We start from the raw sequence: 127,228 nt of genomic DNA, 5'->3' as shown, positions 1-127,228 counted from the left end.
TCTATTAGTGCTGTCAAACGATTAATTGCATCAAAAATAAAAGTTTTTGCTTACTCAATATATGTGTGTGTATTGTATATATAGGTATTATGTATATATAAATACACACACATCCAGTATATATAGAAAAAATTACACACACACACACACATATATATATATATATATATATATATATATATATATACAACCCGAATTCCGGAAAAGTTGGGACGTTTTTTAAATTTTATTAAAATGAAAACTAAAGGAATTTCAAATCACATGAGCCAATATTTTATTCGCAATAGAACATAGATAACGTAGCAAATGTTTAAACTGAGAAATTGTACACTTTTATCCACTTAATTAGCTCATTTAAAATTTAATGCCTGCTACAGGTCTCAAAAAAGTTGGCACGGGGGCAACAAATGGCTAAAAAAGCAAGCAGTTTTGAAAAGATTCAGCTGGGAGAACATCTAGTGATAAATTAAGTTAATTGATATCAGGTCTGTAACATGATTATCTATAAAAGCTTTGTCTTAGAGAAGCAGAGTCTCTCAGAAGTAAAGATGGGCAGAGGCTCTCCAATCTGTGAAAGACTGCGTAAAAAAATTGTGGAAAACTTTAAAAACAATGTTCCTCAACGTCAAATTGCAAAGGCTTTGCAAATCTCATCATCTACAGTGCATAACATCATCAAAAGATTCAGAGAAACTGGAGAAATCTCTGTGCGTAAGGGACAAGGCCGGAGACCTTTATTGGATGCCCGTGGTCTTCGGGCTCTCAGACGACACTGCATCACTCATCGGCATGATTGTGTCAATGACATTACTAAATGGGCCCAGGAATACTTTCAGAAACCACTGTCGGTAAACACAATCCGCCGTGCCATCAGCAGATGCCAACTAAAGCTCTATCATGCAAAAAGGAAGCCATATGTGAACATGGTCCAGAAGCGCCGTCTTGTCCTGTGGGCCAAGGCTCATTTAAAATGGACTATTTCAAAGTGGAATAGTGTTTTATGGTCAGACGAGTCCAAATTTGACATTCTTGTTGGAAATCATGGACGCCGTGTCCTCCGGGCTTAAGAGGAGGGAGACCTTCCAGCATGTTATCAGCGTTCAGTTCAAAAGCCAGCATCTCTGATGGTATGGGGGTGCATAAGTGCATATGGTATGGGCAGCTTGCATGTTTTGGAAGGCTCTGTGAATGCTGAAAGGTATATAAAGGTTTTAGAGCAACATATGCTTCCCTCCAAACAACGTCTATTTCAGGGAAGGCCTTGTTTATTTCAGCAGGACAATGCAAAACCACATACTGCAGCTATAACAACAGCATGGCTTCGTCGTAGAAGAGTCCGGGTGCTAACCTGGCCTGCCTGCAGTCCAGATCTTTCACCCATAGAGAACATTTGGCGCATCATTAAACGAAAAATACGTCAAAGACGACCACGAACTCTTCAGCAGCTGGAAATCTATATAAGGCAAGAATGGGACCAAATTCCAACAGCAAAACTCCAGCAACTCATAGCCTCAATGCCCAGACGTCTTCAAACTGTTTTGAAAAGAAAAGGAGATGCTACACCATGGTAAACATGCCCCGTCCCAACTATTTTGAGACCTTTAAACATTTATTTTGGATGCGATTAATCGTGATTAATCATTTGACAGCACTAATGCACACACACACACACACACACACACACACACACACACACACACACACACACACACACACACACACACACATACACACACACACACACACACACACACACACACATATAGAATATCCATATCTCTATCTATCTATCTATCTATCTATCTATCTATCTATCTATCTATCTATCTATCTATCTATCTATCTATATTGTACCTATATTTGAACATTTGAATTTTTACAATTGGTCACCATTGTTATTTTGAAAACAAGTGTTTTATACCTTAAATGTAAGTATACCAACATATGTAAATCCTTGTTTGTTTGCTGTTGTTGCTTTTATCTAAAAGGGTTTAATAGCTTAAAAATAGTGCAGCCAACTAGACAATATTGGAGGTTTCTGGTTTTCTGGGATTCCCAAAGTTAGGTAGTCATTTAAACTGAAGAGAATAATTCCCAGAGTAGCACTCAAAGGAAATTACAGGGGATTAGAGGTAGATCAGCAGCAAGGGCCAGAGCTGAGCTCAGGCATCCATGAAATCTCTAGTGAAGTTACGGCAGACTGGCATCAAATGCAGTTTAATACTTCTAATGAGCAGTTGTGCTCTTAGTCAGGAGTTGGTTATCAAAAGGATTTTTTCCAACCTTGGGGTGTACAGTCTTTTCCATCGTCTTTTGACTGGTAATGACATTCTTTTGATTCATTCACTCTGTTATTGTGTCCTGATTGAGATTCAAAGTTAGAATGTTGCTTTGTTCACCTGGTATTCATTCACCAACTGCACCCTGTTAGTGCAGTAATGACAGAATGCATACCATGAAGAACTTATGTAAATACAAAAAGTGTTTCATCTAAAATGAGGAAGAACCAGAGAGAAAGGTTCTTATGCTTCTGTGTCATGCTGTACTGTCTTCTTATTTGTACAGGCATCAGCTCAGCGTCTGCCCTTGTCTCCTAGGAAACCAGCAACTGTTCGCTCTACTCCACAATTGAACAAATGAGAAATGAGAGCCCCGAGTCATGTGCACAATGCGCTTTCACTCGGTGGACCATACCAACTTCGTCTACAATTTTAGGTTTCCTACCCAAAGGTAAACCGCTGGTCTTACTCAACATTTTTCTTATGCTTTTATTTCCTGAATATTATATTTTATCATGGTTTGGAGTTTTGTGTCACAGCTGTGTGCACCTAAATTCATAAATATAATGCGGTTTCGAAATGACTCTACCGTAGTAGGGAGTACTGTGTAATTCCACATAAATCTCAGAAACATTTGTTTCTTTGGAAGACATACAAGTGCACAGCTAGATAGATGACTTATGATGGTCCATCAAATGTGGTTTGGTGTATGAAACATTGATAGACTGAGAGACCAAATGCATTCAACAGAGAGAGCAGACAACCACAATAGTCTAGACATGCAACTTAAGCACTCTTTTGGGGTACTGGAGATACTAAAGAGAAAGAGAGAGAAAGAGATATTTCTGACTGGCTGACGATGCTGAACCCAAATCCTCTTCTTATTCTTTTATACCTCTCTCTCTTGCATATACACACCGAGTCACATGTGTTTGACTCAGCAGGCCGTCATATTCTCCTCTTCAAATTCAAATGAAATCAAAACATCCAAGAGTCACCAAACTGTTAATGTTTCTAGGAATCGAGCCAGTTCAGAGTGTTCCCGCTGGGCAGTTCTGCCCCTCAGTGCATGGCGTGAACAGTCTGATGAGTTGTGGCAAGGGAGAGGGATATCTTGTGTAAACACAGGGGTTGCATTCCCAGGCTCAGAGACTTGACTGGTGATTACGAAACTGACGTTAGTCAGAGTGACCGGCAGTCCATATAACTAAATAAGTGGTGCCTCTAACCAGCTTACAGGACCAGCCACAATCTGTCTAGAGCTTACCACAAGTCTTACAGGAATCATTCAGAAAAGTACTATGTGTATTATTTTGGTGTAAAAAAAAAACAAATATAGGACAAATATAGTTAAAATAGTTTATATTTTTAGTTAGTATCTTTTTTTATATATAATTTAGACTTTTTATATCAGAATTCTGACTTCTGACTTTGTGTTTGCAATTGCAGGTTCATATATCACAATTCTGAGTATTCATCTTAGAATTGCGGGTTGTGAGAAAAGTTGCAACTACCTTTTTTTTGTTGTTTTTATCCTATCGCAGAAATAAGCTTCAATAGGTTTGGAACATTAGGGTGACATTATGGTCAGTGAATATTGACAGAATTTTCATTTTTGGATGAACTGTCCCTTTAAATGTTTACATTAGAATGTAATGGATATATCAGGAATGGGCATGAGACTTTTATGCAACGAGTAGTAAATATTTTTATAATTATGTCAATAAATTAAGAAAAGAAGTAGATTATACGAACAGTGTTGTAGCAGTTCGGTCTTAAGCAACGTTTTTATCAAAATGAAACTTGACAGTTATGTCCATCATTGTGTCTATGTGGGTCAGTTGCATTCTTGAAACAATAAAACAAGGAAAACAGATGAACAGATGACGACCTGACCCTTTTTAGGCAGCCAACGCTCAAAAATAATGAGCTGTCATATCACAGTTGTGTTAGTTTGTGACCTGTACACAAAAAATAAATTGGTATAACAGAGTAACAAAAATGCTGTAATGTCATTATTACCAGGATTGCAACTCTAAATCCAAGTATCTGCTTATTTTCTGTTAAGAGGATATTTTTTTGGGTCGTTCAGGCTTATTTGCAAGACATTTTAGAAATGAGAATTGAATGAAAATGGACAGTGCTCTAGAGACCGTTACCTCATCTCTCAGAGCAACAAAACAGGAATCAAGTTAGTGAGACCGTGAAAGAAAAAGGGAAAGGGGGTGGGAGACTGTGAGAAGAGAATGATAGAAACTAAGAGCAGGATGTTTAAAGTCAATGCTCTGACCTTTCTTTAGCGGCTCAACAAACTGATTTCAATTTCTCTGTCAGTAACAGGTTAGTTTTAAGCAAGTCTAAACTGTATAACTGCACATCTTGACAGGATAAAAAAAAATCTCTCCGGATCTCCGAAATGAAAGTAGCACTGATCCTAATAAAAGACCAGTCAGGACATGAAGTGCCGTTTTAAACCTCACTTCTCATCATTAGTTCCACTCAGTATGCCCAGGCCTGATACTAATAAGGGTCTTGTCCTAAAACACTAGGCCAACTCTGCATGATGGGAACTGGGCTAATACAGACCTGTCAACCTAGCACTGAATGCCACTCCATTCACTTTGTACGCAGGGGGTGGAGTGTCGCCGAATGTGGGAGAGTACATGTACTCCATGTGTTGTGTGTGTGTGTGTGTGTGTATGTTCTTTTTATGATTCACTCAGCACTGAATTGCAGCCAGAATTTCTCAAGCTAATCTCTCCCACTGGATCTATACACACCCGCTGTGGGTGTGGATACGCACCCATAGAAGGAGAAAGGCTTCTTTCACACATTCAGATGTCAAGAGCTGAAATAATGTTCTGGCTTATTGCACAGTAACCACTGTTGATGTATGTATGTGTTTGTGCACATGTATACAGATACATATAAGCGAGCTGTATATTATAATTCCTGCATTCAGGAGACATTATGAATTATGACGATTACTCCTTCCAGGTGCATCCCAAAGGGACGGGAACACTTCAAGCTTAATAAAATTTACACAGGGTCAAGCACACACACAAACACTCAAGATCTTCCAGCTTGGAGATCCGACTGGTCACAGATGTTGAGGGGACATGATGCAATGCAAAGAAACAGATCTCCATCTCAGTTTGGCAATAACTTAATGGGAATCCATCGCAGAAAAAAAAAACATGTCAATTAAACACATTATACCCTATAATTTTTGAACAAATTATAATATGAAATGTTTTGAAACACTATACAAATAATCTTGTATTGAATATAAATATTTGATATAAAAATGCATGCTTAATTGTTTGACACTATACAAAGCGTTTACAGAAAAAATCTTGTATGATAAGCTAAATGTTTGATATACAGATGCAAAACCTTCAACTCAGCCACTTATGACATTTTCCACAAGCACATGATCCACAATCATTAATGCACTTTTTATTCTTCCACTAAACCCATACTTTGTACTGTTTTACTGTCACACCTAAATCCCTGTCGAAGCATGTAATTTAGCCCATAATGGCCCACTTTGGAGCCCTGTATTACAGCACTTTCCACTTGCTCTGCTGATACAGCATTTTTTTACATGGGCCCTTTAACACCACCTGTGAAAATGGGAATAATAAGGAGATCACGACTGATAAAATTAAATTAAATTAAATTAATGCATTTAGCACATGCTTTTATGCAAAGTGACTTACAGTGCATTCAGGCTAACATTTTTTACCTAACAAATAAAGGACAATATGCAGATTTACGAGGATGCCATGCCAGCTTTATACAACAGAACCCCCACCTGCCAATCACCTTTCTTTTAGCAATAATAAATGCTTTCTCCGGGAGTTTCCCCATCCAGGTAAATGATCATCAGACTCAACCCTGCTTAGCTTCAGTGGAAAAACATGGGGGAGCTGCAGAGTGATAGGTTTTTAACTTTACTTTTAATAAACCATAGTAATTAGCGTAAACCACTCAGATTTTGTCATTGACTGACCTGAAGAAGTGATTTACTATACAGTAGATAATGACAGAGCGACCTCTTCTGTAAGTGCATGGAACTGCCAAGCCTACGCTAGAGATGCGTAAATAAGGCTTGTGAAACAACAGCGTCCTCTAACGTCCGTTATTTGATTAAGTCCTCAAATGTTTTTGTAAATTACCCAAAACAAAAGCGCACGTTGAACACAGGCTCAGAATAAATATACCGCTTTAACTTTAATGTTTATGAATTTTGGGCTTTGAAAGGCACAGCACTTCTTTATATCATATTCCTCACATTCTGTCGATTTTCTTAAATAAATATAATTGTCCGTGTTGCCAATATTTGCAATCAAATGAGGGTCCAGGCAGATATTTTGTGGCCAGGAGCTCCATCATTTACTAGTGACGGCGAGGAGGAGCCCCGGCTGTTTATTCGTTCACGTCACTCTTTCTCTCATTCCCTTCTTCCTTCCTTCCTGCCGAACACAAGAGAACCAGACCAGCAACAATTCAAACTAGAAAGCGACATTCAAATCTTCCAAAGTGTTTTCTACGTATACAACCGATTTTTGGAGCGTGGTAAGTTCGACAACGGTCCGTTCATTATTGCCATAGAAACAGAAAACAAAACCGATCGCATAGCCCACTGTCTATACCAGCGAAACTCACCGATTTCTGTCTAACTGGCCTTAAAAATAATGTGCACTCTGAACTGGATGCTGATATTTACATTTCCGCTTTTCATCTGACATCTGCATTACGATTTGCGCTCGTATTTCCGAGAGAGCGATTCAGTCTGTGGGTCATTTTATAGAGCCAAAATGTCGCCTTTTCTCTTTACTTCCACACTCTCTCGTGGTACAAACAGATGGCGTCGGGAGGGGAATGGAGGGAGTGAAAAAGAGCCGCATAAACGAATAGAGCAGGCCACACTCGCCGTCAGTTAACGTTAGCCTAGCTCACTGTATGACCGAAGCAAAACTTAAGACAGGCCCATCCTCATGCAGTCTGGATTCAAGTTTCCCTCTCTTAAGTGTCCTTTTCCAGCTCTTTACATTTCGATGGAATGTGGCTGTTGATGCTGAAGAATGTTGGCTAAGTTTTAAGTTGTAGCTAGATGGCTAGTGGATTGGGATTTGTTGTAGGCTAAGGTAACTTTACTCGTTGCCATATCCAAGATGAAAGATTGAGAGTTTGAGGTTATTGTTTTCTTTATGATCACTGTGAATGTTTGTCGACATATCGGCCCGCGGGTCAGGTGCATCATTGTCACGCATTATCTTCAGATCCGCTGATGCGCGCTGAAAGAGTGTCAGCATCACAGTTTGACCTTTTACCATCTGGATGACAGTTTGGGCATCAAGTGTTAACACTCACCTTACATTAAGCATCATGGTTAAATCTGACTTTTGAAGACGACGTTGTCCAAATATTTGTTGGTTTATATGAGTATGGAGTGAACAGTTTTGTTTAGTGATGAACCGATATGGTGGTTTTATAATGATCGGTAAAGGCCAATAACTACACCTGCTACTTAAGACCCACTCATACAACGGTAACTATAAAGCATAACGTTGTTAATAAAAAAAAAAACTAACGTTATATTAGTGTCCACACCAACGGCCAATAACGTTCTGTTCAGTTATATCTGCTGCTTAAACTGTCGAGGGAATTATGATGGGCTGTCAATGTTTTTTTGTTGTTGTTTTTCTTCAAATGGAAAAATCGTTCTGAAAGTGATTCCAACTTTGCTGTTCATCCGTGACCTTAATGGGCTGTTGTTCGCAGTGTACGATGATTGTATAGATAACAGTTAAGAAGATAACAAAGGAATTATGTTTTTGGGATCACCTTTGAACGATGTTTACACGATAGAAAACATCGACTGCCAGTCTGAATCCATCGACCAGAGCATTAAGCGTGCATGCTTAGCAGAATATTATTGTCCAATGGATAATTAAGTCACCTTTTGTTTTTATAGTTAGAATGGTGAGAACGGCGGTTTCAAAGTCTGTCAAACAGCTTTGTGCATTGATGATAATACAACACATTTGTATGTTTTAATAAAATTTGAGTAAATATGGTGAATAAGGTATATGTTGATTTTATTTATGCAATTTGGTGTACTCTCATTTGTCACCTTTTAAATGTTTAATGTAAATGGTAATAATTATGTATATATCGGCCACTGGCTGCTCTGCTATTTAGTCACTGAAAAACCCACCACTAGTTATGTTTTTGACATGTATGTGGAAATGAAGGCTGCATTCCCCAAAAGCATTGTAACCCCAAGTTGATCATACCTCCATTTGTTCAATGAGCCTACGATGTACTTAAGCTTACAATGCTTTTGGGAAGAGCAGCCCAGGTATGTCACATGGCATAACAGCTTACACAAGGTTTTTAAATCTTAGTTCTTATAAAGACAATGATGATGAGAGATGTGGGTTATCAGTTTTTTTTATAAAGCACTTAGCTACAACTTTAACTTTTTTTTAATTCTGTAAAAGCATTCAACACCTATCATAATCCTAATCAATTAACTTACATAATCAGTTTATTTTCACTCGGGTATCCGTAGATATGAATAATATTGAGGGTCCCTATTACCATTATAACCTTCACAAATCTAGTCATTCTTTATAAAAGTAGCTCTAGTCTACTTGAGAGGCATGGGACAGAGGGTAGTTCAATTCTTGCATATGCTTCTGCTTGCTTGATGTAATGCTTTATTGAAGGGGTGGCGAACTCCGGTCCTGGAGAGCCGCAGCCCTGCAGAGTTCAGCTCCAACCCTAATAAAAACTCACCTGCCTGTAGCTTCCTAGTAATTGTCCTGACCTTGATTGGCTTGTTCAGGGGTGTTTGATTAGGGTTGAAGCAAACCTTATCATGTGATATGTCTATACGCAGCATTAGGCTTGACTGGCCTAGATGGTATTGGAAACATAGTCCAATAAACGCTCTTTACCTGGGTATTACTTCAGCTACCTGCTGTACCTTTGCTGCTGTACTCTGAAAACTCTTTAAATGCAGTAAGCATCTCTCTCTGTGGCATATCAAAAATAGCTTTTGTTTGTATGTGGCCAGCATCTATATTAGTTGTACGTTTGAGACAACAAAGACAGTTGCAGAGTAAAAATAGCACATGAATGATTTATAAAACTTGAACTTAGTGATACTGAAGTGTTGATACAAGGTTTTAGTGTATGTGTTATGCAAAAGTAAAGAAGAGTTTAGTAGATAGATGAGAAGTTAAACTATGTTTTTTTTTTTGGCTTCAAAAATGCAAAGATTCTAAATTGTAACTTATTTTCCGTCTCAGGTAACTAAGTTTCCATTTAAAATAGAAAATTTTAATTTGTTCTTAGTGTATCAGCCTGTAACTCTTTGTTGTTTAAAAGTGTCATGTGATAAATGTCATGCAGGTAATGGAATTGTTTTTGAAATGTATTAAATATCACAGACTAGTACTTGAAATATTATGGTGTGTGAGGATAGACAAGTTCAGAAAACTATCTGTTTGGCACAACTTTAATCAGATTTAGAGAAGTCTGAATGGAGTTAGAAAATGTATATACAGTTTTGTCAATGATGCCGTAGTTGCTGTTTTGACATTGTAGGGAAGATATGCAACATTACATATGGGTTAGGATGCCTTATACATCAACACATTCAGGGGTGCTGCATACCAGTTCAATAATCAAAGCATTGCCCACATCTGATTTGCATCTTGTGATTGTCTTTGCTGAATATTATTAAACTTCTTTGCATATTTCATAATGTCATTTTAAGTTTTATATTCATAATGTTGCATCAGATTCCTTTGTATTTTGTTTTTGTATTACCACCAGAACATCTTACTGAGATGTGCATATCTTTCTCATAGGAGACCCTTTCAATCTTTCTCTCATTTTCTCTCTTCCTTCCCTTCCCCCAATGGGTTGAATTCTTTTTTTTCTCTTTCTTTTCACTTGTTCCCTTTAATGTCCCCAACAACACACATTTATACTGACTTAATTTTTCATATTCTGAATTTTGCTATAATTCTCTCTTTTTCTATATTTTGCCATTTTTTTCCTCTCTCTCCCCTCCCTCTCCCGTTTTCTTTATCTCCTCCCCTCTCCCTCTATTGCTCTCTCACCATTTGCTCTCTCACAATACATCCCTCCCTCCCTCTCTCTCTCTCCTCTCTCTTGTAAAGGCTTCTCTTCTCCTCCCTTATCCCTCCATTTTCTCTTCTTTCAGAATCCTTCTCTTTCTCAGCCATTTTATATGGAAGTATATCTACTAATCTTAAATCCACTAAAAATCAGTACTCACTCAATAATTGCAAATTATTGTAGCAGTAAGGTGTAATTAAATCCCACAGTTATAAATGAACTTTAATCACTTATCAACAATGGGCCCCATTCATGAAACATAAGCAGAATTAATTTGTGTGTGGATGAGTGGTTCATAAAACCGTTCTTAATATAAATTGTGACTTCATAAGAATAGCTTTGGAAGCAACGCACACTGAATTGTTCCGCTTGTTTCCATGTATGTGGGTGCATTAACCATATTTATAATCATGTATATACAGATAATTCGATTTATTCAAACTAATTAATGCAAACTGATTGGCTGTGACTATATTGCATAGCCTCTCATACCTTTTTTGCTTATTTGTTAAAATATACATCTTGTAATTAGTGCTTTTTGTTCATACCAAGTTTAAGTTGCGATGTTACACAGATCTTTTATTTAGTATTGTGTTGTACATCCAATTTCATGACTATTACATTGCATGCGTTATATAGATCACTGTTTTGTGTGTGTGTGTGTGTGTGTGTGTGTGAGAATCATTTAGACTGAACGTGTGCACACACACATGTAAAGCAATGCATCATACCAGCTTGACAGTTGGAATGGATACTCATATGTAAGACCATGAATGCACATCACATAAAGTCTACTGAGGATTACATTAAAACAGATACATACGGAACGCACATTTCTCAGTGCGCAGACCAAAAGGTCCTCGTCTGGCACAAACTCTCTCAAATGCATGTACAGTGGGGAAAATATTTATTTGATCCCCTGCTGATTTTGTAAGTTTGCCCACTTACAAAGAAATGAAGAGCGTGTAATTTTTATGGTAGGTTTATTTTAACATATTTGATCCCTAAGTTGAAACCCTTGTTGGCAAGCACAGAGGTAAGATGTTTTTTGTAGTTGGTCACCAGGTTTGCACACATCTCAGGAGGGATTTTGATCCACTCCTCTTTACAGATTCTCTCTAAATCCTTAAGGTTTCTTGGCTGTTGTATGGCAACTGAAGTTTCAGCTCCCTCCACAGATTTTCTATAGGATTGAGGTCTGGAGACTGGCTAGGCCCCTCCATGACCTTAATGTACTTCTTCTTGAGCAACTCCTTTGTTGCTTTAGAGGTATGTATTGGGTCATTGTCATGCTGGAAGACCCATCCATGACCCATCCTCATCCAGGATTTTACAGTACCTGTACATGGCTCCGTCCATTCGCCACCCTCAATGCAGTGAAGTCGTCCTGTACCCTTAGCAGGAAAACAGCCCCAAAGCATAATGTTTCGCCCTTGTGTTTGACTGTAGGGATTGTGTTCTTGAGGTCATAGTCAGCATTTCTCTTCCTCCAAACACAGTGAGTCGAGTTAATGCCAAAGAGTAAAATTTTGCTCTGATCACAGCACTTCTGTCCAAGCCTTCTCTCAATCATTTAGGTGTTCTTTGGCAAACTTTAAACGGGTCTGTACATGTGCCTTCTTGAGCAGGGGGACCTTGCAGGCGCTGAAGGATTTCAGTCCGTTGCGGCGTAGTGTGTAACCAAAGTTTTGCTTGGTGACTGTGGTCCTAACTGCCTTAAAATCATTAACAAGCTCCTCCCGTGTAGTTTGGGGCTGATCTCACCTTTCTCATGATCATCCTTACCCCATGAGGCATGATCTTGCACAAAGCTCCAGACCGAGGCCGATTGATGGTTATTTTGTATTTCTTGAATTATCACATAAACGCACCAACAGTTGTCTCCTCTCACCAAGCTTCTTGCTGATGGTCTTGTAGCCCATTCCAGCCTTGTGCAGATCTACAATCTCTTCTCTGACATCCTTTGACAGCTCTCAGGTCTTGCTCATGGTGGTGGGAGAGTTTGGAATGGAAGATACAGATTGTGTGGACAGGTGTCTTAAACACCTAATGAGCTGAACATTAGGAGTAACTTCTTAAAGTGACAGGACTAATCTGTGTTCACATGGGCACATAACCAATCTGTGGACACAGAATTCTTGCTGGTTGGTAGGGGATCAAATACTTATATCACTCAGTGCAATGCAAATCAATTTCTAACCTTTATATGATAAGGTTTTTTTCTGGATTTTTTGTTTGATATTCTCTAAACGTAAAAAAAAAAAAAAAACCTACTATACAAATGACACACCCTTCATTTCTTTGTAAGTGGGCAAACGTATAAAATCAGCAGGGGATCAAATAAATATTTTCCCCACTGTATGCCCGTTCAACCTCTGTTCTGTCAACCTGCATAGAATCTGGTGGTAAAGCGTTGATTTTAAGTTTTAGGCTACATATTGAACCTGTCACTTACTTTTTTTAATCCGCTTATGCATTTCCTTTATGTACTGTTTTTAATCAGGACTGTTTTATAGAATACGTCTTGTGTATTCCTATTTCATATACTTTTCTGCAGATTCCTTCTGTTTTTACACTCTGTCAAGTATGCCTATTCTTTGTGTGCTTTCTGTGATGTACATGTATCATATATGTTTATGGCTGAGCTCATAATCTCTTCACAGCATGAATGTTAGTGTTTTCAAACATGTTTCACAAGTGTATGAAGAGAGAATGTCTGAGTGAGACTGTTGGAGAGAGTATCAGGAATGGGGAGAGAGAGAGAGAGAGAGAGAGAGAGATATCAAGTATGAAGAAGAGGGGGAGGGAGTGAGGGAAAAGAGCACCGTGTATGTGTGTACACTTGCTTGAGCCAGAGAGAGAAAGAGAGGGGAGTGGGGGAGGGGAAAGCAGAGAGAGAGGAAAAAGAGAGCACACATACACAGAGAACAGGGAGAGAGTGCAAGAAACACATAGGAGAGAGTGTCTGTTCTGGTACAGACAACATATAATGTATGAAGGGGAGGGCAGGGGATGAATTAGAACCTGTGACTCTGCCTCAGGATGAGATCTCTCAAACACCTGAAGCCACAGACCAAGAAAAATGTGGTGAGTTCCCTTCACAAATGTTCTAATACCCTCTGAGAGCTCAGTTCAGTAGATTGTTTGTTTATTTGTGTGTGTGTTCAACTGGATCGCCCAATTGAGTAGCCAGATCAAATGGATTGGAAAATATTTTTTTATATTTCTGATTGCTTGCCTTCTTGTGTATATTTGCGGTGATTATTATATTATTTTTTGCTCAGTTTTAAAATTCATCAGCTGCTTTCTGTCTTCTTTGTCTCTCTTACACTCTAATCCTTCATATTCCCTTTAATTTTTTTTCAATCTCTATTTCATTCTCATTCTCTCTCTCTCTCTTGCTTTCACTCACTCATCCAGCCACTCTCTGCCCCTCCCGCTCCCTCTCTCTTCTTTCTTTTAACTCACTCATTCTCCCTGCTGTCTGTCTTTTTTCCTTGTCTTTTCTTCATTTTGTACCGTCTTTTCAAAGATCTTAGAAATACATTTGTTCTTAAACGCTTCACCCCAAATTTTAATTCTTATGCACTTTGGATGGGTTAAATGCAGAGCACGAATTCTGAGTATGGGTCACCATACTTTGCTGTATGTCACGTCACTTTCACTTTTTCACCCTTTTATGGTAGCATCTGAAGAGAAATAAATCACCTATTGAAAGCAGATTATTTATTTTTTTTAGGCTGGTTGATTTTGATTCTACTGTTGTATTTACATTAGACAAATATCATATTAGGTAATGAGTTAGGCCACTCAAAAGACTTTTCCAAGTTTGCAAAATGCTAATTTTCAGATGTTGGTCTGACAGGCTCTTGCTTTTAAACAAATAGAATTTGTTTCTAGCAGTAGTCGTTAACTATTATACAGGTGCCAATATGAATATTTTCTTTATTAAACTGAACTTGTAGGCCTCCTAAACTAATCCTCATGTGTTTGTGCTTTACAGGAGGAGAAGACACAGCGGCTGGTCAGATGTTACTCTGAGGCCATGCACCAGCAGATGGACGCAGGGACACAGACAGACCCTGTGGTGGTCCTGTCACTGGCCCAAGCTGCTGTGTTGGGACTCATCTCCCAGAACGAGGTATTTGGCGCCACCATCGCCCCCAACGGCTTTTACACCGGAGACCCCAAAGAATCCCCCGCTCTGCCAGGTGAGAGAATGGACTACGAGTACGCCGACCAGCTTATAGGTGCCAACGGTGACTATCTTGGTGAGAATTTGGGCGAGGAGGGGCACATGCATTCAAGCTGTGCTGAGAGGAGGTGGCAGGGGCAACCCGAAAACAGCAAACCCACTATAGGGCACCAAGACATGGCATCGCACGTTAAAGGAGAGGTCATGACTCCAGGTTTGCCCTCCTGCACTCACATGATGAACAACATGGTGCCCAGAGAAGGCATGCAAATGGTCGACCCCTCCAGCTACAGGGTCCTGCCCAAAGTCCAACCCAATAACTGCAGCTCCACCTGTGTCCGAGACCCCAAGAGTACGCATCCCGCACCCGATCCACATTTACACCCCCATTCACATGCACACAGCCACACACCTCATGAAGTACCTTCACGCAACACGGGCCACACACATGAAAAAGGAGTAGATGAGGTAACCGAGCACAGGGACAATGAGAGAAATGGCATGGTGAAGGCAGGAACCGGCGGGGAGGAAATTAGCAGCTACTTTCAGCCGAGCGAGGTCGCCTATGAAGGTGGCGAGATGGAAGGGGTTGGAGACTTCGATGAGAACAGTGAGGGGATGTTCTGGACAGAGCCAGTAGAAGGAGAGGCACCTCGCGGCCGCCGTATCGACCGACTGGATATCAACATCCAGATCAACGAGTCATACTGCGTGGACGTTGGCGAGGGCCTGAAGCGCTGGAAGTGCCGCATGTGTGAGAAGTCGTACACTTCCAAGTACAATCTGGTCACGCACATCCTGGGCCACAATGGCATCAAGCCACACGCGTGTCCACACTGCGGCAAACTCTTCAAGCAGCCCAGCCACCTACAGACTCACCTGCTGACGCATCAGGGCACACGGCCACACAAGTGCACCGTGTGCAAGAAGGGCTTCACCCAGACCAGCCACCTGAAGAGGCACATGCTGCAGCACACCGATGTTAAGCCCTACAGTTGCCGTTTTTGTCGCCGTGGTTTCGCATACCCCAGTGAACTCCGTGCTCATGAAGTAAAGCATGAACGAGGTCGCTGCCACGTTTGCTCGCAGTGCGGCATGGAGTTTCCCACCTACGCCCACCTGAAGCGTCATCAGGTGAGCCACCAAGGACCATCCACCTTCCAGTGTAGCCAATGCAACAAGTCGTTTGCTTACCGCAGCCAGCTGCAGAATCACCTGCTGAAGCACCAAACGCAGCGCTCTTTCTCCTGCAGTCAGTGTGGCCTGCAGTTTCTTCAGCTTCATCTGCTTCGCCAACACTCCCTCACACACAAGACAAACAAGCCTCAGGCCCGTGCTACCAAGGTACAGAGTTATAGTGTGCATTTGAACAACTGCGTATGTTTGCTTTGGTGAGGTCACATCCAGCGTGAATAATGACAGTCTTACAGTTACAGTAAATTCATATTTAATATCAGTAAATTATCAGCAATTGTTTAATGGTTCATATTAGATAATACTGTATTTTTTTCAGTTTACAGATTAGATTATCATCAAACAGTCATTTAAAGCAGTGTTTTTGCTAGGATTTCTGGGGCGCCTTACAGTTTATTGCATTGGGTTTACTTAGTTTCAAACTCAACCAACAATTCTAATTCATGGGTTTAACCCTTTTGTGTTGTTGGGGACGTTTTCGTCCACTAGGGGGTAAAGTTGAGTCTTATTTTGGCCACAACTTTCTCTGTGTTTGAGGTAATGGAATGATTTTTGGCGACAAATCTTATTTTGACCCATATTTTGGGAAAATGCTTTGAAATTTTTCAAAAACTCAACGGTACACTGTGGGCAAATTCACTACCCTTTCGGGATGTTCGTGGATGAAAACATCCACTAAATTAAACTGCTGTAAAAATGTATCAGATAAATATTTTTTTCAATTTTTTTGCATAAATCTATTAATCAACCTCAGTCCTGATCAAAACTACCAAATCTTTAAAAAAAAAAATCCTAGATTTTAACTTTTTTATTACCAAGTTCATAAATGATGTCACTGATTTGGGAAAAAAACACAAAATTACATATTTTCAATATAAAAAGTGATTGTGGACTGGATTTTTTTTTACCTTTTATCACAGTCTTGGGCATGTCAAAGATTAGTAAAAAGATTGGCTTTGATGCATTGTTAGTTTTTGTGTAGCATTAGATTTAAATTTTTTTCTCCCTAATTTGTTGTTGGTGGCTATTTTTGCCCCATTGACTTCCATTATAACGACATTTTTTGATTGCAAAGCCATGACACCATATAATCATGCATTCTTGATTGTTTGTGGTTTTCACTTTTGGGAAGAGGTAAAAATTTTTATTTTTACAGTTGATCACTAGGTGGGACCATTAACCCTTTAAATAGGCCTGTGCAAAAAAAGGCTTGGTTTCTGGCTTGTATATGGAGTTATATGGAGTATAACAGCAAATTATAGTGTTTGTGTGTGTGTGAGATTCTTGATTGTTGGTGGTTTTCCCTGTTGGGAAGAGGTAACATTTGTTATTTTTTACAGTTGATCACTAGGTGGGACCATTAACCCTTTAGATAGGCCTGTGCAAAAAAAGGCTTAGTTTCTGGCTTGTATGTAGTTATATGGAGTATAATAGCAAATTATAGTGTGTGTGTGTGTGTGTGTGTGATAGAGAGAGAAAGAGAAAGAGAGGGTGTGAGAGAGACCTTTGTGCACTTACCTTGATGTACAGTATCTGAAAAAATCAAAATATGCACCTCATGCTCTCAGAACTACATGGAGTAAACAATAAAAAAAGAAGTGTGTTTATGCACCTGCTTCCTTTTGATGGTGAAAAGTACAGATGGCCTATATGTGAAATGCTCCTCTTTTCTTGATGGTAAAGCCAGTTTAAAACCTCAAAATCCTGTAAAAAAATCTACTTCGCATCAAATTTATGAACATAATGTATTATGAACCAAAATGCAATACCAACTTCAAATCAGCTGCAGCTCGCTGGAGGGGTCATGCTACATAATCATTTCTAAAACTTTGGTACAAGTCAAGCATTTCTCGTGTTGCTTGCTGCTCTTCTCACCATTAAATATCCAGCAAGATGGCATGCAAGTGTTTAAATCCACGTACTTTGCTTTTGTTTAGTCTATTCGCTTGTTAAGTCTGACGTCACGTAGCAGCGCTTCCGTGTCCAAACGCTCTATCAGTTACCACGAGAAAACAACAAAAGGTGCTAATATAAACTCACAATGTGATAGAATACTAGCGAAAAAGTTATAATATTAACCTTTAACTCCATACCGAAGTACCAGATAGCCAGACAATGAAAATATAAATATAAAAAAAATATATAAAAATTATTTGTGTTTGGGATGCTGTGAGCACGGAGACTGTAGTGTATATCGTAAGTTTGAAAGCGTTCAACTTAAATTATCAATATGAATAAACAGCGCTCATAAACGGCTGCTGAGGTTATATTCTCAAGTGAAGCGAGTTGAGGCCTGGACCCGGAAACAGCGCTTCTTACGTCATCACTTAACAACCGAATACTTTCACCACCATTAAAAGGCAGCAGGTGCATAAATACACTTTTGTTTACTCCATGTAGTTCTGAGGTGTACATTGTGATTTTCTGAAATACATTAAGGTAAGTGCGCAAAGGTCTCTCTCACACACACTCTATCTCTATTTCTCACACACACACACACACACTCAATATAATATGCTGTTATACTCCATATAGCTTCATATACAAGTCAGAAACTAAGCTTTTTTTGCACAGGCCTCTAAATGGTTAATGGTCCCACCTAGTGATCAACTGTAAAAATAACAAATGTTCCCTCTTCCCAACAGGGAAAACCACCAACAATCAAGAATCTCACACACACACAAACACTATAATGTGCTGTTATACTCCATATAACTCCATATACAAGCCAGAAACTAAGCCTTTTTTTTGCACAGGCCTATCTAAAGGGTTAATGGTCCCACCTAGTGATCAACTGTAAAATTAACAAATTTTACCTCTTCCCAAAAGGGAAAACCACAAACAATCAAGAATGCATGATTTAGTGGTGCACCGAAATTTTCGGCCGAAATGGCATTATCGGTTTCGGGCCGAAATAAAAAAAACAGCCGAAAACGTAAACCGAAAATGAATGTCACCCGCCCCACCCATCCGTGCGCAAGCGCTTAGGTTTCACTCATGGTCGAGCTGTTATCACGCGTCTGCCTATCAAAGATTAAGCATGTCAAAGGGCTGTCACAATCAAAAAAAGCTTGTCACAAAAGCTGCACAATCGATCGGACCAACCAACACAAGTTTCGAAAACGAAAATAGGGAATCGATTTTAACGGCCTTCTCTCGGAGCGCGTCCAGCTCGCCACTATACGCTCGCAGCGAACGCGCGTCACACAGCAACTGCAGGTTCTGACACACACACACACACACACACACACACACACACACACACACACACACACACACAGCCTATTAGTGCATAATATCAATGTAGCCTTCAGTAATGTTTTTCATTGATGTTTTGGCAGTCCACATTGCTGACTTGTGCGTGTCTCAAGCGCCCTCTTTACGTTCGCCCTAATGCCTGTTTAGTTGTCGGTGGATTTGCCTATATTTGGCGTTGAAAAACGGATCAACGCCAAATATAGGCAATTTACTAACGATTCAATGAACACTTTGCCTATGTCTCAAAAATCGAACAGGATATTTTTTTTTACAAAAGTGACAGCCCTATACGAGAGGACACCAAAGTTGCAATATGTAGCATTTGTTCTGCAAAAATCTCCAAAATTGTGGATTTTTTTTGCACAATTTTTTAAAAACTATTTTATTTGATGAAACATAAAACTTGAAGAATAATTATTATTTATATTTATTGTTAAAAATATTTTATGTTTTGTTATGTAACTGTTAATAAAAGTTTGATTATTATATTGTGATTTTTCAATTCAGATCCATTAAATCCAAGCAATATATATATACGTTTTTAAAAGAAGCCATTTTCGGCTTCAGTTTCGGTTTTCGGCCAAGTGCATCCTAAATTTTCGGTTTCGGTGCAGAATTTTCATTTCGGTGCATCACTAGCATGATTACATGGTGTCATGGCCTTGCAGTCAAAAAATGTCATTATAATGGAAGTCAATGCGGCAAAAACAGCCACCAACAACATTAGGGAGAAAAAAATGAAATGTAATGTTGCACAAAAACTAAAAATGCATCAAAGCCAATGTTGTAACTAATCTTTGACATGCTCAAGACTGTTATAAAAAGTAAAAAAAAAAATCCAGCCACAATTACTTTTATATTGAAAATAAGTCATTTTGTGTGTTTTTTCCCCCAAATCAGTGACATCATTAATGAACTTGGCAATTAAAGAGTTAAAATCTTGGATTTTTTAAAAAACATTTGGTAGTTTTGATCAGGACTGAGGTTGATTAACAGATTTATGCAAATAAAAGTGAAAAAAAAAAAATGAATCTGATATTTTTACAGCAGTTTAATTGAGTGGATGTTTTCATCCCGAACAACTCGAAAGGGTAGTGAATTTGAACAATCCACAAGGGTTAAACTCTTTGAATTCTGTTGTCTAACATTTTTCATGGAATATCTATCTTAAATACTATACAATATAATGTTGTATATTCAGTAAAAAAATCTTCTGTAAACGACTTCATTTTAGCAGATTATCTATGTAGTATAGCATTTCAGCCAATAACATACAATTTGATAGACATGCTAATGGTTTACACTAATTATCTACTGCCGACTAAAAATTCTAATTAATTTATATAAATAAAAATTGTTTGTGCTTGTTTGTTTTTTACCAGGGAACAAAGGGGTTTAAGTGTGATGTATGTGCCCGAGAGTTTACATTGTCTGCAAACCTGAAGAGGCACATGTTAATCCACGCCAGCATCCGGCCGTTCCAGTGTCATGTGTGCTTCAAATCTTTTGTCCAGAAACAGACCCTTAAAACGCACATGATCGTACACCTGCCTGTGAAACCCTTCAAGTGCAAGGTAAAACTTCAAACACTTTTCACACATCTCACTTTCACCATCAGGGTGGTAAATCTCTTTTAAATTGTTTTCAACAGGTGTGCGGAAAGTCATTTAACCGAATGTACAACCTTCTGGGCCATATGCACCTCCATGCAGGCAGTAAACCCTTCAAGTGTGCATACTGCTCGAGTAAATTTAACCTCAAGGGAAATCTTAGCAGGCACATGAAGGTCAAACATGGCATGGATGTCTCTCCAGATGGGCAAGGTGAGTTAATTGATATCCTCTAATGTGACTGTAAAAGCTTTTAATTGTCTATCTTTTATTAATTAATTTAAAAAAAATTATACAGATGTCCCACCTGACATGGAGCCCCATGAGGAGTATGAGGACGAGAACTTCAATTTTACAGCACCAGAGAACATGGAAAATAATGATGCGCCAAACTTAACTAAGCTCTCTGAAGTGGCCATCCAGGAACTTGACTATTATAACTTTGGGAAGGATGTGGGAAACTACAGTACAGCCTAAAAAACTGTTTGAATTTAAGTCCAGCTGAATAAATAAAGCAACAAATGGCTTGTGCTGGCACTTGTTAACCATGAGTTGACTGATGTTCCTCAATGAGAACCACAGCTCACTTTTTTGCAGTTGTTAATGAGCAAATAGTTGGGAGGCCATCATGACCTCCTGGGGTTGATCTCATGGGGTAGGGCACTCCAGATCTGTCTCTATTGAAACGGACCGATAGTTTTGCAGAGTCCTTTGACTCCTTCCAGTTCAAACAAACATTGATAAGGTTTTGTTAGTATGTTTGTGAATCACATCACACGCCATCACCAATATACTGTATAATTTTGGTTGGGAATATGGGAATAGCAGGTGCATGCAGCCTTGTGGCCTTCATTGGTTTGGTACCTCAAAGCAACTTATTTTAATTCACACAGCCTTCACTTACTGTATCTCTTAGGTAAAAAAACAAACATGTAAGGCCCATGTAAATGGTTGGATATCTGCTTGAGATAGGCTTGTTTGTGCCTGGGCCCGGTGTAAGCTATTGCTCTTTGTCTGGTACAGGCCCATATGCTGCTCATTCCTGAGCACCACTACTGTTGCCAGAACTAAACTTCATCTAAAGTTTGGATTAACAACCTCTGAGTGGAGAATTACTGTTCCGTTCTATTGATTTGCTGTCTATTTTGCACTTTGAAAAAGCCAATTAATTACTTTTGATGAGCCCACTTCATCACTGACTGTTTGAGTTCTGGTATAATTAAAATAGATATTAAGTTGAATAAACTTGTTTTTGGAAGTTATTTTTTGTAAGTATTTGAACTGAAATGAATAATTGAATGGACAATGTACTCAACTGACTTAGATTAGACTATAAACTTGGTTTGATAAGTGAATTTAGCATGAGCATGTTATAAAAACAGATACAAATCAAAGATCTAGGTCCAGTTACTGTATCGTCAAGTGGAATTATTTGAAAGAAAACATATGACTAAGATAAGATTATTCAAGAGTTTATATTTTCTTTAATATTACATATTTAATGTTACAGGAACAAAACAGAAAAAAACAGCATATTTTATAAAAATCATTCAAGCAAACGCTGATGTGTGTACAAAAAAGGAAGCAGGAAACAAACACAAATCAAATCAACAAACAGATAAAGAATTTTATATTTTCTAGTTTCTAGAAATGGTCAGTAAATATGTGCAGCCTCCCACTTGAATTGCCTCCAAGCAGAGTGTTCCTGCTTGGGTGGAATGCCGTGATGGAGCACACTGTGGTCAGGTGGTCCATGTTTCGAAAAGTGTGAAGGCAGCGACCGCTCTCGTGATATACCTGAATTCGGCGAGGCCTGTCCACGCTGCCAATCACAAAACAGTCCTGCTGCTTGGGGTCCCATACTGCACTTAGCTTGGACAACCACCGACCCGTCTGCATGTTGTGCCTACATAGAACATATTTAGCATGCTGTCACAATGGGCACCTCAAATAAAAGTAATTGGACAAAAATGGCTTAAAAACTTTTGGAAAAGGCCAGATGTGTGTTTGCATAAATTCAACATCATGGCATCCGTTTTCAACTGCCTTGTGGGGCATCGTTTTACTTTTGTTTGACCATTTTGCAGCTATTTTCGCATCAAATTATTCTTTTGATTTATAAACAGGTCTGTATCATAATGTTTGTAAATATACATCACTGTTCAAAAGTTTGGAGTAGGCAAGATTTCTGCTCTTATGTTCACCAAGTCAAAAATTCTATTAAAACAGTAATATTGTGAAATAGCAGTATAACTTTTTTTTATTTTTTATATATATTTTAAAACTGATGTTATTCTTGCGGGGGCAGAGCTGAAATTTCAGCAGCCATTAAATTAGTCTTCAGCAACCAATGATCTTGATTTACTCAAGATACATTTCTTATTATGCTGAAAACAGTTGCTGCATATTTTTGTGGACGGGTACTTTTTTTCAAGATTATTTGATCAATGAAAACTTCAAAAGAACTGATGATTGTCATGATAGAGAATTTGTACACATATGATAACACCCATACTTACGTAATTGATTTTAGGACAGGAGATCTACCATTAATTAGGGAAGTGTCAAACACCCTAAAAACAGAACCACAAAGAGGCTAATAAAACATTTGTAATACAAATTATAATGCATTTTCAATTCTTTAGGCTCTAGAATCTCTGCAACCCTACAGAGAATAAGCGGTTTGGAAAATGGATTGCATTTCCAATTCTTGTAAGACAATGGAAGAAAACTTTATAACTTTTTAGTAGCTAAAAACAACAAAAAGAAAAATATGGCCATTTCCATGATGCTCTGGCACCCTCTACTGGTACATTTGCAAGAGAATGGAGTGGCCAAATGTTTTGAGAATTACATAAATATTGGAAATTGGAAAAGTTGCTGCTTAAGTTTTTATAATAGCAATTTGCATATACTCCAGAATGTTATGAAGAGTGATCAGATGAATTGCATAGTCCTTCTTTGCCATGAAAATTAACTTAATCCCAAACAAAACCTTTCCACTGCATTTCATTGCTGTCATTAAAGGACCTGCTGAGATCATTTCAGTAATCGTCTTGTTAACTCAGGTGAGAATGTTGACAAGCACAAGGCTGGAGATCATTATGTCAGGCTGATTGGGTTAGAATGGCAGACTTGACATGTCAAAAGGAGGGTGATGCTTGAAATCATTGTTCTTCCATTGTTAACCATGGTGACCTGCAAAGAAACACGTGCAGCCATCATTGCGTGCAGCCATCATTGCGTTGCATAAAAATGGCACAAGGAAAGAGGTTCAATTCTTGTAAAGAAGGCTTCAGGGCGTCCAAGAAAGTCCAGCAAGCGCCAGGATCGTCTCCTAAAGAGGATTCAGCTGCGGGAGCGGAGTGCCACCAGTGCAGAGCTTGCTTAGGAATGGCAGCAGGCAGGTGTGAGCGCATCTGCACGCACAGTGAGGCGAACACTTTTGGAAGATGGCCTGGTGTCAAGAAGGGCAGCAAAGAAGCCACTTCTCTCCAAAAAAAACATCAGAGACAGATTGATCTTCTGCAGAAAGTAGAGGACTGAGGACTGGGGCAAAGTCATATTCTCCGATGAAGCCCCTTTCCGATTGTTTGGGGCATCTGGAAAAAGGCTTGTCCGAAGAAGAAAAGGTGAGCGCTACCATCAGTCCTGTGTCATGCCAACAGTAAAGCATCCTGACACCATTCATGTGTGGGGTTGCTTCTCATCCAAGGGAGTGGGCTCACTCACAATTCTGCCCAAAAACACAGCCATGAATAAAGAATGGTACTAAAACACCCTCCAACAGCAACTTCTTCCAACAATCCAACAACAGTTTGGTGAAGAACAAAGCATTTTCCAGCACGATGGAGCACCGTGCCACCAGGCAAAAGTGATAACTAAGTGGCTCGGGGACCAGAATGTTTTTTAATTTTGGGTCCATGGCCTGGAAACTCCCCAGATCTTAATCCCATTGAGAACTTGTGGTCAATCCTCAAGAGGCGGGTGGACAAACAAAAACCCACTAATTCTGACAAACTCCAAGAAGTGATTATGAAAGAATGGGTTGCTATCAGTCAGGATTTGGCCCAGAAGTTGATTGAGAGCATGCCCAGTCGAATTGCAGAGGTCCTGAAAAAGAAGGGCCAACATTGCAAATACTGACTCTTTGCATAAATGTCATGTAATTGTCGATAAAACCTTTGAAACGTATGAAGTGCTTGTAATTATATTTCAGTACATCACAGAAACAACTTAAAAAACAAAGATCTAAAAGCAGTTTAGCAGCAAACTTTTTGAAAACTAATATTTATGTAATTCTCAAAACTTTTGGCCACGACTGTAGATTCAGCATAAGCACTTCTAGCACTTGTGACCTCTGAGCACCTGATCGTGTTGTCCATACAAGTGGTCAGAACTCTGTTCCCTGTGAGTGGGGAGAAAAAGGCACTGGAGACACTGCGGCTGTGACCGTTGAGTTCACCAACTGCTAGATTGTTTGTTCTTTTCAGATGGCGCAAGTCATATGTGTTTACAAATCTAGAAAAAGAAAGAAAATAAACAATATGCTTCAGTCTGCAGGGTATGTAATCATTAGCTGTGTTTCCATCCACCTATTTTTATGTGCATTTAGGAATATCGCATAAAAAACACTGGAATGAAATTCGAAGATATGGATAAATTCTAAAAATGTGTATAACAAACATTTGAGTAAGATAACATTTTTATACGATAAGAAAAAAATTTGCATAAACTATGATGGAAACACATTTACCAAATAATTCCTCCTTGAGCATCTTTAGATGGAAACAGAGCTATTTACTCAGCAACTTCAATATTGATAATTATTTGGTGAAAATGAACCTTTTCAACCAGCATTATTCTAGTAAAGAAGTGTTACCTGCTCTCTGCCACTACAAAGTAGTGCTGTTGCACAGGATGGACATGAACACAGCGCAGAGGATTTGCAGCCATAGTATACAGAGATTCATTTATTTTCCTGCAATCACATGGCTTCTTTATTATTTATGATGTAAATATATATGAAGTGTTGATTTGCAAAAACAGATAACTGTTAGCTTTTAACAGTTTTCAAAAACATGTTTTTTCATTGTGCATTCCATTTAATCTCAATCAAACTGCAGTTGGGTTATTTTGATTAGGTAAAAAATAACTAACAAAAACAGCTAACTTACATAATTTTAGAAAATCTGTTTTTGCAATATATATATATTTAAATATATAGATATTTTGGTCTTACTCAGTTCTACGGTCAACGACGGCAACATCCCCATTCCATTCACAAAGTAATAAAGTGGAGCAGTCAGTTGACAAAAAGTCAAAACTTTTCAGGCCAGAGGATGAGCGATACACCTGAGTAAAAAACAGAGGTGTTATTTGTAAAATGAGTTGAAGGTTGTACATCCGAAAGTTGGCACCAAGAAATGGAACTGGGATTTACTAGTAATGCAACAACTTCGTTTTTACAAGGATTCCAATATTTCCAAAAATACTAATTCTACTACAGATATTTCCAAAAATTGAGATATTTTGTCACTTCTCTATTTTTCATTCTTATTACCAATATGTATTTTTTATAATTTTTTTATGTTTTTGAAAAAAATCTCTCGCTCACCAAGTGCTCAGGAAACATTTCTTATTATAAAATATAAATGTTGCTGTTTAAAATTTTTGTGGAAACAGCAATACGTTTTTCAGGATTCTATGATGAAAAGAAAATTAACAAAAAAACCTGCATTTATTTGTAATATAAATCTTTTGTAAAATGCATTTACTGCAATTTTTTGATTTGACATTGTAAAGCATTCTTGCTAAATTAAATTATCAGTAAAAAAATTAACAATAAAAAAAAAGGTACAAGTACAATAAAAAATACTAAACCCAAACTATTGAACTGTTGTGTATATTCAAAGGCAATTTAAAAGTTTCAGTTAGATAAAACCAACTGATCTTTAAATGTCCTTGTTCAAATTGAACTGACATTAATCAGACGTGCAACATGTATTTAATCCTTCAAAACCTCAGTCACACTTTTTCATGTACAGTCGTGGCCAAAAGTTTTGAGAATTACATAAATATTGGAAATTGGAAAAGTTGCTGCTTAAGTTTTTATAATAGCAATTTGCATATACTCCAGAATGTTATGAAGAGTGATCAGATGAATTGCATAGTCCTTCTTTGCCATAAAAAATTAACTTAATCCCAAAAAAACCTTTCCACTGCATTTCATTGCGGTCATTAAAGGACCTGCTGAGATCATTTCAGTAATCGTCTTGTTAACTCAGGTGAGAATGTTGACAAGCACAAGGCTGGAGATCATTATGTCAGGCTGATTGGGTTAGAATGGCAGACTTGACATGTTAAAAGGAGGGTGATGCTTGAAATCATTGTTCTTCCATTGTTAACCATGGTGACCTGCAAAGAAACGCGTGCAGCCATCAATGATTGCGTTGCATAAAAATGGCTTCACAGGCAAGGATATTGTGGCTACTAAGATTGCACCTAAATCAACAATTTATAGATCATCAAGAACTTCAAGGAAAGAGGTTCAATTCTTGTAAAGAAGGCTTCAGGGCGTCCAAGAAAGTCCAGCAAGCGCCAGGATCGTCTCCTAAAGAGGATTCAGCTGCGGGATCGGAGTGCCACCAGTGCAGAGCTGGCTTAGGAATGGCATCAGGCAGGTGTGAGCGCATCTGCACGCACAGTGAGGTGAAAACTTTTGGAAGATGGCCTGGTGTCAAGAAGGGCAGCAAAGAAGCCACTTCTCTCCACAAAAACATCAGGGACAGATTGATCTTCTGCAGAAAGTATAGTGAATGGACTGCTGAGGACTGGGGTAAAGTCATATTCTCAGATGAAGCCCCTTTCCGATTGTTTGGGGCATCTGGAAAAAGGCTTGTCCGGAGAAGAAAAGGGGAGCGCTACCATCAGTCCTGTGTCATGCCAACAGTAAAGCATCCTGACACCATTCATGTGTGGGGTTGCTTCTCATCCAAGGGAGTGGGCTCACTCACAATTCTGCCCAAAAACACAGGCATGAATAAAGAATGGTACCAAAACACCCTCCAACAGCAACTTCTTCCAACAATCCAACAACAGTTTGGTGAAGACCAATGCATTTTCCAGCACCGTGCCATAAGGCAAAAGTGATAACTAAGTGGCTCGGGGACCAGAATGTTGAAATTTTGGGTCCATTGCCTGGAAACTCCCCAGATCTTAATCCCATTGAGAACTTGTGGTCAATCCTCAAGAGGCGGGTTGACAAACAAAAACCCACTAATTCTGACAAACTCCAAGAAGTGATTATGAAAGAATGGGTTGCTATCAGTCAGGATTTGGCCCAGAAGTTGATTGAGAGCATGCCCAGTCGAATTGCAGAGGTCCTGAAAAAGAAGGGCCAACACTGCAAATACTGACTCTGCATAAATGTCATGTAATTGTCGATAAAAGCCTTTGAAACGTATAAAGTGCTTGTAATTATTTTTCAGTACATCACAGAAACAACTGAAACAAAGATCTAAAAGCAGTTTAGCAGCAAACCTTTTGAAAACTAATATTTATGTAATTCTCAAAACTTTTGGCCACGACTGTATATGTGGATAGGAAGACTAGCTTCACCATGTAAAAAGCTGCTCAATTTAAATTATGACATTAGGAAATGAGTACATAAGTCTTATCACACAATAAACATGTATGGCCAATGTTTCACCTCATCAAACACTGCTTTCTCCAGATCCATGCTGCGTGCAGAGCCATCATAGCTCACTGTGATGAGGTTGCAAGGGTGAGATGAGAAGGCCATGCTGGTAATTGCACGAGAATGAGGTTCAAAGTAGATTACACCATCATTGCCCCAACTAGCATCCTGGGGGAAACACAGTCAAAGGGTTAGTTCACTCAAAAATGAAAATTGGCTTGTGTTTTACTCACCCTATCATCTTCTTTCAGATGAATCCAGTCAGAGTTATATTAAAAATTGTCCTGGCTATTCCAAGCTCTATCATTGCAGTCAGCCGGTGTTGCAGTTGAACAGTCCACAAGTCATCAAATAAAACATGTGCATTCACAATAAATATGTACCTCACAGGGCTCTTGGGGGTGAATAAAGGCCTCCTGCAGCAATGTCGTAGTACGTCGGTGTTGCGTGATTAGTGACAAACGCGAATAGAGAACAAAACAAAATGCCGGTCATGAATTAGAAGCACAAACTGAGGATTTGCTAAGAAAAATGTCGGAGGATTTTGATATAAATCAAGAGGAGACTGGTTTTCCTTTGCTAATGTAAGGAAACTTTGCTTCCTTTGCTCCTATAAACAAACTCGCGAGACTAGCATATCTCAGAGGCACGCGATGCACATACAGTACATGCAGCGTCATCGCGCATGACAGATAACTGAAGTGAGAGAAAAGTGTTTATTACGTTTGAAATATAGATCTTTTTCTTACAAAAACACATGGATTTGATACAGGAGGCATTTATTTACTCCCTGGATCCATGTGAAGCACGTTTTATTATGGATGTGCGTGCTTTTATTTGACGACTTCTGGATTGTTCAATTACAACACCCGCTGACTGCAATGATAGAGCTTGGAATAGCCAGGATAATTGTTTATATAACTCCGACTGGATTCACCTGAAAGAAGAAAGTCATATACACTTAGGATGCTTCAAGGGTGAGTAAAACACAAGCCAATTTTAATTTTTAAATGAACTAACTCTTTAACATTGTACAATATTGCAAGCAAATCTGAGAAAATCTGGAATAGCCACTAGTCACTTTATCACATTGCCACTTTCAACTTTCACAAACATCTCTCTTTTTTTATCACAACAGTTATCTCACCGGCTTCCAGAGCCCCAGGTGGCCCGACTTGTCTCCTGCTGCCATAAGCAAGTTGGAAGAGGTGGGATGAAAAGCCGCTGAACAGATCCGATCTTTCACAACTTTCACCACCCAGCTGTCATTGATAGATAATTTCTGCAGCATTTGTTGGTACCTGACAACAAATTTGTTGACACATTACATGCAATATATGACGTTCTCATTATGCAAGTGAGGAAAATGGCTACTAATTAGTACAAAATGAAACCTTATCTGAAACTGATACAAGAGACACCAAAATGATGTATAGGTAAACACTCTCTTTATGACACGTTACTCACGATATCAAATCTGATGTTCCCGTTACTTTTTTTAATGGGACCTATAGAAGACATCATACAGATTCAAGTTTTTTGGAATATAACAAACTTCTTAAAAAAAAAAAAAATACAGGATGCTACATGTTTTTGTGCATGTAAATATTGACCTCATTCCAGAGTTTTACCAAATCTTCTGGCAACCTGACATGCTGATCCATGTTGATTGGATCGAGTGGTATGGGTCCTGGGTTTTTTTGGGGGTTTTCTTCCTAAAGAAAGACACATTTGTTTAATTTCAGATTAAACCATTTCATAGTGTTTCATCAAAATTGTGTTTAAGTTTAACATTAAACACTATAGATGCATTGCAGTCAGTGACTTACAGGCTCTCTGGCTGCATAAGAGGTTGTGTCTAGAGTAAGGGTGGTCCGAGGACCCTTATTCTGTAACCGTAGTGACTTGCGAACAGGGAGCATCTCTGTTTCTGTCTTTTCCCTACAATAATTTACTTTCTTTAGTTAGTGAGATGGTGGGGTGTTTGACCTTTGACCTTAAAATATCAGCAATATATCTGCTACTGTATTTACGCTATAATATTTAAATATATATTCCTTATTTATTTATTGCAGACATTTTCACTTGTGCCATTTTGAATAGTTCCTATTTAAAGATACCTTTTCAGGCCTTTCTGAGTAGGTTTCGACTTGGGTCTCAGAGCTTCAGAAATCTGCGAATAAGTACAAATTATGATCATAAGGTCAAGCAAGTTTAATTTGGAAAAACAGCTGAAGGTCCAAAACAAACATAATCTAAAAAATGACTCCACTGCCTCGCTACAAAGTTTTACCTCAGGTAAATTCAGGGAATTGAGGAAGGCCTGGTTCTGTCTGATATTCTCCAGTCGCTCCAGCTCATATTTAGACAAACCCTCACGGTAACCCTGTTTAAAAAAAAAAAGAGCTGGATTCTGCCTTTCAGGTGGAACGTTTTTTAGGGAACATTTTGAGGTGATGATGCAGTGTTTATACTTACTGGAAGAGATTCCTTATTATTTACTTCTGCCTCTTCAATATCTTCTTCCTCATTGTCATTTGTCTAAAGGTGACATGTAATAGTTAATATACAGGCGTATAAATATAGTTATAGCTCAAATGTTCCATAAGAGACGTCTTTCACCTCAGAGTTAAATGTCAGACATTTTGGGGATAAAATTTGGTTCTTTTCTTGGTTTTGTTTTTCTCGGATTCTCCGGGATGTCCGACGCACGGGCCCGTCCATTCCTGGATCATGAAGCGGTGTCCTCTCCTAAAAATGACAAGTTTTAGATTAAAAAAAATAATAATAATTTTACAGTTGAACGACCCGCAGTGTTTCTGAGCGCTGTGTCCGAGAGGGTCTCTAATCACTGCTTTAATTGCAAGAGTGATTTACTATTATAGAATACTTCATACTTTAACGATAAAACATACAAACACTACATTACTGACCGAATCGGTTTCCTTCGACGGTTAACGTTACAGTGATTGATTTTATTTTCTTTCAAAAATAAAGTTTTTCGATGTTGTTCTGTGCCCCAATATTGAATCCAAAGAGCAGGTATAAAGCAGTTTTAATATTATCATCTCTTCGTCAGGAGAGACAACATTCAGTTTAAGCTGGAGATACTTAACGTTAGTAGTAATTATGTCTGTTTCATAGTGAACCTAAACAAGTTAAACAAGCGTAAAGTGTTAAATCCATATGCGTGAATCACTTCAAATGCATGCACTATACTATACAGGGCGATAAACTGTCATAAAATATATGTTCACAAACATGTTTGTGCGGATCATGTCGAGGTACTTAACTAGTTATGAACACGTGTTGTATTTTTATTAAGTGTGGAAGTGAGAAACGTGAGAAGTGAGAACCTCGAGCTCACCTGTAAAAGTTGTATCGTCTTTAAACTTAAATCAATTTTATTTTCATCCATGTCTATGCAGGTGAGTTTATTCAACTCACTTCCTTTGAAAACAAGCTGTTATGAAAACCAGTCCCGCGTTACTGATCCGTTTTTTAACTGCCCCCGCCCCTTTTGTTATGACACTAAAAAGGTGGAAGTTGATTTGCTAATCTCTGAAGACCTTGTTTAATATTCATTATTTGGGAGGTGTTTTAATGTGCACTCGTGATGTTTCATGTTTGGGCGATAATAATGTAACCCTTTGGTCATTTACCAGTGCACGTGACGTACACTAATTAAAGGAACACGTCGATTAAGCTTTAAATGTAATTCATTTGTAACTTAAAGCTATTTTAGACGAATCAATTGTTCATTATGTAAATATTATTTAATTCTGTTTAACATAATTAGAACTGAAACACTTCTAAAGTTTTATTAACCCTTATTTCTTCTGTATCATGGTGATAGACATTTAAAAAGCTTCCTGAGAAAAAGGGGCCCTTCAAATAAGCCAACTCAGACACTGAATATTTGAATGATTTTAATCATAAAGTACTCATAAATACTAAATACTATAATTTTAATATATTTAATAAATAAGGAAATGCATATAAACATAAAATTAAAGGTAATTATCTGTCTAAAAAGTAAACTTCTCGCCAAACCCAAAAGTATTCCTGTTGCATTCAGAAATCGATATTATCACGCTGCTTCTGTATGAACCTATTCCAGGAAAGTGTCCCTCTAGTGGCTGAGAAGTTCAAGAGTATAAATAAAACGCAGGAAAGTTCTGGCCTACCAGACAACATAAGCAAATGCATATTAAGGTATTCCCTGTATAAATACAATTACATTTGAAGAGATATATAAGGCAGAAAATAATCTTATATCACAAAAACCCAATTTTGTGTTAACCTCAAAAATGTTATCTGAAGATCATCTTGTGGCCTTTTAGTTTTAATGGTAAATTTATTATAAATGTTTGTGTTTTAATTAATTTCATAAGTAATATAGTGAACTAAATATTAAAATTTTAGGAGTAGCTTAACTGCTTTAAACTGTGACTACTTTAATTGTAGTTGCCCCAACACTGTTGGCAAAACTTTTATCTGTCAACAACAGAAGTAATCAAAAATGAGTTGCTTTTAGCTTGCCTTTGCCTGAAAATGAGAAGTTCTCAATAATATTTCTTAAAAATAAACTAAAATTAAATGTAAATACTATTAAAACTTGAATTAAGACCCAGGAAAGAAAAAAAAGTGATACATTCAGCTAAATAAATAAATAAAATAAATTAAATATTTTTTATACTTTATACTTTATATTTTATATTTTATATACTTTGCTTTTTGCAAGTAAAGAATCTGTAGCATTTTTATTTATTTATTTATTTTTTGTTACAAATTCTCATGTTTCATTTAAAAGAAAAAATGTTCACAAAGTCAGTTGTTTTGACTTGGTCTTTTCATACACTCTCAAAGAAAAAAAGTTACAAAAGCTGTCACTGGGGTGGTACGTTTTCAAAAGGTAGGCCCAATCATTTGTAATTAAAGGGTTCATATTGGTACCTTAGAGGTACAAATTAGTACTTAAAATATAAAAAATGTGATCCTTTTTTTGGGAGGAGGTGGTTTATTTTGAGAAAAAAGAAATAAATTACATATTATATATATATAACATTAAAAGATTAAATTAAAAAAGCTTCTTAAATGGAACTTAAATCCATAATTAAATCCATAATGTTGTCCTTAAGAGTAAAACAGAATTTAGATGGTAGGGAAATTATTTTATTAATAGGTGATGACAAAATCTCCCTTGACTTAATGTCTTAAATATATATCCATGCACAAAAATGAAATATAAAGTAAAAAAATAAACAAAATGAAATAAAATATGTACTAAACTTATATTTAAATATTTTTTTTTAAGTAATGAGCAGGATATGACTGATAGTAATGCTGGGAATGTGTGTTCTGTAATCCTACTCCAGAGCTGAAGATGTTTTAGCATATATCCTATTATCCACATGAGTGATCCTGGTGTCTGATTTGGACGGAACTCCAGGATTAGATAAAGGACAACTGAAGCTTGTTTGCTTTGCATGCGACTTTCACACCATCCAGAGGAACTCAACTAGATAATTGGCCACAAAGCCCACAGAGTATCTGGCTCTCTTCCCTGACACAGGCATGCTAAGACATCACTAACCATCACTCGCAAAACAGCCAGTCAGGCGGAACGACTGCTCATCTCTCGCCAGTCGTTGAGTCCATGTGCCCTTTTAATGTGCTACTTAAATTTGCCAGTAAAATCTAAGTATTTCTGGAACTTTATTTGATTTTTATTCATATATTAATTTCAGATCTCCAAAAATTCCCATTTATATATAACTGCATATAAACTGGCTCCATTTATGTCTTTAATTATCCAAAATGTGTAATTTAAACTGGGTTTCTGGAAATTTCAGAAACTACTTTTGACTTTTATGGGCATTTATTAACTATGAACTTTTAAGATTAAGTTCATTTTAGATTTACAACTAAACTAGTACCATGTCCTGTGTGCAAAGCATTTGTCGAGTCATTGAGAGATGAGTGTGATTTAAGCTGTCTGGCCACCTCCCTGGTGTGCATTAAATTGTGTGTGTGCATCTTTGCGTGTCTATGTTTTGAACCAGATATAAACGTTATATATTTCTTATGTTTTTGACATCCATTACACATGATTGCAAGTGATAAGTTCTTAGTCACACTGAGCGATGATTAAGCTTTTTACTTGTTTTAACTCGTCTTAGACAAAAGCTGTACATTGAATTTGTATTGCCTGGAATGCTACAAACCTGCATTCTCAAAACACCTTAGGGCACATGTGTACAATGACACACACACACACACACACACACACACACACACACACACACACACACACCCTAATACATCCTGTTGTGTGTCTGTGCATGGGGAAATTAAATGTGATGTTGATTGTTTAGAGCCAACAGTGCGAGTTACTGCTAGGAATAGTTAATCAAAATAATTAACATTTCATATTTGGAGAAATATTTCAGTGTTTTTTTCCCCATACAAAGAAAGTCACTGGTGTCCGATGTTGCTTTGACCCCAGTGACTTACATAATCTGGACAAAAACAGTTAAAAAATATTATTCAAAATTGTTTCTTTTGTTGCTCAGCAGTAGAAAGACATGAAAGAGAGTAAAAAGTGCAGAATTGTAAGTTTCGGGAGAACTATCCCTTTAAGGATTGATATTTCATAGAAACTGCATGGAGGAAATGAGGTGGCATGTGAGATTCCTTACAGTAAAACAGAGCAAAAGCTATACTCTTTTAAATTGGTCCTCCTCTTAGTTTTTTATACAAACTCTGTCTTTATAACTCATTTCCTCTCTCTGAGTGACAAGTGAGGCTGAGTGATTTTGACAGGTGAAAGCCCATAGAAACTAACAGCAGGAAGTGTTCTGTCTCTTGTCTGAAGAGGGTGTGTCGCAGCCAGGGAAGCAGAAGAAGAAGAGATGGGCAGACAGGTATGTGAAGACTGGAATGTTCATTTTAGTCACACCTGGGAAGAACACACCTACCAAACACTGCCTTTCCATTTTCATTGGCTGATTTGATCATGACTGACAGCGCAAAAAACAAATAAATCCCGTCTTTTTGCCACTGAAGGGGGTTTGACCTATGATCCCCAATTGTGAACCAATAGCATGTCAAGGTTGACTTGCAGATAGGTGGGGTGGAGAGGAAATAAAACTCATCTGTGGGGTGTGTCCACAGTGGCATACTTACAGACGTGTGGCTGTGCTCCACCACGCAGACCTCCTGACTTAAAAACTATGGTTTGTGGAAGATGGACTTAGACTCATCCTGGTCGAAAGCTACTGGAAAAGTCCCAGATGTCCACACCGACCTGGTAATTTCAGCTGCAGCTGCATATCATGTCATGAAGACACATTTGATGTTCCTTTGGCTAAAAGAATAAAGCTGGACTGAGCAGGTGGGAACTTGTGCCAGAGTTTTATATGGAGCTCTCAGTGGGACTGTTAAGTATTTGTTCAAATGGTCGCTCACATCTCCTTATCACTTTTCCAGCCCAGCTAACGATGGTGAATCTGTTGGACGGAGAACTGATAAGGGCATGTGGCTGACACAAACAGCTTTGTGTCCACTGGGCACTCAGGTCAGGGTGCGTTGCTGATGTGTGGTGAATGCACATTTGAGAATGTTAATGACTTAATAACTGATAGTTGATAATATGTTAAAATCAATATGTTTATTAAACGTTTACTTTTTTATTCCAGATACTGCTGAAGCTATATAGTTTCATTTCATATCTGTACATACAGCAATCATGTTTGAGTTTTGTACATGAAAATTATGATCCCAGTGAGAATTCATTTTAATGATGTATTTATTAATTTGACCATAATAACACTTAAACCAAAATGTAGGTTTTATGTAGAACTTGACATTATACTTTTAATCTGTTTTGGCTTTATCAAATATAGAACATTAATCTCTACAAGTTAGTAGTAGTTTTTAGATATATAAACTTTGCAAATTTTAGAATTTGTTACTCTTCTTAATACAGACTTGATTATCGTTTGATGTCAATTATGCTTGTGTGTATATAAAAGATTAGTGTTTTAAATTTGTTTATTTATAATGATATTTCAAATAAACTGTTTATGAATGGGGGAAATTCCAAGTTTATTTCAAAAATACTGCTGGAAATATCTCTTTTTCCTTTACCATAAACTCACCTCGGCTTTCAGTTTACAAAGGGTAACGATTCATTTAATGTCTTTATTTCATTATTAAAAAATAAGCTTTGTATAAATGTTAACCTATATTCACATTACACACTGAATTTATATATAATCAAATGTTTAATTTAGCTATGCACAATGGCTAATAGCATTACAGTATATAAAAACTCACTAATTATTAAATGCATAAATTCACACTACATATTGCAGTTCATCTTATTGCATAGGCACTTCATTACAGAGGCAGCTTCATCCTACATACTGAAACTCTACACTCCTACATTCTTAAACTGAAGCTCTATTCTTCATATAAAGTAGGCAGATTTTATTGTCTGCAAATTTGGAAAGTACAATCTTCACAGGAAAATGTGAAAAACTTTAAATGCTTTTTCACTGGGCAAGGTATTGTCTCAAGTCAGACCCACCATGGAAGCACTGAGATCCCACAGTCTGCGGGCTCCAGGATCATCCCTTCCCTGAGGAGCTGCCTCTTTCAGGGCACAATCACTGTAAAACCACCAAGAGAGAAGTTAACCACAGCCAGAAATGATCATAATTGAACAGCAATGGTAAGAAACAAGGTGTGAATAAAAGCTTTTTAAAAAAGTGGTGAAAACAGTTTGTTGTTTTCCATTCTAAACTTATTAAATTCACAATCAATTGTGAAACAAAGATCACTGCCTGAGGTTTGTCAATAAATTTGGTGCCAGTGTATATGATATCATGGGAGAGGTGACGCATGTTAAATCTTGCTGGCTGTTGTAATGCTAACTTTAGAAAGTTTGTGTACACCTCTCACAGGCAAAATCTTATTAGACTGCATTAAACACAGGTGACTGAAGCAGCTACTGACCTGTAGAAAAGGCCGCTGGTATTCTGCAGACTCTCATCCACCGCACAGTAGATGGTGGTCTGTGCACCCTGCAAAGCTGTTTTGACATAGAAAAAAAGGGGCATGAACAAAAGCCTCTTCCATAGAGATAGAGAGGGGGAAAAGTGTCTGACCAGCTCAGTTTGGATCAACCCAGGATGAAGAGCATAGGCATCAGGTCACTCCTGTGCCTGAATGATAGACAAGGGAGAGAGTTTGCAAGCAACGGGTTAATGGTTTAGAAGTACAATGCGTTCAGTGGATTAGCATATTATTTTAAAGGCTGTAAATCCCCTACAGCCTTGCTTTCATCTGCATTAAATTCAATATAGCATCTGACCCACTGACTTTAATCCTGGTCCTGGGCACATTTTGCATGTCTCCATTATTTAACACACCTGATTCAGATGATCAGCTCATTTTAGACCATGAACTGAACTGGATGTGTCAGATAAGGGAGACATACAAAATGTGCAGAGGAGGGGTCTGGCCTAACCTGAATCATGTCTATAGTTTACCTTTCAGTCTGACAGCTAGTTCACGGGCGAACAGAACATTGGCCAGTTTGCTCTGTCGATAGCTTAGCAATGGATCATAATTTTTCTCCAGGTTTATATCATCAAAATGAATCTTGCCTGTAAAACAGAAAATAATTTGAAATATAATTGGAATCACTGTAAATGTATTTGCATTGTAAATAATACATATGATACATTACCATGTGTATTTTATGCCCTTTGATTTTATAAACACAAGAACTGCACATTTTGTCAAAACAGAGCTTCTTGTCAGAGAACTGGATAGTGAGTATAATCACTGCTTGCGATAATTTAGAGACTACAAAATGCTGAAAAATAGGTGTTTTGTTTCAGTTTAGCACATAAAGACATATGGGCCTCCACACCTCTTTCATGGGCCAGGCTAGAAACATTGACAACATGGCTGGGTGTTGATTTCTTCAACAAGTCCAGAAGTAAGTTGGTAAGCAGGAAATGACCCAGATGGTTCACACCAAACTGCATCTCAAAGCCATCATCCGTCTTCCACTGTGGGCACATCATTATCCCTGTTTACAAAAAAATACAAAAATACATGAATATGAATAAATACACTACTCACAAAATTTAGGGATATTTGACTTTCGTGTGAAATTTATTTTTATTTTTAAGTCCAAGCTACAGTAATATTATATCATGATATTAAGGCATTTAATAGACTCATGCAATGGTCATTTCTTCATCTCAACAACAGTTGTGGGTATACCACAACAAAAAATGTTAATATCTCAATAACTTTGAGTCATGTGTCCTTGAGCATTAATTACAGTTTGACAACGATGTCTCATGCTGTGCACAATGTCGACTTATTGTCTTTTGAGGCATGACATTCCACTATTCTTGAAGGACTGCCCTCAGGTCATTGAGATTCTGGGATGCAGGGTTACGACCCTCTACATGACAATTCAACTGATCCCATAGGTTTTCTATGGGATTCAGGTCTGGAGAAGGACGTCCACTTCTATGCCTTTCTGTGACTCTTCAAGTCTCTCTGTGTCTCTGTTGCATCCTACTGATGACTCTCTGTGACACTTGGATGAAGCTCAGTGGCAGCTTCCCTCTGAGAGCATCCCGTCTCGCAATGGCCATGTACTGTTAACTGTTAATAAACTGTGAGGTGTTGTCTTGGTCAAAATGTGAAAAGCATGATGTTTAAATACAAATTGACATTGAACCAGAACATTTAGTGGTCGTTTCATGGATCAGACACTTGTTGTGATTTTTGCCGTAAATCACTACGTTAGAGAACAAATTGTTATGCAATAAGTAATGAAACATTTATCAGTTGGACACGTGCATTCAAACGTTTAGAGAAGGTCAAATTAAGTTCACCTGTAAAGGTCATTGTGCATTTTAGGTGCATTATGAAATTTCACCTGAAAGTTGAATATCCTTAACTTTTTGAGAATAGTGTATACAAATACATAGATATAAACCATGTGTTCATGCAGATGCATTACAATCTGGCTGACATTCCTTACCAGCATTATTAATGAGAATATCCAGTCTCTGTTCAGTCTGCTGTACATCTTTGGCCAGAGCTCGGACAGACTGCAAGGAGGCCAGATCCAGCATCTTCACAACCACGTTGCCATTTCCACTCCTCTTTCTGACTTCATCTGCTGCTTTGTTGGCTCTGCCCATATCTCGGCATATGACCCTTGCACCTGAACAATGGTTCATAAAAGGTCATTATGTTGTTTCTTGGCATGTTGCAATGATTTCCTGCAGCCATCAAGCCTTCAACAAATACAACAAGGCTTGTATGCACTCTCTTCCTGATCACAAATCAGAAACCATGAAGGTGTCATTAGTTGCAAACTGGTCCATGCAGGTGCTTTCACACCTGAAGATCGATTGTTTTGTTTTAAAACAGGGATTACAATTATTACAGTGTTGCTTTTTATTCTTGGTTTGGTTCACTTTCACACGGCAAAGTTTCTAAACAGACCAAATTTGTTAATACATGTTACGTGCAAGTAAACTGTCCTCTAATTGGTCAAAGTTCTGTGATTTAAAATTTATCATTTTAAACAGGAGTCCAGGATTCATCGGGAAAACATTTTTAAAATGCACCTACTATGAAGAAGAGCAATAAGACATCATTATAAAATGAAAAATTGTGCTTTGATTTTTGCAAAGACGTGCTCACCTGTAGACATTCACAAAACAATTAGCAAAACAACAAAGCTAATGCTTTTCACATAACTTACTTAATTTACCATCATACATTGTGATATAGGTTTGTTGGTCCATTGGATCAGATTGCTTTCTCACTACAACTGAAGTGGTACAGAGTTTGTTTTCAATTGTGCCGAGACCACTTCATTAAGGTGATCTCGGACCGACTGTTTTGGCACAGATCTGAGCGCGATTGCCCAAACATAATTAAACCATTTTTTATGGATTAATCATCCATTTCAAACCCATCCCATATACCAGTATTGTGTCTGTGAAGTTTCAGCACAAATATACAACAGAACCTGCTGTGAATATCACTTTTTGGGTGAAAGCAACAACATTTTCAATTGTTTCTCTTTAAATGCAAATGAGCTGCCCTCCTCCTTTCCTGAAGAGGGCTGTGCCTTCAGAGATCATGCCTTCGTTACTATGACAACAAAAAACAAAATATCCAATAAGGAGTGTCTATTTATACTAAGTACAAATACCTTGTGGTAGAGGCTATCAACACTAACTCCACCCTCCAACTTGTGATTGGACTAATCAACATTACAAAAGACAGGGTCTATTAACAGCTGTAGTGTAACTTTTTTCCCTCCTCTTTCAAATCTCATATCACATCGGAGAGGCATTTTGTATATATATTTTTATTTTTTATATATATATAAAAATGAAGGAAATAATCAAAAAGTTGAAGTATTGGGTTGGGTTAGGGTAGGTAAGGAGGTCTTTATTAAAACAAGCAGTATAAATAGCAGAAAATCCTGCTATTTTAACAGTGTAAATAGAATCTATAGCTATTCGTACTTTGTGTAAATGGAATTAATTGTTATTTACACTTAATGTAAATAGTCTATATTGCTGTTTACACTTAGTGTAAACAGCCACTGCCTCTCTGTGGGATTCATAAGACATTGCAGATTAGTCATAAGTCATCACGAAAAGTTTATTCTTTACATGTTTAAAAAGCCTTGCCAGTATAAACTTCTGAGAAGGTTTCTGAGAACACATAAGCAAGCATGCACACATGCACATAAAGTAGACTCTTTTGCGTCAACTATCAATTACACAAGAGGTTTTTTGTCATAAACACACAGAGTTCTTACACCCACAGTCTGCATGTGTATCAGTATAGCTATTAGATGAAATGGAGTTTCTTGAACATGGCGACAACGCACTACTAAAGCAACCTTCGGCGTAAATGTTTTACATTCGAGGGGATACTGTGACATGTATTTCCTTAAAAAAAACACCTAAGGACAAATCCAGGCATTCAAGGGAGTACAGAAACTGTGCTTAAAGGGTTAGTTCACCCAATAATCCAAATTATGTAATTAATAACTCACCCTCATGTCGTTCCAAACCCGTGAGACCTCCGTTTATCTTCGGAACACAGTTTAAGATATTTTAGATTTAGTCCGAGAGCTCTCAGTCCCTCCATTGAAACTGTGTGAATGGTATACTGTCCATGTCCAGAAAGGTAAGAAAAACATCATCAAAGTAGTACATGTGACATCAGAGGGTCAGTTAGAATTTTTTGAAGCATCGAAAATAAATTTTGGTCCAAAAATAGCAAAAACTACGGCTTTATTCAGCATTCACTTATCTTCCGTGTCTGTTGTGAGAGAGTTCAAAACAAAGCAGTTTGTGATATCCAGTTCGCGAACGAATCATTCGATGTAACCGGATCTTCTTGAACCAGTTCACCAAATCGAACTGAATCGTTTAAAATGGTTCGCATCTCCATTAACTTTTTTAATGTGACTGACACTCCCTCTGAGTTAAAACAAACCAATATCCTGGAGTAATTCATGTACTCAAACAGTACAATGACTGAACTGCTGTGAAGAGAGAACTGAAGATGAACACCGAGCTGAGTCAGATAAAAAAACAAAAGATTGACTCGTTCTCGAGTCAAGAACCGGTTGCATCGGTTTTCGGATCACCAGTAGTTCTTTCAGACAGTTTGATTCAATGAACCGGTTGAATAAAACGGTTCACCGGTTCTTTTGCGCTCGACCTAATGACTTCATTTGCTATGACTGCCCTTGATTCAAGCCTTTCGGTTTACCTGGGCTCATAACATTAGCACAGAATCAGTTTAGAATCAATCACCAAAAGAATCAGTTCGGTCCAGACGCTCTGTGTGTCAGTCTGCTTCACGCTGAATCACACATGCACAGTATCATCAGCTCCTCGATTCTCGAATCGGACACGTTTGACAGAAACGGTTCTTGACTCATAAGGGAGACTTAAAAACTCCCTTATTAAAGTACAGCGAAATCCAGCCTTAGCTGATTGGTTGCTTTGGCTGGTCTCCCAAGCTGGTGTTAAAGTGGTTTTGGCCACTGTTTTAGGAGGTCATACTATTCTTAGCTGGTTTTTAGCTATTTATTTATTTATTTTATTTTTTACTGAATCAACTGATTTTAGCTGGATTAGCATAGAAACATGCTAACAACATTCTAGTAACTTGCTAATCATGCTAGCAACATGCTAGTAACATGCTAATCATGCTAGCAATGTGCTAATCATGCTAGAAACATACTAGTATTTTGTTAATAATGCTGGAAACATGCTAACGACATGCTAGTTACTTGCTAATGACATGCTAGTCACTTGGTAGTCATGCTAGCAGCATGCTAGTCACTTGTTAATCATGGTAACAACATGTCAGTTACTTGCTAATAATGTTATTTACATTCTAGAAACTTGTTAACGACATTCTAGTTACTTGCTAATCATGCTAATGCCATGCTAGTGACTTCCTAGTCATGCTAGCAACATGCTAGTCACTTGCCAATCATGATGGAAACATGTTAACGACATGCTAATGACATGATATGCCGCATTTCCACCGAAACATTTGTACCATTAACTTTTTCCCCAGGAACTATTTTCCCCCCAGACCTGTTGTTTTCTGTGTTTCCACCGCGATGTAAAGTACCGGGAAGATTCGGCAAATAGACTGGTGACATAGGTCTGCGTGCATTTCTCAATACAAAGTATGCTGATTTTGGACGTTCATCCTTGGTAGTTCAGACTTTGTGCAGTAGACTCTGGAGTGTGATGTCCGCGACGACGCAAATCCGGTAATTCTGCAAACAGCAGCGTGCTTGATAACATCAGTCAGCTCGCCTTGGCTACTGCAATTTTCCTCACTGTACATTTACAATAAAACAAAATAGGATAGCAGAAATGTACTTAGTTCAGGGATATGTGTATATATACAGCCATTACAGTAAAACTAAATATTATATAAATTTGCCTTTTTTATTTTCATTTTAACATATAGATAAATTGAATACAGACCAGAGATAACCTGTTAGATTTAACCAAAACAAATTATATTTTATGTTTAACCCCTTAAGAGACATCAGAGCCAGCGGCACATATCAGAAGGTCTGGCAGAGGAGAGGCTGCTCTCAGCGGATACATAATCACTGAGTTCCCGCTGATCGCGTGGAGCTCACGTCTCAAGTTGAAATCGGCGAAACCCATTTTTAAATATGCGCAGTCTTTATAAATAAACCACAGATTTGAGTTGTAAACAACTACATTCTCGCCTGAAATACTTTTTAAAATTTCATTTCATGACACAATAACGGTAATATTTTGAAAATGATCCCAATAAATGATGGTTGAACTCCAATCAATGTTCAGCAATCATCATCTTTAGTGACCAAGTCCCGCCCCGAAAGTTCCAGAACTTTGAAAAAGTACTACCTCTCCAGCAGGGACTTTCTGAGGGAAATTTTTTTACCCGTAACTTTATTTAGTTCCTGGTTCCTGTGGTGGAAACACACCGAGTACCAGCCTAAAGTCCCTAGTTCATAGGTAAAGTTCCTGTGGTGGAAACGTGGCAATAGTCACCAGGGCTGGGAAGGTTACTTTCGTTAGATTACTCAGGTTTAGTAATCTAAATACTTTAGAATACTTTGAAATACTTTTTGTAACACAAAGGAACATAACTCAATGTTTTGTTTTTTATGCTTTCGGACATCTACCAGCCATAAGATTTGTTTTCTTTGCATTTTATTTTTAAGAATGTATATTTAATGTAATTTAAGAATTTATTTTTAAGTTTTAAATGTAGATGTGCCCGCTGTACAGCGCTCACCCCTACTCACAAACACGGGTCACTCAGTGACACTCATTCACTTAGAGCCCCCATCAATAAACGCGAAACGTGTTCTGTGTGCAGAAAACCCATAAGTAGACACGAAATGTGTTCTGTGTGCAGAGTGCGCACGCCTCCCTGAGTGCGCGCCCACGAGCAATCACTGTATGCTATGCACCGCACACACACCAGCTTAAAGTTTGCCTACAAACTTTATTATCTAGTTTCATAATTCATTTCAAAATAATGAAATGTGATGGCTTACGTACTTCTTCATACATAAGTGCATGAATGTCTCTGGTGCATGTATGTAAATATGTATAAATATTGAACATTTCTCAATCACAATCAACTCTATAGTTTAAAAGTATTTTTTTTCTTTTAGATTCATAAACTTTGCAAATTGGTAAAGTGTTTCCTAATGCAGACTTCTTTACCATTTAATGACAGAATAATACGTATGGCTAAATAAAAAAAACATCAAATTTTAAAGTTTTAAATTTGTTTATTTATAACAAACTTTTAAATGAACTCTACTTACAGGGATTTATTTATTTTTATTTTTTCAATTTCCAATTTTATTCCAAAACACAGTTCATGTTGTGTTACAGGTTTTATAAAATGCTCTTTACCATAAACTCATTCGGGCTTTCATTTTATAATGGTTAACTGTTCATTTAATGGCTTATTTTCATCATTCAAAAATAGGCTTCGTAAAAATGTTAACCACATTTATATAAACACAGAATTATATCATGATACAGAGTATCCAATTTTACAAGCACCGAAAATTAAATAGATCAAATGTCTAATTTGTATAGCTACATACAATATGGCTAATAGCATTACAATATGTAACTTCATACTAATTATTTAATGCTTAAATTCAACACTTATATTGCAGTTACACATTGCAGTCATTACAGACATTGAAACACTACTTTCCCACATTGTTACTCAACTGGGCTGTCTGTACTTTATATAATGCAGATTCAATAGTCTGCAAATTTGGAATGTACAATCTACAAAGGAAAATGTGACAAACATTTGTCAAAAAAGTGATTTCCAGTGGGCAAGGTATTGTCTCAAGCCAAGCCCACCATGGAAGCACTGAGATCCCACAGTCTGTGGGCTGCAGCATCATCCCTACCCTGAGGAGCTGCCTCTTTCAGGGCACAATCACTGTAAAACCACCAAGAGAGAAGTTAACCACAGCCAGAAATGATCATAATTGAACAGCAATTGTCAGAAAAAGAGAGGTAAAAATCTTACTAGACTGCATTAAACACAGGTGACTGAAGCAGCTACTGACCTGTAGTAAAGGCCACTGGTATACTGCAGACTCTCATCCACCGCACAGTAGATGGTGGTCTGTGCACCCTGCAAAGGTGTTTTGACAAAGAAGAAAAAAGGCAAGAACAAAAGCCTCTTCCATAGAGGCAAAGAGGGCAAAAAGTATCGGCCCAGCTCTGTATGGATCACCCCAGGATGAAGAGCATAAGTTGTCACTCCTGTGCCTGAATGTTAGACAGAGAGAGTTATCAAGCAGCAGGATTGAGTGTGTGTGTGTGTGTTTAGATGAGACACTGTGATATTTCAATACTGTAAGAGTAAAAATGTTTTTATTGTAGAACTTAGTCAGTGTAGCCTAATTTAATTTTGGACAGGAATGAAAAGAAGGCTGTGAGGGATAGAAGTCCAGCGCATTCAGTAGATTATGAAACGTAATTGAGACAAATAACTTTCTTTATAAAGAATGTATAAAACTGCATAGAAAGTTGTAAGTTGTGAAAATGATATCTTGTACCTTAATACAGTGAATAATATTATAAATATTACAAATCTTACAGCCTCGTTTTCATCCATGTTAAAATCAATATAGCCTCTAACCTGAATCATGTCTATAGTTTACCTTTCAGTCTGACAGCTAGTTCACGGGTGAACAGAACATTGGCCAGCTTGCTCTGTTGATAGCTTATTGATGGATCATAGTTTTTCTCCAGGTTTATATCATCAAAATGAATCTTGCCTGTAAAACAGAAAATAACCTCAATTATTATAAGGAATCCAAATATTGAATGTCCAGGGAATTGGATAAGGAGTACAATCACTGCTTACAGTAATTTGGAGACAGCAAAATAATGAAAAAGTGTTATTTAGTGTTATTTGCACATAAAGACATATGGGCCTCCACACCTCTTTCGTGGGCCAGGCTAGAAACATTGACAACACGGCTGGGTGTTGATGTCTTCAACACGTCCAGAAGTAAGTTGGTAAGCAGGAAATGACCCAGATGGTTCACACCAAACTGCATCTCAAAGCCATCATCCGTCTTCCACTGTGGGCACATCATTACCCCTGTTGACAGAAAAAAATTAAAATGCAAATAAAAATATAAATACATAGTGTTTAAATATATTTCATTAAAATAAACAGACATCAACCATATGTTCATGCATTACAAACTGGCTGACATTATTATTATTATTATTATCCTTACCAGCATTATTAATGAGAATATCCAGTCTCTGTTCAGTCTGCTGTACATCTTTGGCCAGAGCTCGGACAGACTGCAAGGAGGCCAGATCCAGCATCTTCACAACCACGTTGCCATTTCCACTCCTCTTTCTGACTTCATCTGCTGCTTTGTTGGCTCTGCCCATATCTCGGCAAGCCAGGATGACCCTTGCACCTGAACAATGGAGGTTTAGAAATGGTCGTTGTAACGAATAACAATCAATCCTTCAACAAACATTCAAAACATTAGCCTAAGAATTACAATCTGAGCCATGTTAGGGTGGTTTGATAATAGATTGATTGCCTAATTTAACCAGTTCTATCTTCCCCAATGTGGATTTATTATCCTTTTTACAGCACAATGTATAAGGAGGGTACTATCAACCAGTATAAATATAAATCAAGTTAATAAGTTAGAGCCTACATAAATGATCTAACCAGCCTGTTTGTGTAATGCTAGAACAGAATTTCCATTTGCACTGCTATTAGGGACATTGATGTGATGCTCATTTTGTATCTGGAGCTTTTTTCTTAAAAAAAAAAAAATAATAATAATAAAAAAATAAAAATACATTAACCGTTCAATTCAGACCAAAAATTGACTTGAATACACTGAATACAACTCTACTGTGATGAACATTATAGAGTTTTGGAGTTTAATGTCAGAAACCCCTAGGTGGTGTGCTATGCAAGTTAAGCTATTTAGTTTTGAAATAGTTTCGTTTAAACCTTTGTCCTTCAAATCAAGGTCAGTCTTTTGCCTTGTCATGAAAAACAAAAACCAGAGTGAGACCCTCCTGACTGTGTTTCAAGGTTGACATGAAGTTTTCCTTTTTCAATATCACATACTTTGAGCTTTTTAGTAAAAATAAGCCGAGCTAACCCCATAAAATGTGTTCATTAATGATAACTTTTGTTATCATCTTTTACATCCCTACTGAGAAATTAGTAATACAAAATAGGTTTGCTAATATCCTAGAGTAAAACAAACAAACTTTTGCCATAATTAAAAAAAATAAATAAATAAACTGTTATTTCAACTTAGAAGACTTTAAGTATACCAGTTTAGTATAACAAAAGTCCAAACGCAGGGCATTTTTTTATTAAGTACATAAATATGTAAATGTATTTGTAACATACTTAGCAAAAAATAAAAGTAGCCTATTTCAAATATTTTTCAGTAAACACATTCTTTTTTAATAGGGTATATATACTCCACATATGATGCTTGTTAAACAAATACTTAAAATAACATCTTTAGAGCTAAACTGAACGGACCTCTCTTGGCCATGTCCACCGCTGTCTCTTTGCCGATACCAGTGTTGGCTCCCGTTATCAGAACAGTTTTACCGTCCAAGCGTGCTTTGCTGCGGCAGACTCCTCCGGCCAGCCACCTCCGCAGGGCGAAGACCCCGACACCTACCGGGACAGGTGCGACATTAGTCCAGAAGCATTACCTCACCTCTAACCTACTTTCTTGACGTGGGTAACTTATAGGACAAGGGAACTTTCGTTGTCGAGGGAAGCCACAACCAGTTTTAAATATAGCCTACAACATAATGATTTTATAAAGTTTAGCCTACCCGTCACCAGGACAGCGGTGACCCCTGTAGGGTGTTCTTCCACAAACCCCTTCACTGCCTTTGTGTAGTCCTGCATTATTACACCTGGTAGATTGTCCTTTCACTGTGTAGTTGTGACAGTCCTGCTCCTTCAATAGCGAAAGTGTAGACAGATCAGCGCACTACACAGGAAAAAAAATTTCATTCAGAGTAAACCCAGTGGACTCCAGGCTCTAATTTCAAAATAGGAGTCCGGTTGTTGCTTGTAAAAACGCGACTGTCATACATAGAAATGACAATCATCAATAGTTTAATAATGTGACCCAAGCAATCATATTTGCAGATCCTCGGCATAAAATGTTTGAAAACACCTGCCTTAGCAGGCTATAAGTACAGACAAAATTGTCCGTGGCACAGGACACATTTATTGTATTTATAAGGTCATTGTAATAATTGTTATAAGAGTGTTTTGGTGTGTATTTCATGAGACTCTCTACCCAGGCGAGAGAATGAAACGTAGCACAGTTTGTGTACATACCAATGTTTTCTCCCCAGTCAATGAAAAATATCAGTTTTGTTATACATCATTAAACAAATAATATTTCAGATGTAGCAAAAAGGTGAAAGACAAACTATAAATACGATGATTAAGATTTCTACTAATAAAGTAAACTAGGCTAATAGGCCTACATGTTCAAGGATATCGTTTTTGTTAAATCGCTTTTTGTGTCTGGTTTACACTTCGTTTCCTACACCAGTTTTTGACTCCACACTCTGTGTGGACAAAAGTGTGGACCACATAGTTTATGTACTTTTAACCGCTTTGTTTTGTCCAAAGTAACGTTAAGGGGATATGAGCCATGAACTATATTATTGCTGTCTCTACTGCCACATACTGGTAACTGTCTACGAACACCTCAGTCAGGAACCTCGTTAGAATTACTGCAAAATATCACATGACGCTACTTTTGTTATTATTTCGCATGATCACATCATAATTTTCCTTTCATTTTAATAAAAAAAACCTGCCTGTTCAATCTGGGCAAATCCTTTTCTTATAATTTCGGAAATAATCTTTATTTTGAAAAATAAAGATGCAAATACCCGGAAGTAACCTGTCCTCCTGCCACGTCAGTTGTGTTTAGCTTTCAAGCTGTCAAGTGTCTGAGACAAAGTTCAGCAATTCAGCTGCAACTCAATGGAGGAGGATTTCTGTGAATTTTAAACAACAAATTAAGTTTTCCTCCACGTAAACATTATGAGATACCATTTTCTTGTAAGTTTGGCTGTGTACATAGCCTTTGCAAATGCCACCGAATTAACTTTTGAACTGCCCGATAACGAGAAACAATGCTTTTACGAGGACCTAGAGCAAGGAACAAAGTTTGAAATAGACTTTCAGGTAACAGGACAGCTGCTTTGAACAAAAGCTGCTTTTATTTTTTGGGGCAATGTTAATTTATCTTTTTTTTCTCAGCTGAAAAACGTTAAACAACTTAAAATATTATTGATATCAACACTTTTCTTTTCATACAGGTTATTGCTGGAGGAAACTATGATGTTGACTGTTTTGTGACAGATCCCCTGAATAATATGCTGTATCAGGAGCGAAAAAAGCAATATGACAGCTTTTCCCATACAACATCCATGAAGGGAGTGTACACGGTCTGCTTCAGCAATGAGTTCTCAACCTTCTCTCACAAAATTGTTTACCTGGACTTCAGAACTGGAGATGATGACAGATTAATGCCCGACATGAACAGAGCGACAGCTCTCACACAGGTGAGAAACACAACCAGCATGCACTCATACATAGCATGCACCGTGCATATATGCATTTGATATGAACCTCTGAATAAATCATGCAGATGGAGTCAGCCTGCCTGTCTATCCACGAGATCCTGAAAGTGGTTTCAGATTCTCAGACTTGGTATCGTCTTCGGGAGGCTCAGGACCGAATCAGGGCTGAAGACCTGAATGTACGCGTGCATTTTTGGTCCATTGGGGAGGCCATCATCCTGTTTGTGGTCTGTATTGGCCAGGTGCTTATGCTTAAGAGTTTCTTCAATGAGAAGAAAGCCAGTGTTACCACCAGCACATAGACCTAGTTTTCTAGTTTGCTGCCTTCTCTCCGTTAATCAGTCTGATCCCCTTAAAACAACCTTGACTGATGCCTACAACCAACCAAAAATTACATCTGTGTTAAACAAAATGCCTTAAACATTCAATAATGTACTAAACTATATAACTATGCAAGAGTTCGTTATCTTGTGTAGTAATGGAAATTGACCTGCTGCACTGTTATGTTACCACATCTGAAATGTTTTTTTTGTATCAGTGGTGTTTTGTGAAATTTTTACATTTCCCACTTTAAGTGTGTGCACTTGTCAACTTTAAATGCATATGTCTTAACATATACTTTATATAGAAAAGAAAGAATAGTTTTGGTGGTTTGTGTTTAGGTAATTATGATAATATGATAATGAATAACCGTGTTTGGACCTGTTTTCTGTTTAGCAAAGCCTTTTTGTTTATTTCACATTAAAAAGGGAAAAGATATAGATCTGGCAAAATATGGAATGCTTGTTAAAAGTCATTATTTTCTAACCCCTTAATTATATATCCTGTCTAATTGTAAGTGCCAGCCACACTCACCACTGCTGATTTTTCCCCAACTCTAAGTTACTTTGGGGATATCGAACAAGGGCTTGCACTTTTTTTGGACTGTAACTGAAACATCAACTTAATGTGCAATTTCTAAAGCTATTTTATAAATATATTACACTTTTTTGGGATATTTGTTACAAACAAATCTTATTTTGTATACCTCAGTCCAGGATGTTAAATCGATTTGTGACGTTTATTGATTTATGAAATTAATGCCATAAATTGTTGTTTATATTCATGCCTTGTGTTAATTGACCAATTAAAAACAAAGTTTAGAATTGATTTTGAGTCATCATAGTAACATATAATGACAGATATATATTTAAATATATATATATATATATAAGAACAACATACAACATGAATAACAACAACAAACAACAAGAAAATAATTTACATCTAACCTCCATATAAGCACTTTCTCCTGTGCCTCCGAAGTGCAGAGGTTTACCTAACAGTACTCTTCTCTAAGATCACAATAATTTCATTTTTAGAGGCCTCAAATTGCTTTATAAATTTATACACAAAATTCCTGATAACAGCATATAACATGGGCACCTGATTCGGAACAAAAATCTGACTGGCACTTGTCCACCATGGGACTTTTAATAAGAGTCGCAGTGCATCATTGAATACAACCTGTAACTTGTTAAATTTAGCTTTACTGTAACTGCACCACAAGTGGGCAGTATACAGTGGAGTGCAATAGGTTTTAAACAAAGCTATTTTGACATCAACAGTACACATGCTAAATTTATGAAAAAGCATGTTAGCTTGTGCATACAATTTACAATACTGTCTCTGAATGTCATCATCATCAAAATTCTAATGATGTGACCCAGATATTTTACCTTTACCAAAGATAACCCCTGTCCAGCCAAATAAAAAGGAAACCAGGCGCTATGGTCCTACTTTGTCCTCACCAATATAACAACACTCTATTTGGTGTTAAACTTTTAATCATATTGCTCACCATAGTCAGAGCAGAGGCTAAGCAACTGTTGCAGCCCAGCAGAGTAAGGTGACATTACAACTAAGTCATCTGCATACAGTAGATGGTTCAGAAGTCTTTCTCCCACCATGCAGCCAGTCGTACAGTTTTTAGTTCTTTGTGTAAGATCGTCTATATAAAGGTTAAAGAGCACGGGTGACAATATTCCACCCTGTCTAACCCCATTTGTCACTAAAAAAGGCTCTGATTTTGTCGTGCCCCATCTAACCTGCATTGTTTAGTGTGTGTACCAAAAATGCAGGACCCGGGATAGGTATGGGGAAACTCCTCGCTGCTGTAATTTTACAAATAGCTTTCCATGATTAATGTGGACAAAGGCTTTGGATGCATCTAAGAAGCACTGACACATAGTGGAGTTCTGCCTTCTGCACTTACTCACAGCCTCTTCCAGTGCATAGATACACATATCAGTCCCATGTTTACTTTTAAAACCAAATTGCTGATCATTGGTAATAACATATTGCTGAAATCTGTCCAGTGATATTATCTAATACCTTAGACATCACGCTGGCTAAGGCAACATGCCTATAATTTTCTATGCTAGATATTTTCCCTGTTTTGTCTTTAATTACAGGTACCAGCAAAACAGAAAGCCTAGAACTGGGCAATATGCCATGAATCAACATTCCAGTAAAACATAAGGCCAATAAAACGACAAGTCTGTGATTAGCAAATTTCAAAAGCTCTGCTGTGATCTGATCTAGGCCAGAAGACTTATTCAGAACTAATTTCCTACAGCAGAAGCTACTTCCTCAGCCTTGATAACCTGAGTTAGACACATTCCCAATAATGAAATCATCACTTTTAACACAATTGAATAGGTAGGTCACTGTTATGCTTTCTCCAAAGATCTGTAATATTTTCAGATCCAGTAACCCCTTCAACACTAGAGGGCAGAGGAATTTTACTAGCATTCATTACTTTAACTTCTTTCCAGAAAACTTGTATATCATTTTGTAATCATTTTTGAGCCGAAGAGTTAGCTCTGAGAGTATGTTCACTCCTTTTTATGAAGCGAACAGCATTTAAACTGTGTGACAGGTTGTTTCTTTACGTCCCATGTATGGCCATTCCTTGGTTTCCCAGAAGCAACCCAGTTTTTTAAAGGCTTCTCTTGCTTGGTGATGGAGTTTACTCACATGCTCATTCCATCCTGGTCTAATACTATATCGTTTAGATCTTTTGTTACAAAATGATTTGCTTACATTGTTTAGTACAGTTTCATCATACATGTTACACAAATCATCATTATGGTTTCACAATTAATGTTCTGTTAATTAACGATTAATACAATTAATGAATCTATGCCACGAAGAATTAAGGCAGTTCTGAAGGCATATACACACACTGTATTGCCAAAAGTTCTGCGTTACCCCTTCTAATAAACAGGTTTGACTACTTTGGTAGTTTCCAAGAGTACAAATCTCAATATAATACAGATTAGAATAGAATTATATATGATGATATTCTAGGGAATTTTATATCAAAAGTTTGTACAGGACCCTTTTGTATTCTAACATGACAATGCCTCTATGTATAAGGCAAGGTTAAAAAATATTTTTTTCTTTCTCTCAAAAAGATTGATTCAGTCAGTGTGGAAGAACTTGGCTTGTCTGCATAAAGCCAAGTCCTAATTCCATCTGAACACCTCTGGTGTGACTAATTGCAGACCTTAAGCCAAAAACTCATCACCAAACACCATTGACTTTTACATAGACAATTCCAAAACTGGGATGGTGATGAAATTTTAAATACATTAATTATGTTTCCATATTTGTTGTTACAGTTTTGGAAGTTCCCTTTTCTGTTCTAAAAAAGAGGGTGTCCCAATACATTTGTCCATATAAAGTGTATGTACAAGTCATTACATACAGATTCACATACTCATGGAAATTACTTAAAGTAGTCAAACCCATTCATTAGTCCCAATACATTTAGTAATATATAATAAATGTATATGTGTGTATATGTATATATATATATATAGGCTATATATATATATATATATATATATATATATATATATATATATATATATATATATATATATATATATATATATATATATATAATTATTATTTATTTTTTTGCACAAGAAGGACCTTCATAACTGTTGATAATAATAATGTCAAATATACTTTGTTGGAAAGAGAAACACTTTTATTATCTAATCAAACATTGTTTGCTGTCATCTCGTTCCTTTTCTGATTTTTTAAAAATTTATTTAAAATTTTTTTTTATAAGTGTTAATGATTCTCCAGAAGACAAATCTATCTTCATCTAAACAGTTATGAACATTAACTTTCACTGGCTTCCAGTTTATGAATACATTCCGCCTCAGCCCTCCCCAGAAATAATGCATGAATATGGATGGGCTGTTGTGCCTGAGTCTATTCAGTGCATTGGACTACCTCCAACGTTGGCATAAAACAACCAACGGCAGAGGAGACCACACCGTCCAGTCCAAAGGATAATGATGGGGAACGATGACTCAAAAGGGCTTCTGATCATCGTGAAGGGTCTGTCTAGTATGTCTGCAGTGAGTGACATGTTGCGCTCGTCCTAAACGCTCATGCGTCTGTACTGACTGGCCAATATGTTGAGCCGACTGATGAGTGGCAGCGAGCGGAGTCTTGACAGGGAATTCAACTGTACGGTGCGACTGCTGGACGACTCGGAATACACTTGTACGGTTCAGGTCAGTATTAACATGTTTTCATAATCACGAGCTGGTGATCCCCGTCACCGACACACGTGTTTCAATGCTCGCGCTGCTGATGCTGCGCATTCAAGCGGGAATATCCGCGAGGCGAGCATCTGGACACTGCACAGGGGCTGCAATGCGTAATGGCTAATTAACGTGTTACGAAATTTCCTTTGGCTCACGCGATGAGTGAATCAGCGCTAGTTTCGGTGACCCGTCTGTTGCCTTTAGAGAGCAGCGGGTCACCTGTCACGTAGTGCCTGCCGCCAGCCCGAGAGACCTGAGTCACATTCAGCGGGAAGAGACACTACTGGAAAGGTTTCATACATTAAATTGCCTCTCGGGGCGAACTATACACGATAACAACTGCTGAAGGATTGTAGTAGCCTACGTGCAATACTGTAATGGTGATACAGTAGCTGTTGTGCCTCTTATGTGGCCACAGATACTACTACAAGCCACATTATTCTGCAATTCAAAAGCTATGTTTCTAGACAAATCCCCAGACTCTTTCTTTATCCATTCAGAGATGCTTTCTACTGTTTGCCCAAAGCAGCCTGAAAGAAAGATGAACTGATTTGTAAAATTGTTGATTAGAATGTCATAAATGACATGTATTGAGTTGCAAGAGTCTACATTACTGTTTCATTATATGGACAGTTAAAAGGAATGTTTGGGACATACAGCAAAACCATTGGCTGAGTTACCAAGAAGAACAGTGTTTTTTGTCCACAAAGTGGAGCTTGAACAGGAAGAGCAATGAAAATGTCTCAGGTGCTATATCAGTGTTAGGCATGTTTTTATTAATGAGACTTCCCACTTGGGCCAAATATTCGCAGATGTTCCAGATTAACAATTGTTGCCGAAAAATTGCAGAAGCCATGTGCAATATACTGTGGCGTTGAAGCAGATACCTGCTCTGGCTAAAAAAAGTTTCAGTTAATGTGGATATTTTGAAAACAAGACACAACTGACATGCATTTTGCACTTAATATTAACAAAAATTAGTTGCTTATCACTTTATCACGATTGGGTTGTTTTTAACCAACGGTTAGGTTGAATGTTTAACCCAACCTTCAAGGGAGTAAGCCAACTGCTGGGTCAAAATATCCCAATTGCTGGGTTTGATCATATTTTACCCAGCGCTGGGTTGTATTTAACCCAGCATTTTTTTAGTGTACAATTAACAAGATCAGGCATTCTAGAACGCAACTTCCTTGCATCTCTACCACATACATAAAATACAAATGTAGACTGTTGCAGATAATATTTGTGTGTAATTTACAATGTTCACCATAAAAAAATTAAAAAATAAAATAAAATAAAAAAAGAGAGAAAAGTTATCTGTAATTTTCTGCCAGGACACTATCCTTTAATTAACAGACATTTTCATAAACCTGAAACCACAACACAATGTGTTAATGTGAGATTCAAACTACTAGTAAAACATCTGTGAAGAACCAATTCAGAAAACTCCATATTAACACAGTAGACATGGCTGTATTTTTTACATAGACTCGGGTGTTTTATATCTATATATATATATATATATATATAAAATATTGGGAAATATATAGACTCATGTATCTGAACATTTTGGTGCGAGTTACTGGATTTGTGAGGATATTCAAAGCTTAGCTAAGGGAGAATTCTTTACTGCTGGAACAATATATAAAATCTACTTCTACGACAAGAAGCTCACTGGTTTGAAATTCATTATAAGTGTTTTGTGTAAGTAATTTACACATGGGGTTTCACAACATGAAGCATTAACTCTTGGAGGGGTGCGTTGGTGATGGTCTGCACTGATGCCACTAGTTGTGTGAGGTCATGTCTGTCTTGTGTCTGGGAATATCAACCTTAGATTGTGACATTCCATTGTCCTTGGAATTCTGTGATGCTGTGGTCTCCATGGCAACAGGCTGATTCCATCATCAGTTCCCAGCTGCTCCTGCTCTCGTCAGACAGGATATGAGCACAAGTGTGCACACACACACACACACACCCGTCACTAACACAAGATTCATTCAAACATGGCAGTTGTATATTGCATTTAGTCTTCTCCTGTCCTTTCCTTTCCTTCCCGTGTCCCACTTGGGATCGTCCTCTGTAATTGATTGATCAGGACAGTGGAGTTTGGTTAGTGATGAAATGCTTATTAGTGAAATATGGCCTCTCTGTTTTGAGAGACTGCTGACTGTGTTTGGCTCCTGGCAGTCACACATCAAGAGACCAGATATCTGAGACACTCACACATATACCGTCATTACAGAGCTCACCTTTGTGTAGGTCAGCGATTGCCTCTCAGGTAGATTTCACTGCTTATTGTTGGGCCACACATACTACACGCTTGTCAAATACAAGGTGCCAACTATTCAGATAATAAAATGTTACATAACCCTCGTCAGTTTGTCCACTGTAACATTGTTGACTTATCCTATCTGAGCTGCATTGTTCTAATTAGCATTTCAGAATAATAATTAACTTCATAAGAAAGTAGCAGTTGATGAGGGCATGTCCTCGAGGAAGGCACATCTTACTTGGATTGCAGAGTCTAATTGCTTCCTTTTCCTTCATATCTCACAGCTTCATGCATAATTACGTGCAGTTGTTCTCAAGGGGGTGGCTTCTTTTTTCTATCAATGCATTATATTATCAATAACTTGTCTTTAACCAAGTCCTTTGTAGAATGAAAACAATTGTATTATATTTGTATATTCTTTTTCCACCAGATGGTGTTGTATTTCATGGGGGGAATATAAAAAAGCTGTGATGTAATGAGGCTTGTGCCACACAAAGATTGTGCTTTATACATTTATGAGAGATTGTAGGAATTGTTATTTATTGTAGAATTGTAGAACTTTTGAATTGACTTAACTCTCTCCTATAAAGGACAAGACAGATATCAGCAGACCCTTGTTCTCATTCACAATACAAAAGCAGACAGTTATCAGTGAAGTGCATTTAAATTTGATATATATATATATGAAAAATCAATTTAATTATACAAAGATTTCATTGATTAGAATGTTTTTTTTCCCCACAGTACTCCAGTAGTTATTTTTTCCACAGTACTCCAGTAGTTATTGTCCTGAAGAGTAATAATTGAAATGGACGGCTATTACAAGCTCAACCTACTGTGTAATTAAAAGAATGACCACGGGGTATGGCTAGTTCCTCTGCCTCTTTGAATCTAACTCAGTCTAAGTCAGTCATTCTTAATCAACACATAACCAAAACAACAGAGAATATGAGAGAAAAAAGTTTGACAGATTTCATTCTGTTCATGATAAAATGCATAAAATTAGTGTCATAGAGGCTAGATATCATAATGTGCAGAATATATCAAAAGCTTAAGGTTTTTTATTTTGTTTTATCTAAATGTATTCACTGCAAATTCTCCTTGCTCAAACAATAGAGACGGAGCAACATCAAGGTCATGGGTTCAGTTCCCAGGACATACATGAGCTAATAAAATGTTGAACTAAAATCGGCAAATACATAAATGCATATTAAATTCAACTACTTATTATATTGTCTTGCATGGTTACAATAGAAAGACGCCAGCATGAAGTCATGCAAATTTAAATCTCTGACTATCAGAAAATGTAAAGGTATTGTTTGCGTGCCTACTTTCATTTTCCAAGTCCTCTTCTCAAACTCCCTGCAGCAGTGACAGTCATGTCTTTCTGACTTTATTCCTATCTTGAGCTAATGTTACAAGACAAACAACAAACCAAGAATTAGATCATCTGGGCCTCTTGTCCCCCACAATTTAGTGTGCTTGCCAGTATGTTGAAATGTGAAAGGATGACTTTATATCTCACTCGTTTTATATATATAAAGACTAAAGAAAGGTTTGCTCAGGGCTTCAGCTGCATATCCAATTGTTGGCACTATTTTGCTCCTGCTCAAATGCTGCCTGTAAGATAATCTTTAGGCTATATGCAACTAACAGATAAGATGATTTGATAAACTAGGTCTGGGTGAATTTGAAAATTTGATTAAATAAAACAGGACAAGTCATTCTTTGAAAACAAGCTTTATATAGAAGTTGCTTACAGCCTAACCACATAATTTTCATGGGATTTCACTTCAAAGCAATGGTATCTTTGTTTATATGAATAATTTAATATTTGTTTATATTTAAAGAGGCGAATTCTTGTTCATGTTGCATTGGACAGTTACCAATACACTGACATTTGTCCACCTCAGGTGTTCTGCTTCCTATAAAATAAAATATTTTATTCAAACTACTGATATGAGTATAGGTGGACCTTTTTTGAAATACATTTTTCAGTTTACCATTATTTACATTCCCCATTTGGCTTTCTTTATGCTGTGGACAAAAAGAGATGCTGATGTTGCTTTCTTTTCATAAAATAAATGCATATAGTGACAACAGGTTATTAAAGGAATAGTTCACCCAAAATTGAAAATTCTGTCGTTATTTACTCACCCTAAATTTGCATTAAATCTATGTGAATTGCCTGTTTCTTTTGAACCCAAAATATGATTCTCATACAGGTTTGGAACAACTTGTGAGTGAGTAAATGATAACAGAATTAGAATTTTTGGGTGAACTAACACTTAAAATTCCAATTGGATGGATTATATCAAATTAGCATAAACATACACAGCAAGGAATATGTTGCAGCACTTACATTTTAGGACTACAGGTTAGTTTGATACTAACCTGCCTGGGAAATTAGGGGAATATGTCTAATTGAGTAAATCTTGGCCGTATGGCATAATTGCAGGATTTTGATACATGCTCCAGTGCAGCTGCCTAAATCATGATGTGGAAGGTTTGGGGGTTTGCATCTAAAGTATTTAAAGAGTGTATGAGAGCAAGAGTGAAGGGAAGTTTTCATTAAGAACAAAGTCATCCCCTAACACTATTTAGCTGTCATGCAGAAGCAAGCAAGCAATAGCCAGACACTACTTTTTACCCAGAGAACCATATAAACCATTTATATCCCTCTCTTGTTCTTACTCTCTCTCTCTCTCTCTCTCTCTCTCTCACACACACACACACACACACACACACACAAACAGATACACAAACCACACCTTTACATCTCTCTGGGTTTCCCTTCTCATTACTTGCGAGGCATAATTTATTAATATTGTTTGTGATCCATATATGAAGCTGATTTGAATATTTAAAAAGAGTGAATAGAGATCTGAGAACAATCTGAGATTACTAGTGTCAGACATTGCTTGTAGTTTCTGGCATGAACTCTGCCTCCCATCCAATCATGAGCACACGTGTAAAAAAAAATGAAACAAAATACTTTTCTGATTTTCCTATTGCTTTGTATAAAATCTCCAGCTGTTTTTCACACCACTGGGCAAATACTGCTAGTTCACATCTGTCTGTTTAGAATCATGAAAGCTGTTGTTGTGACCCTGATCCTTCACTTTCCTGAACTGCTTTTTGCAGGTAATAATTATTTTAAAATCTGACTTTCCTCTATCAGACAGCTCTAAAGCTTTCTAAGATGCCTTCAAAGTGCTGTGTGAATGTTAATATTTGATTGAGCTCTGATGTCTCCAGAGAGATTCTGAAATATTAAGTTCTCTCTGGAGCAAGAGATGATGGAATGTTGGAACTTAAACAGAAGTCAGACCACATGCTCACACCCTATATCTTTAATTGTAGTCTGACTGCCGCTGTAATGTTGCCACCACCTGGGCTTGATCTATCAGACTGTTCACCACTGTAACAAAATACCTCATTCAGCAATTCCACTAATAGCAAGATTGCGATCACAAGTGGTGATCCATCAGAGGAGTCAAATTAACCTGAATATAAAAAGTATATACAAAATATTAAAAGTATATTTAAATATGAATATAAATATGCCCAACTGGTACTAAGGGGTCCAAAGTGTGCAAGGAAATATGTGGCAAATAGTACATAAATGTGCAAATTAAGATACACCTTATTTGGTAAAACTATTTAATATGAAAATGAAAATAAATAATCAATAAAACCAGATACTTATAATAAAGTAATAGATATAATAACATTTAAGAATTTGACATTTCTGTTTTGTTCTGCTTAGTCTGTAATCATTTGATTAATTCAATTGAACTTTTATCTTCGGGTTTGCATCTTACAGCACACTAAAAAAGACACAGTGTCTATAAGGTACATTTCTAACATTTCTAACATTCTTTTTTATAAATGGGTCTTGAATATATGAATATATACAGGGTCATATATAAATTTGCAGTAATAAAGGAGTGGAGGATGGAGTTCATTTTCAGATAGGTGAGTAGATGTCAGGTCTGTATCATCTGTGCATGGTCACATAGCCTAACCAAAAGCAAAAATCAAACCTGCAGTCTTTTGTTTTAATCAGTATTGATTTGCAGCCTCAATGATAAATAACTCATGGACTGCCACTAATCCCAGTGACATGGCGAACATTGGTATCATATCGACGTCTGCACCCCTTAGATTTCTGTTAGGCAGGTTAGACTAGTAGGTTTATATTCATATTCTGTGTATGAAATAGAGAGGGGTGACAGATTTCGGGAACCAAGGGGTCAGGAACCTTTATTGTGCAGGGCTTCTACTATGTCACCACCTTATGAGCATCCTGTTCAGAGTTGTGTGTGTGTATTTGAATGAGTCAATGAGTGAAGAAGAAGGCACAGTGCTAACAAACAGCACTTACATTGACTGTGTTTATGTGACTATTTATAAAGGCATGCTTGCTGTTATATTTCTGTCACACAATGATTCTCATTTACATCTATGCTTTGTTTGTTATAATGAATGGATTTGGACATCAATATTGTGTAATTTTTCTCATGCTGCGCAACACATAATTATTGTATGTGCATTACTGTAGGGGTAAGTTTAATAAGGTGTAGACATTAATAAACCATAATCTGACAGGTAGCATTTTTCGTTTGGTGAATTGTACTACCTACTGTTTTAATAGGAGGTAACAAAATCTGACAGGTAGCACAAATCAACAGAACACTGGGCCTGGTTTACAAAGTGTGTAGGCATAGTGCAAATGGGTTTTTGTGTAAATGATCTAAATCATTGGTTCCCAAACTTTTTCAACTCGCGGCCCACCCAAACAAAAAAATATGTTTGTGCGGCCCACTGCAAAAAAATTAACTGACCCCACTAGTGTTGGGTTAATAACTTAGTACTCAGAAGCTAGATTGTTAACTGTATTTATTAAATGAACTAGGGCTGTGCGATATGGACAAAAAAAAAAAAACCTATTGTGATTTCTTTGATACATTTTGAGATTTCAAATTTAATCACAATTTAGACACACACGGATGTACAAAAAGTTGTAACGTCTCTAGAACATGTTACGTCTGGTTATACAAGAAACACGGAGAGATCCAAGTGCAGGTATGTGACTTTATTAAAGGGGAAATCCAAAGGGTAAACAGTCCAGGCATGAGTCGAAACCAAAAAACATCCATCCAAACATAAACCAAACAAGAAGACAAGGCAAGGCAAGGCAAGGCAAGGCAAGGGCAAGAACTGACGGACATGAATTAACATTACATTAAACAAGGACTCCGTAACACAGACTCAGACAGACCGGGTATAAATACACAGAAGGATAAAGGGGAAACAGGAGACAGGTGGGGAACAATCAATTAACTAAACAAGGAGGAAGGTGACCAAATAAGGGAACAGGAAGTGATAAGGTGACAGACACCGTGAGAAAGGAGGACATCTAGTGGAAACCCAGGGACACAACCCAGACACTGTGACAGAACAGACATAAGTCAAAATAATCACTATAGTAAAGGTGTAATACAATTTATAGACGGCAAACAAAATATAAATAAATAAATACTGTGTCCAGGGAGTTTTTTTTCTTTTTTGCCATGCATTGTTCATAGAGCTCATTAATTGTAGCGGTGCCTCAGGTGTTGAAATAAATTTGTTATACATTATACAGGTTCACACACTCCGTTTGCAGTGTGTATACAGTATGTGTGGGCGGTGCAGAAGCAGCAGAGAGTGCGCATTGTTGTAACGCAAAAGAACTGATGGTCTTTACATTTATTTTGAAAGATGAAGCTTGCTATTATGGAAAAGGGGGTTACATTTCTGACGAGTGCTTGCGATGTTCGGCCAATCACAATGCACTGGGTCAGTTGGCCAATCAGAGTGGACTGCGCTTGTCAAGAGGAAAACTTTGTAGAAAACGACACTTTTTGAGAGAGGCGGGGCTTACAGGACCTGCAATAATGTACAGTATTTGAAAAATTATATGTTTTTTGAACATTAAAGCATGTCAGCATATTCTGTTACACCAAATACAAAAAATAATTATCTTTAAAAAAGCATAATTTGACCCCTTAAATATTAAACATATCCCATTTTTTACTTTCTCATTCATCCATGCTACTTTAGTAATAATTTCAAACTGTCCTGCCCACTGAGAGCTGTGCTGATTATAATACATAAGTGCGACACAGACGTAGAACATAAAAGGTCTGTGGAGCAAAAAGCAGTGAAAAGTTTTGAAATGTTTCTTGGTGCAGCAGAGCACCAGTTTCAATTAAAGGATATGTTTTAGTCCAGTCACTTTTTATATACATGCATTTCTAAAAGTCGTTGTTTTCTTCATTACCGAAAACAAGCTACATATCTACTTGAATCTGAGTGCACAAACTTACAATATAAACTTGAAGGGCACCTATTATGCTCCTTTTTACAAGATGTAATATTGGTATTGGGTCCCCAAAATGTGTCTGTTAATTTTAAGCTCAAAATACCACACAGATAATTTAATATAACATCTAGAATATGTAATTTTTTGGGTCGTGTCTAAAAAAAAAAAAAGAGCTGTTTTGGTGTGTATCACTTTAAATGCAAATGAGCTGCATATTCCCACCCCATCTTCAGCAGAGAGTAGCATACATCTCAGCTTTGCCTACAGCAATAAACTGTGAAATAGAGGGAAGTAACAGATTTTGGTAACTTCTAAAGCTGTCTTGTCAGATTTGGTGACCCTGCTGTATATCGGAAGCTTTTCACATCAGGCAAAAATGCTGTATAGGATATAAAATATAGGAACACAGACATCAGTAGAGTGAATTTAGAAAACATTACAGCCATTGTGTATAAAATAAAGGGTTACAGACTTCAGTAACTTGTGTTATCTGTACTGTACTGTAAACTACATATATGTTGTAAATGCTTTCTAGGATGTAATATACAGGAGGTTAGACATCACCAGAAAGAATCTGGGTAACATTAAAACCATTTTGTGGTAATTGATTTCAGTAACCTCTAATGCTGTGTTGTCAGATTTGGTGACCCTGCTGTATATCTGAAGCTGTTCACAATGCTTTCTAGGATATAAAATACACAAGGTTAGACATCACCAAAAGAATCTGGGTAACATTAAAGCAGTTGTGTATGAAATCGAGGGGAGTAAAATATTTTGTTAACGTATGCTGTGCTATTGGATTCAATGACCCTGCTTTATTCGGAGCTATTTACATAAGGCAATAATGCTTTCTAAAATATAAAATACAGGAGGTAAGACATCACTAGAGTGATGTTAAAGCCATTGTGTCTAAAATAGAGAGGGGTAACAGATTTTGAGAACCTTTAAGGTTTTTTTTTTTTTTCAATTGGTGACCCTGCTGTATATGTGAAGATATTCACATCAGAGAAAAATGCTTACTAGGATGCAAAACACAGGAAGTTAGACATCACCAGAGGGTATCTGGGTAACATTTAAGCCATTATGTGTGAAATCGGGGAGAATACAAATTTTCTGTAACTGGTTTTTATGCTGTGTTGTCAGATTCAGTGCTGTATATCTGTTGTTTACCCTGCTATATGCCTATAAGAGATTAGATATCAACAGAATGAATTTGGGTAACATTAAAGCCATTCCATGTAAAAGAAAGGGGAGTAATGGATTTTTATTCAAGAGCTAAAATTCCTGTTTTCCTGTTTACAAACATTACACAGTTCAGAAATAGTACACTGTAAGAGCTAAACCTGCACTATATGGGATGTCTGCAAAGAAAGTACAGTGATGTTACATATACTGTAGGCCTGAGGTATTGTGAATAGAAATGATCCAATATGATCCCAAGAACGGTGTCCCAGCATTGTCACATTGATTCCTGTGTCTCTCTGTTCCAGAGGGATGCAAAAGGGCAATGGCTGTTTGAGCAGGTCTGTCAGCATCTAAACCTGCTTGAGAAAGACTACTTTGGCATCAGATTTGTGGACCCAGAAAAACAACGGGTGAGTCCCTGTAGTATAATAAATATGAGTTGTTAGTATTGTACAACACTTGTGGATTATTCAGCCAATGTAGCACTGAAAATATCAACACAACTATGATTGTGAAAAAGCAGACAGTATGTTCATCACAGCTTGGTCTCCGTCACATCAATTTGAATTATGGTACTATCTGATAAGGTTCATGCTTTGCGAATGAATGTAATGTGATGTCATGTAATGTGGTGAACAGTCATCAGTTGACAATACTGGTCATAACAATATGTTAAACTGGAATTTCTATCTGCATTATATAATTTTGTTGTTTCAGCATTGGCTGGAGTTCAGCAAGGCAATTACCAAACAAATGAGATGTAAGTCATATTGTGTGTGGAAAATCCCAGCTACATCCTTTTTATACATGTTGTGAAAAGAACAATCACTGCATTCATATCCCTCATTGATATTACATTTACATTTATGCATTTAGCAGATGCTTTTATCCAAAACGACTTCCAGTGCATTCAGACTATACATTTCAGTATGATATCTCTGGTAAATGCAAAAAGATTATACTGACTGCTTAATTATATCTATGTGAATGTCTTATGTCCTAGCCCAGCCACCCTACACTATGTGTTTGCGGGTTAAATTCTATCCTCCGGACCCTGCAGCTCTTAAAGAAGAGATCACTAGGTACAGCTCATTAATATGAAGTCTATTTTTGTTCAAAATGTATATATTTAGTTTAGTATGTATATATTTAGCAATACACAATCAGAAAGAACAATATGGAATTGGAATATGAAATATTATACTTGTACAAGTTACAGAAACGTACACAATTCTTATCAAAACTTATACAAAGTATTTATAATGAGTGCATCGACAGTTTAATACGTCCTCTGCATTGTTTTTTTTTTTTAGATACCTGGTCTTCCTACAGATTAAAAGAGATTTGTATCATGGCCGACTTCTGTGCAAAAGTTCAGATGCTGCTATGTTGGCCGCATTCATCCTGCAGGGTAAAAGCAAATCAGTCACAGCAGCCATTTTTTTTTACAGTATTTGTTGAATTATGGCATCTCAAGAGCTTTGTTATATATGACTGACGTTACTGTAAGACAAGACTCTCAAGATGACACTGGTTTAGTTTCATTCTCTCTCATATTTTTTAGCTGAGATTGGAGATTATGACCCGGGGAAGCATCCGGAAGGTTACAGCTCTAAGTTTCAGTTTTTTCCCAAGCATTCCGAGCGCCTGGAGCGCCGCATTGCTGAGATCCACAAATCCGAGCTGACGTAAGCTTACATTCAATTAAACCTGTCACATGCAGTATGTCACTCTTTTTAAAGGAACATTAGGTTTGTAATGGAGAGATTAAATGTAATTTATGAAATTTATCTGCTGGAACAAATGCAGAAAATTAACGAGTCTGTTCATTTCCAACAGTGGCCAGAGTCCTGAGACAGCGGAGCTGAACTTCTTAAAGAAAGCTCAGACTCTTGAAACATATGGAGTAGATCCACACCCATGCAAGGTCAGGAGCGAAACGTATCAGCTGCCCATATCCAGGAAATCATTTCAAAGTATAACAGAAATTTCCTAACTGAAAGTAGTCTGTTAAATTAAAAACAAACGTAATTATTATTATTTTTTTTTTAAATCACAGGATGTGTCTGGCAATGCTGCATTTCTCGCATTTACCCCATTTGGCTTTGTGGTACTACAGGGGAACAGGAGGATTCATTTCCTCAAATGGTGAGAGAGGGGAAATTAATCTGTCATATCATTTTCATTTGCTTAGCAGTCAAGATCAAATGACTGTGTGTTTATGAATAACTATGATGGTGTTTTGTCATATTGTACAGGAATGAAGTGACCAAACTGAAGTTCGAAGGAAAGACATTTCATATATATGCAACTCATCAAGAGGTAAGTGAAATCAAGGCAGCCCCAGATAATGCAAAAGAACAAAGAATCAAAACTAAATAATAACACTTGACTTCTGCTGACCTCCTTTGACCTTTACTAAGGATCAGAAGATCATCTTGACTTACTTTACTCATACACCTGAGGCCTGCAAGCATCTATGGAAGTGTGGGGTTGAAAACCAAGCTTTCTACCAGTAAGTTCACATGGTTTGACATATCAGGTTAAAGTTAAGCTCAAACATTCACATAAAATTCTTATCTATGCTTATTAGTTAACACCAGTGTTTCTCAGGCAGTTGCTTAAACAAAGTCACTTTTAAGACTTAAGAACTAGTTTGGCCAACTATCAATTAACCAAGTGGTAATCAGTCTTAGTTTTTCAAATTGGACCAATTCACTTTGTATGTGTGTGTAAGTTCAGTGTATATATATATTTATATATATATATATATATACACCATATTTTCCGGACTATTAGTTTATAAGTTTATAAGTTATAAGGACTTATTTATCAAAATTAATTTGACATGAAGCATAGAGCGCCCTCTCGCGGCTGTAGACGGTAATGTTTTCATTTGGTTCTTGGTTCTAAATAAATGCGATTATAGTCCAGTGCGACTTATATATGTTTGTTCCACATCATGACCTATTTTTGGACTGATGCACTTATACTCAGGTGCGACTTATAGTCCGAAAAATACGATTAACACAAAACAATATGTAAACTGAAGTCATATCGTTCTCCCTCAAAAACTATTCTTTTTATTGAAGCAAATTACAAATCAGAATTTTGAATCTTCTAGAATCACAGAAAAATAATTACAACAGTATTGTTTTCTTTATTTCTTACAGGTTTGAGAAATCAAGTCAAGTTCGCACTGTATCCAGTAGTAATCTTTTCTTCAAAGGGAGCCGCTTTAGATATAGGTGAGTATTATCTGCTTTGGTGGTTATTAAGTGTACCCTATGAGTTCGTCAGCTTAATTAGGCCTGTGTTTTGAATATATGCTAATTAATGGATTAGCTGTAAGCGTTGCTCATATTTTGGTTACATAATTTATCTTAAAGTGGTAAAGTGGCCAAGGAAGTGATGGAACAGAGTGCCAAAATCAGACGTGAACCTCCAGAGATCCACAGGTGAGGTCCTCCAATGTTTCCTTGAAAGGTTTAATATACCTGAAAGTATGTCTATTTTAATATCACATCTTTTTGTGTGTTCAGGGCTGGGATGGTCCCCAGTAGGAGTTGTCCTTCCATTACTCATGGCCCACGACAGAGTAGCGTTCCCCGAACACGAAGAAGAGCAGTCCACATTTCCATCATGGAGGGTAAGCCTATGTGCCTTGTTATTATATAACTGTAAACATATCCCTCTCAGAAATTTGCTCTAAGCAACAGTTTATAAAAATGTTCACTATATTCCCAGGTGAAAAGAAAGTACACTTTCATAATGTACTTAAAGTGCTCTATTTTTGCACACTAATTTTGTACTTAACATACTAAGATTTATTCTTTAGTACTTCTTAAGATAAACTTAATAAGATCATCTAAGTGTACTCAACTGCTATTTTGGTACACCATGGATATGAACTAAATTGTGTTTTTAACATACTCTCTTATTTAAAAATATATTTAGTCACTACTTGTAGTACACGTGTGCATTAGTGTATGACATTTTTTTTCAAGTGTACTGCGAGGGGTAACTAAATACATTTTTTAGACACAGAGATGTTAAAAGTGCATTTTAGTTCATATTCATGTATAGCACAAAATAGCAGTTTGTACAATTAAGAAGTACTAAAGAATAATTTTTAGTATATTAAATACTAAATTAGTGCATGAAAACAGAAAACTTTAAGTATGTTATGGAAGTGCACTTTTTTCACCTGGGTTAGTGAGGAAATTTCTAAATATTGAGGACTGTTGGTCCTCACAACTGTGCACACACAAACAAACACATCAACTTTAGTATATACTGCTCCTTTCTAAGAACAAAAACTGAACTGAATTTGAATGAAGGCAGCAAGTAGATTTGTGACTAGAAAAACAATGTTAGCGCATTCTGAGTCTTCGGAATTCAATGCAACTCGAGACAAAATATGTTCATAGGCACTGAAATGCTGCCATCTTGTGGTGTAACGTTTTTTTTTTTTTCCTGTCATGGATTGACTATACAATAAAAACACTCCAGAGATTTTTGGGTTGTTTTATCTTTCCACTTGGATTCATTATTGTGTCCTTACTGGAATATAACTTGCAGTAAGTTTTTAATGCCCGACCTTTGTTGCCAATATTTAAATAATATATATAATTTAGTTTTTTAAATTACAATTCACAATACAATTGTGAAATTACAATTAACGGTGATATATATAATTCGTTATACACACAGTTAGGTAAAAAACAGATACTACTGTTTAAAAGTTTGGAGTTGGTTAGATTTGTTAATATTCTCGAAAGAAATGTCTTGTGCTCTTATTTATTTTATTACTATCACCCCCCCCCCCCAAAAAAAAACAGCAAAAATTTTAATATTGTAAAATCTTATTACAATTTAAAATAACTATTTTCTTTTTTAATATTGAAATTGAAATGCAGCTTATTCCCGCGATAAAGCTATATTTTCAGCACCGATTGCTCCAGTATTTAGTGTCCCATGATCTTTTAGTAATCATTCTAATATGCTGATTTGCAGCTCAATACATTTTTGTATTATTATAAATGGTGAAAACAGTGCTGTTTAATATTTTAGTAGAAAGCATTTTTTTATATCTTGGATCCATTTAATTTGTCTTTGCTGAATAAAAATATTCATTTCTTTAAAAAAATCTTACTGATGCCAAAGATTACACTTAATAAAAGAGTGCTCTTGACAGGGATTGGATACACTACACTGACTACACTGAATCTCTCTCTATTGCTTTGTGTAACACGAGAGTGGCTCTCATTGTGCACAATGTGACCAGACGTTCACCTGTTCAAGTCACTTTACTGACACTGCCAACTGCCATCATGGTTGTGTTTGTGTGTGAGGGTACTGTATAAGTGTGCTTTATAATTTGAGTGTGAAGTTAGTTTTATTCTAGTACATGCTCTGTACTGAAAGTCTAGTTCTAAAGTACAACAAAAAAAAAGGGGTTGCAATAACATGTACCAGTATATTTACAATCATTGACTATATAAAAGTACCAAGTAAATGCTGACAGAAAATACAAGGTTTCACATGCCCTACAGGTGGGCTGACAATTTGTGTCGTATATAAGAAAATACAGAGACAATAAGAACTGACAAACTTCAGAATCAACAGTGCTATTATTACACAGTCTATAAATAGAGAGCCTGCCCGTGTATGTCATGTGGATTGTGTCAGAATGAGTGTGTGTTGTGTATGTGCTCCTTTGTTTCAGCCCATAATGGGTTTGAGGGGTTTGGAGCATGCAGGGCAGCTGGGCTTTTGGGCATACGGCGACTTACAGGGCTTTAGGGCTTTAGGGTGTTCTCGCTTTCTCACACTCACTTTCACAAACACACACTCAACATAGTGTTATGTCGTTTTTGTTCAGGAGGATAGAGGGAGGCAAGGGGTCTAGTGGTGATACATTTACGAGAACATCACACACGTTAGTGGCTAAATTCTGAAACCATGGTGAAGTGTCTCATACGGATTAAGACAAAGGTGAACGTTCACCTGCGGATGATCAACCACTGTTACCGGGATGTGAAGGTACGGGTGTTGACAATGGGACCTAGGTTATTTGGGAAAGCTCTGGGGGCTCTGCCTCTGTTCCTGTCCTTGCCCAGCTCCTCCACTTCCTCTGGAGCTTCATCTAGACTTGGTGTTCAACCCACCAGCACTGGAGGTAAAGTTCCTGTTCGTTTGTAACAGCTGGACGTTCAACTTATTTTAATGTGACTGCATTTGAATGTGCATATATAGCGGATTAGAGTGTGACCATTGTTAGCATGGAATTTGTGTAGCTTTTTTGGATTGTGGGTGGAGCTAATTTTTTTCTTATGCTGTCTTGTGGTTAATTAGATCTGTATATACACTTATTGTATTTACGTCAGTGCAATTCATCAGTACATATCAAAAATTTTATTTCTCCTTTCCCAATAACATTTTCTTGCTTTATTGCTTGTGAATAAATGTTTATATACAATGTATCATTACGTCAATGCTTGCTGTTATTAAATACATGAGAACTTCTTATTTTTCAGCTATATTTGGTTGGGACATTTGATTCAGGGTAGTATTAATTACTTTTCTTGTAATTAATATCAATTATATGGAGTAAGCTTGGATACTAATGTGCTGAAGTTTTGCCACACATTTATCTTGCCATACCAATGTACAACTTTTAATTTAATGATCTATTTTAATACTTTTGAGCTTTAAATAGACCAGTGTTGCAGTATGTTTATGAAATCAGTATAATGCATTAGAGTTGGGCAAAATTTCAAAAGTATTAATTGGCACCCTTTTAATTCATCAGTTGGAATTTGAAAAGAACTGGCTACCCCACATAGGAAGTTGTATTGGTATTTAAAGGAAGTGTAGGTTTCTGAATTACAGTTTAGAGAAATTGAATCAGTTATAGCATTCCTCCACCTTGGTTGTATTGCTAACCAAGGCTGCATTTATTTGGTCTAAACTTCTGAAAAATGTATACTGTTCAAAATAACTGTTTTATATTTTTGTGTATTTTAAAATGTAATTTATTCCTGAGAGGGAAATACTTCTTCAGTGTCGAATGATTCTTTAGAAATCATTGTAATACTGTATGCTGATTTGTTGCTCAAAAAAGAAAGAAAGAGAGAGACTGAGAGAGAGAGAGAAAATAATAATAATAATTATAATAACTTAATAAGTTAAACATTTTTGTTGAAACCGTGATATATTTTCAGGATTTACTGAAAAATAGAAAGCATTTATTTGAAATCGGCTCGTAAAACCATTAAAATGATCAACTCTTTATACTTTTAGACAACATTTTGTCAGGACTTTATTCTTGTCAAACCTCTTTTCTAGCTAAAAATGACAATTATTGCAGTTTCTTACATCAAATGTATAATTCTGCATCCTGTTTGCTGCCTCAATTCAAATTATGAATGGCACAGAAACCTGAAAGCACATCAACATGTACCACAACCACTGAACATCCTCACTGTATTTCAGGTCTGGAGTCCTTGCGTGACAGTGGCCATTCCACGCCAGTCCGATCGGTCTCCAGTGGGAACTCATTCCTATGCTCCCATGGAAATGGAGCCGAGGGAGGACATGGAACAGCTGAATTTTCCCAGGACTCTTACAGTCCCTCTGACAGTGTTCTTCCCACACCGGTGTCCAATGAGCCCTCAGACACGGCTCAGGTTCGCCACACAAATGGCCCCCGCAGCATTCAAGAGGAAAGAGGAACAGAACTGTGTACTCAAAACCAGGCAAAGCCACAGGGCGTTAAACCCAAAGGAAAACGTTCTCAACTGGAGAAGACTAGGCCAAACCAACATGGCCCAGAGGAAGGGGTGAATCAGTTCATCTGTAGTTTGGCACGTCTTTTCTTAGTGGCCCTGGCTCTTCTCTTTGCCCTCCTTCTACTTCTTATTGTGTTAACAGAGTCTGAGCTGGACTTGGCCTTTCTTAGGGACATCCGAAGGACACCCGAATTCCAGCAGTTCCACTATGAATACTTTTGCCCCCTTAGGCGCTGGCTGGCCTGCAAATTGCGCTGGATGGGTGGGCATCTCACTAATAAATGAGCGTGTAATCACCCCTCTCTGTCTCCTCAGAGAGTAGTCTCTAGTCTACGAGCATTATTATCATAGTACCATGAAATCAAAATGAAATTACTATTACATAGCCAAAGCCTTGGACTTCCTAACACCATGCCAAGACGAGAAAACTGTGTGTGTTTCAGCTCTAGTTATTGTGAAATTGTTCTCTGCAGCACTACTTTATAACCGGATAAAAAAAAGATATGTATAGCTATTTAAATGCTGCCGTCACCCAATTGTAATGTATCTACCATTTAAATATAATATCTACACTCAAAGAATGTTCACCCAGACTGTGACGAGCAAGATCTCAAACTGCAATCAAAGAAAAAAATGCCTTTATTGGTCAGACAATAGACAGGGGCCAAGACAGCTAATAAATGGATAGTTCACCCAAAGATGACAATTCTATCATCTTTTACACTCCCACATAATACTTCAGTTAATCTGCAACTTGAGAGGTTTCTGTCCCTCCACTGTATGTCCACATTACCAAAACGTAAAAGATCCAAAAAGGTCTTAAAGACATTAAACATACCTTCATTTGTGTTTTGAAGAGTAACCAAAGTCTTATAGATTAGAAACAATATGAGGTTGAGTAAATGATGACAGAATTTTCATCAGAATTGTCTTAAATTATCTTTTGGGTGAACTATCCCTATAATGTCGGATGTAGGCTTGAGCATGAGTTTTTTTGGATGATTTTTGGTAAGTGTAAAATGTTGTTATAGGGTGTAAATTTGATCCATACCATACTAAAACAGGACTGTTTGGAGGACAAAGTCACTGACAGGGTTCTCTCTTTTAATGGAGCTTCAGTAATGTTTTAATGATAATTTATTAACACTTTATAGTAAGGTTTAATTTGTTAACATTAGGTATGATAAACTAACAATGAATGATCATTAATTAATCTTGGCTAATGTTAATTTAACATATCTAACCTTTAAGTATACAGTATGGGTAAATTAAGATTAATGAACAAACCTAAATTAACAATGAATAATAGATAAGACATAAGTTAACTTACATTAGTCAAAGCTGTGAAAATCGTTGCTCATTTTTAGTTCATGATACCTAATGGATTAATGAGTTCAACCTCAAGGTAAACTATTACAGAGAATACATTTGTATAAATGTTAACACTAAGGTATGCGTCATTAGAAATTTCCCACATAACCTGGATTAACCCAGAGTGAAAAAAAGAATAATAATTGCTGTCCTGTAGAAATGAACACTGATATTTAGTAATAGATGGTGGCCTTGAGATACAAATGTTCTGAAGTGGGTAAAGAAAGTGCTCCAGAAAGATAAAGTAATGTGAAATGTTTGAGAGTTTAAACTATTTCTGAAAGGAATCTGTAATTTGTTCAGTTATTTTTCCATGCATCATTAGGCATAATTCATGCATAATTTTAGAGACCTCATTCGTCCACTTGCACAGCCTTAATTATCAAAATGGAAATGTGAATCTTTAATGAATATCTTCTGTAGGTCATGATGAATTTGTTGGTTTACCAGTTGTGTGTTTATGAAATTACTGTATCTCATCTAAAGGCATAGACTCAGCTTAAACCAAAATCTGTTATATTTCTATTACTTTTCTGTTGCCTTAATGAGACACATTCAGTAGTAAAAAGTTGTATTGCAAAGGTTGTAAGACTAGTGACAGAGTAATTTAATTTTAGTTACAAACTGATGGTGAATACAAGACACAAGGGTCTATGGACATAATCACAGCTATATGCTCATTTAAATATTTTTTGGTAAAAACAAACAAATAAATAAATGAAATAAAATAAAACATAACTGGAACTCATTGGTACTCTCGAAATGTAAAGCCTGCAGTAAAAGGCAAATATCCTATGAATCATATTTGGGGGTTAAAAAGCATAGAAAGTAACATAGTGTTCCTATGTAAATCTTTTATCTACTGTGTGAGTCGCTTGTGTGTAGCTTCATAGAGTAGCCTAGTAGAACTAGAAAAGAAGTATGCAACAATACCAACAATAGCACAGATGAAAACACCTACAGAAAGATTTGTCTCTGTGGTGGTAATCATCATGTGAAAGATATGAAGCAATACAAATGACACTGATAAGCCAGCAGAAAAGTTTTTTTTTTTTTACCTAGAGCAACGTGATGGTTCAGAACTGCATTACAAATTCAGTAGCCTCAGAATTAGCTGATTGCTTGTCTGGTGCTGCGTTGGTTGCAAGCTGCAGATTGTGCTGTAAATCAGCTCCCATATACTGTGACTGACTAATTCTTCAGATCTGTTACTGATGGCGATGGACACTGCTTCAGCCATTTCAGATTGCAATAGCAGACTGAAACAAATAAATGTTGTAGCTGAGAAGACAGTCTGAATGGATAATGAATCACACTGTTATGACTCGGTTGTGCCTGAGCCCAGTGATCTTCCTGTTCACTGTATAGAATCAGATTATTATTTTCTGTAAAGTCCATCACCTTTATTTTTATTGTTTCATACCATAAATGGTTTACCCTGTGTTGTACCAAGAATACATTGAAACAGTTTATTTTTATGTTTTTCTAAAAAAATTAATAAACCTTCTCCAAACCAAATTTAAATTACTTTTCTGTAGTTTTTATGAGTTTTACTGACAAGCCCATTAAAAAAAAACAATGAGAAATGGCAAGGTCTGTAGTAAGTGATCTTGGTTCTATTTTTAGTTTTTAAGAAACTGCCCTGGAACCGTTTGTAAATGTCCTTTCTCAACATTGCTATTAAAATATTTTGTAATTATTCAATCATTTTCAGTAAACTTGCTTAGATCCTCTGAAACATCATAGGACCAGAAACTACTTGGTCTTACTTTCTTTAAACAAGTGCAACCTACTGATGTGGAAGTGCATGGTAAATTACCTTAATTAATATCTTAATGGATTTTAATAATCAATCTGAGTCTACAGACTAGTGCAGTGATCCCTGTGGTAAACGTTGTAGAGTTAAGCCATTGCCACTAGACGGCAGAAACACTCCTTTAACCAGAAATCTCGAAATCTCCCAACAGATTTTCACATATTGCTCATGTTCTGGCAAACATAACGGGAGGGGTGAGCTCATATAAAGAAATTCATGTCAAAATATGTCAAAGATAATACCATATTTTCTATGTAAATCCTCAAACTGAATCGTTTTACCTCAGACGTTTTAGATATTGGATATTACTCCACTGAATGCACAATTATTTTTATTTTATTTTTTGGTTCAGAGAACATTAAACAGATAATAAAATTAAATAAAAGTTAAAAAGTATAGGTGAGAGGAAAAGTCAAAAAGAAGTAGACTGAACACAACACTGTCAAACTAAAATTATCCAGCCTTGTTTCAAACATATTTTGAAATGTCACAGTGCCATCTTGAATGTTTATGTGTAACTGTCAGAGCTACAAAACAACTGAATTATATACTACATGTTATTATCCTGGCTTTAATAATGGAAAAAATATACATGCTTATTTTATTTAGGCTTTGGGTTTAAGCTGACATTTGTCGAGTACATAGCTACAAAAAGACACCAGGTATTTTATTCAATTCGATAACGATGATGGAACTGACCTATCATTAAAAACAGATTATTTAAATAAATTCAGTTTTTCACTTCTATTCATCAAAGAATGCTGAAAAACTGCATTTCTGATTTCTGAAGGATTTTGTGTAGCACTGAAGACTGGAGCAAAGGCTGCTGGAAATTTAGCAGGAATAGATTACATTTCAAAATCAATTAAAATAGACAACTGTTTTATTTAAACTGTAATAATGTTTCATAATATTAGTGTACTTTAATCACATAAATCCAGTCACAGTGAGAATAAGAGACTTCTTTCAAATCTATTCTAAATCTCACTGACCCCAAACTTGTGAACGGTGGTGTCTATATACAGACTGAGCCCATGTCATAAAAAGGATTCAGGGGATCCTGCTGTTTACCTGCATGTGGCACCACAGGTCCATATCCTTCACAAGCTTATCATACTTCCACTAATGCACACTGGATGAAAACTAGTAGGACCCCATCATGAAATGTCTTTGTAACTACAGCTTCATGGTGCTTGGAAAGGAACCCCATGTCCTCAAATGCCTCACTTTATAGTCTGCATTAATGGAGCTCAGAGAAATGCCATCAGGCAGACAAGCAGGTTTACTTGAATAGGTGGTCCATTTAAGGGTTATGTTGGGTTACTACAGGACTTACGTTAGCGGTACCTGGCCCTGTGCTGACTTTGAAAAAATAATTTAAGAAGGACTTTCATCTTGGATTTCAGTAAGAGAGGGATGTTTTAGTTGACAGAAAAAAAGCTAGTGAGTCGGTTTTGGAAAATGCAATGTGCTTGTGTGCCTATTTGTGGCCTTGCTATAATTAGCCTTCATGGCCACGCAAGCTGCAGACTGATTGGAAACAGTAGAGTCTTATGCCCCGGTGCACCACCCCAGGAGTCCAACAGCACAGAAAGAAAACACTGAGCTTAGAGCGCACCCCTGAGTGTCCAAGTAAAGACGAAAACATATGGAGAATCTACTGCTGGGATGCTGGCTGTGATGACGGAACAGTCTTGCTGGTCTCCTTAACTTTCTTTTGCGGTTTCTTGTGAATTTAAGAATATATGCTGGATATAAGCAGCTGACTTTGAGTGGACACTTATAGACTAAGAAGATGAGTTCCAGAAGGCTGCTGAACCGTTCGCTCTCAAGTGATGGAAGATCTTCCTACGGTGGCAGTGATATCAGCTCTCAGAATAGAAGAGCTGGCTGTAGGAGCTACCTGAGCAGTGTTCGATCTGAAAGCAGGTAAAGGTTTCTGGTTCCTGATGTAAAATGCATTAATTGCTTAAACATTTTGACTTCTATGCTGACAAAGCATATAGGTATTAAAAAGTTAATGGCTAGTAACTTGTTTGATCCATGTGAGTGAGTCATGAGCCTTCACTATTGTGCCCTTGTATAAAACACTTAACACTAAACCTGGACTCTGTTACATGTGGATAAAAGCATCTGTTAAATGACTACTTTCTAAATATTTATAGTAAGTGTTATAAATAATCCAATGGTACTTAAACAACAATCTAAATAGACAGGCCTACATAAACGGTACATAAATAATGCATACTAAAAGCCATAAGCTTCCTCAGACTGTAAACAAATTCAAGCTTACATGATATTTAATTCTGAGCAAAAAAAAACAAAAAAACAAAAAAAACAAGATTGTGTCTGCCTAATTCAGGGATTCTGTTTCCTCGCTGAGAGAACTAATTTTCTTACTTAACTGCCAATAGTTCAGAGCTCCACCACTGGTCAGTTGAACTCTTGAAAAACTTGTGCGAAGGTCATAATGTTATAAATAAGTATTCTGCAGTGCCAGCTTCAATAAATGACATTTAGTGTTTACAAGTGTGCAATTTACCACAGCAGCAGTGGTTTACATTATATAACACATATTATTTAAGTTAGGCAAGAGTGGGGGAAAATGCTCCCCTTAAAGACTGTCATTTTTTTTCTGTGAAACAAAAGTTAAATTAGTTTTAGTGACAACAACATAAATTCTAAACAAAGTATGAAAAATTTACAGAACTTTAATCTTATTAGATTTTTAACAAAAATCGTTTTCCCCCATGGAGATTTCACTTGTTTACTTCTTTGTTACATTTTTGGGGAATTAAAGAATTCCCTCAAGTACAAATAGACCTAAGTCCTGTAGTTTCTGTGTGAATTTGGTCATCACTAAAGCAAACTTGTGTGCATGGCTGATGTATTCTTGTGCTTGCTTCATCTCTGCTTAGCTATGCTGGTCATAGATTCTCTCAGTTCAAGCCATCCAGGTAAAAAGACACCTGTTAACCAGGACTAACTAACCTAACAGGTTGACATACAGCCTTGTAGTAAAGTTATACTGTAGCAGAAACAGATGTGTACTTCAAATCCTAAAACGTTAGATGATATACATTTTTTTTGACCTGACAGTGTTTGTAATGTCAGCAGGTACAATTTATGGGTGTTCCATCAATTTAAGGCTCTGTTTTCTCTGTAGACTTTAAATGAAGTTCTCATACTCTCAATAGTTTAATGACTCACAAATACATACATAAAGAGGATAATTTAGTTTTCGAAAATGTTCACTAGAATTTCCGCTATATCTTAAATGAAGCATTGTTTAATGACATAATGTAGTGAAAATTATGGTGCTGTAAAATTTATGTTAATATATACAATTATATATAATATACAATTATATAAATATCTTTTTTTTTTTATTGCTTCCATTGTCCGCATTTGTAAGTCACTTTGGATAAAAGCATCTGCTAAATGATTCAATGTAAATGTAATAAAATGTAAATTAAAAATTACAGCTTGATCATATGCACAATAAAATATTTGCTCACAAGTTATATTAATCTTAATTAAATTCATATAAAATATACAAACATAAAAGGCATTTCAAAATGGATGACTGACGAAAATATGAAATGTATGGCTTCATATAACAAAAATTAAAGGGGCGTAGGGAACATAGAAGTTGAAGAAATATAAGGGACATAGAAGTTGAAGAAACACCCATTTATGAACTTACTGTAAGCTTAATAAGGAAAGAAAATGCTTATAATTAAGATGTTAATGAAGCAGTGACATCTGAATTACCTACAATTATACAGTTACACGACACCTAACAAAGAGTTTGATTATACACTTTTAATCTTTAGAATTTTCTGTTTATTTTAATATTGCATCTGATCTAGCCAATATAAACACTGTAAATCTTACTTTGCATGAATGCTAACAATAATGATGACAGTGATGTCAGTGCTCTGCTGATGATAATGCAAATTAGTAATACAAATTTAACCTCAGATTGATTACAATATTTACCTCCATTTTTAGAAGCACTCTCTGCAGTGTCATGGCCCAATTAACTGAGGAGATACAGCCATCATTTGAGACCACATTCAAATCCAAAGCTGTGTCTGAAGACACTAACGTCAAGTTCAGCTGTGTGGTCTCAGGTACTCCATTAGAGAAAGTGATTCCATTGTGGAACAAGTTGTCCAAACTTCCTGTTCCCCTGTCTTTAATTTTAACCGTCACATTTGCAGGCCACCCAGTCCCTGAGGTGACGTGGTACAAAGATGATGAACAGCTGGACAGATACTGCGGCCTTCCTAAATATGAAATTTCACGTGATGACAAGACGCATACACTCCAGATATACAAGTATGCTGTTTTCTGAGAAACATTTTTCTTGTTTTGATTATTGTTTAATAAAAAAATAATTCTGTGTATTTCTATCTTAGCTGTACTCTGGAGGATGCTGCAATTTACCAAGCATCAGCACAGAACAGTCGAGGCATCGTGTCATGTTCAGGGGTCTTGGAGGTGGGAACAATGAGTGAGTACAAGATTCATCAAAATTACTTTGCAAAGCTTAAACTGCGAAATGAGAACCGGCGTCGAGAGCAGGAGGAGCCCAGCAATGCAGGCAAAGAGAATGTCCCAGCTGCTCTTGAGAATGTCAGGTTGAGCAGTCCTGAAAGAGCCCAAAGGAAACGTAGGTCCCCCATGGAGAACAGAGCGGCTGGCAGCCCTTCAGAGGAGAAAGCCATGGAGGTGGATGCTCTCAGTCCAACAGCTCCAGTTCAAGAGTCAGCAGCAGCATCTGTTCATGAAATCTCAAACTGTGAAATGATCACAAACAGAGACAAAGATGGCCAGGGGATAACATATATCCATGATACCATGCATAATGCCTCCAGCAAACAGACTAATGAGCATTATGTCAAGAAGAAGATCAAAATCTCAACAGAAGCAACAGAGGGAATTAAGGAAAACAGACAGGCTGGAAGAAGGGAAGAGATAATGAATGAGAGTGGGACTTCCACTGAGAAGATGGAAGTACAGAACACTGTTGATCAGATCATTTCCGTGACTGAATATGAAAATAAAATGGACATAACAGACAGACAAATAAGTGAAAAACAATCAGTGAAAGTGAACAAAAGTGCCTCAAAAGAATCAAAGAGAATTCAGGGTGCTCAGACTGCCTCAGTGTCTGAATCTAGAAACAAAATGGACAAAACAGACACAAGAAAAGGTGAAAAAACTTCAGCACACATGAGCAAAAGTGTCTCAGAAGAATCCAAAATAGCTCAGGGTGCTCAGATTACATCAGCAACAGAATCTAAAATCAAAATGGACAAAGCAACTGAGAAAAAGTCAGAGAGAGAGAAAGAAATGGTCTCAGAAAAAACAAAGGGAGCTCAGGGTGTTCAGATGACTGAATCAAGAATTAAAATGGACATAAAAACAAACAAGAATCAAAAATTCTCAGTGAATGCAAACAAAAGTTTTTCAGGTGAACCAGAGAGAGCTCAGGGTGCTCATATTGCCTCTGAATCAAGAAACAAAATTGGCATAACAGTTACAAAAACAAATGAAAAACTGCCAGTAAAAGTATGCAAAAGTGCCTTAGAAGAATCGAAGAGAGCTCACCATGCCTCAGTAACTGAATCTAGAAACAAAATGGACATAACAGTCAAAAAAATGAATGAAAAACAGTCAGAGAAAGTGAACAAAGGTGTCTCAGAAGAACCAAAGAGTGCTCAGATTGTCTCAGTGACTGAATCAAGTAGCAAAATGGACATAAAAGACACAAAAAAGAATGAAAAACAGTCAGAGAAAGTCAATAAAAGTGTATCGGAAGAATCAAAGAGAGCTCAGGGTGTTCAGATTGTCACAGTGACTGAATCAAGTAACAATATTGACATAACAGACACCAAAAAAAATTATAAACAGTCAGAGAAAGCGAAGGAACGTTCCTCAGAATCAAAGAGAGTTCAAAAGCCCATTACAACCCAGAAACGACTTCCACTGAAGTTTTCCATGACAACCCAGACGAACAAGGTGTTTGAGAACACAAAGCTAACTAAATCAACTGACAATGGGACATCAAACCTCCAACCTCAGGCTCTAGATACTATCCAGAACTGTAATCCAAGAGTTACAGACAACAAGTTCGTGGATTTAGATGACCACAGGAATAAAACTCCAGTAGGTACATATGTGAGGATCTTTCCTCATTCCTGTGGTGGAGATGACGTCAATGTGGACACAGGGGAGAGGAATGCGTCTGCATGCTCTCTTAGGAGCTTGGTGAGTGTTTCCTCATGCTCTGGCCGTGACCTCATGCGAGTATAATGTTCCCGGTGGTAGTGAGACCAGTAACCCCCCCCCCCCCCCCCCAAGTCACAATCATAAACTATAAATAGAGCCGCAAGCATGACTTTGATGATGTGACAAGACCCATCTTATATGACACACAAGTAGGGAAACAGACAATGATAATATTCCCATTACGCAGACTGTGGCTCCAGGACACATGGAAGTACAGAGATCCTGAAATCCATCAAATATGTTTGTTGTCCCTAATCACCTGTTGCTACATGACGTTTTAAAAGTAGATACAAAATATAACTTTACTATGCAAGCTGTAAGTGCTGTGGACAGACCAGCTGCTCTCCTTTTAATATCTCACATTCCCCTCTGATCTCATAAAGCCTTAAAATACTCTCTAAATATGGGCAGTGCAACAGCTTCCCCAAGGCAATAGATGCTAAATAAGAAACAAAGATAGATAGCCAACTGAAAACAGGTGGATTCTCATTCTAACTTGTAATCATATAATTAAGGAATTCACATTATCTAATGTGGGGTTTGTCAAATAACGTAATGTTGAATCCACTTATTTTCTCTACTTTTTCTCTTATCTAAGCTAAATGAGAGCTAATCAAGTGATAATATTACAGAAGTTCAGCTAACACAATGATCTGTTGATTTTAGATTAATGACTGAAGTGCTAAGTGGCAGACTCTCCCTGCAGATTTACAGTGATTAGGGTTCCTGCATTAGTACAGTGCAGATGAGCTGAGCCAGTATATCTGTTTTAAATGTGCATATAAGTACATCATCTTCCCATAAAGGAAATGTCTGGATCTCTTGTATTAACATTATATATATATATATATATATATATATACTGTTAACAGATCAATGAGTGATATTTTAAAGAGATAATTCACCCAAATGATGAAAAATTTGTTCTGTTCTTTTGCTGACTCTCATCTTGTTCCAAACCTGTAGAATGTTTAGAACTTTCTATTTTTGTGGAGCACAAATGATCTTGAAAGAAGCAAAACAGTAAAAAAAAGTTAAGTTTTAAACTGTAAAAATATTTCACAATATTACTGTTTATACTGTATTTTAAACATTGACTGTACAATGACAGTCAGTGGGGTCCAGTGTTGTTTTGGATCCAATGATTTCATTGCATGGAAAAAATAGAAGCATTCTTCTAAATATCTTCTTTTTTGTTCTGGGTTTGGAACAAGATTTTGGGTCGAGCTATCCCTATAAAGCTTATGAAAATTCTATGATTTCAGTCTGCAGGTAATACTTGCCCTCAACCCACAGAGCCACCAATTTGTGGAGACGTTCCTCCTTTTCACAAGGAAGCACACACGGATATAAAGCAGCCACCCTCATTAATACACGAGGTCACTGCGAGTGTTACGGAAACACTCAGTTCCTGCCACCTTGCATCACAGGGAAAGAAGCTGAGAACAGGTGATCAGTCTGTCGCATCAACAAAGAGCAGTACACTTGTCAGTGAGCTTCAAAACACTCAGCCGAGTGAGAAAATCTCCTCAGGTCATATTTCACACATGCTTCAAGATGGCCAAGTCACTACAGCTATGAGTTCCTCATTAGGAGATGACACATTAACTAACATGTGTGAGAAGGATAGCAAATCTGAAAGCCGACTTATCAACGAGTCTGATAAACTAAAAGGTGAAACAAAATTTGCATCTGTTTCTAAAGAAAAATCAACTGCAAACTCAAACCATTTCACAAATCAAGTCATTGTCACAGAATTTGTACAATTTCACACGACAAACTCAGATGTGTTGCAACCACAGACCATGAATGACTCATCAATCTCTAATGTTCAAATGAAAGATAATAAGGCCCAAGAGTGGCAGAGCACTTGCCTTGAATCTACAGACAATGTTGCTAAAGTGGACATACAGGAACAGTCTAATGTAACCATATCTGAACTACCCATATTAACTCATCAAAAAGCCAAGGATCATTCTGGCCCCTCTACATTCCTCTCCCAACGTTCAAAGGTTTTACCCACAGAATTTACCATTCCCACAATATATATAACAGATGTGGACAGCACATCTCAAAATAGTACAGAAACAGAACATACTGTAGATGCTGTTGAAACCAGAACTGAAATGAATACAGTTACCGCTAATGTGACAAATAGCAACACAATCATGCAAGTTGGTAATATATCTGAATGCACAGAAACCACAAACAAAACCACAGCTGTTTTGGAATCTGAAAGTCTGCGTGATGAAAAGCTTGATTTTTCCCCGCATTCACAACACCCCAAAGTCAACAAGCCTCATCAACAGCCACTAACCCAAGAAAAACTGATTCAAGGACCTGAATCAAGTCACTGTGTCACTGACTTTGTTGCATCAGACTTAATTAGATTGAAAGATGTCACTATGCAACATAACTCTGCTGACAAAATCATAAAGACCAATGAAGCTGACTTAGCTGAAAACTTCATAAAACAATTGAAGTTGGCTGCATTAGACCTTGATCTAAGTACTACAGACAAGATTAATGCTGCACCACATTTAAATGTGAAAGAAAATCTTAAATGTGGCGAGGAAGTAAATTTTGCAGTGACAGAGCTCAATACCTGTAAGGTAACAATTCCATCAAAGACTACAGACCAGGTCTTCAACACTACTGCTGTCCACAGTGAGCTTGCCACCAAGACCGATCAGAAGACTACATTACCCAGGATTAAAACAGAGAAGAGTGAAACAGGAATGACCGTATGTTTTGAAGAAGCAAAAAGAGATTCATATCAGGGGGACAATTTATCTTTGAAGACACAACCTGCATCTCTAGTACAGTCAGTAAGTAATTCACCATCGAAGACATCATTGGAAACACACTCCCCTTGTTTCACCCGGAGGACTGTCCAGGCTGACCTCCCCAAACCTGCAGGAAATGAGAATGTTAAGCCCAAATCAGCAGAGAAGGAGAAAGAAAACCAATTCAAAGGTAAAGACTGAACACACAATTCCAGCAGTTAAAGTGTTTTTAATTAATAAAGTAGACAAGTGTTTCACAAAACCTGCTTTTCCAGCACAGCTATTGCATTTTATGCGTTCCCTAGGAATCACAATTATGTCCTTTGGTGTTGCTAGTACCATCTGTGGATCTCACATTATGACTCTTTGTTTCCCCTTTATCTTCTTTTCTCTCTCCTTCCCTTTCAACTATCTACAGTCCCACAGGTTATCCGTAAAATCCGACCAGAGGTGTTTGATGCCTCTGGGCATCTGAAACTCTGGTGTCAGTTTTTCAACATAGTAAGTGACTCAACAATAAAATGGTACAAGGATGAAGTGGAAATTGCTGAGATAAAAAGAAGGTATGCACTCCTTTATGTTTTACTGACCTCTAAGTGGTATTCAGCACGCAATATTTTTTATTATACCGCGAAATAATATGTTGTTGTCTTAGCACACAACAACAGTATGTGTTGCGATTCATGACTCTGTAAATCAAAAACAAACAGCGATGTAGTCTGATTTACACCAACTAATGACTCTTACGAGCCAGTTCTTTGTAGTGAATCAGATACATTCAGCGCATCCTTCACAGTCCAGTTCACGAACAAATAGCCTTAGACTCAACTCTTTTAAGTTGTTCAGATGCGCAAGGCCCTCAGAGCATTCAGTCTTGAAATAAAGTTTTTTTTTTCTTTTTAAGATTCCTAAAACTTTCCTACTGAAAAAAAACTAAAAAAACAATAGATACCACCTCATAATTTGTAATGGTTTTACTGGTTATAATGGGAATTTTACTGCATTTAATGGAAACTGTTGGTCTCTACTGATAAATGGTTGCCTTCTATTGGTGGCTTGTTAAAAACACTACATGAAACCATTTTTTAATGGTTTGTAATGTTTGTAATGGTATTTTAGTGGAGTGTTTGTGATGGTTTCTACTGTTTTTTTTTTCTTCTTCAGGTTTAAAGTATCACCACTGACTGCTGGTTTATATGATGATTGGTGGTTCATAAAGCATGCAATATTATTATGTGTATTATTATAAGCTGAACGTACCTGCTGATGGTATTTTGTTTTGTTGTCTTTTCTAGTGCAGGAGATGAGACTCAAGTGTGCTTGGCTATTATACAGATGTCCAAAAGAGACTGTGGTGTTTACAGATGCACCATTACCAATGAATATGGCAAAGATTTCACAGAGTATCTTCTTAGCACAGAGTGTAAATCTCTCCACCCCCCCCCCCCCCCACCACCTTTTTTCCATATTAACTTTTTAATATGTTCCTTTGAGTGAATTGCCCCCTTGTTATAAGTCTCAGTCAATTTGTTCTAGTGAATTTGTTCTATTTGTGACAGTGTTTTGTGTTGTCTGTTGCACCTGTTGACAGTTCTGTCCAATATGTTCCTGCGTCAGGAGCTCAAGGAAGGTAAAAAAAAATAGCAGCTGTATAGTGCTTTCAGTCTTTTGTTTACGTCTCAGTACCTACATGTATATCTCTGTGCCCTTTACAATTTCTCTCTCTCTCTCTCTCTCTCTCTCTCTCTCTCTCTCTCTCTCTCTCTCTTATATGTAGTTGGGGAGGAGATTGAGATGACTCCTCTGATCTTCAGTAAAGGTCTTGCTGATGCAGGCTGCTGGGGTTCAAAGTTCTACGGCCGTGTCACAACAGAAGAAGCTCAGGTTGGCCTGGGATGTGAGCACAAAACCAGATGGCTGAAAGTGATCTACGGATTAGATCCTGTGTTTGAGTCAGGCAGCTCATGTTTTATGAAAGTGCGAAGTCCTATTGCATATGAGAGCAGAGAGGAGACTGTCTTGGCTGAAAGGAATCTTCAAATCACAAAACAGGTGACAGATGTTCTTAAATGTCTGGATATATTTATAACATTTCTCAAAGACAAGATTTAATGTTTATCCCTCATAATTTAATAGGACTGCAGAATTCAGAACATGGCTAGAGAGTACTTCAAGATCTTTGCTACAGAGACAAGAGTGATAGAGAGCTTTGGTGCAGCACTGGAGTAAGTGAGATTTTTTCTTCTTCTTAGCTCTGTTCAAAGCAAATTATTTTATTGTAGTTTTATATCAAGGTCAAAGAGCAGATGAGAATCCTTGCTGATCCCACACGTGTTGTCACTGTGACTGTATATATTTTCAGGGTAATCCCTCTATACTTCATGTACTTGCCAGCGAGCAGTATTCCTTATGCAACAGTGGAGGCAGAGCTTAAGGGTGTCTATTTGCGGTATTGTGGACTGGATCGCTCCGGGTCACTGGTATTTAATGAGAAGTTAGAAGTGGCACAAAAGTGTTCTTGTCTCCAGCACTGGATCTACCAGTGGACCAGTGGAAATGTGCTGTTCTCCAGACTTGAGGGTAACTTAAAAACAAATACATCCGAATCAAATTATTCTGTGTGTATTTTTGCACTATTTTTAGTTCAATTGATGACTGATTCTATTGTTTTCCTTTCATGTTGCAGGAGTTGATACAATACTGACAAATATCGGAATAGCAGTCAGGTCAAAGGGGTGGGTATCTGTTAGTACTTGTAAAACAATTCATTCAGGCTTTTTGATGGTGATATTCATTCTACTGCATCCAATACTTACACATGGTAATTACACTGCTTTCAGAAGTTTCAGTGCCATTCTTTTTAAAGAAAAAAATCATATTTACATAAATGCTGTTCTTTTGAAAGTTGTCCTGAAAAATGTATGTATCACAGTTTCCATAAATATATTGAGCAACAAAACCGTTGTTAACTGTAATAATAATATGAAATGTTTCTTAAACACCTAGTCAGCTCATTAGAACGATTTCTGAAGGATCATGTGATACTGAAGACTGGAGTAATGATGCTGATAATTCAGCTTTGCCATCACAGGAATAAATTAGATTTGAAAATATATTTAAAAATTAAAATGTTTAAAATGTTAATATTATTTCACAGTATTGCAGTTTTTATGGTAATCTTGCCTTGGTGAGCATAAACTTTTTTTCATAACAGGCCAAACCCAAACTGAATGGTATTGTATGTTAATTTATTGGTTTAAACAATAAAGAACATTTAAAGTGCTGTAATATTATGCTTTAAATTCAAGATGCATTCATAATGTTTTTTTTTCTGATGTAGGTATCAGGGGTTTCCTTGTGAGGCTAATCCGAAGGTTTTCGAGCAGTTTCAGATTCAGCATCAGTGTAATTACTTCTGTGGTCTCTTAAACCTCAAACCTCTAAAAGCCCCAGAAACACTTCAGACCTCAACCAGACCCAAGGGCTCAAGCAGTCCACTACTACAACACAAAACAGCACCCAGCTCCTCTAGTCCCCAGACCCCACGCAAGGCCACAAAGAGCCCCAAAGTATCCCGCAAGCTTAATCCACAGACATCCACCTAACTCAAAATAAAGTAGGCACTATACATAGGGAAAACTAAAGGAAAGAGCGGTCCGTCTGTTATTGATTCAGAACATTGATCAATGATCTGCAGTTAAGATGCAGCTGCATTTACTACCTGAATGTAAGTAAAACAAGTTTTGATAAATGCACCATTTTAAATGAAATATGTAAATCCAGAAAAATTACCTAATCTTCTGTTGCAGTGCTCTTTACAGAATCTGTTCTGTAATCCTTTTAGAGGTTTTTGAAAGGGCATTGTAAAAATTTGTGTGATAATGTCAAGTGCAGCTGTAGCACTAAAAACTTTATATTACCTCTTTGTTTATTTCTAAAGGAAGTACGGTGCTGTTGGATGATTAGCTGTTTGTAAATAGTAATTAAAAATAAGAAGAGTTTTGTTGTGTGAGAGCATATTATTTTAATTTGGTTGTGGATTAACATGCATAATGCATATCTGGAAAATGTAATTTAAATGATAAAATTTTTTCAGAAACACTGCAAGCTATTGAACACTGTCCATTAAAATTTGACATATTCTCAAAATTGTTTGTTCCAAAGAATACATTTATATGTGTTTTGCTAAACCAGGGGGGAGTAAAATGAGAGACTATTTACGGCTGACCTGAGCTTGATATGAAAGGCATAATGGAAACACAGAAACTGATGATAACAGTATTTAAACAATGACATGATTTTAATGTTGAGTTGACATTTTAAATTTTTAATTTCATCTGTTGTATCTTCCAATCTTATCTCAGATATCCCACATTGCATTACTGGATGAACTAACATGCTGGTGATCAGTCTATAAATTTACCTTTGGTTTAAATACAAATTAAAAGGAAGTTATCCAAACAGTACATAGTAAGTCTTACTTAAAAGGAAAATGTGCTTATTTAATGTCATATGTTATGTCACATGCATGAACACTAGTGCATTTTGACGTCACATCACAGAATGTAATTAAGACAATTAAATAATCACACCAGATCAATTGAATAAATCTGTTCTATGCCAGCTTGTTTATGAGACGAGTTTGTTTACAACTATAGTAAAGCTATAAATTTTATATTAGCTCACCTTGACAGTCAAGAGGCACATCACAAAAGGCTCTAGAACTGACTTTAATGACCTTAACCCTGTGGTGTTTTTCAGTCATCTTATCCATCTTTTTTTTTTTTTACCAGAATGATATGAAACATATATATGATACAAAATCTAAATATTATAAATGAAAAATATTATATAAATTATATATCCCCCCCACACCATTTAGCATTGAATGGTGTTTTGAGTACTTTTGCTTCATTTTTCACACAAGTACTGGATTAATAATAATAATAATAAATCAGCATAAAATAGTCTTATTTATTTATTTATTTATACATTTTATATATAAATGGTCCATAATTAAGATGATGTGTTACCTCAAAATACATACATACATATATACATATGGGTTGTTGATGTGACATGGCATTTTCACTGTCCCACAAGATAAAGATAAATATAACTAATATTGCCATTATTTAAAATGCAGTAAACCATTAAATATTTCTTTGTCGTACATGGACCTGTTGTTATAAAAGCTGTGGTGTTATTTGAAAAAGGTTTTTTTTTTGAGCCAAATTTTTAAATTGTCCTATGGTCTGACTGTCCCAAGCATGGTTCAGTAAATACTACTTTTATAAATGAAAAAGAAAAGCATACATTTTTGTAATAAATACCTCCAGCATAATTGTACAAGTGTCTGTTTTAGTTAATAGCAATAATTTTTTTTCATCCATATATTTCTGAAAGCATAGGAACTTGATACATTTTGTCGCTGAAAACCATGCCCTGATTTTATCCTGCATCATATCACCAGATCATGACTTTAAATCAGCTATGTGTGACACACATAAAAGAACCACAGATTTGTTATTATCTCAAAATATCTAAGGGAAAAAAAACAGTTGAGTATTGCAATAGAGGAGATATAATCATCACTCATCTTAAAATTGTATAATTTTCAGCAGTTTTGAATGAATGAAAGGAAAGTTTGTCTTAAAATTGTCCAACAAGTCATGGGGAAAATTATGTTTTATAATTTCATATTAAATAAATAATACTAAATGAAAATAAGTATCTAACAATCAAGATAATTCTCTCTCATGCCATTATATTATTAAGATATATATATAGATATATGTTTATATAGATTTGTGGTACAGTTCAGTAAAGATTTTAGAAAAAAGAAACAATGAAAGAATTGACAAAGTTAGTGACCCTTTATATTTTCTGAAAGATCAGACTTCACATTACATAAGCATATGCACATATGCAAATTGTCTTTTACAAAATAAGAATTTTTATTGCCTATTTGTCAACTACCTATATATATATATGTAGGACGGAGAGAGAAATTATTAATCTTTCTTTTAAGTGTCTCTTTGTCAGTGTGGGCAAACACTGACACATATGAAAAAAACATTATGAATACAAAATGAAACATTCCAAAACCTAGACAGGATCTTAAAAGAGTGTGCAGAGTAATGAATGCATTAACAGTCTCACATATTGGTGATGAGACATTGATATATCCTTTGATTGTTATAAATTAGTTGAATGAATGGATATATATTCCAGCCTGAGGTTCTGCAAATGCCTGTGAGGGAGCCTAATTATAGCACCCTAGCATGTACTTATGCATAATTGCCAGCTCATATCATGATGAAGTACATTAATGAGAAAAGCTACAAAGTGGAGGGTTAGTTCAGGATGGATCCAGACTAAGTATGAATGGGCAAACTCATTCATTCAAATTCAAATGCAGAATGAGAAGGATGTGTTCTGTGGTTTTGTTTGAATATGTAAACAATTTGCTTTTAAAACGTCATTTAAAATGTCAGGTTGAAATATTCGAGGAAACCCATATGCTAGCCTATTATACTGTCATCGTTTTCATGGTGATAATCATGATGACTTGCGGGACGTAATTTTTCCACTAAATAGGGAATTGTATTAGAAGCACCCGAAGCTTCTGAAATGTCACAATAGCGCTGGCATTTTAACAACTTTTATCTCTTTTCCACAAAAAGTTGGAGGCAGCCAGTGTGTCTATGCCATCACTGTGGTAACTGTCACTGCTAGGCTATAATCTGGCACTGCAGACCATGTGTGAACTGTGTGCTGCTCTGACATTCAGATAGCAATCTCGTTGCCTTCACGCTGTGCATCTCAACAAGAGAAAAGGCTAAACATTCTTGAATGAAATCACGAATGGCTAATTATATGATAAAGCTTCTTTGAAAGATTACAGGTTGGATCAAAGGTTCTTTGGTCAGTGTTTAATAATTTAGAACATTATGCCGGTCTGAGGTTTTTAATTGTAGCCTACTGTATATTCTCAATTAGCAATACAAAATAGAAATAGCAACACCAGCAACACAATTTGCAGCTGTATCCTGCACTATAGGGCCTACTTTCATTTTGTATACAAATGCAACTGGCTCCATCTGTCTTGGTTATATAGAAAAGGACTATCTCTTTTATATAGACTTTTCTTACATAATATACAGGGAAAATTATAATTCAACTTACGATAGCAATAATTTTTACATTTCATGTAATAAGCAGGATAATTCAGGATAATTCAGGATAATTCAGGAGGTCATTATCGTAAAAAAACAAAAACAAACAAAAAAACCACACGCTCAGGGTGAGTATTCAGTGTTTATTTAGCCCTGCTGGCTGTACATTATCACATAATCAATACAGAATCAGTACAGCCAACACGCACTTCTTAAATCAGCCTCCGTTGTTGTATTTCTACCGTCAAAACATTTGAACATATAACACATCAGTAGGCTACATCCACACAAAGAAAAATAATTTTTCCTGAGAGTGAAATGCATATTTGATCTCATGAATTTAACATGCCAAATGATCATTTGTGTGAGGGGGTCATTTAAAATGTAAAAAATAAAATGAGGGTCATCACATTTGATTCTATTCATTTTTTTTTCATCATATAGATATAAACAATTTGTGATTTGTGCATCATTGTGTGACTTCTTTACAGTGGTTGTAAATAAATATAGTCACTCTATTCGTTTATTAGCCAGAACATCAAAACATGGTGCTTAAGCTATAATGTGCTTCCTTGCCATTAATAACTGACCAGCAATATCCCATCAAGTGACATTCAGAGAATGACACAATCAGCGAATGACTCAGTCAAAGTTGTCCTTCTGTCTGGCTGAATATGAGGCACAATGCCCCAGAGCAGGTGTGTGTTGTCAAAGGATTTAATGATGTGGCAAAAGATGCAAACAGTGCAATAGAGGTGTGCATTCTCCATGGTGTGAAGTGGAAACTCCTACTAAGACTCATCTGGGTGTGGGTAATAGATCCATCTGCATATTCTGCAGTCAGCTGTACATAAACAATACAAAAACTGATATGCTTCACCAAGTCTTCATATTAGAAAAAAGAATCAAAGTTCTTCTGGCATGAGGTCAACCTCAGTCATGATTCAGTCCTCAGGAGCAGGCAGCATGTCCTCATATTTCTTTGAAGTCTGGCTGATTCAGAAGGGGTATTAAAAACTGTTTTGTGCTGTCAGAACTCAGAAAGGATAATAACTGAAGCAAAGTGTGTTCTTTTTTCTCGTTTTCTCAAAAGTTGATCCTCTTTTGGGCAATGCAAGCGGCAATGACTGCTAGTTAACCAATACACACTGACTATTGTGTGTGAACCCTCATGTTCCTCCTCAGCTGTTATCTATTAGCATAACATATGGAGTGTCAAATATTATTTTGATAAAATTATCGGGCCTCTAAGATGTACCCATATGGTCATGGGAACCAGCCAAGTAATTTAAGTGATAAATATTTGTCAAATCAGCATCAAGGTGTTTCTTAAGAGTAAACCTATACAGTATATGCAGTGTTCTTGTTAGATCAGTTGATGTTGTTGTGAAACTAAAACTGACGACAGTATATTTGTACAGACAATAAAGTAACCAATAACTTTCAGTCACCAATGAATAATGACAGATATTAAAAAATAAAAAATAACTTGCCAGGACCTGTGGTTCCAGAGATTACTCACTACTACTTACTAAGACTAATTACCTACTCAAAGTATACTGAGTCAGTCTAACCAAATTGTTTGTACTTGAGAGTCATAATTTCCTTCATAGAATAACATCCCTACAGGAAATTAGAACAGACTTTCATGATAATAAAGAGAAATATTCTGAGTATGGCAATATTTACTCAACATTGTCAGGCTGCACAGACTGATAGAGATGGAAATACTGTAATAAATTGCTGTTTGAATTTTCCTCATTCAAAAATTCAAACAAGCATGAAGACTGTTGTCATTATTATTGCATAAAAGCCCTTTACAACAGTTTTCTTGTTGCACTGAGTATTAAGTAGTAACAGTATTATGTCTAAATGTCTAAAAATTGAACTTTTTTTCTGAATAAGAAAGATAAATGAGTGTGTGCCTCCATTTAGGGGCACTGTTAAAACAATTCAATTTTGAAAGGAGCCTTAAGAACATTTTAACACATTAAACAGAAGAGGTATGTTACATTTTCACAGGTGGCATATGATTTGCATGGTATAGATAGACAGATACTGATTTCAAGTGACTTTTCCATCAATGACTTGCCCTCACATTTCAGCATGGACAAGCTGTGAAGACACTCTCTATTAACCATATGTAATGTGTGAAACACTAAAAAACAGCATCAGCATTTATGCAACCATGATAAGTAGTAAAAGGATTCATCACATAAAATAATAAATACAAATTAACAACTGATTACTTATGAAATCACAGCAATACATTTTTTTTTTTTTTTTTTTGCATTTGTTAATAAAATTAATTTATATTTTTGGACTCCTTTAATTTCTATTTCTATTTTTTCTAAAGTTTATACCACCATATTATCACAATAAAAAGGTGAGAAAATGTCAGCACAATTAAGAATCTATAAATAAATAAAGTGTGAAGTACAACTACTGCTTCACTGGGGAATGTCATTATCTATATAAATCATAAATCTCACAAAGGGCAATCCAGTGTAGAAGCTGGTTTGCTTATATTTCATGTTGAATGGGTTGATAGACCCACCTAGTGACAATTAAATCATGAAGCAGAAGACATGCTTTTTAAAGTCAATGGTAACACAAGACACATTTCTAAATGGTGACTGCATAAAAAATATGACTTCCCTGTAGAAACAACAATTCATCATTCTGATAAGTATGATATTGTCAAAAGCATAGCCCATTATTTAATTCAATATCGTTATTAATTTATTTTAAATGTATAAAATATGTGTACTGTGATGGCAAAACAACATGCAGGTTACACAGAAAGACCTCTTGGATTATCCAGGACTGTGAGGTGACAGCGCTACCCTTGAACCACCATGCCAGCCAGTTTAACAGCTATTATTCCAGTGTACTGAACTAATACAAGATGAATGATGTGATAAAAGCAGTTTCTCTCTTAAAAGGTTGAGTTATCGATTACTTTTAATTGATGCAGCTTTCTGAAGTGACAAGTGTATGGTGTGATGTCTTTCTACTTTGTAGATCAGGGCCGGGTTTCCCAATAATGATGGATCTTTGCTCTTAAGAGTGCTCTCTACATGCAATGTTACGAACGCTCACTGCAATTCCACGTGCGTTTGCCAAAAAATGCACGTAACATGAACGTGCGATAACGCGAGAGTTGTCAAGCAATTGTCAAGTGCTGAAATGTTACCTTATAGAATCGCATCGTTGAACCGAATAGTCGTCACCTGATGTAGATTAGAAATAAAATACCTTTCAAAAACATTAAATTAATGTTCTTATGGAGGAGGTAGAGTGAAACAAAGATGTAATTTTAATTTAAAGGACACCAAACAAATAACAAAAAAAAAAAAACATATGGGAGGAATTTGCTACAAAATTAACTACAACCAGGGTTAAGAAATCAGGTAAGGAGGTCTGGAAGAAGTGGCAGGACTTTGCAAGCCTGGAGAAAGGGAAGGGCACTGCAGAGGATGGCAATTAAAAAAAACAGGTGGTTGGACCTATGACTCTCCCCTTCTCACAGCAGAGGAAGAAAAGGCCTTGCCAATACTTCAGATGGCAATTGTGGTGGTATTGACCTCCATGGAGGAGTAGGGATGCCTCAACCTGAGCCTGAGTCAGGTCCTGCATGCTCAGAGGAGCAATCAATTTCTCCTGCCATCTCCCAGCACCAACCATCTCCTAGTCCTGCAAACAAACCTCTCAGGTCTCAGCCTCCATCTTCAGTTGTCCAGACTGCAGCAACAACACCTCAGTAGTTTGAGAATGTCTTTGGTTGTAGTCAATGCAGCCGGAGACAATGTCTCAAAGAGCCCAATAAGAGGAACAAGAATTTTCAACAGCAGCTCATTGACTCAAATCAATAAAACCATGTTGATTCAAAGTTTTGGATGGCCATGTGTTTGTTGAACCATCCAAGGCCTAAGACCCTATGAAATACTATAAGAATTCAGTTCATCTAAGACTAATGGTTGATGGTTATTTTCAAACATAAACATGTCAGTTTAGATAGCCTATTATTCATATATAAAGTGTATATATCAAGGGTGATAGTAGCACAAATATTTGTACTTGATCTAGCCAATACATTTCTTTTTCTTTTTAATTATTTAATTTTTAAATTCATGTAAACAACAAATTAGTAAATAGAGAAGTACAATCAAAACCTTATATGCACTTGCATAAAGTTAAAGGTGCAATCTGCTGGTTTTCCTGCAGGTGACCTCATAACTCTTTCTTCTTACGATGCACTTCGGTCTTTACGATTACTCAAGAGCACTCGTGGATCTGCAATGATTTTCAAGTGTCACTTCAGTTACGATGCTTTTGGGAAACAGACTGTTATACTAAGATCATAAGATCGTTTTTACGATCTACTTAGAGTTATGATGCTTTTGAGAAACGCAGCCAAGAACCTTTCATAGTCTCACATTTTTCTCATGAAATTTTTTCACCATTTACATAGCTGTCTAAAAGCATTGCTCTGAAAATGATTTGATCTGCTTCTGTTGCTTCAATTTATCCTGTCAAAACACAAGATACATATTTCTCTGGCACCTTATTAAAAAAAGTGATAATTAGATTGTGTTTATCACATTCAGCACATGAGTCATTCTACATTCTGATTTCACACTTTAAAAGGTGTGTAAATGACAGGGGTGAGAGTCGGGTTGAGGTTTACACTCTCTCTGCACTTTACTTACTACAGCTTAGCTCTTATGTGGGTTATTATAAAGAAAGTTGTGAAGCAGGGTAAGGTTATCACCTTTAAATTCTCAGCATTAATCAGCCATCATCTGCTTCCACACATCTGAGTTTTATGGCATGCCGTGTTTCTTCTGAGTCACTGGCCCATTTGTTTCAGACTGCAGAGCTAAGTTGAATGCTTGTTCACTGCAGTCACACCATTAGGGCCTCAGGATGTTGGGCCACAGGGAAAAGAGGTGTCACTAGTGGTAATGGATTGCATTTTCACCTTCAGCCCTTCGTAAACTCACTCCATATCCTCACCCCCTCCTGCCCCACCTGGAAACTGTGGAGGAAACACCAGCCCCGCCCCCCCAGAGAGGAGAAAAACAAGATGAGGACAAGCTGATACAAATATTTCTTTTCTCAAAGTTGATTTCCTTGAGTAATGTTTAAGCAATAATTATTCTGAGAGTAAGGCATGCCCCTGATTCTAAATGAACATGACTCTAAAATGAATGCAAAGCATAAAAAATAAAGAATGCAAAGCATAATATGATTAAAAGTATTAGGTTTTTTATAAGGAATTGGAGTCCATTTCATAATGTCATATCTGGCAAGTGCTGGCAATTTAACATGTTGTGTGATTTGACTCATAAATCATGACCTTGCAACCTGGACTTTTTGTATTTACCAAACATATCGATGCACTGTAAACAATGATTTCTTTCTCTCTAAATAATAATAATATTAATAATAAAAACATTAGTGAATGATCTACAAGAAAACACCATTTCAACCTTTGGTCACACTTTATTTTAAGGTGACTTATATTAATTAACAACATGACTAAAATTAATTAACAACATGCACTTAATGGGGCTAGGGTTTGGTTTAGGGTTAGTTGAAAGTAATTGTATGATGTATAGCATTATAAATGTAACACTTTATTTTAAGGTGCCCTTGTTACACGTCTCAAGTACTTACTATAATAATAACAATTAATTGTGCATAATTGCATGCAAGTAACACTAAGCCAAACCCTAATTCTAACCCTATAGTAAGAACATGAAGTTAGTTAATATTACTCAGTACTAAAATGCATATTTACACTGTACTTTCTTGGAAAACTGCAAGTGAAAGATTTTTTACTCCATTTTATTTCAGTGGGGATCATAATGTAAAAAAAACATATCAGCTATAAAAAACTAAAAGTAATGTGTTGAATTTGTATTGGAAGTATCACATAAACGCAACCAAAAAGAACATGTTTACAACATGACCCTTTAATTAATAAGCTAATTAATTAATCTCGTGTATTAAAATAGTATTTATGATGAAAAATATATGTATTATAATAAAATAATGAAAAATTAAAGGCTGGATGAAAGTATTTTTTTTCAGTATGACATTGTTAAAGCTTTCGAAAGCCAAACGTCCCAGCGTTTCCTCCGCTACAGCAGCGTGTGATGTGATTGTTGTCCATGGTGCTGAACTGAGTGCTGCACTTCAGGAAAATTTGACTCCGCAAAATGTTGTCAAGTGATAACTTTTCCATAGGTTGCCTCATATTCCCAACACGCGCCTCATTTGCAGTGATTGACAACGTCGCACATGACTGTACTGCTCGCTGGACCTGAATGAAACGCAATAAGTCATTACTCCAGGACACCCATCCAGCCCTCCCATCCGCACCATATAAAACCAACATCAGACGCCTCCAGTCATAATAGATGTTCGTGCGTTCAGAGAGATAGAGATAGCCACCAACTGCGTTTAGAAATGTCCAGCTTAAGTGTAGCGAGTTTTTGTCACTGTGGATTCCTCACATACCTTGTGCTGTTCTCTTTTTACATTTCAGTAGCGTCCTCAGTGAGCCTTGACTTGACTGAACTAAGGAACAAAGTTGCAAAGATCAAAGTTAACCCAAGAGGAAATTTATGGGCAACAGGTGAGACGCATACACGACGTATTATTGTGCTACATATAACTTGACTTATACCTAGAACAGAAATGTGATTTGGCACTTAAGGTCATTTTATGGGGAAGAAAAGTGTTGTGGACAGCGAACAGTTGCCGAACGAGGATGATTCCACGATGAAAGCCATCGAGGCTGCACTGAATCCCCAGCAGGTCGAGCCTGCGGACCTCTACCAAGAGATACTGAGGATCGCGCTTCAGACACACCTCGACTCTCAGGAGATCCGCCCTAAAGTTCCGGTAAGAACCGAGTCTGCATTTTTCTGTTCATTTTGAAGTAGTCTCTACTCTGGTCTGACATGAATATTAGAAAGAATATTCTTCTGTTGTAAATAATTCTCTTAAAAATGTGATTTGAAAAATGTGTTTGTTTTGCTTAAAAATGTAATTATATATATATATATATATATATATATATATATATATATATATATATATATATATATATATATATATATATATATATATATATATATATATATATACTATCTAACATACTTATAACATAATCCATGACTGAATATATATAATCGACAATTGATTTATGTGAACTGTTTTTGGTCGTTTTAGGAGACTGCAATATTAATGAAGATATTAGGCAGCTACATCCAAGACAACAAAAAATGATGACTGCCAACGGCTAAGATCTCCGAAGTGTTTAATTCTCATGGGATTTGTAATTGCTCTTTCATCAGCTGTAATTTGTTTCTTAACTAAACCTAGTAAGCACCTCCATGTCACAAGAAATGCAACAAGTTATACTTGTATATTTATTTTTAGAAGATGTCCAGAATTGTATTATTTTTTTCAATAATTTGTATTAAATAAAGACCAAATAGTGAAGTCAGTTGCTCCTGCATGCAACTACAATGTTAAAAGTGTCATAATTTTTTATCTAAATTTCTACACTCAGTGGAAGTATATTGATTAACCCAATAGCAGGTGAGTGAGTATTTAGGATTTTGAAATAGTGAATTACTCATGGTGCCTTCAGTGATTGATGGGATTTCATAGAATTAGCTTTCAGGTGGTGCCCATAAGTGTTTTATGAAAACTTGAAACTTTACACACAATAATAGGCTATAATGTTTTCATAAGAAAACATCAGAAGGAAATTCAAAACAACAATTCAAAAAACAAAACAGCATTAACTAAAAAGTAAACACAAAACAACATAAAAAAGTCTGCACAACTAAGGAACAATGCTGTTTTGAGCAAATTTACATTTTTATAAACAACACAGAACAGCAACAGGCTATGCAAATCTAAGACAAACCTTAGCAACTCACTCATCTGGGCGCAAGATCATTTAACATTCATTTCAAACAAATCTTGAAAAGTTTTGACAGTTACATTGACAAATCATGAAAACAGAAATTTCCAAGAACTAAAATAAAGGATAAAGAAAGACTTTGAATAAGTCAAGGTAAAAAATAAAATAAATAAATAAATGATATATTGTTTGCTAGCATATTTTTGACTTGCCCTAGAACTGAATATAATTCTTGCACAAACCTAGTGTGCAAAGAGTACAACATAAATATCAAACACCAAATACTGGTTATATATAAATTAATTATATTAGCTGAGACAATAAAAGTGACAACAGCTGTCTTTGACCTGGTCTTGTTCTCCTTTTAGTCAACACAACACAACATTCTAAATAGGAATACTTGTCTATCCTTTATAACCTATAAATAACAACAATTAATTTTGAACTAGTTCTCTTTGACCTTTGAACTGAGGAGAGGTTATGTTATGTAAGCAGCCTGGATTATTTATTTATTCATTATAAGATGTTTTGTCCTTCTCTTCTGCATCAAATAATACAGTAGCCAACTCTATAAATTTGAAATAGTTTTTTACCTTGAAACTTGATTTTTATTTATAGCCTATGACTCAAATGTGACTCAAAAATATAATTTCAATGACTGGTACATCACTATCCCACAACTATTTATTTTGCATAAGAGGGTAGAAATTGTTAAGATGGTTTTGCAAAGTCTGCCTCTATATTTTCCTGGGTCTTTAGAATCACTGTTCATTATTTCGTGCATGTCTAATAATTTTCAAAGTGGATCAGGTTTGGAGGAACACATAGGTTACTGGTGCAGCTTCTGAAGACCAGTAGACGATGATGTCTAAAACAGGCATTGGGCTGTCGTTCAGAAAACAAACAGCGCAGTTCGAGTTATTGAGGTCAGTGGGACACGTGACTGGCGTTGTCCAGTTGGATGCTCTGTTGACTAGCGGAGCTAGACAATCGCACGATATGCATCTGCTATTAACGTGAATTCCTCTCTTTGGATTAAAATATAAAGCCTAGCCTCGCCGTGATCATGGGACAGTGTGGTGTTATTTCTTCGAAGACGGTCTTAGTCTTCCTAAATTTGATTTTTTGGGTAAGTTGCCTACAGTATAAAAGCTGGGATGGGTGCAGTGGTTAGCGGCATTATGGCATAGCTCTGCAGGGATACACGAGCTACAGTACAGCGAAAGAGCAGTTGTTTACACGTATAATAGACATGCTTTTAATAGACAGAAATCTATTATTATTTTGACTGATTGCATCACTGAATGAATCCAAGCGCATCATTGCACCTTGGTTTTGTCTATTTTTGTAACCATTTATCACGCCTGAGCAATAGCTATTAGGCTATTTGGTTAAAGGCAAGCATGCAGCGAATGTCAAATCACATAGACTACACAAATTATATAGGCCTAATGAAAACGCTGTTTTAGCTTTGCATAGACTTAGCCTACATGTAATTTGAGATCCATATATAATCAAATCATATATATATATATATATATATATATATATATATATATATATATATATATATATATATAGAGAGAGAGAGAGAGAGAGAGAGAGAGAGAGAGAGCAGGGATGTAGAGCAGGGATAATTGTAACACTTTTGGTTTTTGTTCTGAAATTTTGTTCTGCTGTTTGTTTCATTTATTCAAAAAATTGTAAAGCTATTGCCTCCAACAACATTAAGATATTAGCAGTCATCACACGTTAATTATATATATAAGTATGTATATTGAAACTGGAAGTATATTATTTTTACAACCATCATACCTAAATAATTGTAACAGTGGCTTGTGATGAATAGTAAAATGTTAATGTTTGTGAATACATGGCCTAAAGCACTATGTTAATATCGGAATACACAGCTTTTAATTTTGACAATGTTAATTAAACTCTAAAGAAACACTTGGAAAGAATGTCAATGAAATACATTTCAAATCTAACTTATTCCACATTAAAATTTTGTACGAATGAGAAATAAATTGCTGTTGTACTCTTTCCAGGCTGCTGCTGGTATACTGTGCTACATTGGGGCCTACGTTTTCATCACATATGATGATTATGATCATTTTTTTGAGGATATCTACACTTTCATCCCTGCCATGGTGATAATTGCTGTGGGCACGCTTCTTTTTGTCATTGGTTTCATTGGATGCTGTGCCACCGTTCGGGAAAGCCGCTGTGGCCTGGTCACGGTAAACTAGAGTTTAATGCCCCCAATTTACACATACATAGCTCTGATGACTTTTTTATTCAGAATGTTTTCTGATTGTTCTTGTCTAATTTTTCTGCAGTTCTCAGCAGTGCTGCTACTGGTGTTTGCCACAGAGGTGGTTGTAGTGGTGCTAGGCTATATTTACAGAGCCAAGGTTGGAAATAATTAAGTAACATGTACATGTGCATGTAAGTAGTTTGAAAGTGTCATTGATAAAACCACGTCTTTTCTTTTTCTCTGAAAGGTCGAGGCTGTAGTGAATCACTCTATTCAAAAAGTATATAATGAATATAAAGGCACCAACACAGATGCTCCCAGCAGGGCCATCGACTATGTCCAGAGACAGGTAAGACCATCAGTTCCTTTGTCTTTTTTATCCACCATTTTTCCATTTCTCTAAAATTCTCTGCTTACAATCTTTCACTTTTAGCTCCACTGTTGTGGCATTCATAACTACTCTGATTGGATGAACACTGACTGGTTTAATGAGTCCAAAAACAACAGCGTTCCGGTGAGCTGCTGCAAGCCCAGCATCAGTAACTGCACTGGGACGTTAATGCGCCCAGAAGACCTCTACCCAGAGGTAACACCCTCACACACTTCCGACAGACCTGCAGTCCAAAACTATTAAATGATAGACTAACTGAACTTCTTGTTACAGGGCTGTGAAGTTCTTGTAGTAAAGAAACTCAAGGACATTATGCTGTACGTCATACTGGCAGCATTAACGTTCGCTGCCATACAGGTAATAAGTAATTTGTGGTCATACACTCAACTGAAGTGGTCATTTGTCACTTAAGCAGTGGTCTATGTGATTTTAACAGTTAATATGTGAAGTGTAACATATAATGGAAATAGCACATAAAACATTTTACTTTGAAATAGCCTAATCATAGTTATTACTTGGCTACTCAACAAATAAAGAAAAACCTGGACATGAAAAATTAATTTGAAATTAAATTAGTTTCTTATCTTACCTGGATATTAAATTAAAGTTTCTATGATATTACTAGTCCATTACAAAATGAAATAATCAGCTTAGCAACATACAGGTAACGGAAATGCTAGATGCCACTACTTGCAGTTTTTTATGAGACCCGCAGGTTTGCGAGACATGAAAGTAGAAAACATTATAACAGAAACTGAAACAAGAAAAGCGGTCTGATATACATGCTCAGACAACAGTGAATGTTAGAGAATATCATGCTGCGTTCCAGACAAAGTAGGTGTGAATAGTCGATTTGAATTTCCCCCTTCTGAACATTGTATGTTTCATTTCATTAGAAAAAGTGCTCGCTGCAGAGCCAGGGAGATGGTCCTCACTGCAGAACACAAGATCCAGATCCAACTCTTCCCACCTTACATATCCCTAAACCTACCCGTCTTCACCCCCTGATCCCTAAACCCACCCATCTCTATCCCTTAGATATGGATCCAATCTCGCCCCCTGTGATCTTGTGTTCTGCAGTGATGGGTTGCTGAAGCTCATGGATGGAAATTGACATCCTTTTCCCCTTTCTGTATGTTATTGGTGGTGCTTGAAGATCCAACTCTTACCATTACCCTATTCCTAAACATAACTAGATTAGGCTCCACCCATTAGGTCTGCAGAGGACCACCCATTTAGATCTGTAGTGAGCACCACTCGTCTAATTACAAGTTCGTTCACAGATTTACAACACAAGATGGCGCTATTACACACTGTATCTCAGTGTGTGGCGCTGTTTTTTAAATTAATTTATTTTATTTTATTGACAACACAGAAATATAGAGTCATAATTGACAACACAGGAATATGGAGTCATATAAAACAATAAAATCAAAACTTTTAATCTTATATCAAAAATCAGTCTCACATATATGTCAAAAATAAGTCTAAGATCTAATACATCAATTGCCTTTATGAACAGCAGAATTGTCTGAGCTTTATGATTGTTCTGTTCACAGATTAAAGAATCATGAAAGGTAATTAAATCAGTAGAAAACAATTTACCATTTGGTACAGACAACATGTATTTTCCCTATGTGTATATGATTAGTTAAGAAATTTGATTATGATGTGAATCTACAATAAACCAGTATCACATTCCATAAACAAGACAACTGAAAAATAAATGTAAGCTTGTTTACGACACCTCTTTACAAAAACAATAAAACAAACAACTTTAACCTTTCTACAGTCATTAAATGGATCATATCAATTTATTATTTTAAAGTGAGTTGCTTAACATTAGTACATTAGTACATATTACAGTAGTATTTATATTGGAGCAAGGTTGCTGGAAAAAGTTCAGGATTATCATGATTACATGATATTTCTAACATAAAAGTTATTATTATTGTTTTATCACTGATGTAAAGACCACCAGCAGTAGGAACCAGAAGAGAACCAATTATACATGTTTTCATTTTTAATAATGTGAATAAGATTAGGGGAAATACAACAAAAGAGTTTTAAGTTATAAAGATACTGTGTAATAAAGATACACATAAAATGTAATATTACAATAAATACTGTATTTTAGATATTAATGTCTTGTCAAAAATCGCTTATATTTCTTTATCCAGAGTTCCCACTTCTTTTTTTTACACGTTTCTCTTTCTGAATTCTTGAAACCAGATATGTAAATATGTAAATAAAAAACTGCAAACAAATGTAATTAATAAAAATGTAAGTAACTATTTTTAAGGAGGAGGTATAGAACATAGAGGGTGTGTCTCAGTCAGGCTTTGTCACAATCACAAAATCCTTCCAGTGCACTGGAATGTTTGCTCCCTAAAAAAGCAAATCCCACAAAGCACTGCAAAAACCAGGGAGAATCTTTGCTCTCTGTGGTCCTTAATCAGAAATTATATGCAACATAAATACACTTTAAACAGCATTAAAAAGTGAGATCCTGCTGTTGTTGATAAATTATATGAACTATATAACCTTTCTGATGTTAACAGATAATGCACAATATTTTAATTATTCTCGGTGTAATATGTTTTGACCATTGTTTCCTATTCTCTTCACAGATGCTTGGGCTGCTGTGTGCATGTTTGGTCCTTTGCCGCAGAGGTCATGACCCTGGCTATGAACTGCTTGTCAGCACGGGTATAGATGCCTGAGTGGTACCGCATGGCATCATGGGAAGGGCTGGTCCTCCCAGCCAGTGTACTGTACATCTTTAAACTGAATCAGGCTACAACTTTTCTACACTAGTATTAAAACCAGTTTCAGTAACTTTGTTTGACATAAAATCAAAGCTTTGAAAGCTTGAATAGCCACACACTGCTTTAGTTGTGAAGAAAATGTTCCTAAAAATGTTCCTAGAAGAAGTATTAAGTCTGAGTACAGAGTCTGATGAGCAGAAAATAATCATTCAGTTGTTTATTATATTGTAAATATTTTACACTAATGTGATATCATGTGTTATTGTCACTGGTTGACATAGTTCAAATGTTTCCCTTATAGTATGTTGTAGAAGTAATCCTTCCTAGACATACTGAAAGATTGTTTTAAATTTAAACTATTTTATGACAACTTTTCTTGCTTCTCATTTCGAGCTTATCTTTAGAGAAATAATGATACAAATGATTTCAACTACAAACCTGATTCCAAAAAAGTTGGTATACTGTACAAATTGTGAATAAAAACAGATTGCAATGATGTGGAAGTTTCAAATTTCAGTATTTTATTCAGAATACAACATAGATGGCATATCAAATGTTTAAAATGAGAGAATGTATTATTTTAAGGGAAAAATAAGTTGATTTTAAATTTCATGGCATCAACACATCTCAAAAAAGTTGGGACAAGGCCATGTTTACCACTGTGTGGTAGAGCTTAGATTCTCTTAGATTCTTCCGCGGGCCGGGCCGGGCCGATATTTCCCGTCACCATCCTCGGGCCGCGTCGTGTCGGGCCCTTGATAAAGCACGTCACGTGACATGCGCAGCGTCTCGTCCACTCGCAGTCTCGCATGCGTGACACATCACACCTGCTGTGCGTGCTGTACTATTCCAAGTAGAATAAGTGCAACATGGAGCTTGAAGAAGCAAAGAAACATTTTTTTTAAATATATTTTTTTTAAGAATTAATAAGAATTAACTTTGAGCAAGTTTGGAGGAAAATCGGAGGTATGGAAACATTTTAAACTAGTCGTGGGGAGTGACAACATTTGTGTTGGCTTTGTCTCGTGCATTAAATATATATATATAGGCTATATAACTGCGCAGCTCCCCCGTAGCCTAAATGATCTAGCACAGCAGCACCTGCGGTAAAAAAAAAAAAAAAATTTGGCGCCACATATATAACGGCCCACATATACCTTCAATACCACGACTTAGGTGCCCTTGAGCAAGGCATCGAACCCCCAACTGCTCCCCGGGCGCCGCAGCATAAATGGCTGCCCACTGCTCCGGGTGTGTGCTCACAGTGTGTGTGTGTGTGTTCACTGCTCTGTGTGTGTGCATTTCGGATGGGTTAAATGCAGAGCACAAATTCTGAGTATGGGTCACCATACTTGGCTGAATGTCACTTCACTTTCACTTTCACTTTCATTAAAAATGGTCGGGTTTAAATCGGGCTCGGGCTCATACTTACAGTGAACGTGGGCCGGGCCGGGCTCGGACACAACGTGCTCGGGCTCGGGCTCGGGTAGGGTCGGGCTTGATTTGTTGGGCCCGATCTAAGCTCTACTGTGTGGCACCCCGTTTTCTTTTTATAACAGTCTGCAAACATCTGGGGACTGTTGTCATGAAGGGCAAAATTAACTATATAGACCTCATATAAACTCATTTTTTGCACCAGTCTGTAAACATGTTTTTTTCTGCTGTAAAGTTGGGCATTTTAACATGGGGAGTCTATGGGACTGACTCCTTTTTGCAGCCAGCCTCAAGCGGCCAGTAGATGAATTGCAGTTTTAGTCACTTCCTTGTTGGCTTCATGAGAGAGAGTGGGAGGTTGCCGCTCGGTCTGACCACAAAACAGTTTTCCACTTTGCCACAGTCCATTTTAAATTTGCCTTGGCCCAGAGAAAATGCTTGCGCTTCTGGATCATTTTTAGATATGGCTTCTTTTTTGATCTATAGAGTTTTAGCTGGCAACCGTGAATGGCACAGTGGATTGTGTTCACCGACAATGTTTTCCGGAAGTATTCATGAGGCCATGTTGTGATTTCCATTACAGTAGCATTCATGTATGTGATGCAGTGCCGTCTAAGGGACCGAAGATCACGGGCATCCAGGATGGTTTTCCGGACTTGACCCTTACGCACAGAGATTGTTCCAGATTCTCTGAATGTTTGGATGATATTATGCACTGTAGATGATGATAACTTCAAACTCTTTGCAATTTTTTTTCTGAGAAACTACTTTCTGATATTGCTCCACTATTTTTCACTGCAGCATTGGGGGAATTGGTGATCCTCTGCCCATATTGACTTCTGAGAGACACTGCCACTCTGAGAGGCTCTTTTTATACCCAATCATGTTGACAATTGACCTAATAAAATGAAAATTAGTCCTCCAGCTGTTCCTTATATGTACATTTAACTTTTCCGGCTTCTTATTGCTACCTGTCCCAACTTTTTTGGAATGTGTAGCTCAATAACATTTCAAAATGTCTCACTTTCAACATTTGATATGTTGTCTATATTCCACTGTGAATAAAAAATTATTCTATTCCTTTTTTTACTCACAGTTTGTACAGTGTCCCAACTTTTTTGGAATCAGGTTTGTAAATCATTACTTTTAACTCTTGCAGCAGTATTAAACTTGCAATTAACAACAAGGTTACATAACATACAGCATGAATTACACTTTCATCCAAGCATTTGGCCGTAAAAGAATCAAAAGAACAAGTCTAACAAAACAATCAAATATAAACTGAGCATTTGAAAATTCTCTAAAATCAGTTTATTATAAAAATTACCTGGGACCAGAAAAAAAATATTTACTTGAAAAAAATTCTATGAGTGACACTGCTGTATATAACTTTAATGGGAAGTATTACTCTTAAAGGGTCACTGACATGAATGCTTATATGTGACCCTGGACCATAAAACCAGTCATAAGTTGTGAATTTTTGAATTTTTGAGCATGAAAACACTCATGTTTTGACATTATTTGATAAATTCATGCTTTTCATTTCTCCCAGCAGAAGTATTAACAATGACTAATGCAAATTACTGTACCTATTGTAATGAATGTTGATCCGTCTCAGTTCAATAAATCACTGAAATTAAAATGATCCATTAAGTGATTGCTTATTTGTATATTATATTTCACATTTTGACTGTGTATTATTTATTCAAGCTCTGTTTGTTTCAAAAAAATTTACTAAAAACTTTACTACTTATTTACTACTAAAATGGACAAAACAAACACAAGCTGTCATCTTTCTTCCATCTTAAGAAAACAGTTAAAAAAACAAAAAAAACATTTCATTAAAATGACTTTGATCAGTGTATTTATATAAACTCTAAAGGATACTAATAGCAGTGATCAAAATGTCATAGTGTCTGGTACAGTTTGGATGTCAATAAATTAACTTTAGTTTCTTGTGCATAAGGTGTATGCAAGGTGTTAAAGAGGACAACAATTTAAATCAAACTTTTTTTTGCTATTTATTTTTCAATATTTCCATTTATTGTTGAGTATATTTTCCAAAACAGTTAATGATCTTCAAATGAATTTGTTTCAAATGTCAAACAAAAAACATAAAAAATGGTTTCCAAATGCTTTAAATGATGAAAAGCATATCAAAATTGTTTCTAAAAGGTAAATCTATGACATCAATACACTCTTACTAAAAGTATAGTTAGTGTTACAAAGTGTAAAGGGATGCATCATCAGGCGTTTTTCAAGTAACATGTTCACATCTACAACCCTTTTCATAATTTAAATAACATAAACATAGCATATAGAGATATGCAATGCATAAACCTAAATACTACAGCACTACTTTTACATAAACTATAGACATTAAGTAAGATTCACTGTTTTTAAGTCAAATAAAGGTCTACTTTGACCTTTTTGGAATTTCTTCATCTGTTTATTTCTCGCACTCTTCTCAACTCCTCCGGGGAAGACTAAACAAAACACAAAGTACTACATTACTATGACAGCTTCAGTATTCTAATGGATTATACAAATGTTAACTTTATTTATAGTTATATATTGTATGTGTGTCTGTGAAATATATATATATATATATATATATATATATATATATTTTTTTTTTTGTATTTATTGTATCAACAACATACTTTTTTTAAAAATTATATATTAAACAAACAGACACAACTGACATATATATGATTTGATTCTTACCCTGATCTTTAATAACATACAAAGTTTAGTTTATTTTCACAGTCTCTGCTCTCCCAACGTTTAGCTGCTAGGTTTCGAGATCCACAGTAAAGGGGACGGGCGGGGCATTCCGGCAGCTGGACCAAATTTCCCAGAGACTCCCCACTGACCCAGAACCAGGAACCTGCCAGGAAGTGCAGACCTGTCCACACGCCTTCGGTTTGCATGTCTGCGGTCTTGTTATTGGCTTGGAAGAGATGTAAACTGGTTGGCAGAGAGGCCAAGTCAAAGTGTTGAGACCTGCAGTGTTCTAACGCCTCCTCCCAGCTCTTCTTCTCCGTTACCAGGATCAGTTCAGGAACCCACTTATAACAGAAAAAAGGGTACTGCATATTACAATCATAATCATACAGTTCCCCACCTGAACTCTTACTGCAAAAGGCTGTATCATTTTGGTTTGGTTCACCAGCCTTCCATGGCATAGAAATTTCTTTGCTTCCATCACTCCACACCCATTGATGGTCAGCAGAGAGTTTGTTCAGTCCAACCCAGCTCTCTGTGCTATTGGCTTTCTGATCATTTGAATCACTTTTGAACCTTGTAAGCTCCTCATCGCTGTCTATGGTTGACAGGTCGGCATAATTCTCTCTGCAAAACTTTTGAGCGTCACTCCAAATCTTAATGTTATTGAAAAAAATGTGTTTCCTGATCAAAGTTAAAGTCAGCTCACAATGAGCTGACAGGAAAAGAGCAACCCAGGCAATCTTCATCTCTTCTGTGGGAAACAAGTCAGTAAATACAGTCGTAAGGCAGACTCCATAAATATACAGGCTATATATACACATGTAAATTTGTTATTTGTTAGTCAGCATTTTTTTGCAAATATTCACTTTGAGGTCAGATATCACCAACTCAGAACGCAGACTGTAAAGACTAGTGTCACACCGAGATCTTTATCATGACACTCAGTTTTAAGAGGCCTTAATACAGCAATTTAATTAATAGCTCAAAGAAATTTAAAACAGAAAGAAACAAAGACACTGCAAACATTTTCCTATCAGACTGATGTTTTTCTCCTTCTTTTTCCAAAATTCACTGTTTCCAAAATACCAGATGAAACAAACAGAAAAAAGGAGTATTTAAACACAAAATATAACAGCAATTATTGCAATAACAGGAATCTATATTAAAAAAAAATTTGAAATGGGGCATAATGTCATGCGATTGTTAAAATCATGTAAAATAATTTTATTTAGAGAGGTTATTTATTTACAATTTACTATTTTACTATAGGGTTAAATTTAAATTTAAAGAGCCCCTACCCCTATTATGGTTTTGAAAATTATTGAAACAAGATGAGCAAAAAGTGTACAGTATATATATATACATACATTATACATTTATTTTTAATATTTTTTTATTATTTATTTTTATTTTTAAATTTACATTATAATTTTTTTTTATTTACATATAAAATATATATAAATTGTGACGGGGTGAAGAAGCACATGACACGAGGGTCAAGGTAAGTTCCCCGAAGGGTGGATTTCATTGAGGTGGTGTAGGGAAAAGTAGCCAACGTGAGGGGTTTCCGGTGTTCAGTGCTCAGCCTTCTCTTCCTCCTTTGGTGCGCAGTGCTGTGTGGGTCCGTGAGGTCCGTGTCTTTAGCGGGCTGGCGGTCACACGCTGCTGTCTGGAGGGAAAACACAGAGAATTGTTAGCTGAGTCTTCTGGAGACATCTCTCACCTCTGTGTTCGACGACGCTGCTTATAAAGCCCGCTTCTGATGGGCTACAGGTGTGACCGCTCAGCCTGTAATGAGCAGATGCTGATGAGAGCTCGGGCCACGTGTCACACTCCCCCCCCAAGCGTCGTCCTGTCCCTGTGGAGAAGCGGGGAAACTGGGGGAGTATGGGGAGTGTAACCTGACAGACCTGCAGAAGCTGACCATATCCTTGAGAGACCGTCGGCGTTCGCGTTGGCCGTCCCCGCTTGGTGTTGTTCGGTGAAATGGAAGTCCTGGAGCGCGAGGAACCACCGAGTCATCCTGGCGTTGGTATCCTTCGCTCGGGCCATCCACTGTAGAGGGGCGTGGTCTGTAACCAGGGTGAAGTGGTGGCCGAGGAGGTAGTAGCGGAGCTCCAGGACTGCCCACTTGACGGCCAGTGCCTCCTTCTCGACAGTCGCATACTGTCACTCCGCTGAGGTCAGCTTCCGGCTGATATAGGTGACCAGGTGTTCCTCACCGTCGAGGACCTGGGAGAGGACGGCTCCCAACCCGGTATCAGATGCATCCGTCTGCAACAGGAAGGGGCGATTGAAGTCGGGGGCCCTGAGCATGGGCTCGGAGGTGAGGGCGGCCTTCACGCGCTGGAACGCGCTCTCCGTTTCCGGGGTCCACGGGACCTTCTCTGGCTGCCCCTTCCTCGGCAGGTCTGTCAGGGGAGAGGCTAAGGAGGAGAAGTTAGGAATAAAACAGTGGTAGTAACCCGCCAACCCGGCGGAGTTCCGACAGCACCTTCTGCAGCCGCTCCAGGTGGTCCTCCCAAGTCTCGGAGTGTATAACCACATCATCTAGGTAGGCAGCCGTGTAGGCCTGGTGGGGCCGTAGGAGGATGTCCATAAGCCGCTGGACCAAGGGCTGCGTGATGGTTCAATGGTTTCTAACCTCAACATCTCCTGTACCTCCTCCTCAATGGCGTGGCACCGAGCCTCCGGAACACAATAGGGCCGCTGCTGGACGATCACTCCGGGTGCTGTGCGGATATCGTGTTTGAGTACGTGAGTCCGCCCTGGCTGGGGAGAGAACACATCGGTGAACTGACTGACCAGGTGTTGCAGCTCCGACTTTTGGGCGGCCGATAGGTGGGGATCCATGTCCACAGCCACGGGAGGTCGCTGAGCAAGGACTGCAAGCTGGGGCCCGGTCCCAACCCAGCGCTTCAGAAGGTTCACGTGGTACAGTTGGTCCTCTCTGCGCCATCCGGGCCGCCGGACCCGGTAGGTGACCGGGCCGATCCTTTCCGTCACGATATAGGGTCCCTGCCAGTTGGCCAAGAATTTACAGGCGGCAGTGGGAACTAGGACCATAACGTGGTCTCTAGGCTGAAACTCCCGTGGCTGGGCTGCCCTGTTGTAATGCCTTTGCTGGGCCTGCTGGGCTTTGGCAAGGTGCTCCCGGACGATGGGCATGACCCTGTCAATCCTCTCCCACATCTCCTGGACGTGCTCGATGGTGGAGCGGTGGACGGCTAGCTGCTGTTTCCCAGGCTTCCCGGGCGACATCAAGCAGGCCGCGGGGCTGTCTGCCAAAAAGGAGCTTGAAAGGTGTGAACCCGGTGGATGCCTGGGGTACTTCTGGATGCCGAAGAGGATGTAGGGCAGCATCTTGTCCCAGTCGCGCTTGTCCTCAGCAGCCACCTGCCGCAGCATTTGCTTCAGGGTCTGGTTGAAGCGTTCTACCAGGCCGTGCGTCTGCGGGTGGTATACGGTGGTGCGGACCTGTTTTATTTGGAGTAGTTTGCAGAGGTCAGCCATCGCCCGGGACATGAAGGGGGTGCCCTGGTCATTCAGTAGCTGGGATGGTAGGCCGACCCGACTACTCAATAGGAAAAGCTCCTGGGCGATGGCTTTAGCGGTGGCTTTGCGGAGTGGGATGGCCTCAGGGTAGCGGGTGGCGTAGTCCAGGATGACCAGGATGTGTTTGTGTCCCCGGGCGGACTTTGGCAGCGGCCCCACTAGGTCCATTCCGATCCGCTCGAAGGGCACCCCAATGATGGGCAGCGGAATTAGCGGGCTGGGGGGAGGGGTACGTGGAGACGTCCGCTGGCAGGTGGGACAGGCCTAACAGAAACGTTTCACCTCGGCCTCCATGCCCGGCCAATGAAAATGGTCGCGTATGCGTTTCATGGTGTTTTGGGCCCCCAGGTGGCCGGCCATGGGATGGGCATGTGCCAGTTCCAGCACCACTCCTGTTTTGGTCCGTGGAACAACCAATAAAGTTTTCTCCTCCCCCCTCCGCTGGGCAACACAGTATAGCAGGCCATTTTTGACCACGAAGTGAGGTGTTGGGTGGGGTGCCTGTTGGAGGTCCTTGCCATCGGCGACCCTCACTTGGGCCCAGCAGTGTTTGAGGTGGTCGTCCTCGTGCTGCTCTCGTGCAAAGGCCCCAGCCCCCGTTACCTGCTGGAAGAGGTCATAATAGAGGTTAGGGTTATGATGTGCAGACTCACCCTCTCTGGGGCTGTCTGAGGCCAGCAGCACGGGACGCCGTCGTGGCTTCGTGGTTGTCCAGTGTGGGGGGCGGTTCACGGTGGGGCTGACAGGCTGGCCAGGCGCCAGGGGGTGAGTATCTCTGTGGACACAGGTGATGGGCAGTCTGGCTTTGGGATCCGGCCGTGGAGGAAGGACAGTTGGCCGGACAAAGGTGACGGCGCTGCCTGAATCGAGGAGGGTTGAAGACCGGCCGGCCATTTATCTTCACTTCCGCCCGTGGGGCCCGCTTCGGAGTTTCCGCGTGGACGGTGCAGCCTGCCAGCCAAGCGCGTCCAGGGGAGTGAGGAGCTTCAGTGGGCATGGGCTCATCCTGTGGCCCGGGAAGGCGTGAGAGGTCGGTCACTTGCGCACGGGCGGGCCGCCGTGGGTTATAGGACCAGTCGTGGAATAGTTGGGCAGCACCGATGGGCGACAGCCCAACCCGCCCCAAGATTTCCTTTTTCAATTGTTCGTAAGAGCCGCTCCGCTCGGGGGTAAGCATGAAGTACACCCGTTGCGCTTCTCCCGTCAGCAACGGCGCCACGATCCGCGCCCACTCGTCCCTGGGCAACGCCTCCCGGACGCCGATCGCCTCGCGAACATCTGAGGAAATGTCTCGACGTCATCATGGGCCATCATCTTTGGGATTAGTTGGGTAGCCTAGGCTCGGGGGTCAGGTAGCGGAGTTTGCGGGGGGGGCCGCCATGCGGAAGGCGGCGAGATCTCGTTCCGTTTCCCTTTGTCGGGAGGCCATGTGCTCCATAATCTGTTGCTGGCGGATGCTCACCTCGGTGAGGTGCTTTAACAGATCCTCCATCGTTGGGTGAGGAGCGCATGAAAAAACGTCCGTCAACAAACCAAGTGAACGGTAACAGTGATGTAGTGGGACCCTGGTCGGTGACTTCTTCACTTTAATGCCCGCATTCTCCACCAGTGTGACGGGGTGAAGAAGTACACGACACGAGGGTCAAGGTAAGTTCCCCGAAGGGTGGATTTTATTGAGGTGGTGTAGGGGAAAAGTAGCCAATGTGAGGGGTTTCTGTTGCTCAGTGCTCAGCCTTCTCTTCCTCCTTTGATGCGCAGTGCTGTGTGGGTCCGTGAGGTCCGTGTCTTTAGCGGGCTGGCGGTCACACGCTGCTGTCTGGAGGGAAAACACAGAGAATTGTTAGCTGAGTCTTCTGGAGACATCTCTCACCTCTGTGTTCAACGACGCTGCTTATAAAGCCCGCTTCTGATGGGCTGCAGGTGTGACCGCTCAGCCCGTAATGAGCAGGTGCAGGTGTGTCTGCTCTGTTTCCAGGGCGATGCTGATGAGAGCTCGGGCCACGCGTCACAATATATATATATATATATATATATATATATAAAAGAAAATGACGGATTAATTTTGTTATATAAGTTGCGAAAGGGGAGACATGAACATCTTGGATGACATGGGGGAGGGGGAGTAATGATCAGGATATTTTTTATTCTGAAAGTGGAGTAATTCTTTTAAAAACTGCTGCAGTCATGTACTCTGATGCCTACTGTAGCATGCAAAATATGTATTTAGTTGTGTGAATTGTTTCCGCTCCATGCAGCTTGTAGGTCTGTCTAACAGCAATATCTGTTCTAGAAATGTATGGATGAATAGTGAGTGTTTGTCTTTGTTATTGATCACACCCACCCCTCTGTTTTTGTTGGCGGCTGTACTGCGTTTTAGCTCCGCCACTATATTCTTTTCATTGACTATTTTTAACTCAAAAATCAATTTTATACATCATCGTTTCCGTTTATATAACGTGTGAATATATCCTCTATTGTATTCTACAACAAAAACAATCAGAACGCCTCGCTATCACTAGTTTTATTTTGATCTCCCGGGTCCGCTATTAGCTTTTAGCCCGTTAGCATCAGCGGCGTGGTTGCAGCTAACTGCGCTTACATTGCTAATACTCTATTCACACGCATTACCACTGCTGTACTCACTGTTACTTGTTTTAATGGCGGATGAATGTCTCCACTCTGTGCAGCTCGAGCTCGAGGCCGTGGGAAAGCAGATTCGCGACCTGGAGGTGAGGCAGGCCCAGCTGAGAGAGCGGAGAGCCGCGCTGGAATCATCCCGGGCTGACGCTCACAAGTCCGGGGTAAGTATACAGCGATCTGCTAACAGTCCCACCACGTCTACTCCGTGTGTTTCTCTGCACAGGCCCGGTGCACCCAGGACGCGATCTTCCCAGATGTCCTTCACTGTGACGCCGGGACACCACGGACCCTGGGTTCATCCACAGCGGAGGACGCGAGCCGGGTCCCGGGCGACGACTTCTCCCCCTCCTGCCTTCGACATCTCCATCCGGAACCGCTTCGCTCCCCTCCGCGAGACAGGACGCGACGCTGTGATCATCGGAGACTCCATCGTCCGACACGTAAGTGCTACGTTAGCCGAAGGTAAAGTGCACACTCATTGTTTGCCTGGTGCTCGTGTTCTCGATGTTTCTGCGCAGATACCCACGATCCTGAAGGTCGACGAGAGCCCCAGAGCGGTTGTGCTTCACGCCGGGGTTAACGACACCACGCTGCGGCAGACGGAGACGCTGAAGAGGGACTTCAGCAGCCTGATCGAGACGGTTCGCAGCACGACGCCCGCGGCGACGATCGTCGTGTCAGGACCACTGCCCACGTATCGACGAGGACACGAAAGGTTCAGTAGACTTTTTGCTTTAAATGAATGGTTGTTGTCATGGTGTAAAGAACAGAAACTGCTATTTGTTAATAACTGGAATCTTTTCTGGGAGCGTCCTAGGCTGTTTCGCGCTGATGGATTACACCCCAGCAGAATCGGAGCGGAGCTGCTCTCTGACAACATCTCCAGGACACTTCGCTCCATGTGACTAGTAAGACAATTCTCTAATAACTATTATGATGAGTTTTGTTCCACCCGCTTAAATGATAAAAGTACTTGTGCTGTAAAAACTATTAAGACTGTGTCTGTTCCCCGAATAGTGAGGTCAAAATATAATGTAGGGTTAGGAAAATCTATCTAGGGATCTAGAAAATATCTTATCGTAATTAAACCAGAAAAATGTAAAGTAAATGAACAAAAACAATTTTTAAAGTTTGGGCTCATAAATATTAGATCACTCACACCCAAAGCAGTTATTGTAAATGAAATGATCACAGATAATAGTACTCTGCTTGACTGAAACCTGGCTAAAACCAAATGATTATTTTGGTCTAAATGAGTCTACTCCACCAAACTACTGTTATAAGCATGAGCCCCGTCAGACTGGTCGTGGCGGAGGTGTTATAACAATATATAGTGATATTCTCAATGTTACACAGAAAACAGGATACAGGTTTAACTCTTTTGAAATACTTCTGCTAAATGTTACACTGTCAGACATGCAAAAGAAATCTAATGTATCTCTTGCTCTGGCTACTGTGTATAGACCACCAGGGCCGTATACAGAATTCCTAAAAGAATTTGCAGATTTCCTCTCAGACCTTCTAGTTACAGTTGATAAGGCGCTAATCATGGGAGATTTTAATATTCACGTTGATAATGCAAATGATACATTAGGACTTGCGTTTACTGACCTAATAAACTCCTTTGGAGTCAAGCAAAATGTCACCGGGCCCACTCATCGTTTTAATCATACACTAGATCTAATTATATCGCATGGAATCGATCTTACTGCTATAGATATTGTACCCCAAAGTGATGATATTACAGACCATTTCCTTGTATCGTGCATGCTGCGTATAACTGATATTAACTATATGTCTCAGCGTTACCGTCTGGGCAGAACTATTGTTCCAGCCACCAAAGACAGATTCACAAATAACCTGCCTGATCTATCTCAACTGCTATTTGTACCCAAAAATACACATGAATTAGACAAAATTACTGACAACATGGGCACTATTTTCTCTAATACCTTAGAAGCTGTTGCCCCCATCAAATTGAAAAAGGTTAGAGAAAAACGTACTGTGCCATGGTATAACAGTAATACTCACTCTCTCAAGAAAGTAACTCGTAGCCTTGAACGCAAATGGAGAAAAACTAACTTGGAAGTTTTTAGAATTGCATGGAAAAACAGTATGTCCAGCTATAGACAGGCTCTAAAAACTGCTAGGGCAGAGCATATCCACAAACTCATTGAAAATAACCAAAACAATCCAAGGTTTTTATTTAGCACAGTGGCTAAATTAACAAATTACCAGACGCCACCTGATTCAAATATTCCACCAACGTTAAATAGTAATGACTTTATGAATTTCTTCACTGATAAAATAGATAACATTAGAAATACAATAGCGAATGTAGATTCTACAGCGTCTAACCCTTCAGTTTCATCCATCGCACCCAAAGATAAACTGCAGTGCTTTACAAATATAGGACAGGAAGAGCTAAATAAACTTATCACTATATCTAAACCAACAACATGTTTATTAGATCCTGTACCCACTAAATTACTAAAAGAGCTGTTACCTGTAGCCGAAGAACCGCTTCTCAATATCATTAACTCGTCGTTATCTTTAGGTCACGTCCCAAAACCATTCAAGCTGGCGGTTATCAAGCCTCTTATTAAGAAACCAAAACTAGATCCTAGTGTACTGGCAAATTATAGGCCTATTTCAAATCTTCCATTTATGTCTAAAATTTTAGAAAAAGTTGTGTCTGCTCAATTGAGCACCTTCCTGCATAAAAATGATCTGTATGAAGAATTTCAGTCAGGTTTTAGGCCCCACCATAGCACAGAAACTGCACTTGTTAAAATTACAAATGACCTGCTTCTTGCGTCAGATCAAGGCTGCATCTCATTTCTAGTCTTACTTGATCTTAGTGCTGCGTTCGACACCATAGATCATGACATACTCATAGATCGATTACAAAACTATACAGGTATTCAAGGGCAGGCTCTAAGATGGTTTAGATCCTACCTGTCCGATCGCTACCATTTTGTTTACTTAAATGGGGTGTCATCTCATTTATCATCAGTAAAATATGGAGTGCCACAAGGATCCGTCCTAGGCCCCCTTCAATTTTCAATATACATGTTGCCCCTTGGTAATATTATTAGAAAATACAGAATTAGCTTCCACTGTTATGCTGATGATACTCAGCTATATATCTCAACGAGACCAGATGAAACTTCCCAATTATCTAAGCTAACAGAGTGTGTTAAAAATGTAAAAGATTGGATGACAAATAATTTTCTCCAATTAAATTCGGATAAGACAGAGATATTAATTATTGGACCAAAAAACACCACACAGAATCTTGTAGATTACAATCTGCAACTAGACGGATGTACTGTTACTTCCTCTACAGTCAGAAATCTGGGTGTTATATTGGACAGCAATTTGTCTTTTGAAAATCATATTTCCAATGTTACAAAAACTGCATTCTTCCATCTAAGAAACATTGCCAAGCTACGAAACATGTTATCTGTTTCTGATGCAGAAAAGCTAGTTCATGCATTCATGACCTCTAGACTGGACTATTGTAATGCACTTCTAGGTGGTTGTCCTGCTTCGTCAATAAACAAGCTACAGGTAGTCCAAAATGCAGCAGCTAGAGTCCTTACCAGGTCAAGAAAATATGATCATATTACCCCAATTTTACAGTTTCTGCACTGGCTACCTATTAAGTTCCGTATCAGTTACAAATTATCATTACTTACCTATAAGGCCCTAAATGGTTTAGCTCCTGTGTACCTAACTAGCCTTCTACCACGCTACAATCCATCACGCACCCTAAGGTCACAAAACGCTGGACTTTTGGTAGTTCCTAGGATAGCAAAGTCCACTAAAGGAGGTAGAGCTTTTTCACATTTGGCTCCCAAACTCTGGAATAGCCTTCCTGATAATGTTCGGGGTTCAGACACACTCTCTCTGTTTAAATCTAGATTAAAAACGCATCTCTTTCGCCAAGCATTCGAATAATGTATCTCTTAAATTGTGAGTGTAGTTGCATCTGCATTTTTATTCTTTAGCTTGGGTTAAACTAATTTTACTTTGTTGGATCAGCAGCTATGCTAATGATGTCTCTATTTTGTTTCTATGTTTTGCCACGGGATTTACATCCCGTGGTAACTAGGATTTACACAAGCTCCAGTCTGGATCCAGAACATCTGAGAAGAGATGATGCTGACCCTCAGAGGACCCCAGATGATCCTAACCTTGAATCAACAAACAGAACTAACAATTATTGCTACATGTGTGACTGCATCATATAATTACTATTAATTAATAATATTGATAGTTCATCATCTAGCTGACCACGTCTTGTATTATTATTATTATTTTTCTTTTCTAAAATCCTGTCAAACGTGCACAAACTACTAGCTACTACTAAATATTGTAGAAACATAATTTTCTGTAAAGTTGCTTTGTAACGATTTGTATTGTAAAAAGCGCTATACAAATAAACTTGAATTGAATTGAGTTATTACTTGTAGTTCTGATAAAGAATAGAGCAATACATAAGTAATCCCTTTCCTTACCCATCCTCCCTCCACTTGGTTTCACTCAGAATGGTCAATAGTATAATGTTCTACATGAATGCAAGTAATATTTTCAGTCATGTTTGGTATCATTTGAATAGTCTCAGGGTGAGTGGTACAATGGTCTCAATCCTACAATAGTAGACTAAACGATAGTACAGATCCTGATTACTGTAATGGGAGTGCCCTTTCCCAGGGTCCTCCATGTAAATGTCCTTCTGTTGCCATTGAGTTGTAAACCACCCAGGTTTGGGACCTGAGTTAATGCATATTCCAATTGTTAGTTCCTGTCTCCATCTCGGGGGATGTTGTCTTGGTCTGAGATACTTAAGGAAATGTTGCAAGAGGATCAAGGCCTTCTGTAGCAAGAATTAGCCCATAGCATGAAGTGTGTAGACACACTTCATATTATGTATTTTTCAGGTATGCATCTTTTACTCTTAGATTCATCTTTGAGAATTTGATGTCTTGTATTGATTTGATATCTATGAATTGGCTATGTAATTGGCATAATACTTACCTGACTGATAATAAATTGTTACATTTGCTGCTAGACAAAATACTATTGGAGTATTAGCATGGTTTGGGCATATTTCATAGTACTAGCCATATACCTCTGGTTATTGTGTTACTATATTCAAGTTGTTATATAATTAGATTAATTATAGGGGGCTGTTAGAGCTTTAGCTAAGTTGTTACATAGGTGTTAAATAGTTAGTCATAACCTCTGACTAATGATCAGACTGGAGAGTTTGAGATCATGGGGTAAATGTATACTTCGGCTGGTATAATACACCCTGAGCAACATAGATTCCTAATGAATGAGTAAATATAAAGTAAAGAGTTAACTAGAATAATCAAATGTCAGAAGAAGAAGAATAATACTTAGAGACAATCAACCAATTTGCCTTTCAACCTAAATTCGAGGTCATATTAAAATGGAGTCAGATTAGAATTGAACTTAAATTGAATAACTTTGCACGCTGAATAGACTGAACATGCAAGAAACCTTCAGGCAGCACCAGATACCTTCCTAGGACGGAGTGTGTGGACCTTACAATGGGCCTTCTGTTATTGACCTGTGCTGCACGCAGTAGACCAATCGCGATAGATTGGGTCATCAGACCAATCACTGCAGTGCAACGTCACACAAAGGAGGGGTTTGGAAAAATAAATCGTTAAATGTATCATTTGGGAGTCTATGAGAGAGTCAAACTGTTGTTGGTGACTCACAAATCCAAAATATGAACCTTTCATTACCCATAATAGGGGCACTTTAACAACATTGATATTATGCTTAGGCTTATATTCAGATGCAAATATCTTTACTACATTAAAAACAATTACCACAAAAACAAACCTTATGCAAAATGCATGCAAAAGTACACAGACAATTGGAAAATGTCTGACCTCAAATGCCTATTTGATTATTTACTTTTCATTATTTTATTATATACTTTTCATTATTAAAGTTAATATAATGACATTTTCTGAAAACAAGTATCAAGTTCTTTATTAAATGTGCAACAATATCGCAAACATATATATATATATATATATATATATATATATAAATTTTTTTTTACACTCTCAATATTAAATAATTATATATAAAAAAGAAAACGAGCAGAAATTGTTGCATAAAACTTTAGGGTTGGGTATCTTGATGGAAAACAAATAATGTCCTAAAACTGGATGAATATTTTTATAGAGAACAAGAATATAAATGTCTTTTTAAAAATATATAAATATTTGTTTTATAAATATATAAAGAAGTAAATATGTTTTGTGTTATAGCACTCAATATTCAGACAATGCCACATTCATAGGGTAAGACTAATGGAAAGCATTGAATTTGAATGGTTAAATATTTAGGATAATGATGTCAGACATTTTACTGTTAAATGTAGGTCTGCTGTATCCATTTTTGCATGTCTAATGCAATCTTGTGTTTTTCCTCTGCAATCTTTGCATAAATATATCTACTCAGTGTGGAGCACCAAACTTGCACAAATAAAAATACATAATGCATTATTAAATTAAATTATGTAAAAACATCAAATTCCATTCATCCATCAACCATTCCCCAAACCACTTTCTAGGATCGCGGGGTTGCTGCCTATCCCTATGGATGCCCAAAATCACCACAGGGCTTTTTTTAATTAATTTATTAGTTTATTTTTGTTTATTGTATTGTATTATTAGATTTATGGAGTCTACATTACATTAATTTACTTTTTATTTACTTATTTATGTATTATTTATTTATTTATTAATTTATTTATCGATTTATTTCTTCTTATGATAAGCGGTCATGACTTTTATATTCCAATATACAAAATTGGGATAATGACCTGATAAGACTTGCAGATATCCTTTTACATTTTAATAACTTGAATTTAAAATATAAAAATAAAAATGAATAAAATAAAAGAAAGAGCTAACATTATATTTAAGCTTTGTATATCTGTATTACTAGTTGAATAAATGTTGGTGAGAAAGAAAGAAAGAGTTAAGTTTATGTTCTGTTTTCATGGACTAATATAGTTCTATGTTGCCACTCATCATTTGTCATAGTTACTGATTTGGTTTTCCTTGTTATGGGTTCTTTTCACCTGTGTCCCATCTAGTTTCCTTTGTTAGCACTGTGTGTTTAAAGCTGCTTTCACGTGCTATCCAAAATTTCCTATTTCCCACTTTTGAAGTCGTGATTACGAACTTGTTGTATTCAAGTGCTTTGTTGTCAGAAAGAATAAAATGTAGCATCCCATTGGTTGACTATTATAAACATTCACCGCGCTACATATGCAGTTTGCTGACAATTCTGGAATTTTTGTCATATACATGCTTATTTCGCTGCTTATAAAACATACAATATGCTTCAATTGATCATTCATATATAGCCTGTAAATAAACTACTTTTGCAACAAGACAAATGTGTTGTGAGAATAGCATTGACATAAGCAATGGTTGTCCCTTCCACCATGTTTAAAGTTTTTTGGCCCGCCTAATTTGGAAACTCTGATGTCAAAATTATTTCTGAATTTCCCAGTAGTAAATACGACTTGAGTGTCATTCACGTCTAATTTCTGATTAGGAAACTCACAGGATAAGTCCTTAGTTCCCTCTCAAACTTTCACGAGACATCAAGGACACATTTCTCCATTATGGGCACTCCTTCCCTTCCAACCTTTCCTGAAGTCCTATTGGCTCACGCCATTCCAAATTGTTGAAAAGTATGCAAATCGCATGCAAATACTGACAAGCTAGAGAGGCAGTATAAAGGCAGTGTCATTATGTCAGAATCTTCTCTTTCACGTTGCTAAACAACCTAAGAATATGGCTTATAAACTGTTTACAGCTCACAGTTGAGGTTTGCTCATCAGAGGGCGATACCTGGATTGCATTTTGTTCCAATGTATGTCCACACATGTAGCGAATGACAATAAAGCTTAACTTGACTTAACTAATAAAAAGACCCTGCAGATTATATAAGTTCAATTGGTCAACCTAAAGGCATACCTAACAAATTTAATACAGGAGATGAAGTTAAATTAAGGTTTGAATCATTATTAATTTGAATTACAAAAAGAAAATACAAAATTACAGAATGGATTTTTTACATAAGTACAATTACACTGATGAAGGATCACTTCTAGGAGAGCAATTGGGTGGAACAAGCAGAATGACATAGCAAAATAGAATAGCTTCATATTATTGAAAAAGGAAAGGTATGTATTATGTTTGGGGAGCAATGCTGTATTGATAAAAGTACGTGCTTGTCTACCAAATAATACTGCTCCAGAAGGAGCCAAACGCGCCAAACGCGCATCTCCTCGGGAGACCGGTCTCTTCCCCGTACATGCTCGCTTGTGTCCTCGTGGCTCCAGGAAGGGTGCGTAGAGGGACACCTGGGCTGCCAAAGACGTGAGCTGCCGGACCTGTGGTGTCGCAACTCACCAGCCACCTCCTCCTCTGGAGTCAGAAGCATCTGAGGTAGCTTTCTGCCATTCACATTCCGGGCTTGCACAACCAGGCAGCCAACAAGCTGTCATGAGCTGCACTGTCCTTGGAATGGATACTCCATCCCCAGATGGTCCAGCTGATTTAGAGACATTTCGGAGCCGCTCAAGTAGACCTGTTTGCATCTCCAGAGACTTCTTTCTCAGACCTCTGAAAAATTCATGTCTCATACCCGAATGGGACGTGGAGGTTCTAGGTGACCTACCCCAGGAGGTAATTGATACCATCACTTCAGCGAGAGCATGTCCACGAGACACACAGGCTCCTTAGGGGGGCGAGAAGGCTAAATCCTTCTGGCCTCCCTGTATACCCTCTTGGACCCGTCTCTAGTGCACTACCACAGGACCCATTTGAGCCTTTGCAGGCAGTTGAGCTGAAGATTCTATCAATGAGACCCTGCTCCTTCTTACACTGGCCTCTATTAAGAGGTTAGGGGCCTGCTCGCATTCTCGGTCAATGAATCATGCTTAGAGTTTGGGCCAGGTGACTTCCACGTGGCGGAACGTCCAGCGCCAGGCCCTCCCCTACGCCGAAAAGGGGGTGCAGGAGGCTCGCACAGGACACTGGAAGGGGCAGCATCCATAGCGTTTGGTAGGGATTCCCAATTCATTGGTCACCGACGTGACGTCGAGTGACCAATTGAAAGGGAATGTCTCGGTTACAATATGTAACTCCCATTCCATTACAATATGTAACCCTCATTCCATGAAGGAGGAAATGGAGATGTCAAAAACTGGATGTTTAGTTTACACTCGAAGTAGACTGGTCACTCTAGCATGATACCCAATTCGTTGGTCACTGACATTGACTACGTTTACATGCTGTTAAAATTCGGGTTATGGTCGGGTTAAGGTCACTATTTGGGTTTCTGAAACATTCGGGATAACCCGTTTACATGCGTGAGCAGAGAGAGTTACCAATCCCGATGTAAACGGCGACGCACGGTTAGCGTCTGGACGTACGGACTACAAGACGCAATATGCGTCATTTCCGATTCTTCTTCCTGTATCCAAAGACAACAACAACAACAACAGCAGCAGCAGGCGGATAATGAATAGTCTGGGGCAGATAGCGATAGTCTTTGTTTGCGCTTTGGCGCTGGTACTGATCCACCAGCAGCACTTGACACTACTGTGCCTCTATACTGCACGCGGTTTTTTTTTATGCGCCGTCTCTACTCAAAAGACCAAGATTCCTTGCGAATAGAACATGCGCAGAACACACATTTTGATGGGGATATGCCGCAACGCGTTTACAAGACCAAATATTCGGGTTAGAAAAGGGGTACCCCAGGTATAATATCCCGGTTTTTAAAAACCGGGATATGAGCATATCCAGGTTTTTGCCGGTGTTTACATGGCCGTGCGCGACCGGGTTATTGCTAATATCCCGGTTTTGAACGGGTTATTGGCTGCATGTAAACGCAGTCATTAATGTCTCTGTTCCCTCCTTCAGGGAATGAGGGTTACAATACGTAACTGTCACGGTTCATGAATTCACTGTCTCACCTTTTCTGTGTGTGCGGTTGTGTTGGAGGCATGGTTACTGATTACCTATCACTCTGATCACTGCCACCTGCTGCACTCATCACCAGGGATATATTAACCTGTCTCTCACCCAGCCGTGTTGTCAGTTTGTTTCAGTGTGTTTGGGGTTCTCGAGCTCATCAGTATTTGCATGCGATTTGCATACTTCGCAACATTCGGCCAGTCATTTGGATTGTTGTGAGCCAATAGGACTTCAGGAAAGGTTGGAAGGGAAGGTGTTCCCATAACGGAGAAATATCTCTGTGATGTCTTGTTCCTGCTCTCAGTGAACCAAGGTTACGTTAATAAACGGAGATGTTCTCTTTCCTTGTCCTGTACTGACTTTGTATTCAAAGCTGTTATGTTTGCTTCAGCGGTTGCTCCAGTTTGGATTAGCATCTTTTGTTTGTTTAAACAATCTTCTGCCTTAATCTCCCCTTCATGCCAGATTGTGATAGGAGTGGGAATCGCAGGGTACGTCATGATACGATACGAATCACAATTCATAACATGCTACTAGAGAGACTGGAAAACTGGGTCGGGCTTTCTGGGATGGTTCTCAATGGTTGAGGTCATACTTAAAAGGGAGAGGCTATTATGTGAGTCTAGGAGAGCATAAGTCTAAGTTGATGTCCATGACATACGGAGTCCCACAAGGCTCAATTTTTGCAATGCTCTTGTTTAGCCTGTATATGCTCCCACTAAGTCTAATAATGAGAAAGAACCAAATTGCCTATCACAGCTATGCTGATGATACCCAGATTTACCTAGCCTTATCTCCAAACTACAGCCCCATTGACTCCCTCTGCCAATGTATTGATGAAATTGATAGTTGGATGTGCCAGAACTTTCTTCAGTTAAACAAGGAAAAGCTATTGCATTTGGAAACAAAGATTAAGTTTTCAAGGTGAATGCACACCTTGACTCTAGGGGTCAAACAACTAAAAATCAAGTCAAGAATCTTGGTGTGATTCTGGAGACAGACCTTAGTTTGAGTAGTCACGTCAAAGCAGTAACTAAATCAGCATACTATCATCAAAAAAAAATGCAAGAATTGGATGTTTTGTTTCCAGTCAAGACTTGGAGAAGCTTGTTCATGCCTTTATCACCAGCAGGGTGGACTATTGTAATGGGCTCCTCACCGGCCTTCACAAAAAGACCATTAGACAGCTGCAGCTCATCCAGAACGCTGCTGCCAGGATTCTGACTAGAACCAGAAAATCTGAGCATATCATCCCAGTCCTCAGGTCCTTACACTGGCTGCCAGTTACATTTAGGATTGATTTTAAAGTACTTTTACTCGTTTATAAATCACTCAATGACCTAGGACCAAAATATATTGCAGATATGTTCACTGAATATAAACCTAACAGACCACTCATTAGGATCAAGTCAGTTAGAAATACCAAGGGTTCACACAAAACAATGGGAGTCCGCCTTTAGTTACTATGCTGCCCGCAGTTGGAATCAGCTTCCAGAAGAGATCAGATGTGCTAAAACACTAGTCACATTTAAATCTAGACTCAAAACTCATCTGTTTAACTGTGCATTTATTGAATGAGCACTGTGCGATGT

General features: G+C 37.7%; 9 protein-coding genes and 1 pseudogene across 15 annotated transcripts; 7 read left to right on the top strand and 3 right to left on the bottom strand.

The window, feature by feature from the left end:
• Nucleotides 1-6,728: 6,728 nt before the first annotated feature.
• Nucleotides 6,729-21,299, top strand: znf710b (zinc finger protein 710b). 2 transcript variants are annotated; one of them, XM_059530050.1, is made up of 5 exons: nt 6,729-6,860; nt 14,446-15,981; nt 20,472-20,663; nt 20,741-20,912; nt 20,998-21,299. In XM_059530050.1, exons 2-5 carry the CDS (start codon nt 14,488-14,490, stop codon nt 21,174-21,176), a joined length of 2,037 nt encoding a protein of 678 aa, XP_059386033.1. In that variant the 5' UTR covers nt 6,729-6,860; nt 14,446-14,487; the 3' UTR covers nt 21,177-21,299. The 2 variants fall into 2 exon arrangements, with proteins under 2 accessions (XP_059386033.1, XP_059386032.1); XM_059530049.1 differs by lacking the exon at nt 6,729-6,860 and adding an exon at nt 12,207-13,529.
• An 861-nt stretch (nt 21,300-22,160) lies between these two features.
• wdr76 (WD repeat domain 76) lies at nt 22,161-31,921 on the bottom strand. Its single transcript, XM_059522491.1, has 15 exons — nt 31,766-31,921; nt 31,021-31,149; nt 30,877-30,939; nt 30,692-30,784; nt 30,519-30,571; nt 30,228-30,339; nt 30,012-30,113; nt 29,866-29,906; nt 29,546-29,699; nt 28,411-28,566; nt 25,942-26,054; nt 25,582-25,680; nt 25,068-25,220; nt 23,219-23,272; nt 22,161-22,605 (listed from the first exon to the last, which is right to left on the bottom strand). The coding sequence occupies exons 1-15, from the start codon at nt 31,814-31,816 to the stop codon at nt 22,344-22,346; spliced, it is 1,635 nt and encodes a 544-aa protein (XP_059378474.1). The 5' UTR covers nt 31,817-31,921; the 3' UTR covers nt 22,161-22,343.
• Nucleotides 31,922-36,953: 5,032 nt separating this feature from the next.
• Nucleotides 36,954-39,774, bottom strand: LOC132114396 (retinol dehydrogenase 11-like; annotated as a pseudogene).
• Nucleotides 39,775-44,780: 5,006 nt separating this feature from the next.
• LOC132120191 (retinol dehydrogenase 11-like) lies at nt 44,781-48,572 on the bottom strand. The gene is made up of 7 exons (XM_059530041.1): nt 48,396-48,572; nt 48,091-48,231; nt 46,796-46,987; nt 46,492-46,653; nt 46,208-46,324; nt 45,608-45,812; nt 44,781-45,477 (listed from the first exon to the last, which is right to left on the bottom strand). The coding sequence occupies exons 1-7, from the start codon at nt 48,469-48,471 to the stop codon at nt 45,381-45,383; spliced, it is 990 nt and encodes a 329-aa protein (XP_059386024.1). The 5' UTR covers nt 48,472-48,572; the 3' UTR covers nt 44,781-45,380.
• Nucleotides 48,573-49,510: 938 nt separating this feature from the next.
• tmed3 (transmembrane p24 trafficking protein 3) lies at nt 49,511-51,279 on the top strand. Its single transcript, XM_059530040.1, has 3 exons — nt 49,511-49,776; nt 49,911-50,156; nt 50,243-51,279. Exons 1-3 carry the CDS (start codon nt 49,633-49,635, stop codon nt 50,474-50,476), a joined length of 624 nt encoding a protein of 207 aa, XP_059386023.1. The 5' UTR covers nt 49,511-49,632; the 3' UTR covers nt 50,477-51,279.
• Nucleotides 51,280-54,425: 3,146 nt separating this feature from the next.
• Nucleotides 54,426-75,024, top strand: frmd5b (FERM domain containing 5b). The gene is made up of 14 exons (XM_059530039.1): nt 54,426-54,751; nt 64,920-65,024; nt 65,332-65,374; nt 65,618-65,696; nt 65,928-66,025; nt 66,179-66,302; nt 66,454-66,541; nt 66,674-66,762; nt 66,873-66,936; nt 67,038-67,129; nt 67,788-67,862; nt 68,004-68,072; nt 68,157-68,263; nt 72,112-75,024. Exons 1-14 carry the CDS (start codon nt 54,650-54,652, stop codon nt 72,690-72,692), a joined length of 1,716 nt encoding a protein of 571 aa, XP_059386022.1. The 5' UTR covers nt 54,426-54,649; the 3' UTR covers nt 72,693-75,024.
• Nucleotides 75,025-77,129: 2,105 nt separating this feature from the next.
• Nucleotides 77,130-89,308, top strand: alpk3b (alpha-kinase 3b). Of its 6 annotated transcripts, XM_059530038.1 has the most exons (14): nt 77,134-77,523; nt 78,513-78,551; nt 79,609-79,730; nt 79,821-79,938; nt 80,019-81,873; nt 83,160-84,870; nt 85,099-85,243; nt 85,976-86,103; nt 86,272-86,310; nt 86,458-86,732; nt 86,817-86,905; nt 87,043-87,260; nt 87,367-87,415; nt 88,021-89,308. In XM_059530038.1, exons 1-14 carry the CDS (start codon nt 77,390-77,392, stop codon nt 88,283-88,285), a joined length of 5,187 nt encoding a protein of 1,728 aa, XP_059386021.1. In that variant the 5' UTR covers nt 77,134-77,389; the 3' UTR covers nt 88,286-89,308. The 6 variants fall into 6 exon arrangements, with proteins under 6 accessions (XP_059386019.1, XP_059386018.1, XP_059386016.1 ...); XM_059530035.1 differs by lacking the exon at nt 88,021-89,308 and having other exon boundaries at nt 77,131-77,523; nt 87,367-88,005; XM_059530036.1 differs by lacking the exons at nt 78,513-78,551; nt 88,021-89,308 and having other exon boundaries at nt 77,130-77,523; nt 79,609-79,938; nt 80,019-81,459; nt 81,523-81,873; nt 87,367-88,005.
• Nucleotides 89,309-98,221: 8,913 nt separating this feature from the next.
• nmbb (neuromedin Bb) lies at nt 98,222-99,397 on the top strand. The gene is made up of 3 exons (XM_059522481.1): nt 98,222-98,504; nt 98,586-98,773; nt 99,104-99,397. Exons 1-3 carry the CDS (start codon nt 98,336-98,338, stop codon nt 99,158-99,160), a joined length of 414 nt encoding a protein of 137 aa, XP_059378464.1. The 5' UTR covers nt 98,222-98,335; the 3' UTR covers nt 99,161-99,397.
• A 1,291-nt stretch (nt 99,398-100,688) lies between these two features.
• On the top strand, nt 100,689-105,718 carry LOC132114369 (tetraspanin-3-like). The gene is made up of 7 exons (XM_059522476.1): nt 100,689-100,935; nt 101,855-102,046; nt 102,146-102,220; nt 102,311-102,412; nt 102,497-102,649; nt 102,728-102,811; nt 105,085-105,718. The coding sequence occupies exons 1-7, from the start codon at nt 100,873-100,875 to the stop codon at nt 105,175-105,177; spliced, it is 762 nt and encodes a 253-aa protein (XP_059378459.1). The 5' UTR covers nt 100,689-100,872; the 3' UTR covers nt 105,178-105,718.
• Nucleotides 105,719-115,591: 9,873 nt separating this feature from the next.
• On the top strand, nt 115,592-119,941 carry LOC132114356 (uncharacterized). Its single transcript, XM_059522467.1, has 3 exons — nt 115,592-115,742; nt 115,805-116,489; nt 119,699-119,941. The coding sequence occupies exon 2, from the start codon at nt 115,836-115,838 to the stop codon at nt 116,484-116,486; it is 651 nt and encodes a 216-aa protein (XP_059378450.1). The 5' UTR covers nt 115,592-115,742; nt 115,805-115,835; the 3' UTR covers nt 116,487-116,489; nt 119,699-119,941.
• Nucleotides 119,942-127,228: the final 7,287 nt, after the last annotated feature.

The sequence above is a fragment of the Carassius carassius genome, chromosome 3 (genome assembly GCF_963082965.1).
Source record: "Carassius carassius chromosome 3, fCarCar2.1, whole genome shotgun sequence".
NCBI lineage: Eukaryota > Metazoa > Chordata > Actinopteri > Cypriniformes > Cyprinidae > Carassius > Carassius carassius.
Note: the sequence above shows the minus strand (reverse complement) of the source record. Positions and strands in the feature narration are given on the sequence as shown.

Excerpts from the sequence above, each read along its gene's own strand:
- LOC132120191 (XM_059530041.1), bottom strand. The coding sequence starts at position 48,471 with ATGCAGGACTACACAAAGGCAGTGAAGGGGTTTGTGGAAGAACACCCT. Across the intron at positions 46,325-46,491 it reads TAGCCTGGCCCACGAAAGAG|GCAAGATTCATTTTGATGAT; the intron begins GTGTGGAGGCCC and ends TCTGTTTTACAG. Across the intron at positions 45,478-45,607 it reads ACCAGTGGCCTTTACTACAG|TGATTGTGCCCTGAAAGAGG; the intron begins GTCAGTAGCTGC and ends GTGGTTTTACAG.
- alpk3b (XM_059530033.1), top strand. The coding sequence starts at position 77,390 with ATGAGTTCCAGAAGGCTGCTGAACCGTTCGCTCTCAAGTGATGGAAGA. Across the intron at positions 79,939-80,018 it reads CATACACTCCAGATATACAA|CTGTACTCTGGAGGATGCTG; the intron begins GTATGCTGTTTT and ends TTTCTATCTTAG. Across the intron at positions 86,311-86,457 it reads GCGTCAGGAGCTCAAGGAAG|TTGGGGAGGAGATTGAGATG; the intron begins GTAAAAAAAAAT and ends TCTTATATGTAG.
- znf710b (XM_059530049.1), top strand. The coding sequence starts at position 13,485 with ATGAGATCTCTCAAACACCTGAAGCCACAGACCAAGAAAAATGTG. Across the intron at positions 13,530-14,445 it reads CACAGACCAAGAAAAATGTG|GAGGAGAAGACACAGCGGCT; the intron begins GTGAGTTCCCTT and ends TGTGCTTTACAG. Across the intron at positions 15,982-20,471 it reads CTCAGGCCCGTGCTACCAAG|GGAACAAAGGGGTTTAAGTG; the intron begins GTACAGAGTTAT and ends GTTTTTTACCAG.
- LOC132114369 (XM_059522476.1), top strand. The coding sequence starts at position 100,873 with ATGGGACAGTGTGGTGTTATTTCTTCGAAGACGGTCTTAGTCTTCCTA. Across the intron at positions 102,413-102,496 it reads TCGACTATGTCCAGAGACAG|CTCCACTGTTGTGGCATTCA; the intron begins GTAAGACCATCA and ends TTTCACTTTTAG. Across the intron at positions 102,650-102,727 it reads CAGAAGACCTCTACCCAGAG|GGCTGTGAAGTTCTTGTAGT; the intron begins GTAACACCCTCA and ends TTCTTGTTACAG.
- LOC132114356 (XM_059522467.1), top strand. The coding sequence starts at position 115,836 with ATGTCCTTCACTGTGACGCCGGGACACCACGGACCCTGGGTTCATCCA.
- tmed3 (XM_059530040.1), top strand. The coding sequence starts at position 49,633 with ATGAGATACCATTTTCTTGTAAGTTTGGCTGTGTACATAGCCTTTGCA. Across the intron at positions 49,777-49,910 it reads AGTTTGAAATAGACTTTCAG|GTTATTGCTGGAGGAAACTA; the intron begins GTAACAGGACAG and ends CTTTTCATACAG. Across the intron at positions 50,157-50,242 it reads GAGCGACAGCTCTCACACAG|ATGGAGTCAGCCTGCCTGTC; the intron begins GTGAGAAACACA and ends TAAATCATGCAG.
- nmbb (XM_059522481.1), top strand. The coding sequence starts at position 98,336 with ATGTCCAGCTTAAGTGTAGCGAGTTTTTGTCACTGTGGATTCCTCACA. Across the intron at positions 98,505-98,585 it reads AGGAAATTTATGGGCAACAG|GTCATTTTATGGGGAAGAAA; the intron begins GTGAGACGCATA and ends TTGGCACTTAAG. Across the intron at positions 98,774-99,103 it reads AGATCCGCCCTAAAGTTCCG|GAGACTGCAATATTAATGAA; the intron begins GTAAGAACCGAG and ends TGGTCGTTTTAG.
- frmd5b (XM_059530039.1), top strand. The coding sequence starts at position 54,650 with ATGTTGAGCCGACTGATGAGTGGCAGCGAGCGGAGTCTTGACAGGGAA. Across the intron at positions 66,763-66,872 it reads AGGATTCATTTCCTCAAATG|GAATGAAGTGACCAAACTGA; the intron begins GTGAGAGAGGGG and ends CATATTGTACAG. Across the intron at positions 67,130-67,787 it reads GAAAACCAAGCTTTCTACCA|GTTTGAGAAATCAAGTCAAG; the intron begins GTAAGTTCACAT and ends TATTTCTTACAG.
- wdr76 (XM_059522491.1), bottom strand. The coding sequence starts at position 31,816 with ATGGATGAAAATAAAATTGATTTAAGTTTAAAGACGATACAACTTTTA. Across the intron at positions 31,150-31,765 it reads AGACGATACAACTTTTACAG|GAGAGGACACCGCTTCATGA; the intron begins GTGAGCTCGAGG and ends TGTCATTTTTAG. Across the intron at positions 25,221-25,581 it reads TTTGTAGTGGCAGAGAGCAG|ATTTGTAAACACATATGACT; the intron begins GTAACACTTCTT and ends TTCTTTTTCTAG.